Below are 144,179 nucleotides of genomic sequence, written 5' to 3'. Positions count from 1 at the left end.
ATTTGCCTCCCCTGTTGTGCACCACCTCCTCCCCATCATAAGTCAGGAACAGTCCCTTCATGGTTTTAAGCCCGTTTTTCACTGGCGAAAATTAGCATTAGCATTAGTATTATTACTGATTACCATAGCTGTAAATGCACTGTGCTAACTAAGCTAGCAGCTAGCGTTAGGGTTATCTTCACCCTTTCATTCATGGTCACTTCTTGCTCCAGAAAACCAAGATGGCGACGACCAGAATGGCAAACTGAAGGCTTCAGAATAGGAGTCCACAAACCAGTGGGTGAAGTCATAATGGCTACGTCCATTACGTATACAGTCTATGGTCGTGGTGCACTGGCTTGCTGGGTAGTTCTGCAGGTGACTGACTGGTTGACTGGATGGCGGGATGATTCGACAGCTGGCTGCGGCGGGAGAAGTAATCAGAGAGAGGGACTGTTTGAGAGAGAAAGAGAGAGATGCCTGAAATGTTCATGATTGCAGTGATGCAGTTTGACATGTGGAACACTAAGTGTATTAATCCAGCGTACTGCGGCCCTGTCACCATGCATCTGTCTCCTGCGCTGACACCGGCTGTGTGTGAGTGCATGTGTGAAAGTTGCTTTTGTACAAGCATGTGCAGTTTTGTGGCTGTTTGTGTGGGAGTGCGCACTAAATTTGCTGGCGTACATTTGCACGTATGTGTGTGTGTGTTTGTGTGTGTGTATGTATGTGTGTGAATGCATTCTAAATCAGTTCCACCACAGCCACTGAGTTTGTAATGTACACCATGTACCCTGGGCAATCTTAGATATGAAACAGAGACATTCTCTGGCTCACTGTCTCACACACACACACACACACACACACACACACTACGCAGCTCATTGTCCCTATCAGTGTTCAATGCATGCATCATATGAGTCATACACTGCAGATGTGATTATTGTGCTCCATTCGCCAATATCCTCTAACAACTGAGGTATGCTGTGACCTCCTCGTTTGCATTTCTATAATCGAGGACTTAAATTCATAACAGAATGATGAATCATAATCTGATCCTAAGAGATTTGGCATCATGTGGCTGCTTTACTAAACAATGTTTTCATAACAGGGTAGACGCCACGACCAAAGCCACGGAAATAAAAAACTGGAGTTATGCTTTAAAGGGATAGTTTGGTTTTTTGGAAGTGGGTTGTATGAGATACCATAATCCAGGTATTATATACAGGTGTTGTCAGTCGTCACACCCCCAGTTTGGAGAAGCAGTAGCAGGGTCAGTAGCAAAACATTTAGCCACCTAAAAATAATGGATGCCATATTTAGAATATTTCCCACTTTCCTTGGTGTCAGTCAGCGATTTCTGACTGAATTTGTCACAGTGCTCTCTATAAAGCCAGACTCCATTGAGAAATACAATAATTTAACATGGCATTTAACATGCTGCTGCCTTAATCAGTGAGTTTGTTTGTGTTACTGTCTGTTTTGGCATCGTCGTAGGAAACCATTGTTTCATCTGAGTCCAGTGTGGTGTGTAGTGTTACCAACCAGAGGACCATAGCTGAATGTTTGGAGATGTTTGTCACTGAACTGATGCTACTGCTGATGGCTCTAGAACTGAAGAAACCTCTTTGATGAGTTGAAACGTCTTCAAGAAACTCAAGCAAGTCCAATTGCCTAAAATATATCTCTTGGGTGGCTATAATGCATTTTGCATCAGCCTCGTCCCCAGCAGTACACTGCTTAGCTACCGTGGTGGTACTCCTGCCTGCTTCTCCAAACTGGGGGCATGCCGACTGCCATCTGCTGAACGTAATTCACCGGTCTGATTTACTGGATGTAGTTTGTGGCTATAAGCCTGTCACTCAGAGAGGTAACACCGGTTAGCATGAGCAAACACAGCAGTAGGGCTGACATCGACACTGAGCTGTTAAACAGTCACATTGCTACTGAAACGACTCGTTTAACCTGTTAATAACTGTTAGGTAACGTTAGCCATGTGATGCTAACAGTTAGCTTTGTCACTGTGTTTCACCTGACACTATTTTGCAAGGGGCACCATCCGTCACTGCATCCTCAACACATTTTCACTCTGACCTCGTCACATATCGAAATTTGGTCATGGACTTTCCACGTTCAGGTACAACATGCAAGGTACCCTGGGTGTGTTGGTTGTTGACGTTCTGGGACATAGAGTCAAGTTCAGCCTGTCTTCTTTCAAAATGCACTTATGTTTTCACAGAGAATTTACTGTTTACATGCAGTCTCTTTCAAAATAAACGCACTGCGTCGGTGCAACACTGCGAATTGATGTTTTTTTCCTTCAACAACAAAAGCATGTGGTTGGGTTTAGGAAAAGAACAGGGATTGGCTTTATAGACTTAAGGGATATGAACACCACTCTCCAGGGTGAAGATCAGTGTTTGTTGGACCCATCCACCACCCCTCCCACCAGCCCCACTCGGACTTTCGCTGCCTTATTTTAGTTCTTGTCCTGCTGCGTTTCCCCTTGATGTTTTGGAATTACCCACTGACATTTTTCCAAGCTCTTTGGAGAACAGACTGTATCCACTGCAGAGACAAGGACATAAATGTGGACTGGTTTTATATGCATGTTATATGCAGTAAAATGGTTTGACCTCTTCTCTTCTACCAGTGAAACGTGTCATTTATCTGTTGCTGGTTAAGGGATAAAAAACGATCTCAGAGGGAGTCTGAGAGGCAGCTGTGAGTCAAGGCCAGCAGGAGAACATCTTATTGACAAAATCACTTAAGCTCTCTCCGTCTCCTTCACTCTTTCATATTGATATAGTGGAATCCTTTACCGTGCTCCTCTGCCCTTTCTTCTCGCCTTCCACCCTGCTGCCTCGCTTTTTTCCCTCTTTCTTCTCTCCTGCCCTCCGTCCGCCCGTCTTTACATTGACAGGGTCTTTATAGCTTTAGTGATAACCGTGACCTCCTCTTTCTCCTTTTCTTTCTCCTTTATCTCCTGCCGCCCTGTCATTTTCTCCTCCTTCTGCCTCATTTTACTCTTTAAACAGAGTCCTTCAACTACCCTTACCCCCCTTGATTTCCCCACCTCCTCTTCTTTCTCATCTACCTCCCCCTTTCCCTTTTTCCACCCATCCTTTCTTCTTTCTCCTACACTTATTAATCCCTATATTCCTACTCTTTCTTTATCACCTTCGTCCTTTGCCTCCATGCAATTGCCTCCTGTTCCACATTTCCAAAACATCTTTTCTTCTCTGCCCAATTTTTACTCCACCTCCATCTCCTTTACTGTATCTCCCCATCTTCCTCTAAGACAGATAGCCACTTATCCTTTTTTATTTCGTTTTTTTTTACAGCTCAGCGAGGTGGACATCGGAGGTGAGTCGAGCAGAGCAAGGTCACAGCGGGATTTAGCTCTTTCTAGGAAATAAGGGGATGGAGACTAAGGGAAAGACAGAGCGAGGTGACGAAAGGTCTTAACTCTAGTTATTGTCTTCTTGTGTGTTTGCAGCCTCATGTGTCAAAGATTACAGGTAACAAATCATGGGAGACTGCCCTCGCCAGAAAAACAAGAGGAAGAGATGAGGCTGTTATTGCAGTGAAACCTAATAGGAAGACGGAAAGGGTGGATGGTTGGGTGTATATGCCAATCTTTCAAAGGAGAACGACACTTGTAGGGCTGTAGTCTCCTGGTCGACTAGTCGATTATTTGGTCGCTATGCTCTCGTTCGACCAAATTCTCATTGGTCAAATAATCGCTGTGTTACTTTCATAAGGAGAAAAGTGCTACATCAACAGCTTTCCAGGATTAATCCATTATTTCCTGCGGTGGGGGGACAGGCTAAGTTACCTGTGAAAATGGGGTTGTTTTCAAAACACCCCCGTTGTTGACAGAAAGTTGAACTCGCCCACCCTCACGCTCAGCGTTGCGGTGACACAGACCTCCTGTCTGTTTCTGTAAGCTGAAACCATTTCCCTCAGTGGAAACAATGCTTTAATTTACTTTAATTTCACAGATAAGAAACAATAAATTGTGAAGACAATAAAGCCTCCACTAAAATAGCATTTTAAGTTGTGTGTGTGTGATTTATCCTGGCTTCATATGAGCAGAGGAATCTCCGCTCGTCGCTAAGCTAATGTACACCATGTAAAATGCCATAGGCTGGCGCTAATAACGTTAGCATGTTGTATTTGCTTGGAAAACGTGTTTTAGGATAAGACAGTTGTTTTGTCGGTGAATGTTGTGAGTTGTAATGGAGCCACACTGAGTGCCGTTACCTTTGTTAAATGTTGCTGTTGTCCCTGGTTTTATATGAGAAGAGGAAAAGATCGCTAGACGCTAGGATAATTTATACAATACTGCCATAGGCTTGTGCTAATAACGTTAGCATGTTGTATTGGTGGGGGAAATGTGTCCAGTGTTTATCTGTCAGTTCTGCGATTTATAGAGGGAATCGCCTTGTTGTTTACAAATACTTCCGGGTAGAAAACCAGCAGAGTTTAGCTATACATAACGTTATATATATATATATATATATATATATGTATATGTATCATACATATATCAATATCACATTTTTCACGTCACTATATCACCGTTTAGACTAATCTGATGTTTGTAAAGTCTATGAACACAATGATTGAACAAACATTACTATTTCTGTATGCATGTTTTGTAATTAATAACATGGTTATCGTAGATTAGCTGGGCTAACCGTTAGCTTAGTGGTGTCTGTAATAACTCAGTAACTCAATAAACAGTCCGTGAAAAAAATATTTTTCCAGCCGATGTCTTAGTTACAACATGATTGAGCTAACTGGAGTAGTTTCATGTCGTATCCGACATTGGGAGGAGATGACGTCCTGATGTTAGCTTTGCTGCTGCTGTTAGCGGTCCCTGTCAGCTGCAGCCACTGATGCTTTCTAGACATCGTGATTTCCCAAAACTGAATAAATACCACACATAGCAACACAAAACTGCTTTGCTAGCTCAATCATGTTGTAACTAAGACATCTGCTGGAAAAAATATTTTTTTCACGGACTGTTTATTGAGTTACTGAGTTATTACAGACACCGCCAATAGCTAACAGCTAACGGTTAGCCCAGCTAATCTACGATATGTTGTTAATTACAAAACGTGCACGCAGAAATAGTAATGTTTGTTCAATCATTGTGTTTATAGGCTTTACAAACATCAGATTAGCCTAAACGGTGATATAGTGACGTGAGCACCAGCAGAGTTTAGCTACGTATGTATATATATATATATATATATATATATATATATATATATATATATATATACATATATGTAGCTAAACTCTGCTGGTTTTCTACCCGGAAGTATTTGTAAACAAAAAGGCGATTCCCTCTATAGTGAAGCCAATTTATGTACTTGTGTTTGAAATTGTCTCTATTAAGCAATGTTTAATGTGTGTTTTGGATCAACTATAAAGTTTGATTTGAACTGAACTTTACAGCACTTAACACAGTCCTCAGTCCACAGTTACATTTCTATATTTTATGTACGCAGAATGAGGGGTCGGTAATATAAGGTCAAAGGTCAGAGGTCACATGTCCCCAGCACAGCCACTGACAGTGCTAAAATGTGCAAAAGGGAGACGCAGAGCTGCAGAGTGAGAGAGGGGAAGATTTGGCATAAAAAGAGACTTTAAGATTGACATGAAATAGATGCAAGTTGAATTAGATGACACTCACTGCACTGATACACTATGAAAGTGTCAAGACGTGTCAGTTCCACGTGTCAGATTTTCCCTAGAAGTTAATCAGTTCTTTGTCGCCCCATGACAAACCTTTCTGCAAGTTTCCTGTTAAAATGTTTCAGAGATTTTCCGCTGGAGGACATGCAGACAGAAATGGGTCAAAAACACGATCTCTATCAACATTTTTAAGTTTCAGGCATTCAGCTTATCCAGAGAGACTGATGAGAAGAGATCAAATCAAATATAATCATATCTTCATTATAATATCAGCATGTGCCAGTGATAGCTTTTTGAGTTCAATTTCAGTTTTTAACCACCATTCTTTAACTTTTGGCTTTACATTTCCACCTTTTAGTCATACCAAAGATATTTTTTAACAGAAGATACCCCACTACAAGCTGCCTCAACGGAACAAATTGGTACACACTTCTGGTCTCCTAGGTGTGCGTGGTCGTCTCTCCATTGGATCCCTTAACTTTGTTTTGGATGGATAAAACCAGATTTAAAAGAATACAACACTATATGCAGTACAAACAGGGGCGTCACTGGACTTAAGACTGTACTGGGGCACATCTGGGGCACAGAGAATGCATGCGAGCGTGCAAAGCGCGAGCAAAAAATTTTTTAGCACCTATTTATAATAAAAAAGCTTAAATAGTGCTTTAAACTATACAATCAGATCAGATTATGTCGTTGACTGGATCTTTAATTAACCACCTGAATGAACTGATGTATTTGGCCTACTTGTGCACTTGCAAAATCGAATTTGGGGCAACAAAAACAGATATTTTTAGTCATTTTTCTGGTGACAAAACCGGATATTTTTAGCCATTTTCCTGGTGACAAAACAATGTAAGAACCATGATGGTGGGACATTCTGTTACTTCACAGTTGTCCAAAACATGTGGTTTGTGCCAGGCGGACATGATTGCCAGTATTTTTTCATTATTGCAAGAAATTCCATTGACTCATTCACAAGTCAAAAATGTGTTTTATCTGAAAGAAACATGCAATATTTACATCTACGATCATAGAAAAATAGTCAACCAAGTGCAATGATGTCCTCCAAGATAATATTTGTTTTTCAGTTTCAGTTATATATTGGGGAGACATTTTGGGCATTGGTGGGGGGGCACGTGTCCCCCTCAATGTATATGGTGACTACGGCCCTGTCAGCATGCATTAGGCTGCAGTTGTCTGGGTGCGCAAAGGTGAAGTGGCTGGTCTTGTCATACAAAGTTTGACGAGTGTCAACTGGACAATATGGAGATACTTGCATCTTGAAAGCCGGACTACAAATGTGGATAAACAGGGAGAAACACACGCAGGCCTAAGACGTGGTAAGATACATATTCCTCACTATATGAAGTGACTGATAACAAGATCTGTATAATGGATTGTAAAGAAATTCGTCAGGTTTTTATGTTGTAGACAATTAATCTGGATTTATAGCATGATGGGATGACAGCACAATGATGTGTGTGGTATCACTGGAAAGCTCGTAAGCATGTGATATGTGTGGCATTTCTGTGCGAGCCAGCATTCGAGAGTAATCCATCCAAGAGTAATGTGTGTGCAGAGCTGTATGAAAGCTCTGTTATACATCATTTTAGTGTAACTTCATCATTTTTTTTTCGCTGTGAAAACATTGGACTACCGACAAGTGCTTGGTCTTGTCGGAAAGCTACAATTCTGCTGTTTCACGTGATATGTGTGGCTTCTATGTGCTATGACGCACGGTTGCGGAGAAAATCAATAGAGAAGAACAGGTGTGAATTTGGACGCACTATACGTCGTTCGGGCCCATAGCCATGTGCGCACTGTGTATGAGGAGTGAATGGAGTAGCGCATGAATGAATTACCATATTAAGTAGCCATGTCCGCACTGTGTATGCTATGTGGAGTTAAAACTCTGAAGTGAATTTTTTACTGGTGAAATTTTTACTGGGGCACTGCAGATCAATACTGGGGCACGTGCCCCAGTAAAATCTGTCTGGCGACGCTGATGAGTACAAATTTAATGTTTATTCCTAATTTGTCGCTCTTTTTATCTGCTAGCTTCATGTCTGATATGAACTGAGTGTACGAGTATGAGTTGCTATACCGAAGAGACATGTCTCCAACACAGTTAATTTGCAGTTAATGATTAATCTTCTTGCAGCCATGTTGCCTGAAGCCCAGAAACAATCTAATTAGCACTTTTGCACCCAGCATCATTATCTTTCTTTTTGTTAGAGTTGTCCAATCAAGCAACAATAAGTAAGGTGAGCGGGACTTAGGATGGATCTGTTGGACATCTTTAGAAACCCACAATGCCTTATATACAGTGCTGCAGAAATGAGTCCCAACACCCAGTCCCGGAACCCAGGGTTAGCATTTAGCGCTCCCAATTCCCTCATCTCAAAGTCGATGGGTTTTTGGTTGGATGTCTTAAAAAAGGTCTGTGGTTAACACAAGCTTAAGAGACTTTTGTGTTCTGTTCTACGACATAAAATTTGTCAGTAAATACCCCACTTATGAATTCTGAAGCCTTTAGGTCAGTTGCTAACAATTGGCTAAATGACACTACAGGGCGTCATCACGCTGAATGTAGCTTTACAGCCTCATTGTGGTGACAATATTAAGTCATGCAGCTGCAGTGTAGTTTGTTTATAGTCTAATGTGAGCTTTTTACTTTTGGTGATGGCATTAACACTTCAAAAATCGTAAAAGAGATGTTCATTTGCGAAGATTATCTTGCTGGAAAAAAACGAGTAAGGCGAAATTTTTACTTCTGCGTTGAATCGACACCGTACCTACGCACCCTACGCCAAAGCCTGGCATACACCTGCCCAGAAATGTAACTACACATTGCGGCAATGCAGACTGCCTGTCTGTTTCTGTGAGCTGAAACCATTTCCCTCAGTGGAAACAAAGCTTTTATTGACTTTAATTTCACAGATAAGAAACAATAAATTGTGAAGACAATAAAGCCTCCACAAAAACAGCATTTTAAGTCCTGTGTGTGATTTATTCTGGCTTCATATGAACAGAGGAAATCTCTGCTAGTCACTAGGCTAATTTATACAATGTAAAATGTCATAGGCTTGTGCTAATAACGTTAGCATGTTATATTTGCTTGGAAAACGTGTTTAGTATAAAACAGTTGTTTTGTCAGTAAACCTTGTGAGTTGTAATGGAGCCATATTTTGTAATGTTACCTTTGTTAAATGTTGCTGTTGTCCCTGGTTTCATATGAGTAGAGGAAAAGTCCGCTAGTTGCTAGGCTAATTTATACAATGTAAAATGCCATAGACTTGTGCTAATGATGTTAGCATGTTGTATTTGTGGGGAAGATGTGTCCAGATAAAGACAAGTGTTTTGTCTGTGAATGCTGCGAGTTATAGTGAAGCTGATTTGTGTTCTTGTGTTTGAAATTGTCTCTATTAAGCCATGTTTAATGTGTGTTTAATGTGTGTTTTGAATCAACTGAACTTTACAGCACTTCACAGAAACTCTACCACAGACTAGTGTTCTAGAAGTGTTACTGCAGAGTGACACACCACTGCACAAGTATAAATGCTCACAAAGGCGTAGGCCAGGTGTGTAGACTATGGCATAGGGTCTGCTGCACAAGTATAAATCCCGCATAAGTATCCTAAACTTTTGTTTGCCACAGAGCTCTTTGCAATGATCCAAAATCTAATGGAAATGGCTTTTTGACAAGGGAACCATGCGACACTAAGAGAGTCAGTGCTGTCAGCTACATCACAAACAAACATTGATAAAGTTGTAGAAAATCAATGTACAATGAAAATAAAGAGATAAATTAGAAGTAATGAAACAAAGTAAACATAGCATTTTGTTTCTACTTACCAAGCCTCGAAGCCAGAAATGATGTTTGTGCAATTTGGCGCCCCTACAGTTTTGGAGTGGTGCACCGCTGTCGTAATTGTGCCTGCAGAGATGCAAGCTGTTTATACTGTCCTGATGTAAGCTGTTATGATCTGTCTTACAGCTAATGGGTAAACAACAACAGTCCGACAGCAGACTGTACATCCCTGCCAATGCTATTTATGAAAGACTGGCTGTAACCTTATCGGTCTCAGGCGATCAAACACAGTGAAGCTTTAAAGTGGAATTCAGGTCAGCTTCAAATCAGATTTCTCTGAACTGAGGTCAAAACAAACAATACATCACACTGCAGCAAGTAAAAGTAAAATAAGTGACTCACCGCAGTTATTTTGAATATTCATTCAGTGATATCAAATAACATAACAACATTAAGCCCAGACTGTATTTAGTTTCCTCCATATTCTCACTGAGATGCCGCTCAGCTGCGCTCACTCTCCGTATAATGTAACACACATTAAGGCAGCTAATGAAGAGTGACAGGTCAGGCTGTAAGATGAGAATGATAAGGGTGTGTGTAGCGTGCATGTGTTTGTGCATCCCAGTGTGTCTGTGTGTCACGCCAAATTTAAAGACAACAATCATCTGATATGTGTGAGAGCATGAGGGACTCTGCCTAAATATAAACTGCACCACATCATCGGGCCGTAAAGTTTCTGTTAAGGTCGTTTGAAGCTCTGTGGATCCTTCACTGAGCGCCTGAGTGTGTTATTATGTTCTAACCTTTATTTATCCAGGGGGACTCTGCAGCAGCATTGTACTTTATATTTACGCAGTCATAAAAAAATGACACACTGCCCTTCCTTCTGACATCTTCTGGTCTCCCAGCACCTCCCCAAACTTCAACATGAAATGTACTGCTGAGGCTGCTGGAGGTGGGAAGTGGGAAGGACACTGGTTTTTGTATTTTTCTCAACTGTGAACTAACATTTGAAAGTCGTCTTTTCAGGACGTGACGACTGCACAACTTTTGGAACGCAGCAGCGTCAATCAACAACCAATCACAGCCGGCAGATATCTTTTCCTTCTTCTGTGAGTATCAGTCTGCGGTAAATATGAAGTGCAGGGCTGCCAGAGCTTTACATCTGTCCCACAAAAAATATTTTTGGCCTGACACACTCAGAAGACGGCGTCTGGGAGAAGATCAGCTCTGCACTCAGGATTTCTGGTAAGCAGGCGATGATACCGTGCTGGTTACGGTCGCTCAGCAACCTCAGACGCAACCTGCCCCCCTGCCCTTGAAAAAATGGCGCAGAACAGGCACAAGAGTCGCACCCAGCACCTGACCTCACGACATGTTTATGTCTGTGGTTGAATTTGTGAAGAAGACGTTTTTCTCGCATGCCTCTGGTGAACGAAGAATCCAAAAATTGAAAAAAATCTTGATTAATTTAAGTAAAAGTAGTTCACAACATTTAACAAACTCATGTCTCATGTATCCCATCATATGTTCAGTACTTCCCAAGCATGCTTTTTCACTAAAATTTTAGTATTTAAACTGAATTATTTGCTATTTGCTCTCTTCAGAGCCAGACTCCATTGACAAGAACAGTATTTTTACATCACATTACACAGGAGCTGAGCTGGTGTACTACTGCCTCAATCATTTGGTTTGTTTGTGTTATTGTGTGACCTTGGTATTTTAAAGGGTTAGATGGCGTCTCCGTCAAGAAGAGCTATCTATAGCAAGGTAAAGGGGTCCAAATGTTCTCTCACAGCCTACACCTCAACTGATATTGAGTTATTAGGTGGCTGTAATACATTTGGCATCTGCCCCTGTCCACAGTAGTACACTGCTTAGCTTCTGTGGTGGTACTCCTGCCTGCTTCTCTAAACTGGGGGCATGCCGACTGCAGTCTGCTGTAGGTAATACACCAGTCTGACTTAGTGGATGTAGATTGTGGATATAAGCTTGCCATTGACCTACTATTTTGGCCCGCGTTCTCCGTGTTTTATTGTCAACAAAATCCCCTTCACTATGGGAACCTTCAACCTCCAAGCAAACAAACTGATCGAGGGAGCAGTAGACCAGCAGCTCCTGTGTTCAGCGATGTAAAATTCCTTTTTTGTCAATGGAGTCTGGCTTTGAAGAGAGCATGGATAAGTTTCACCATTAGTTCAGTTCCCTGTTGAAAAAGGTTGTCAGTTTTGGAGGTACTGAGCACACAACTGGATAAATGAGACCTGGATTATTCTGCACGAGTTGTGTGAGAGTTTGCAAACTGATATTTTGATAGTTTCACTGTTGCAGACAGTCACAGACCCTTATGACTTCAATTCATCAAGAGTCTTCTCCGTTTTTGGATCTTTTTGTTCACTGTGGAGTCATGCAAGAAAACAAAGTTTTCTGCACAAATTCAACGTAACAAGTGGTGAGTAAGTGATATACAAATGATCATTTGGGGGTGAAGTATTCCTTGAAACTGCTCTTTGGCAGCTGTCAATTCGGTCTCACTCTGTAGTCATCGATATCCTGTGCTTGGTAAGTGACTTCTGATGTCAGACACCAACAAAAAAAGCTGTCCTTTGATGTCGCCATGTTACACAGTCTAATGGTGCCCGGCGTCGTTGGGGGAAAAAGTGGCGGGACAAGAACGAAATTTAAGGCAGCGGAAGTCCAAGTAGGGTGTGTGGCAGAGGTGGTGTATGTATCTAACAACCACTGACTTTCACCCAGGTGGCCGCTTCCCATAAGATTGTAAAGCCAAACCCTGTTGTTGAAGGATCAATTTGCAGTGTTGTACTGATGTAGTGTGTTTATTTTGAAAGAGACTGTACGCAAAATGTACATCTCCTGTGAAAATGGAGGGGTAATTTAAAAGCTGACAATGCATGTAACAGGCTGAAGTTGACACGGCGTCCCAAAACATCAACCACCAACACACCCAGGGAACCTTGGACGTGGAAAGTCCATGACCAAATGTTGGAGTTGAAGTTAACTTCTCTTATTTCCTAATACACAGTTTTATGCCTTTTGATTTTTTTTAAAGAACCAGATATGTTCTGATGCAGTTAGTCCTCTGTTTGTCTGATGTTTTCACAGTGAGAGTCTTATGCTCATCATCAGGCCTCGGAGGTGATCCTAGCAGGTGATGGGCAGATCAATACTAAACATATCAATACAGAGATACCTGTGGCTTTCAAATAAGTATGACATTTCAAAGAGAAGGGGATGACTATAGATACATAAAATTCACTTTCCTATCTTCATGTCTTGTGCAAATAAATTCTTTCTCTTCCACCTGCTGATAAATTGATACAACACCTTGCTGCAGTGTTGCAGCTGCCAAACAGAAATTACACCAAATATCACCGCCAGCAACACGGAAAAGTACTATTCCTACAAAATGGCAAAACCAATATTGTATAATTTCATGACAGCTGCATTATAATTTTGAAAAACATACACACACACAGGGTCATGTTTAAAATGAGTTGACGTCTTGGTGCCACATGTCGGAGATGGCGAGAGAGAAGAAGATGAAGGCACAGAAACATTTACTTATAGCACAGAGAAGACGATGACATCACACAGCAGAGTAGACGTTCAGGAATAAATATGTGTGTAAGTGTTTATATTGGTTTCTGTTTTTGGTTGTTTGTGAGGGAGTGTACTGCACACACACGCACGGACACACACACACAGACAACATCCTGTACAGGAATATATTGCAGGTTGGAACCATTGACCTCATTTAACTCATGTTTAGAGGGAATGTGTGGATGTCACCTTTTAACATGACACCACCCCCATGACGACGACACATGGCAAAACAAACACACAACAGCTGCTGAGTGTGGCGAGCTGTGAGGAAAACAAATTAATATCTGACAGTGTAAAGGCCATGGACAGTTAGAGGTCCACTGATACTCTGCTATGGACAGACACTGAGTTTCCTGTCAGATTCATCTGTCTGTATACCAGATCGTCTTCCTCCCAAAACTGCTGTATAGATAGTCTGTGCAAGCAGCTTATTACGACCCATATTTATATTTATTGTTTGGCAGATACCTTTAGTTGCTGTAGTTATTATGACGGGAGTGAAGGAGGAAGTCAAGTGACATGGGATAAAGAGCAATAAAGTCAGGTTGGGGGGGTATTTTTTTTCCTAGGAAGGCCAAAGCATGACCCGCCCTTCTCTGCCTCGGGGGCTGTACACATGCAGCGTCTTTAACCACCTGGAAAAAGCGAGGTCAGGCACTAGGCACTACTCTTGTGCCTTTCCTGTGCCAGTTATCAAGAGTGTGGTGGCAGGTTGCATCTGAGGTTGCTGAGTAACCTTCTTCTACACTGAAACAGTTAATTTGGGAGCGCAAAAACCGTGGCATGTGTACAGCCCCTTACTCTTCCTATGACTGGCCTGACATTCTTACCCTAACCCCAATCTGTCTCTTGCCTCTTGTTTAAAATTAGCTAACGATCAGAGGGAGAGAAGGACAGGACATGCCTTTGCCCTCCTCTCCTCCCCTCCTTGCCCTAAATTAAAAATTCACGCTGAGGTACGTGAATAGGTAAAACCAACACAGGACTTTTACCCAGGAGACTGCTGTTTGTGTCCCTTATGAAACCAGAAGTCAAAATTTACTAATTTTAAGCTAGTACGTGAGTTAACTTGTGTAACATACTTAAATGATGTTGCATAATTGACATACTTAAGTTACTTAACAAACATACTGATTGTAACTAGGGATGACCCGATCCAGCTTTTTCACTTCCGATACCGACATTACAGCCTTGAGTTTTGGCCGATACCGATCCGATCCAAGCGCGTAGTCATGTCATGTCAGTCATGTTAGAAAAGGTTTGATCAAGCGATATTACTCTAACAAGAACAACTACTTAATCGGGTTAGTTAGAATGATCCACAACAGTTGGTATGAGAAACTGACCTGTTTATTGTTAACAGGGTTAAATAAACAAACTTTAAACCTGAACATTAACATTAAATAAAAAATATAGCTGGTTTGCTTTGGCTGCTTTGGCCCCTTAATAAATAGAAAATAAATCAACACAAGAAATCTTTAAAATGTCTAACATTGAAATTAAAATAGCAGCAAGACTCCACACACTTGTGCTTTGGCCCCCTAATAAATAAAAAACAGATTAACACCACAAGACTTTGTTGACATTTAACAAACAATGCAGCCTTTCCTTTTCAGTTATTCTAGTAGTGTCAGTGCCAGCCTGGTGCTGCTGTTTCCTGTGTGTCTGCATGCTGGCCTGGTGGATTGATAGTAAGTGCTGGAGCGGATCACTGGAATGGACTGCTTGAATGGCGGAGCACTGGGCTGGCTGGAAAACGTGGATCGGACTCTATGAAAAACTGGATTGGAGTTCTTGAATCGCCATTTTTCCATGCAGTCCGATCAGATGCACGTTTTTTGCTAATATCGCCGGCCGATACCGATCTGAATATTGGATCGGAACATCCCTAATTGTAACCCATCGACTGTGGGGGAAAAAAAAGGCTTTGGCAACCATTAACATGCTTTCACACCTGCCCTGTCTGGTCGGTTCAGTCGAAGTCAAGTTGGTTTACCCCCTAAGTATGGTTCATTTGAGCAGTTGTGAACACAGCAATCACACCAAAACAATCAAGTGAACAAAAAAACAAAAACAAACGAACTCCGACCTGGATGTGAAGCAACTGCAGTCACATGACACATTGTTTGGGTTAAACATGAGCATGTTACAGTCCTGGAGGATTATTAATGTGCACCTCCTCCTGTACTGCCTTAATATGCACATTCAGCACATCCAATGCATCAGAACATTGTTTTCTAGTTGGAGCCGCGCCTCGTTTTCAAACTGTATGGTTTGACTAAAATGAACAATGACAGCAATATAGTCCACGATGAGCAGCGCTAAAATCAACCTGTGTAGTTGTCCCTCCATTGTGACATTAGAAAGTGTCACATTTATCTTGCAAGTGTACTCTTCTTCAACGTTTGCTTTACTTCCTGGATTTTTCCCACATGGAAATTCTGACCAATCAAGAGCAGCTTTCTCACACAAGGCATTTGATCTGGTCCTCTTGTAAATGCTGCCGTGAGAACACGAACCAACTCTAGGCAATTATACAACTTTGGAACAACATGAATCCCTGATTCAGACCAAAGCAAGACAACTCTAGGTAACCTCTTGTGTTGTTTTGGGAGTCACTGGCAAACAACCTATTCTGACCTTTAGGTATGAGGAGTTATTTACAGTACATGAATACACATGCCCACTGAGGCTGTGTAATGCCTGACCTTACAGACGTTTTTTCACAGAAGACATTTGGGTAAAGTTCAGGTGTGATTAATAATATCAACAGTGACTGTTCCACTGAAGTGTCACAGTAAAGCCATTAGCCAGCATGCCAAATACCATTGGATGCCTTGCCTTGGAAATGGTAAATCAGATTAATGGCGTTACACCCAAGCCTAACCCTGAGCAATCAGCAGACATACCTGGTATTCACAAGCTGTTGTTCTCTAACGACTTCTCCTGCTCCTCATGATGGTTTTAGGTAAAACCAAAAACTTGAAGCAACAATATGCCTCTTTTCCTTATTTGAAGGAACTCAGCCTGAAAAACACATGGACTCACAAGGATATTCTGCTCCTCTGTGATCAGGCTTGTGAAATCATTCTGCTGTTATTAAATGTTTGATGCAGAAAATGATGTTTTTCACAGCGGTGTTCGCTTGTCAGGCACAGGTGTAAGTAAAAGCATTAACTAATAATGGCTACATTCAGTGTGTGTGTTTAAGTGTCAGGTATCGCGCTCACTGATAGAAGGGAGCCTTCATTAATATTATTCATTACACCTGCGCATTTCCTGCTACGGCAAGTTAAAACATCTGCTGTGAGAAAGGTCTGTGAGGGCTCAAGGAAAAAAACAAAACAAAGCAAGGAATCTAGAGAGGAGCTGTGGAAATTAAACTAACAGGTGACTCACGGAGCTGTCAGGCACCACTGCCACAGTCTTGAAAAATAGCTATAGTCAGCCAATCTCCTGTGTGTGTGTGTCTAATGGCTTTAAACTGAGTCACCTCTGGGTTAGAGGGATGTGTGCAAAAATGTGGAGGAGCAGAGGCACAATTTTAAAGGAGCTATATGTAAGAAATCAAAAGCAACTAGTCGTAAAATCCTCCTAATATGTCACAGAGACTAAGGAATAATGTTCATATAACATACTGATCTCACCGACAACAATAGTACAGCCAGAATATTCACATTTAAAAAAATTTTTACGGTCTGCAAATCATGTTTATGTTTTGAATTTGTGTTTTGGCCTGTTGCGCCACCCACCGCCGTCTACCAGTCACGCAGTCAGTAGAGTCTCAGCAGCAGTTACAGTTACGACTGAGCTACAATGGCTGACGCTGCGACTAAACCCAAATGACCTCGTTATGATTCCCAAAAATGTCAAGACAAAACTCGAGGCAAAGTGAGGGTCTATATAGGAGATGCTTTTGAACGGTGGAGACAGTTGAAAGTGGAGAAGAATTTGAAATCGAAGTGGCTACTCTTCTCCTCGACAGGTAAGCTTTAGCCAAAGTTGGCTAACTGGCATCATAGCTAGACGGGGATGGACATTTCGAATACTTTCAACTGTTATTCATTTTCGATCATACACTGTAGCCCATGTGCAGGTGGGTCATCGACCCGACTGATTTTTCTGAGAAACAAACGTTAGCAGCACGGCAAGCAGCATTATCAGTTTCCCGGTACATAGCATTAGCAGCCGGCTCCTCCTCCGCTGTATCCCGGCAGCAGCATTAGCAGCAGAGAAGCCGGACTTGCTTGAACGGTCCGCTTGAATTTGAGTGCAGTAACCGTTTTGGCCACATTCTTACATACGGCGCCTTTAAAGAGGGGGTGCATTAAAAGGGGAGCACTGCACTAAAAGGGGGACAAAATCTTAATGAGTCACATTTCTTGGCACTAAGGATGGGCAATATGGCTAAAAAAAAGGAATAAAATATCATATCAGTCTATCAATAATTATTAAAATAAAATCAATATTTGTTTTAAGTTTAAGGGCTGACGATTGCTCCTGAGTGACAGTTGAAGACACTAGAGGTCAACAGATGGGGCACATGCTGTATGCAAACAATGAGTAACAAGACAACGTAACGTTACCTGCTTGGACAGCATCTCATTCTGCTAACTATCAACCCGATAGCCCGACATAGCGTAGCACAGTGACAGCTCAGATCGTGAACGGCAACGAGTGTCGTATGCAATGTTCCATCTTTTCATCTCGTGTAGTGTGTCATAGTAGACGACAACCGATGCAAAGTCTGGGACGCCTCATGATGTTCCTACAGAAACTCTAGCATGTTTAATTTTCTTTTTGTCGTTCACGTCTTCTCCCGTCACAGCTGTCACTTTGACCAGTAGGAACAAAGAGCGATCTGCTGCCGTAGACAAGTGTATGACAACAACAACCCAGCACCCTTTGAGATATTTCCTCTAGGGATGTTACCACACAGAGTAAACAGGGAAAAATTATGGCGTGAAACAGCAGAGGCACTTTAGCAACCCGGTGAGTACTGCCATTAGCATCAAGCTAGCAAACAATGTCATTTCTTCATAATGGAGATGGACATAAAATAAGAAAATTAAAAAACAATGGCTTTTACTCACCACAACTGCAGAGGCTGCCAGCTTCATTTGAAACAAACTACATCATAAACAGGCAGTTATTTATCATTCCCTCTGTATCTTTACATTTTTACTTTTTATCCGCTCCCGTTGCCTTGATAAAGTTAATGCATTGCGCCGTCATTTCAAACTCAACACTTCCTGTATCTGTTTCAGATTAAAAGCCCCTTATAACTTCGGTTGAGAGAATTCCTTCATTTTCTAAAAAGGCTTTTATTGTGAAACATTTGCAGGAACTTGTGGAGGATTCAGTGACTTGCTTAGTGTAGCTCCTGCCATCTGGTGGCACTTTTTACGTTACTACAACAACATCTCGGCTGGCACATGAACAGACACAGTGACTGAATTAATAGTAAAAGTATTAAAAGTAGGACAAGAATAACCCGATGACATCACACACGTCATGAAAGACGACCTGGAATGATTGGTCGTGGACCATCGCATAGTCTGTCACGCCTGTCGGCCAAGTCACAGTGCGATTTTATGACACCACAATCGGGTATTCTGACATAGTGACTGTTGGAAGGGACAGAAAGGTCGTGTAGTGTGAACTATATTTGAATCACATTGTATCAAAATCATAAACTGCATATCATATTGTTGTCCAAAGAATCGATATAACATTGTAATGTGATGACACCAGCGATTTACATCCCTAATATACAGCTTCTGTTGCTAACGCTGTGCAGCAAATTCAATGGTGTAGTGCTGCGCTGTTATCTGTGGGCAAAACAGTCATGCTAAGAGCAACTTTATGAGCATGTTGATTGTTATTATGGCGTGAAACAGCAGAGGCACTTTAGCAACCCGGTGAGTACTGCCATTAGCATCAAGCTAGCAAACAATGTCATTTCTTCATAATGGAGATGGACATAAAGTAAGAAAATTAAAAAACAATGGCTTTTACTCACCACAACTGCAGAGGCTGCCAGCTTCATTGCTGCTCATAAAGTTGCTCTTAGCATGACTGTTTTATCTGTGGGCAAAACAGTCATGCTAAGAGCAACTTTATGAGCAACTTTATGAGCAACTTTATGAGCAACTTTAAGAGCAACTTTATGCTCATAAAGTTGCTCTTAGCATGACTGTTTTGCCCACAGATAAAACAGTCATGCTAAGAGCAACTTTATGAGCAACTTTATGAGCAACTTTATGAGCAACTTTATGCTCATAAAGTTGCTCTTAGCATGACTGTTTTATCTGTGGGCAAAACAGTCATGCTAAGAGCAACTTTATGAGCATGTTGATTGTTATTGCGATGCCACCGTGCACATTAGTTGGCAGTCTCGTCTTCTTCTACTACTACTTCCCTTGGTTAATGGCGTGTGGAAATTAGCGGTTAAGGTGCATTACCACTCCTCTATGGGCGCATGTGTGGCATAATTATATAGAGGATTCATTGAATATTTATGATCACTCTATCGAGGATAATTATATCGAGATATTGATCGTTTTATCGCCCAGTCCTGCTTGGCATCATTTGGAAGATTCTTTGAAAACAGAGGGGCATTTTCATCAAAGGTTCCAGATGCTTGTCTCTATTATTTCCGCACAGTCACTTAAACAGACACTTCCTCTCAAACAGATTTATCTGTTTATCAGAGATAAGCAGGAAATGAGGAACAGAATAAACAAGGTAAACATGACGTGATACACTGATGATTTATTAACGATAAAGTGCTGCTGCATGAGGCGTCTTTAATTCCTGGTGACACAGATGTGAGAGAAAGGATATTAATGTGTGTGTGTGTGTGTGTGTGTGTGTGTGTGTGTGTGTGTCATGTCAGCTCAGCCCAGCACCTCTCCATCTCCTCGGGGGGTTCAACTTTGGCTGCTCCTAATTTCAGACATCAGCTGTCACCCCAAACACACGCACATGCACACACATGCACACTCACACAAACAAACACACTTTGCACCTCGCTCTCACAAGTGTGTTGTGATACTGGACAGAGATGGCTGCATCCAATCCAGAGTGTGTGAGTGTGTGTGTGTGTCTGTTGCTCTCCTCTTTGACTATAAATCATGACTTTCAGGATCAGCTGTAAGTAAGATAGCGACCGTGCTACACACACTCACACACACTTCTTGCACGCAGAGGCGCAGATGGCTTGCTCTCACCCTGAGGCTGCCATTAGCAACATGAACAGTTTGGTTGACCGTTGTCGCCCAGAACACACAACACACACACACACACGCACTCTTACACACACACACACACACACACACACACACACACACACACACACACAGGGAGCTTCCAAACCAGGAAGAAGACTCCACACGCTGGTGGAATGAAGATTACAAACTACAGATCTTAAACACATATGCGCATTGACGCAGTTGATTTTGCTTTTCTCACATTATGTTTGTCAGACATGATACACACAATGAAACACAGACAGTGAGACCCTGTTTTCTCTGCAACAAAAAAGACCTTTAACTCACAGTGCTGCAACATTTCCACTTGATGTCCACCTGGGGACTTGTTACATATCATTCCACATCTCTCTCTCCCCTCATTTCTTGTCACTTCACTACTGCCATTCATCAAATAAAGATGTAAAATGCCCAAAAATATGTCCAAAAAAGAAATTCCCTTATGCTGAGTTCAGCCCGATTATAGCCTGGTACGATAATCCATTGTTTTATCCTGTTTAGTGTGTCACAGTAGACGACAACTGACACAGCGTCTGGGACACTTTTTCCTTCCCGATACTGATTCCGATCCCTGAACCTTAGGTATCTCCCGATACCGAGTACCGATCCGATACCAGCGCATAAAATAAAAAATGGATGGATGGGATATGAACTGTTGTATGTCTCAACTCCTAAAACTCGATGTAAAATATTAAGAAATAAATACATAATAGTAGAATTAATGCCGTAAAACTTTTTTTAATTATTATTATCCAGTGTTGACACAGATCAAGACACAGGTTAAAGTGCAGCCACACAATTTGGTAAAAAAGACATGTTAAAGGCTACAGTAGAATGCTTTTTAAACTCTGCTCCGTTTACGTTTTGTTTGCCTGTAGCGTGTTTATGCGTAATGACATGAGGCTTTACGTTGTATCCGATTGGTCATAGGCTGTACTCGGCAAGACCCGATACTGCATTTTAGTTAGTATCGGAGGCATTTCCGATACTGGTATCGGTATCGGTACAACTCTACCCAGGACTGTCGAAAAAGGGGTATATGAGTCAGATCCACCTCTCACTCATCCACAGCTCCACTCTTTCATCCACATATAGTCACTTCTGGCTCCAAAAAAACAAAGGCAACTTGAGGCTTCATAACGTCCACAAACCAATGGGTGATGTCACGGTAACTCTGTCTATTGTTTCATACAGTCTGCGGTAATAGCTCATTCCCAGTTTAAAAAAGATAATCAGCTCAACATCTCTCGACCCTGATGATCATTTCATCAACAAATTAACACACCCAGCTGAGTCAGACTGACTGTGGCTAAATGACAGCAGACTCTGTTGTGTTAACTGTGCTTGAGGATCAAATGTGAGCAGGCTCTGGCTCCCAGATTTTACCAGGTTCTGGGGTTCTGGACTTGGGACAATTTGGGCTAAGAATCAGAATGAGTCATTTTTTGACACAGGGATGGCCAAACCCTACTTTTTTCATGTTGCCATTTCATAAACATTATTTCTCCTACTTGTTTTTTATTAATTTATTTTTCAGCATTCACCTTCATATTGATTTTGGCCACTGTTGTTGACCATCTCTGCCCCAGTCTCTGCCATCTTGATTTAAGTTTAAGTTTATTTTAAGTTCATTTACTTTATTAAACCCCTGAGGGGAAATTCAATGTTTTCACTCTTGCTTGTCAATTACACACAGGTCTGAAAGACACACACATGCACAAACAGGACCTATACAAGTGGAGAGATGTCAGAGTGAGGGGGCTGCCCTTTGGTCAGGCGCCCCGAGCAGTTGGGGGGTTTTTTCCCTTCTTTTCAGGGAATTTGTTTTTCCAGTCCCAGTTGACTTTGGTTCCTTAAACACACAAATACAAACTGGAGGCTCTGATTTGTGACTGTATACAGAAATAAATAAAAACACAAACTGTTTCTTTAAATGCAGTTCTCCTGTCGTCCTCTAGGCAGCAGTGTGAACAGTGTGTGTCTATTTTTAGCTCAGCGTCAGTTAGCGGACAAGATATTTATAGCCTGGGATCTGTTCACTGTTACACTGCTGAGGTTCAGCCACACACACACACACACACGCACACACACACACACACACACAGCGGCATACACATCCTCCTACGCACACACAAGGAGGCACACACACACACACACACACATGTCATTCAGAGGGTATGAGACGCCTGAAGGTGCTCCTCTTCATCAAACAGCTTCTAACAGAAAAGAGGTTTGCTGATGTAAGCATTAATGGGCACCACACACACACACACACACACATACACACTTACATCACTGTTAAAACTGAACTCACGCTTGAATGGACACATATGTTGAGTGAGGACGCGCACAAGACGTCCTCACAGGAAATGTTTGCAATTCAAATATATACATACGCAGCCATAAGATATTCATGCATGCATATGTCCATTTTTACACACAGAACTGGGCAGCCAAGCGTCGCCGCTCGGATGTAAGCAGCTTGCACAGAGCACAGAGCCTTGACGTGCCTCCACACAAATACAGAGGCAGCGTTTGTTCACTAAGTGACACTCTAAAAGCCCCTAAACCAGCTCTCCAGTTCACACTCCAGTGCCCGCTGAAGCCGGCTAATGCTCCCTGTGGAGACGCTCGGCACAAACACTCATCTGCTCCGATTCCACGGGCAGCTCCAGCCCCAAACACAACAGACAAAATCTGCTCAGCAGACATGATGCTGCAGCTGCGGTTAGCAGTGTGGGCTACATGTGTGGAGGTTACAGCCGTGGTAATTATAATTCATTTGTCAGACCACAATAATATATCATCAGACATATTTCACTGAGGTACAATCATAGTGGATCAAGATTGAAAATGTTTTATGTGAGAGAGCTTAGCTGCCATGTTCACTTCCATTTTCAGATTAGTACAGTGTGGCCCAATCCCAATCTCCATGCTAAAAGCTAGTTTTGCATAGCCTGACCTATCTTGTGCTGTGCCCGTGCAGCTTCTAGCCTTCAGGTTTATTTCCAAGATTTGCGACCCACTGAATATGTGGCGTTTCTCCTAGTGGCTACGCCTGCAAGTTGCTGTTCAGCTCCTAGATTTTCTATTGTGATGAAATTTATATATATTTTTGGCTTGAGGAGAATTTTAAAAACACCAAACCTTCATGGATCAAAAACTAATAATACAATGAGTCATAACTGACTTGTTTGCAGCTCAAGGTGTATTACAGAAGCCTCTTTTATAATGGTGATCTAAATGCTTTTTGGGTCAAGGAGATTTTCGCACTGCAATACCTCGAGTAGCCACTGGAAAAAACTGGAAGCAGGGCTGAACCCATTATAATTCTGCACTCAGGGAAAAAAACATTGTGGGATGTTTGTTTTTTTTCTTTTTTACAAGTCACAATTGTCTGGGTGACGCTATGCCCTGGAGGCAGGGATGGTGCTCATGCAAAATAGTGTCGGGGGGGAATTTATTTTGGTGGAGAAGCAAGCCCTGGCATTAAAATGGCTATATCCTTGCAAAAGAAAACACCACATTTTAGCGTGTAAGTTGTTGGCTCAGGGGTTGATGCTGTTTTGCACACAGGGTTAAAGCATAGTGTAGAGATAGGTTTGGCTATGTGAGACGAGTTTTGCATAGCGATGGGGATTTTTAAAAATGATAACACATTGTAAGCATGGCATCGTCTGACATTGGGGGCCAGGGACAGGTTTTATACCAAGCAGCAACCTCCGGTGCTGAAAAATGAAGCCAAAGTAATAGTGCCAAAAACTGCAATTCCTCTTTTTTTTTTTTAAAGATATTTTTGGGGCATTTTTTGCCTTTAATGGACAAGACAGTTAAGTGTGAAGGGGGAGAGAGAGAGGGGATGACATGCAACAAAGGGCCACAGGCTGGACTCGAACCAGGGCCGCTACAGCAACAGCCTTGTACATGGGGTGCCTGCTCTATCCACTAAGTCACCAACGCCCCAACAGCAGTTCCTCTAATGGCCACTTGAGGCTGTCTAACTTTACAGCAGACATAACCATGTTCACAGTCTGGTTTTGGTCTCTATAACTAATTTCCCAGTCATTACAGCTGCACAGGGCTACATTTGTATGAATTTGAATTTTTTAGCCATTTACATTTTATCAAGGCTTTAAGTTATTCAAGGCTGGGTCACTTTGAGTGACAGGCTGTCTGATGATGGTGTCCTCAGCTTCTCAGTCACATCCTCTGTCTCTTCCACAGTGCCAGACTCCCATATATAGTTACTTCTGGCTCCAAAAATCCAAGATGGCAACAACTCAAGCCCAGTTCTGACCAAAGATTCACAACCAGATGATTTAAAACGGGAAACTACTTGTAATGCACCCGTCTGCAACGTTCTAAAAACCTGCCAGTTCACACCAAGTCACCACCATGAGACGGTGTATCATCTCTGGTCAACAACTCTCTGTGCTTCTGATCTGTAACGTTGACAGGAAGTGACCACCATGAGACGGTGTATCATCTCTGGTCAACAACTCTCTGTGCTTCTGATCTGTAACGCTGACAGGAAGTGACCACCATGAGACGGCGTATCATCTCTGGTCAACAACTCTCTGTACTTCTGTTCTGATTTGCAGCTTTTCAGACTTATTTTGTGGCTGAATATAATTTGTAGCTTCTTAAAATCTGACTGAGGATAGTGATAGTGAGATACTGGCTACAGTGATGAAACAAAACCAGCATCAGATGGACTGTATTCATAATCAATACGCCACAATAATAAAAATAACCACCGCCAATTAGTCAGTTAGAATGTGTGTGTGGGCAGGGCATAAGCACATAGAGCCAGCAGCAGCAGCGACCCAACGTCCAACATCAGCACACCATGAGGACAGAAACAGAGGGCTCAGCAGTGACGGAGCACCTGTCGCAGCAAGCAAACACGCCGTCTGCAATCATTTTGATTTTTACAAGCTGACTGGCTGTTGAAACAGGTGACATGCTTTACGCTCTAAAACCGGCCGTTGGATATTTGACCAGCTGAGTTGCAGGTGACACCACCAGCCAGCTTGAGTCGAGCTCAGACGGCCAGTTCACAGTGCTGCAACTTTTCTCTGCAACATTCTAAAAGAGTTTCGTCTCACCGCGATCATTGGTCTGGGGTTAAAATGCCAAACTGGAGTTTATGCACCAATGAGTGATGTCACAGTGGCTACGTCTATTACTTTACACAGTCTATGGATTTTACAGTGGGACAGCCCTGAGCATTAATACACTTAGCGGGAACACACCTTAAAGGGGCAATAAGCGAAATCGTTTCACCGCTAGGTTTGCTGTTGTGCACTGCCTGTAGACCAAAACAAAGTGTGTCATGAGCCACTCCTCCCTTTACCTCTGCTCTCCACCCCCCACCCCTGCTCGCCTCGTCTGTGCAGCCAAGCACCGCAGCATCTCCACGGACTATCACATCCAGACGGTCCCAGTGTTTCTTCCGCAGGCTCCACTTCACTCAGCTTCACTCAGCTGCCCGATATACCCGCTGCTTCTTCCCACATTAACCTGAATAACAAACCAGGGCTCGGTGCTCCGGTTGGATCCAAATGGAGAGCCACTAGCTGGGAAGCTAGCAGAGGCTAACTGGCTGTGCTGGCAGCTGAGTGAAGTGGAGCATGAGGAGGAAGCACTGGTTAGCCCGGTTTCACTACAGGCAGATTCACTCGCCACAGGGGCGAGGAAATAAAACCTAAACGGCCAACTTAGTTTAGCAGTTAGCAATGTCTTTCACTCACTCTCGGTCTCTGCTGTGTTTAGCTATCGGCTACCATGCTAACGTTCCAACTCTTCTCCGTGAGACCGTGAGCCTTAGCGTTAGCTCCCAGAGTTAGCACTAGAGCTACTACGGCTACTGGAGTAACTTGCAGCTATGGAGCGCTTCTACCAGCTCTTCTAGTCACTGAGCCTCGCCTCCATTTCAGCAAATATATTACATTTATTACAGGTACCATCATCATTGAAGTAGGCAGGGGAATAGCTAAACACAGCCGCCAGGCTGCCCGCCGGGCTACATTTTACAATGCTAATTGCAAATGTTAGCTGGGCTGCCGGGCTACTCACCCAACACAACCGTAACGCCTGACCCATTGCTGGGACCGAGCCGCTAATAACTCAAGCTCCGGACATTAACCCATGCTACGATTGTAACATTAATTGAATCGACATAGCGATATGTGCCTAATGTTACTGTAACACTAATTAAAACAAACATTTGACTTTATGTTGTACCTGTCCAGGAGAAGAAGAGCTAGCTCCGAGTCAGATTGTAGCCCCTTTAGCTCTCACAGTGCTCTCCACCTTGGAAATGCAAGGCCAATGTTAATCCGGGTTCTGTCCCTTTCTTTATCCAACAACTTCTTCGCCAACAATTGTTGTTTCGTTAGAGGTAATGTCGGATCCTGGTCGTCTTCAGGTGGACGTTCCACTCTCCGCCATTTCGCTTCAAAAATACGTGCTGTCATTGCTCACTGGCTGTAGCCTTTTATAGGGAGGGAGGGCCAAGGGCTCGGGGGGGGGGTTCACATGAATGTACATGAACGCACAGCCGGACCGGCTTGTAAACGGGGCTGGAGATCAACAGAGAGAGGGTGTGTGAGGTCATGCTATACTCCAGATGAATTTACACCTCTAGTTCTTCACATAGCGATTTTTTAATTCCTTCAATCTAGAAATGATGAATTTTGCTTATTGCTCCTTTAAAGTCTGAGTCTGTGTGTGAAGAGTGGGATTGGGCCTACGATAACTCTACAACAGGAGGAACTTTGTGCTCACTGGCTAAACCTGCTGCAGCTTTTCATTAGTCCCTGCTGCCAGGGAGGCTCAGGTCGAGTCAGAATACTCTCTTTCCTGGGTACCTGGGATAAAGCCAGCTGCTGACTGAAGTACAGGAGATGAAAGAGAGTGAAGATCTGAATCAGTTGGCTTCAAAGACACTCAATTGAACACTGGCGTGCAAAGCTCTGAGAGCACACAACACAGTCAGTGTATTCGTCCGTCAAAACCTCTTCCTGCTCTTATTCAAACTCCTGGAAGTGTTTCCAAAAAGCCAACGAAGCAGCTTGTAGAGGCAAACTGCTGCTTCAGGTTCATCCACCCCTGCTTGTGTTTTCATGTCATTAATATTTGTCATCTTGTGTTTTTCTCTCTGTCAGTATGAATCAATACGGGGAGTTCTTTGTCTCACTTCGCCTATTTAGCATTTCTTTACTCGTCTCTTTATCAATAACTCAAATAAAGTCGGCCTCAAAGTAAACAGCAGTGATGCTAATGATAGACAAACAGCCCATTAGAGCACCTGTGGCTGGATGTTTGCTGTCTGATCACGGCTGAGAGAACAAAACAGGTAAAAACAGGCCGTGCTAACAGTGTCTGACAGGCAGAGAGAAACAATCTACGCGTTCAGGTTTGGCTCAACTAAACACATGATATGTGGAGAATATAAAAAATACTGTCACAGCATCTTTCACCATTTTTATTTCTCTGGGAAACATTTGCTGCTTTGCATTCACACGGCAGGTGAACGGTGCAGTGAGTGCGATGCTGAACTCACCCGAAACAGAAACAAAGCTAAACACAGCATATAAATGTGTGTGTGTGTGTGTACTCGCCACAGCTTTCTATTGTGCATTTATTTTGCACTTGGCTGCACTGAAGGTGTATGAAGATGAAAGAGGTACCTGTGAGCGGTTCAAACTCACATCTGCTGCTCCAGAGGAAAAACAACATGACTGAGGTGGCTGAGAGAAAATGGGAATTTAAGAATTGTTTTATTATACACTGTGGTGGAAAATAAGACAGGGAGTGGAGCGACTGCGACGTTGAAAGCGCTGAATCAATCCCAGCAATGAGATGAAGATGAGGACAGGATGTGAAGGGAGCTAAATAACAGGAAGAGGAGACACAGAAGTAAACATCACATTTTAGATTAGCTGTGGTGACAGCTGCTGTGTAAAGAATCCGACCAGTTTGGGCAGCGAGCCTGTTCTCACTGCTGAGTACGAAACCTGTGAGGAGACGTGTTTACTCTGCAAACATGTTCAGTCTGTAAGAATCTGCCAGAACTAGTAAACTGCTCAGCTGACACGCTCAGCTGTGGGCTCTCTTGCTTAAGGGCATAACAGCGGCGGATGTTGAGGAAGCGCTTGTTGTTGTCAACTTCAGTGTCCAGACTTTTCCAGCTCCTCTGGGATTCAAACTTGGGACCAGTGGGATGGAAGTTTGCCTGTTTGTCCTTCAAAGTGTGTGAGAGGGAAAATACACTGCTCAAAAATCATGGGAACACTTAGTTGTCACAGTATAACAGCAAGTCAGTTAAACTTCAGGGATATAAATCTGTCTGTATAGGAAGCACAAGTGATTGTGAATCAGTTTCTGCTGTTTCCTTGTCACTACTGGTAGCATGAGGAGGTACCTGCAGCCCAATCAGGTTGCACAGGTAGTCCAGCTCCTCCAGGATGCCACACCCATACAAGTGGTTGCAAGAAGGTTTGCTGTGTCTCCCAGCACAGTCTCAAGAGCATGGAGAAGATACCAGGAGACTGGCTGTTACACGAGGAGAGCTGGACAGGGCCGTAGAAGGGCATCAACCCAGCAGCAGGACCGGTATCTGCTCCTTTATGTGAGGAGGAACAGGAGGAGCACTGCCAAAGCCCTACAACTTGACCTCCAGCAGGCTACTGGTGTGCATGTTTCTGACCACACTGTCAGAAACAGACTCCATGAGGGTGGCATGAGGGCCCCACGTCCTATAGTGGGACCTGTGCTCACAGCCCAGCACCGAGCAGCTCAATTATTCACCAGAGAACACCAGAACTGGCAGGTCCATTGCCGCCTTGTTCTCTTCACAGATGAGAGCAGGTTCACACTGAGCACATTTGACAGGCGTGAAAGAGTCTGGAGACGCTGTGGTTAATGTTACGCTGCCTGTGACATCATCCAGCATGACCGGTTTGGTGGTGGGTCAGTGATGGTCTGAGGAGGCAGATCCTTGGAGGGTCACACAGACCTCCATGTCATAGCCAACAGTACCCCGACTGCTGTTAGGTACCAGGGTGAAATCCTCAGAGCGATTGTCAGACCTGACGCTGGTGCAGAGGGCCCTGGGTTCCTCCTGGTGCAGCGAGCTCTGGGTTCTTCCTGGTGCAGAGGGCCCTTGGTTCTTCCTGGTGCAGCGAGCTCTGGGTTCCTCCTGGTGCAGAGGGCCCTGGGTTCCTCCTGGCGCAGCGGGCCCTGGGTTCCTCTTGGTGCAGCGGGCCCTGGGTTCCTCCTGGTGCAGCGGGCCCTGGGTTCTTCCTGGTGCAGGACAATACCCGGCCTCATGTGGGCAGAGTGTGCAGGCAGCTCCTGGATAATGAAGGCACTGATGCCATTGACTGGCCCTCTCATTCGCCTGACCTGAATCCAGCTGAGCACCTATGGGATGTGAGTATTGTTTCAAGGACAGCTGAAAAATTGGGAACATGTCCAAAGAGTCACAGTTTTCAGGTGTCTAGGAAACATATAACCATTGTTTTAACAGCATTTAATGTGCAGTTAAAACTTGCTTGTTGGCCTTTCAACCAAACAGTCTGGTTTTGATCTGGCTTTCACCAAATTGATGTTTACTAGAGAAGGTTCTAGTGCTTAGATGATTTGTCGATGGATGAAAAAATAACTAATTGATAACAATTCTCATAGCTAAGTAATCATTTGTCATTTAGTAAGCAAACATTCCTGTCACTGCCTTTTATACTGTTGTTTGGGTCATTGGGTTTTGGACAAAACAAGCAATTGTAAGACATCACATGGATGCAAATAGACATGCACGTTAGGTTTATTGACGAACTTGCCCGCAAGTGTCTCAGCTCTGTGATTGGCTGGTAACCTGCCCGGATGCACCCAACTTTTTTGCCCAGTGTGAGCTGAGATTGGCTCATAGACTGTATAAAAATAATGGATGTAGCCACCTTGTAGTCACTGGTCTGTGACCTGTTTTGAAGACTCCAGTTTGTCATTTCGGCCGTCATCATCTTGGATTTTTGGAGCCAAAGACTTTGGAGCTTTGGAGGAGCGAGTAGTGGATCTGTTGCAATGCCTCATATACTGACGGTCAGTCAAAGCAGCCAGCCATTTATTACTGCCTAGCTTCAAGCCTTAACAAAATTAAACCTTTGAGCTGATGGCAGAAAGGTTATAATTTCCAGTTTTTACACAATACTGATCTGAACTGATCATTAATGTCTGAATAATTTTTTGGATATGTTATTAACATGAGGTGATACAAGGACATTGAACAGGTTTCTGTTTAGTTTTATTGAAGCCACACAGACAGTCAGTTCACAGCTGCCCTGACAGATACTACTGCTGCACTGCAGACACTCCCATCTGCTGTGTGAATACGTGTGTGTGAGAGAGAGAAAGTGAGTCCAACATCATAACTTTGGCAACACTTCAAAGACTTCATGATTCATCTCAGGTCAGGTCGCCCTGCGGCATCGAATAAGTTAAAAACAACAATATGACTCAACACAGTTACAAAACAATAAATTACACAGAGAAATGCTGTACAGACTGTAAAACTGTAAAACCAGATCGTCAGCAGGTTAAACATTCAACTCTTCACATGTTGGTTCAACAGAGGGTTAATATAAAAAAACTGGACAATAGGAACAGAATGTACAAGATTATGTTCAGGCTCTGCTCTCAGGCTAGCTCTAATACTGACAGAGGTAACACACACACACACGCACACACACACACACGCAAACACAATAGTTACACAGTGAAATACACAGGCTCTCATCAACCAACCTAGGTCTCCAGCTCCCTCTAGTGGACGAGAGTTGAATGAATGAAATTAAAGCTACATTTTATCCCATTTCTAATAAAAAAAAAGATGATTTTAATGAAAAAATAGACCCTTTACTATCTATATATAATCATATATCTTTAGAACATGGCTCAAAATGTTTTCCAGGAGTTTGTTGTGAAGTCATGTATTTTATTTTTACAGTATCTGCAAGTTTTTTCAAAGAATAAGAAATTCTTTGCAATGGATTTAAATTTCAGGAGGCATCACCAGTAGCTGTTTCTCACCGTTAATTCACTATTTACAATAAATACAAAAAAAGTGAAATAAAAGCCAAAATGCAAAGTTAGTGCCATTACCTGTTTTTAACAACATTTAATGGCTGAATTGTTCCTTTCATCCTAAACTGGCCTTTGAAGAAGTGACAGCAGGTAAAATGTCGTCAGGTTTCTTTACTTCCCCTTTCTCTTACTAACCTTGAGGACATTTGGTATTTTGGTACATTAGTAGCATCCCACACACACACACACACACACACACACACACACTCTCTCCCTGTCCCTCCTGCTGCTCTGCGCCGTCCTGACATTCAGACGAATGGGAACAGCTAAGCTCCAGCTGAGCGGCCCCCTCCCTCTGCTTCACATCCTCAGCAGCTGATACAGCACTATCCGCCGGACAGAAGGCTCCGTTTTATGCAAAACATGCTCGTGTGACAAGACGCCCACTTCCAGGAATGTCATGTGCAGCCACTGTTGAGTAGGTGCTCCATGTTGGATAAATGATTACACAGATTTTAAGGTCCAGTGTTTCCATTTAGGGGCATCTACTGGCAAGTGACAAAAATATTCATAACTTTGTTTTCATTGGTTTATAATCAACTAAAACTGAGAATCATGTTTTTATTACCTCAGAATGAACCCTATGTATCTACATACAGAGCGGGTCCTCTTCCACAGAGTCCACCATGTTGTTTCTACAGTAGCCCAGAAGGGACAAACCAAACACTGGCTCTAGATAGACATTTTTTGTCAGCCACTGTAGCTCTCTACACGTCCTTTAAATGTGGCCCGCATTTGGGAGGGGTGACCGTACATCCGTGGGTCTTTGGTGGATTTGTGTGCTGGCAGCGCTTTTTTTTGAATGACTTGCTGCACGTGGGTTTTGTTTCTATGACAACAAGATCTTGACACTAACATTAGCCAGGTAGCTAACAAAGCGCTAACTTAAGAGAGGGTTGACACAGTTAACCTCAAGCTTACAAAGTGAGCGGTGATAAAATCACAACACTCACCAGCGACACCTAGTGTCCGGCGACTGATGTGCTCGCAAAATTAGCGTCTCTGTCTCTGTTGTGACAGTGAAAGCAGCCTAGCTAAAAAAGTGGCAGTGATGTCATCGTCAGAGTGGCTGCACAAAAAACACGGAGCGCTCTGAAAAAAGAGATCAAGATCAAGATGTTTGCAGGATCAGTACATCATTGAACTTAGATAGGAATGATGTCATGTGACGCTGCGGCACATGTCTTTTTTTAAACGCACTGACATTAAAAGTTAAAAGCACATAAATGAAATGCAGCTGTAGTTTAGTTTGCAGTGCAGAACAGTTCTTCCTGTCGCACAGGTCTGCGTACTGTGTGACATGAAGATACTGAGGTGGCAAATATTTGCAAAACCGACAAAAACAACTTGAATTGTGCTGCAGCTCAGTGTTTTCACAGTCCATCCGACTTGAAGAAACGCCACAGGGAGACGCGACCTGCATTCACTGAACAGTATCCATAGCAACAGGCATCATCAGGTGCCTATGAATACAGAAGTAGGTCGCTTCAGTCCTGTCGTTACTGTTTTATATATGTGATTAGAACCTTTTCAAGCGCAAAACCTCACGGAGGAGTTGATTCTCGTCCTGTGATGTGAACGGAGAGAATGAAAGCACACCGGTGACACATCCTTTACAGATCCGCAGCCTTTACAGATGAAGGGGGGAATGTAGGAAGTGAATGTAAGAGTGAATTTAAATCAGCTTATGGTTGGAGTGGGAAAAGGAAGGAGGCTGAGACAAAATAGATATTCAGACTAACAGGAAAAGGATGTGAGGAGGAAAAGCAGGCACAGAGTTTTCCTATTTTCCCTCCAACTCTTTCGCTTCTTCTCCACGTATGAATTCCTTCCTGTGTCTTTAGATCTCCGACTCCTCCCCTCCTCCTCGCCTCTCTCCTACTCGGCCCTGGAGACATTTTACATTTACATCACATTACACTGTCTGAGATGATGAGAGCGCTGTGTACCTGTCAGTCTCGATACAGTACTGCTCCTGCCTCTAGGTGAGGAGGAGGAGACCCAGCTCACACACACACACACACCCACACACACACACACACACCCACACCCACACAACTGTCAGCCCAATTTCACATCAAACACATGCACACACACTTTCTGCTCTGTGCGTCCAAGTGTTGCCGTTAGCTCGCTAACACGCAGGCTCTCTTAACGAGAACATGCAGCCTATCGTTTTCAATTCAAGTGTCCTTTCGTCCCGCCGGGGATTGTGGGATACGCCTTCTCACAGAGGTCAGCTGATCCTCATTTGTCTTCAATATATTCTCCCCATCGTCTCTGGTGCTTTGTGATAATGACCATGAAAGATTTTTGCAGTGCAACTTGAAGATCGTCCTTCAGCCTTAAGATGCAGAGTTAAATTCCAGTTCAGCGTCTGTCCTGCCAAAGTGCTCATTAGCAACACGTCACATAACTACCAGCACCGGGGCTGAAGCTCCTTCATCTTTTCCAGTGTGTCCAGTATGTCCCATATCATACGGTCCAGGCCTGAGCAGCTGTCAGACCAACGGGAGTACTGAAACTTCCCCAGTCAAACCCGACCTGCATTTGATCCTTCATGAATTAGAAAAAAAAAAAGACTTCCTGTTCCGGTTTGCTCACAGCCAATCACAGCAAGTGTCCTTCAATTTAATGCCACATGATTGGCCCACCACTGCAGCAGCTACAATCCAAACAGTCTGTGGTGTAGTGAAGTTGAGCATGGCGTACTGAATTTGGCGATGTGGCGTGCCGAGATGCCACCAAAAAATTCAAATATTTGACTATACTACACGTCTGTGGTGTCTAGAGGCATTTTACACAACTGAGTGCTTTAGTTTACATGATGTAGCAGAACAAAAAAGGTCTTGGCAAAGCATGTTGGCATCACCTTAAGGGAACTGGTATTGGTATCGCAATTTTTAAATGATACCCAGCTCCGTTTCTCTCCCCTCTGTGCGTTACTGGGGGCGGAGCTTCATTCGTCCACTAGGGGTGTAAATCACAAGTTTCACCATGATATGACACTGTATCAGTTATTTAGACCAGTGGTTTCCAACTGGTGGGCCCCGGTCCAAAAGTGGGTCGCGGGTCCATTCTGGATGGACCGCAAGTGACTTGTGAATGTGTCAGTTATGTATAAAGCACACTCCATTTGATTCAATGTAGGGGCCTGTGATTATGAGGCGCTGCCAGTAAATATCGTCATTGTCTTTTAATTGGCTGCTGGTCATTACCTACAGAAAAGGTGACACAGACATGCCATGGGAATTTCAAAATAAAAGTGCGTCTCAAAGATGCAGATATGTATAAATATTTTCATTTGATTGTCGATCATTTTGACAATATATTGATCCGGATCAATGTGTGTTACACCCCTACTGTCCACACACACACAAGGAGCTGCAGCAGAGCACAGGAGAGGGAGACAGGTAAATGTTACTGAGTAAATCATGTTACGTGCATTAAAAGAAAGTGCCGCAGGTTTAAGCTAACAATGGTGACTAACTAACGATTATTTTAATTGTCGACTAATCTGTTGATAATTTCTTCGATGAGTCGACTAATCATTTTATCGAAAAATGTGTTAAAATGTTGAAAAATGTCGGTCTGTCTCTCCCAAACCCCAAAATTATTTCATCTAATGTCTTGTTTCGTACTCATGCCAAAGGGTTTTAGTTCACCGTCATGGGAGAGTGTGTAAAGCTGCCAATGGAGTATTTTTGTAGTACTTTTCTATGAAAAAAGACTCAAACCGATTAGTCGACTACTAAAATAGTCACTGATTATTTTAATAGTTGATTAGTCATTGATTAGTCGACTAATCGTTGCAGCCCTAATGGTGACGAGCAAAAAAATAACTGTTATGTCTGTGACAGTTATTATTTGATATCTTTTGGTAAATATTCTTGCTTGTGAGCCGTGTTTCATGTGTGTTAGTGGAGTCAGTTTAATCGATAATAATCATAATGTGATAAAACTTGTGATTTACACCCTGAGTGATTAATCGAGTGAACACAGAGCTGAAGTCTGGATGACATTACAGTCAGATGTCAGTGTTTTTGAAGCTCACACGTGTTCACACCAGTTTGTAAGACTTGTGTCATCTCTTCTTTGAATGGCACTTTTGAAAAGATATATTTTGGGTGTAGAGGGGAACAAAATCTTTTTCAAATTTAGTGCAGAAATTGAGTTAGAGATAGTGAAGAAAAGGCCTTAGAGAAGACAGATAAGCTCTTACTTGTAAAAGGTTACGATATACTTATTGAATAAAGTGTCCAAGGATAGAGGGTGTTAAGACCTTAGAGGCGAATTTGTGATTTTGGGCTGTGCAAATAAAACTGATGGCATTTTTACTCCTAACACTGTGGCCATGAAACTCTTGTATTTAATGGCTCTGATGTTTAAAACACTGATTTTGACACTGATAATAAAATAACGATGGTCACAATGTAGAGTCATGTTACTGTTTGAGAAGCAGACACACCTTCATTTAAAAAAATACTGCTGTAAGCCTTCTAAAGACAGTATGGTGAATCCTCTGTCATACTCTACGTGCTGCTGTGTCTCCGTCCCTCCTGTCAGTAGGGCGGGAACATGCCAGGTGGCCCAGTCCCCACGGGCATGATTGTGAGGTAGTTGGAGGGCACGTAGCCTCTGAGCCCACCTCTCGCCTCCACCAGACTCCACTCAGGATTCCCTCGTTTGTCGTGGGGCTCCAGGACACGGACTGGCTCGCCGGCTCTGACAGACACTTCATGGTTTCCTCGCGCTGTGAAGTCGTACGCCGCCAGCACCTGGAAGAGAGGACGCTGAGTCAAACACAAGAGTACAAGGCGGCTGTGCCAGGTGCCCCGCGAGGCTGAGGAGCAGCAGAGAACAAAATGACAGGATGAGAAAGAAATGTAGAGACAAGTTTGTTACTCTGTGACCTTACTGGTAATGGAGGGGGAAAGTGTAACATTTGGCAGGGTGGTATCAGAGGAAAGGTCACGCACTCAGAAAGGTTTGTCTTGAGTGAAGTGGCCATTTTAAAACGTCTCAGGCTCAGTTTGCTCAGATCGACACTGTCACACTTTGCTCCAGTTTTATCAGCCTAAACTGGACCTCATCAGCCTCAGCTGGTCAGGCTCAGCTCTGGTTTGGGCTAGCTCATTTTATCATGCAGTGAAAACTGTGATCAAAAACTACAGTTAGTAACGAGAAGGAGTGCACGACCTTGAGTATGATGCTGCTGTTCTACAAGCGCCATTTATCAACAGTAAAATGTGGCAACAGGTTCTGATTTGTTTGTTTATTTAATGATTTATTTGGCTCACCAACACGAATAGTTCGGCAACTGGACTGTTGCCAAGCAACACATTAACATTCCTGCACACTGGCTCGCTACTTTGTGTAAACTAGGTCTACACTTTACCACAGGCCAGCTGCTGTGTGTCATGAAAGCTACATCTGTGTGTCTCCATTTAGTTTGTGGCCGGTGGAAACAGTCTGTGGATGGTCGCTTTGATGGAATAAGTGTGATGCTGATTAGTTAACAGCTTAGTCAGTACAGGGTTCAACGCTAAAGTTTTTTTTCACTTGCCCAGTCGGGCAAGTTGGTCAGAGATCTACTTGCCCAAAGTCAGTTTTTACTTGCCCTATAAAAATTGTTTAATTTAAGCGGCTATCAAATAACAAAGACTGCAGTTATTTTTATGTTATGTAATCTTTATTCACACTGTATTTATTAATTAAAACAACATGTCATGTATTGTAGCTTAATTCCTACACAAATATGACAGTGTCAGGGCTTAAAGTGAAAAATGTGTCAATCGTTCTCCGTCTATAATTTTGCGCCCTACTTGAGCCATGCCCACCTCTATTTATTTTTCACCCCTCTCTCCAGTTCTGCTGTATTAACACCGGGTTTAATATATTTTGCTTCCATCTCTCTGCCCTGCTCTACTGTACTTCAATGCTACTTAGCTCTCTCTCTACTCTACCAGTAGACTACCACATCCACCTGTTGCACAAAACACACACAGCAGTGTTTCCCCTAGGATGGAGTTGTAGCAGCGGAGGTGAAGCACACGCATGAAAAATAATTTTCACATGCGTGAAACTTTTTTGTATGCTTGCAAAGCACAGCCTGCTGGATGTTTCTATGTATCTACTGGCACCAGAAGGGCTCTTTAGGACTAAGTACAGCCAGTACATGTGTGCACAGTAATGAGCAGGTGAAATGTCTGTCTAGCTTACATATGAGGTGTCTCAAGATTTAGGAACATACAATTTTATTGAATATAATAAAAGTAAAAAGTCACTTGACATGCTGCTGTTTTGTGCTATGACCTATTTAAATGTTGGCAGTTGTTATTTACGTGACAACGCATGAACGCAACACGCTCAGCACCAAGAGTGCCGTGCTGCGCTGCTGTGCGAGCAGCGTGTTTGTCTGTGCGTAACAGCAGTCTGTTGCTGGTTATTTACACACTGTCCATTTCAATAACTTTGTCAGGTGACAAACTGCACCGGGCTCGGGGTCAGGTTTGGTCAGGAAAATGCGGCCCGAGCCGCTCTAGCGTGATCACCTGTGTATGTAGTGGAACTCCGCCGTGCGCGATACAGAGAGCAGAGGAGAATTGTTAACATGTGACCATGTAGAGACAGAAATGACACGATGGCATAACACCATAAATAGTATATTGTTATGTTATTATATGAAGCGTCTTTCGCGCAAAATAATATCAATGGGGGCTGTGGGCAGGACATTGTTACACAGCGTGTGCCTGTGACTTCAGGCAGAGAGACCGCTGCATCAGAGCAGAATTTTTACTATTTTTAGCAACTTGCCCGATCAGGCAAGTGAGTTGTTAGTTTACATGCCCGACTGCGAGTTTTACTTGCCCCGGGTAATCGGGCAATCCTTATTGTTGAGCCCTGCAGTGTGTTGCGTTGTCTTCTGGTGTCATATGATCACACCTGGATATTTACAGTGAAGTATTCAGTATTCTTTCTGTCCCTTCGTCCTTTTCTGAGCATTCATTATTTAACATAAATGTTGTTGCGGTCATATGTTTCCACCTGTAAAGCGGAGTGATACAGGCAGAGTTTAAAGTCCCAGTGCTGTCATGCTTTATATTAGCACTCAAGAAAGGCCTCCTGTCCAATCAAATTGCTCAGCTGGAACTAACTAAACTAAAAGAACAAAATGCAGAATCTCTGTGTTTAACAGCCAAATCTGATTTGAATAAAAAATTATGGTTTGGGGATAGCGCTACAAAATTCACGACACAGCAAAAAAAGGGCGTGACATGAGAAAACATGCAAAAAGGTGCAAATCACAGACTTCATAAAGGAAGTGGACGTGCCCTCCAGGTCTGAAAACTGAAGTGTGAAGTGCCTGAGGGGCCGTACACATTGTGTGTTTTTTGAGCCCTCAAATTCATTGTATCAGTGTAAATGCACAGGACTAGGGATGCTGCGATCCAGATCGCGGATCGAAAATATGATGCGGTCACTGGCAGTAGAGGTAACTGACTTTAGAAGTTATGACTTATGAGTCACTACAGAGATGTTATTTTATTTATTTTATTTAATGCTACTGCCTATTTTATGTTAAAAATTAAAATATCTAATAAATGGCTCAAGTTTTGTCATAATATCCTACTGTTGTGGACTATTCATCTCAGGAAGTATGTTATTCTCATTTTGAGTAATAGCACTTGATAAAGCCTTTTCTATTATTCCACATTACAAAATAAGTACTAAAAAAAGTGAACCTATTGGTCAGAACAGAGAGATAGAAATATACACTGGTATCGGATCGGTACTAGGGCTGTGGTATCAGTATCAGATCGAAAGTGAAAAAGTTGGATCGCAGCATCCCTAACTAGGACCAACCAATCACAGCCGACAGATATCTTTCCCTTCTTCCATAAAAATCAGTCTTTGATAAATATGGAGAGGAAGTTTAGTGCAGGACTACCAGAGCTTTACATCTGTTCCACTGACAATATTTTTGGTCAAATACAGTACAAAACAGCACCTGGACGAAGATCAGCTCTGTACTCAGGATTTCTGGTAAGTAGGTTATAATACGGTGCTAAATATGGTCGTTTAGCAATGTCAGAGAGATGCCTCTGTGCCCTTGAACGCTGGCACACAGTAGGCACAAGAGTAGTGCCCAGCAACAGACCTTGCATTTTCCAGGTGGTTAAAGACACAGCATGCGTACGGCCCTTTAAACCTGCATTCTTTCTAATGGCCAGCAGGGGGCAACTTGGTTGGAAAAAGAAGTCACAAAATTACCCAACTTGTCACTTGATTTATAACCTCAGTAAACATTTTCAGAAGAAGTTTATGGTCTCAATTACTAGTTTTACGTCTTCTTTAATACACTATGATGTTAATTAGGTAAATTACGGTCCTATTTAAAGTATAATAGACGATAAAGCAGAGGATGCATAAAGGCCGCGACAACCTTTGTGACTGACAAGTTGCTACAATGGTGACCTGTCAATCAGGATAGATGTGGAACAATGTGTATCCTCCCCAGAACCACGCTCTTATCCAAATATGGTCACATCTGGCTCTAAAAAACCAAGATGGCGACGGCCAAAATGCCAAACTTGAGTCCACAGACCAATGGATGACGTCATGGTGGCTACAACCATTATTCTATACAGTCTGTGGTACAAATGCGAACACACACACACACACACACACACACACACACACACACACTGACACAACCACAGATCATTGTAATATTCTCTGAAAAGGTTAAGCCCACTAGTTATGTCTTGACAAACCCCATCTCATCACCACACACACACACACACACACACACACACACACATAGAGAATGAAGGCTTCCTAATGAGCCCTGTGTTGGTATGACAGAGTGCCGCAGCTGTGCTAATAGCTGAGTTTAGCCGGCTGCTCGGTGTCATTAACAAACCCTTCACCTCAGCTCACCTCTCAGCTTCGACATTAGCTCTGCCCTGACGGTCTACACCAATTAGCATTTAATTAGCATTTCGCCGGGCAGAGACAAGCAGGAGGAAAAAAAAAAAAAAAAAAGGTAAAGTGACCACGGCTATCAGTGGCAGAGCGATTCATGTTGCAGGAGCTGGGTGAATATTTTCTGCAGCTGTGTTTCTGATGGGAATAAAAGAGTTGAGGAGTGAGGTGAAGCTAAACGGTGCCTCTCTGTGTTGATATATGGTCATGACAACATGAGTTAACCAAGACCGCCTGCATTACTACAGAGGCCAGACAGGAATGTATTTATAGTATTAATATTCTTAATCATCACAGTATTAATCATGTGGCTGCTTCTGCTCTAGTGATACATCCTCGCTATTTTCCACTAACAAAAGAGCAGCTTAGTGTGGATGAAAGAACAAAGAGTGAGGACAAGGCCTCTGGGTGTGTACAGTGTGTATGTTTTGTATATGAGCAGACTCAGGGTCATGAGGGATGGAATTGGGGAGGAGAGGGCATGAAAAACCGCATCTATAAGGTCACAGGAGCAATCACTCACTTTAACAGGCAGTATGGAGACATATCTCACGCACGCACACACACACACACACACACACACACACACACACGATGCCCAACGCATTTCTGCTTTCTCATCCACTCACCTAAATCTCCCTCCCTCCCATGTTCACACCACATAAACCATCCCAAATTTACAAGACATGACACTCCCCTCTCAACCGCACGTGTTGAAAATGTAAATCAATCTCACACAACACACACACACACACACACACACACACACACACACACAAACAAACATACTCTATCTCAGCCTGCAGCAGTGCATAAATTAACTCTCAACCCTTCACACAGCAACCCACTTACAAGGTTAAACAGCCAATTATGGACTTTTCCATTAATAACACACACACACACACACACACACACACTTGATATTACTTGTGATAAATAAAGAGCAGAAAGGCAGAACTGAGTGCAATTTAAAATGTTTTCAGGCCTTGTCCGAATGTACACAAGCATATTTGATACACTCTCTCTACTGGTTTGTGGACTGCTGTTTTGAAGCCTCAAGTTCGGCATTTCGGCCATCACCAGCTCGGGTTTTGGAGCCAGAGGTGACCATATTTGGACGAGAGGGTAGAGATATGTAGAAGTGAGGGGTGGATCTGGCCCATAAGCCCATTTTACACTGCCTGTTTAGAGCGGGAATTGACGCTGTTATGCCGCCTCCCTGTGCTGTATATACGGTACGATCTCAGAATGAGGGGACAGAGTTGTCTCCCCTCTGAGCTGGAAACAGAGGTGGTAACAGAGTGACCTCTCTTTTCTGCAGGACAGGATGATGTGCGGCACGGCTGTGACGTTTGGATGACGTGTTGTGCGAGTGACCCTCCACGGCAGATTTTAAAAGTAGCTGGTAGCAGCTAGCGGCTAACTCACAGGACAAAAGCCTTACCCTCTGAGCAGCAGAGGGCGAGGCCAGCCGCCATATATAGCAGAGATGGTAGATGGTTGTTTTTGCCATGTTATGCCATTGTTATTGTTTATAAAGCCCTGCTGGTGCATGTATTATAAGTCACACTAGAGGCCAATGCTACTGTTATACATTAAATTCCTGGGGCTGTATTCACAAACATTCTGAGAGTACTCTAAGAGAGCTCCTAACTTGAACTCCTAACTTTAGGAAAGTTCTCAGAGCAACTCTGAGCAAGGAAAGGACAGAAACTTTTATCTTACTGAGGAGGTGTGGTCGACCTTGTTGCTAGGTGTGATGCTTTGTTTTAACAGATGCGACTGGTTGTCACAGACATGCCCTTTTGTAAGCCTGCAAGGTGTGGACACCCAGTGGAAAATAACATGAACTGCATCACAATATGAGCTTGAGTGTTGTCATTCAGTACATTTACATACACAGCTTTATCGAGCTATGCTCAAAAGTCGATTTTGGCGTCTAATCGGACTTCTGTCCTTGTCCCAGTTTACAAGCAACTGAGAAAATCAAATTACTGATGGGAACATGTCCTCCTCCTCAACACTAGGTGGCGATATGCGTTGTTTCAGCGGGTTAATACGGCCCCCTTTCTGGTTGACCTATTACGTCACTTAATAATAAACAACTGGAGTCAGGCGGCAGACCGGCGTTTTCGAATAACAGCAAGATGGATAATCGTACAGCTTTGCGCGGGGGGCTGTGGAGCATGCGCACATGCATTGTCTAGTTTAACTCTGATTACGGCGTATACATGCCGGAGAAAATCGAATTCCAATCGCAGTATCTGGGTGTCTTAATCGGAGGTGGAGAACTCCGATAGTAGTCAGAGTAACGCATTTACATGCACTTCAGTTGTCCAGTTATAGTCGGATTAAGGCAATAATTCGTTTTTTTCAAGTGTCATGTAAACGTACTGAATGTTGTGGCCCTATAGTGCGATCTCTGTGGGCTACAGAGTCAATAACGCCTCACAGACAGCCTCTCACTCTACCAGCCCCGCCCTTAAATATGCATAACTTTGGGCCTTAATAAAATGTAGTGAGATATGCATTTATCAGGCTTCTGATCAGTCAACATCTTCTTCTTCTTCTTTGCATGACTGGCCAACATGGCTTTAGGGTTTCAGTTTGTTCTTGAAGTTTGTGCGTTTTCATTTGGACAAAGATTTTTTTTATAACAGTGTATGTGAATGGATTTTTTTTTTTTTTTTTTTTTTTTTTGGGAACGAAGGAAAACCTGTGTCCATGTGAGCTAGGCCTCAGTGTGGCTAAAAAGCAACACGTTGCTTGTTGAATTGAAAAAAATGAAAAGGAAATTATTTCCAACATTTTTCTACTGAACAAATAAACATTGAACTGAACACAAAAGGCACCAATAAAAAAAGAATGCTAGCAACATTTTAAAGTTAAGTTTTTTGACTGAATCTCACTTTCAACTCAGAAAAAAATCCCTGAGTGCAATATGACAGTCTTCTGCAATGCATGTATCACACTTATTGACAGCTGACATTATGATGTACGGAAATATGATACATTGTGCAGCCCGAACCTACACGTGGCTGGATACACGAGGATTCTCTCACATACACGCATACAAACACACACACAGTCCCAGCCAGACATGTGACAAATTGATGCTTCCACAGCAGAACGCTGTCACATCGATCAGTCAAAGCTGCAGACACACTCCGAGTCGCTAACGTGCAATTAATGAAAGGAACACACACACTCACAGTTTGGTGTCTGATGTCAGATAACTCAGCTGAGGTCGATGTTACAGCCGGGCTGATTCTCGTGTGCGGCCGCTCAAATTTCCGAGTCTATTTCACTAACGAGGCCGTAACATATGCTGAGTGATGCATTAGATCAGAAAATATTAATGCGAAAATATTTCATTTCACGTTTCAATATTTGGGTGGGTGAATTCTAATGTGAACTATGCATCTTGATAATTAAGGGCCGATGGTGATGCATGAGGAAAAGTTTGAACACAGCAGGATTCTGTGTCGTGACTGTGAAGTTTCAATCAATCACCTGGAAGCACGGCTGGCTCATGACCGTCAGCGGCCGGTTCTCTGGGGTGTAGGAGTGTCTTCTGATTCCTGTCATGCCGTCAGGCAGGTTCAGGTGTGGGGAAGGCGGCGGGTCTGCTGTTGGCTGGTGATAGCGAATCAGCTTTGCAGACGGAGCGTACCCTCGTCTGCCTGCATGAAACACACACAGATAAAAAAGGGGGTGGCCATGTTAACATATAAAAGAGCTGCAACTGACTGACAGTTGATCGACAGATTTTCACAGTGAATACATGTGTTGTTGTTCAACAAAATGTCCGTCACACTTTTCCAGAGCCAAGGCTGATGTCGTCATCTTGCTTGTTTGGTCAGACGAATGGCCCATAACCCAAAAGTGCTCAATTTAATATCATAGATATTGCAGCGGCCCACATTCAATTCCAACTTGCGGCCCTCAAGTCTCATTTATCCAGTCGTATGCTCTGTGCATTTTTGCTAAAATTATACAATATAAAACATTTCCATCCACCAGTAGCCCGACCAGAGTACGCCATAGTATGCCTGAGCATATGAGCACCGCTTGATAAGAGTTTAAATGCACATGCCATGTTTTAAATCATTTAAAATGTTGTAGTGAAAATGCACGTGTTTGAAAAATACTGAGCACATGGCTGGATATATGAGACTTTAGATATACTGCATGAGTTGTGTAAGAGTTAGTTACTAATGTTTTGATATAATTTTGCTGTTGTTAAACACAACTTTGTTTAATTCATGAAGAATGTCGGTCTCTATTGTATTTTCCGTTCACAGTGGAGACATGTTAGAAAAAGTTTTCTTCACAGATTTAATGTGACACATGGTGAGAAACTGTTATGAAAATTGTCATTTTACAAGCGAAGTATATGACATAGATTATTAATTTTTAAATATGTTGATTAATTTTTTAATGATACTTTTGTAAAATTTAGTCAGTAACATTAAAACATACTCTTTAACATTCAAAACTGGAACTTAATATAAAGTATGTATCCTAACTTGTACGTAACCTCTTCTTAGTGTTTAGTCCAACATTTTAAAATAATAACAACATCCAAAAAACTTTTTCTGTTCGCTGTATTTGATTGTTTTTAAAGCTGATTCCAGTTTTCACAAATATGTCCTCTAAATGTGCCGCCTATCTCCAACAGTGCCTGGCTTACTAACTTACTAATACATATGTACACAGGACGTGCGATTGCTGTTTAATTGCAATGACACCAACCATCCACACGATGGCACCAAAGAGCTGCATTAAGAAAAGCTGCCTTGGCATCAGACAAGCATCAGTATTCACAGCATCTGTCATTCCTGAGTTTCTAACTACAGGACATTTTATCTTCAGATATAAATAGGGCACTGTGGGTACACTTAAACATCACAGCACAGGCAACACTGTCTCAGAGACAAGTGAGAACTTGACACGAGCCACAAAGACGCGGCTAAACAAAAAAGGTTCTTGTCGACTGCTGTTCTTATCAGAATGTTGATTCTTACCTCCTGCGTCGACCAGCCATCTTCGTTTGTCTCCCCGGCTATCTGCCTCACTGATAATAGCCACCAGCTCCCCTTTGGCCAGGTTCAGGTCCAGGTCCCGGCTGCCCACCACCGCCGCCGCCACCTGGTAGATCTTTCCAGAACCGTGCTTATCTGTGAGCTGCTTCAGACGGCGCTGAGAGGATGGACTCAGAGGCTGACAGAAAGAAACACACCAGGCAGAAGAGAATGTAGAGTGAAATATAAGGTGACTGAATATTAAGTAGACCTGACAAAGGTAAAAAGGACGGGATATGTCTGATTTAAAGTAATGTTTAAATTACTTTCTTCATAGAAAATAGACGACCCTTAGTTTCAGGTTCTAACTGAGTGCAGAAAACCTTATTTCTGCAGATTTATCTCATTCAAATTAGAGAACATCCTGCTGTTGACCAATCAGAATGCGGTATTTTGAGGGCCCAGTCCTCACATTTGTACCTTAACTAGTCTTTTACATTAGCATTTGTGAAAATGATGAATAAATGGTTGTTATCCTGAGTCACAGTAGATACTTTTAAAGAGATTCATGTGACTCTGCATGTCAGGCTGAATTAAGTCCTGCTCAGAATGACAGCTCAGCAGAAACATTTCCTGTCACTGAATACGCGAACATGTCGGGAAGTGATTAAGAAAGTTGCAGAACAAGAAGCAGCACATTCAGAATCTTGTCATCTACAACTGATTTGTGACTCATGAGTGACGTAAAGCTGCAGATACAATTGGCTGTGATGACTTGGCACATTCTTCCGCTCGTACAACATGTTTGACAGTGATGAGCTCAGTATTATCACCTGTCAGAAGCTGTTATCTACGCTAAGATTATTAGTATATCCTAAAACAAAGCATGACGTGACTGCAATCTGCTCATTCAGTAGGTTATTAATATACTGTAGGCTGCCTGGCAGGTTTAAGGAATGTGACCCAGTTTAAGACATCTGACAGGTTGTGGAGCAGGAAATACAGACAGCTGGGACACACGTTAAAGACAAGTCGTTCCTTTAACCAAATGACTACAAGAAAACAAATGCTTAATCATGACTGTTGTCAACTAGGCCGACTGGGCAATCGTGATATGAGACAAGATATTGTGTTAGATTTTGGATATTGTAATATCATGGGTGTTCTTTTACTGGTTTTAAAGGCTGCATTACAGTAAAGGGATGTAATTTACAGAACTTACTGGAGTGCTCTAGCTGTCATATCATTTGCCGTTACGCACTTTGTGATTACATCACCATCACTGATGATTATTTATCAAAAATCTCACAGTGTAAATATTTTATGAAAGCACCAATAGTTAACCCTACAATATTACTGCAACACTGATATCCAGGTGTTGCATCAACAATACTGTGATATTTGATTTTCTCCATATCGCCCTGCCCTGTTGTCAATCATTATCCTCTCAACAAATGTAACACTGCTGCTATTCTAATCTAGAACATTAACAAGCTAAAGTTAGCATCTTACATTAGCAGCACACTCAGAGCACGTCTGAGGTTGGCTGGAATTTGGTTACTAGTTTTTAACATATTTGGTCATGACATGAAGTGTTGCACAAGGGTTAAGGTTGAAATCTTGGCAGTGCTGGATAAAAAAGTCAACAGATCAGGATTAGTCCTCTAGGACCTGAGGCTGCAGAGCCACATGCAGCTCTTTAGCCCCTCTGCAGTGTCTCCCTGTGGCTTTGACAAAACATTACATGAAAATGAGGGTTATTTTTTTAACATTTTAATTTTCATTTATAATTGTCGGCCTAACATGATTCGTACATTCTTCAGTTGTAAAAATTTGTACCCTTTATACAGATTAAAGACAACAAAAATGTGCCTGTGCTTCTACAACCTGGCGCCTTTACCTCTAAATTTTGCCAAACCTAAATAGCGTTGACACGTCATTAGTCTCCCTGGCTAGGCTAGCTATGGATGACACATCCATTAAAGGAGAAATTTGGGAGGAAAACATAGAATTTAATAGTGCATGGACAGATTTGTCGTCATCGCCAATGGTGCAAAGTTAAAATCTCAAATAATCTTAAATAGCCCACTGCACAGCTGCCACCCTGTGATTAGTAAATGCTCATTTAGATCCATTAGTATTGTTGAGAGGCTAAACTAGAGTTAATGGCTCTTTTGACAGTAGAGGTTGCTGCCACTCAAGGACATGAATACCTCTACTATTTTTTTTTAAAATGGCAATCCATTGTATAGCTGCTGATATATTTTAACCCAGACCAAAGTGTTTTTCGAGCCACACTGGTCACAACCGTCTTTAGACTTTTAGATCTTTTTAAAAACCAGACAGCTTTCTATTTACAGGAAATTAAGACAGGTAAGAATATAATGGGAGTTTTCTTTAGTATTTTTTTTTTAATTTAAAACGGGGACCAAAATGCTATGGAGGGGAGGGCCTGCAATTGTATCAGGTTGGCCATGGCTCCCTTCAGGCGGACGAAAAATAATTGGAGGCTGCATTACTGTCTTTAAGAGGCTGTGGTGCAATAATTCTTAAGCTAGCATGAAGTTAGTGGTATCTTGTGACACTAGGCAACCTAAGGCATCCATTAGCATTGAACCGTGTGTATAGCTGGTCAGGACAGGGGCGGAATAATGCTCCAAAGTTAGGCTACATTTTGGCAAGGGAACAGCTAGCATGGACATTTTCATGCTGAGTTAAACTAATGCAAATCTAAGACAGTTTTATGGTGTTTAATGACTGGTGATGGTAAAAGCTTTTTTTAACTGAGAGAATTATTGTGGTTGGACTGGAAACAAAATTGTAATTATGGACTGTGAGGTAAGCAATTAACTTCCAAAAGACAGAGGATATGTTTAACAACCTGTCTGTGGTTACTGGTTCTACAGGGCTGATGGCAGCTGCTAGACTGGTCTCAAGTCCACACGTGTGTCACATGACTCCTGCTACTCATACACGCACATTCTGGTCATGTAACTCCACGATTCAATGAGCATTTTTGGTAGACCGCTGTCAGGTTGTATGCAGTTGTCAAGAATTCTCAAACATAAAAGTTATGTTATCTTGAACATCCCTGACTGCAGTGTTTTATGTTGAATAACTTTTATAGAGGACCTCGATGTCTCCTGTGACATTTTGTCCTTCACCTCATGTGACATCTTCCTGTTTTGGAACATTTAGTGTTGTGGAAATGTTTTGAACTGAACATGTGAATGCCAATTAAACAGCTCAGATTTCTGTGCACCTGTTGTTGTCTTTGAAAAAAGGAAACGTGACGGAGATCAGATGTAGAGTGACAGTTTGTTGTGCTGACTGCTGTCCTAATCTTACTGTTCTCTTATGGTCTGTTGATCACCATGTCTGTCTATCTTTGACTTAAAAAACTCAGCCTGCATTTCAGAGGGTGAATGATGCATAAACACACAGGTTACACCCTGATCAGCATTCTTAGTCAACAACCCAACAAAACACACTGTGACACAACAGTTTGAACTCTGTCTGTACCCACCTGGACGAAGGGTGCGTTGAGGGTCTCCTCTACACTTCGACACAAAGTCTCCAGGCTCCTCGCACCTCCCAGCACTGCAGACTCCGCCCACTCCCAGAATGCACTGGGGTTGAGAGAGCTGTGAGGGAGCTGCAAGAAGAGATTTCAATTAAACATCTGAAGGTAATTAATGTTTGTGGCTTCATTGGTAAGAGCACTGGAAGAAATGGTGCCCAAATGTTCTTTTGTTTTTCTGCTTTACCTTTTCATCTGTGTGGATAGAACACATCACACACGTGAGATTACCTGTTGTGCAAAGCTCTGGAACAGTTGCTCCATGTCTGAGGCGAGGTCTTTGTGCAGACAGCTGAACGTCCCCAACATGCTCCAGATCATCTGCAGAGCCAAACCATTAAACTGGGGAAGTTCATTGAGGAGCAGCGTGTTGATTGTCCTGCGAGGAGAGGCGAGGTTGTTGTAGAGTTAAGAGACTCAAAACACAGGATTGGACATTTGAGAATTAGAACTTGATGACAAATTTTTGTGTCTGACAAACAAGCAAAATCAGATGACACACCTATAGTTTTCCAATACACACTGAAAGGGGTTTCCCGTCACTTATGCTACTGTTATACAGACAACCAGCCTCGAGAACAATTCCTTCTCCTCACATAACCAAATTTGGCCTGAATCATGCCGGATCATTTAGCTGAAGTCACGTCAGGATAATAAGTTTATGTCAGGTCACATACACTATATATTCACACACCATAGGATGTGTCACAATCCCTGTCTCTCAGTCCTCTCCTGCCACTCTGCTGCAGTGTTTTTCCACTCCCCCTCCCTCTGCTTCACTCTACCTGCAAGCCGCGCCCACCTCATCAGCCCAACTCTGCTCACCTGCCTACACAGCTGCAGCTCATCAACCAGCCCTGCATATAAGCCTCTCCAGCACCTTCACTCACTGCCAGATTGTTCTTTAGCATTATGCGAGACTCTCCAGCGTTCTTCTCCTGCCTGATCTCCCGGTGCCAACTCTGCCTGTCCCCGACCTGCTCCCCTCGTCTGCCTCCCGGTAAACTCACCTGCCTTCTGTCCCCGACCTCGTGCTTTGCTTCAGCGTCTCTGGTTTCTGCCTGCTCGTCTGGTCTCGACTCCTCCGCCCGGCCTCGTCTACCCTCCTGCCTGCTCCTCAACGGTGCTTCTGCCTTCGCTGACGGCTCTTCTAGCTACGACCCCCCCCACCGGCTCCCGACCTCGCCTCAGCTCACTCCTCGTCGGCTTCTCAGCACGATCAGCCGGCACTTCAGCCTACGGTGCGTCTGCCTCGCCACCTTTGGCTGCCGTAAGCTTGATCTCTTTCCCTCATCTGAGCCTCAGAGACTGTGTGAGGGCAACTTGCCCGAAGAACGAACTTTATTCTGTGTTTATTCTGCCTGCTGCATTCCCTGTTTGCTGTGGTGCTAATAAAAGTCATTACCAACTGTTCCTGCGAGCCTGGTACTGCATTTGGGTCCACAAACACACCCGTTTCAGGATGTACATGTTAATGGAAATTTGGATTTAATTAACGTTTAACCCTTTTTATTAGACGGGCTCTAAAAGGTCAAACTCCATTCTTAACATCACGTCCAAAGGGTGTAATCATATAGACTATAAAAATTCCAAGGAGGAGGCTGTAACAATAGATCCACTGTCTGGTTTGACATAGACTACATTTACATGCACAACATACTCCAGTTTTAGCCCTCATTCTAAAAAAGATCATATTCATACTAAGCTGTTTACATGGCAAATAAAAAGTAATATTCCAGTTGTATTCCTGTTTACATGCAGCTGTGCACACTCTGATTACCGTGCCTGAACATGTCATTCATCACATCAAAAGACTGAAAAGTAGAGCAGGAGGAAGAGACCAAAGATGGCGGCGCCCAGATGCAGCGTCCTGTTAACGGTGTCACTTTAATGCTGTCCTGTCCATGTTGAATGTCTTGTTTGCTACACGTTCTTTACTGCACCTGGATTCATGTGTAACAACATTTCATTCACTGTATGCTGCTGTATTTAAAGAATGACAATAATGATAATAAATTGACTTGAATTGAGGTGTTGCTTGTGGCAGGATTTTTTCCACCAGTGGAGGATTTCTTCATCCACGCACACACAGCCTCCTTCTTTCATTCCTGCAACCACTCTCTTGAAAAGGTTGGTGTAGCAATATTTGTGCATATCCAAAAGCTTGTCGATATCCACGTCTTTCTTAATGTTTTAAAAGTAGGTGTGTTCCTCCTTGCAACCAGAAATGTGTGCTTTTCTTTCAGGCATGCATCTCTACCACAACCTCACAAACCTTTGGTGAGTTGGTTCACGTACAACTCACAAAACTAACTGAGAACTGTGGAAAAAAACCCAAATGAGATGTATATTCCAAATGCACTGTATACATGTCCAACGTGTCTTAATCAGAAAATGCTACAATTGGAATAAGACCTACTTTGGAATAACCAAACGGGATATGCTGTTTACATGACCCGTATCAAACTCAGAATATTGTCATACTTGGAGTAACAGTGGAATATTATTGTGCATGTAAACGTACCCACTGACTCAGACTGGACTTTGTTGGTGGAGTATTTTAGGGTCAAACAGCTGCAAATATCACATTGAAGACTAAAAACTTTTGTTATTAAAAAGAACACCAGCTTCAAACCATGGTGGAAGTCTGGTATATGCCAGACTTCCACCCATCAGTCCAGCCTGTAATTTTAAAATGACCCTCTCTCTCTACCTGTATGTGTTGGCCACAGCCTGCTCCTCGTAGCTCAGATTGGATTTGGCTTCTATCACTTCATAGTCAAGCAGCTTGTCCAGCCTTTTCCGGATCAGGTTCCTCGGACCCACCAGGAGGTCACGGAGTGCACACAGTGGCTTGTGGATTAACGTCCTCATCCTCTTTTCCTACATGGAAGAATAGATCAGGTCAACTTTTCACAAATAGTGTGTTTATTTTGAACACTTGAGCAGTTTTGGTGCAGATGCTTTTATCTTTTTTTATAACTGCAACTACTAATGCAGCAAATGTACATGTAGTATTTGATTTACTGTGCTGTTTCTGCTTTAAGTTAAGTAAAGAATTTGATACTCCTGGTATCTGCATGAGAATGTGGGGTAGACTCACAAACGTAGGCAGAATCCACTGTCTGAGAGCGGTAGTGATCTCCTTGTAGCATATAGGTGCCTTCTCTCCGTCCATATCAAAGTCAAACTCCTCTGTTTTGCAGGCCAGGAACCCCTGAAGATCAACAAAGAACAATCTGTCAAACCTTGCTCACATCTCTGACATCTGCTCATTTTGATTAATTAAAAGACTGCGGAATAAATGAATTCACCAGTGTTTGCTTTTATTTGTTTTCTATGTTCAAACTGGTTGCCAGGTCCAAATTAGAGGTTATTAAGAGGTAAAACTCAATTATCCCTGCGAGAGGACAACTTTCATGGCCTGATGAAAATAACTGGCCTTACTTGAGGAGGTAAGAAGTAGGATACAGTGCTGATCCTTGTTGGTCGGGAATAGAAAGAGGAAAAAAACTTGGGATAATTTTAGAGTGGAAAGGTACACAGAAACTCATTTGTTTTGACCTCAGGGCCTCGAGTTTACACAGCGTGACTCAGAAACACATGGCAACATGTTCAAGAATGAGTATTAAGTTATGTTCCACTTATTCCACTTCTCTACTGGGCACACGCGACCAGGTTTGGGTCTTTGGGGAATTAATAACTCTCTTCACCTTTCATTTAAGACCTGCAGGTGTTCTCAAACAAGACTAAACCCCCAAACTCCACTGTGATTGTTGTATTCACAGTGAATACGTGGAACTGAATTAGTATGATGGGAACAATGCCGACAAATTTACTCAAGATAATCAGCAGACCTCGTTGTGAGCAGTTTCACATAGGAACTATTTTCTTTTTACCAAACTACACACGCCAACCGCATCAAAGCACAGAAGGAAGCAGGAATCTACTGCTAGCTCACCTAGCGTCACTGAGCTAGCTAACGTTACAAGAGTAGATACACGCTTCCTTCTGCACGGTGATACATGTAGTGGTAAAAAGAAAATTCCATTATACTGTAGAGGAGGCGAAGAAATTTAGATTGATAACCAACACAGCAGGTAAGAGGAAAAATATACATATTTTTATTGGGGTGAACTGTCCCTTTAATGTATGTGGCAGGGAGCTACAAGTTTACATTTCCCAAATCCCGCCAGGTTTAAACATGGAGACACCACAGCAGTTTGTCTGAGAGGTGTCAACACGAAAAACAAGACAAAACAATCAGTAAAAAGTAGATGACATGTTCAGTGTTGAGTGAGATGCCTCAATTAAAGACAAAATGTTATATAATACATAATATTATCCATAAGTCAGCAGAATGTAGAACAAGAGCATCCTACCTGGAGGTGGTGCAGATACGTCTCCACGTTCTCCAGGAGCTCCAGGATCCCGTGCTCCAGAACATAAAAGAAACCTTCCAGGGCGTCGAACTCTTCATCCACCAGCTAAAGCACAACACACAGGGACACATGCATTTATACAGTGAGATGAAAAGATGTTAAATGTACTGTATGCCATGACTTTAAAAGGTCATCTGTGGATTATTTCCACTCTATATAATCATTATAATCACTTGCAAATACTATTTTCCATGTGCAGTTATGCAGTACTAGTACATTTGTCCGTTTTGTCCACATGGTTTTTAGATAGACACGTGGCTCGCTCCTGTTCTCCATCTGAGCTTTACTGCTTTTCTGCAAAGTCTTACTATGTTCATCATTAGTTTCTACTAATACACACATGGGAAAGGTGCTACTAGTTGATTCTGTCCTCTGAAGCTGTTTTAAATTATCAAGTTATCCCAAATATCTCTAAATGGCAGGAGAATACACAGAAAATTGGGTTCTGCTGAGTTTCACAGTGCGATTCCTTTATATTCTACAAAGGTGCAATGCAGCTGTAACCTACTGTATTTATACTGAATGAGAAATGTAAAAAGATCAGAAGGCAAAGGAAGTGTAACAGAAGGAGCAGCTATTAAAAATTAAGCCACAGGAAGCGTGTGAGGATGCTCATGGGTGTGAACTCTCGATCAGACCAGAAAGATCTTATTGTACTGACAAGTGTAACTGTGGCAAAACGAGGTGTAGCAGGCCGGAGCAAACAGCAGGTTCAATAACAGGTCATAAAAGACATTTTCTCTGCAGGTAAAACACAGATTAATCATTAACCACTGCGTTGCAGCTGGAGAGAGGGAGTGTCTTCTGGAACACTGTCTGTGGCTCATAGATGTGGAAGAGTTTCCTTCAGTATAAGCCTCCAGAAAAGTAACTAATGCGTTAACACATTTTTCTTCTTTGCTTCAAAATAGAACTATGTCATACCGGTGGCGGACTTGTTGGACCGTGTGAACACAGCCTCCCTCTTTCATTCCTTCAGCCACCTTCTTGAAAAGGTCAGCGTTGTGATATTTGAGCATATCCAAAACCTGTTGATACCCACTTCATTCATAATGTTTTAAGTAGGCGTTTTTCTCCTTCCGACCAGAAATGTGGGCTTTTGTTTTTGACATGCACTTCGACTCCAGCCATTCAAACTACTGGCGAGTTGATTTGTGTACAACGTATCCATGACAACGCACAGAGCCGACCATAAACAGACAAGAGGCCGTGTCGCAAACTGCGGTAAGAACTCCGATTGAGACGCATATTCCAAAGGCGTTGGATCCTCCTGAGACCCGTACATTTGTTTGGTATGCATTTTGAATTTCTCCTAACTATTTAGGATTAATAGGACCTGATAAGCATAAAAAAATGAAACACTGTCGACATAATTAAGTCCCAATGTCCTCAAACGAGTACTTCCCTTGTTATTGCTTCTAATATAAGTCACGTTTGTTGTCATATCAAACTACAAACATTATTAATAATAAATAAACATGTTTTAGCCATTAAATGTGATCAGGTTTTGGACCTTGTCCACTTTTGTGTCGGGATCGGCTGCAGACTGACTTGGCAGAGATGGCTGCCATCTTGTTTTTACATGGATTAGTGTATTGTGGTCTCATTACCACTACATGGGACAAAAAAGTGTCCACACACAAGGACAACAGGTCTAAGTTAAACAGAATAAAGTATAAGGTCAAGTAAACCCAAAATGTGATGTCCTCATGTGAGGATGCAGGGTCTCAGGAGGATATACAGTACACTCCAAGGAATGCTATTAAAACTCAAATATCGTCATATCCTACGTCTTAGTTGCAAAATGTTTAATTTGGAAAGACACCTAATTCAAAGTATCTAAATGGAATATGCTGTTTAAATGACCCGCGTCAAATCCAGAATACAGTCTTACATGGAATAATAGCGGAATATTAGTGTGCATGTAAACTTAGACAGTCATTTGTCAGGGAGTAAGGTAGCTCTATGTTGCTGAAGCACACTTCAGCAGGGAGGATGTTTTTTTAAATAAGGGTCATTAAACGTCTATCCTACCTTTGGTACTATTCCAGTCTCATGTTTGAAGTGCTGGCTGAGCCTCGCTGTCTTCTTGGCGATGCTGTGGGTGTTGAGACGGTTGATCTTGTCCTTTATGGTCAGAGTCTCCGTCTTCTTGTATTTGTCAGCTGCAATCGTAGTGTGAGGGACAGTTAATCTGGAGTACAGCACCTGTCCTTGTGTTTAACTGTGACTCTGAGCAATGTATTCACTGTAGCTGCCTTCCTCTACCTGTTGTGCTACACTGGGAATTAAATCTTTGACCCTAGATGTACCAGTGTCCTGTTGCACTAACTGGATCACAAATGGGGGATGACCATAAAAGGGAATACCATAATATTTTCTGTAATGAGGTTATATGATAACAGTGTATTTGATGAACATTTCTTACCAACTTCTCTGAAGCGTTTGTACTCATTGATGCGACAGTTCAAGGCGATGGAGGTGTGAGCGGTCTGCTCCAGGAGTGCATACGCTGGGTGAGATTTGTCAGTGTGTTTCTGGATGGTCTGCAGGAGGAGCGGGTACCGGGCGATCCGCTGCACCGGCATCACCAAGAAGAAACTCAGAGAGGTGGCGTTTACTTCAGGCCTGGAGAGATGAAGGGCAACAATGAACAGTTTTAACTTCAATACCAAAAACAAAAACGTATACATGTTAGGTCTACTGTTCATTCAGTTGTAATTAAATATGTCTGGTCCCAGTGATAAGCAACAGGAAATGACATAAACCTACGCTGAGGCCTTGATGACTTTGACAATCTCATTCCACAGCGTCTCCTTCTGTTTGTAGCTGTTCTCCACCACTGTGACCTGGCTGTAGTTGGCCAGGTATTCTTTATAGGCTGCCTCGATGTCTGAAGTCAGGCTGAGGAACGAATCACCTGTCACGGAGGAAAAACATATATTTACTTATTTGTATGAAGAAATCATGCTCAGATTTCAGACTTCAGTTTTTGTAAGGACACCCAAAATGTGACAAGGGTTTGACTAATCTATACAAATTAGAAAGACACCTCATTATGGAATCATGTAAAAGACAATCCATGTTTTCAGTGACACTGCGACCATTCTCATTCAAACAACCACTGACTGTGTGTTAGAACAATTCTCTCTTGTCGTCCAGTTAAGCGTCGTCATGGCCATCATGCAGACAGCCTAATGACACGAGATTGGAATCATTTTTAACCAAATGAAACCAGACAGAATTCTGAACAAATCATCTTTTTCTTAATATAGCATTGCAGGTCAGTTTTAAGGTAAGTACTAGAGTTAGGTTAATCTACATTTTGCCAACATGTAAATGCAAGTATAAAGTAAAAAGACAGTATTAGGTTCAGTTGAGGGGTGGGTTTAAGAATGTGTAAAATCAGAAATGTGGACTTTTGACGCTGAGGAGATTGACTAATTTAAACAAAAGAGATTAAAAGATGGATAAATGACATTAGATCAAATGTTTGTGGCAATTAAGTTCAATTTTAAGACTGTTTAATTACTTTTAAGACCCAATATAAAAAAATAAAATCGTATTTAAGACATGTTTAGACATTTTGAGGATCTGCAGACACCCTAAAAAACATCCTTCATTTTCACTGCAACCCTTCCAGATCACCATTTTCTAAAACTCTGTATTAAAAATGTAAACTAACTAACTAACTAGGCAAGCTAACACAATATAATAATGATTGTACTCTGATTTTGTCTAATTTTCTGCATTTTTTTTCTGCAGTATTTTTGGTTTCTGCACCCTTGAATCGAAATACCACCACTGATTTGTTAGGTTTGTTTTTTGTCTGTGTTACCAGTCACATATAAGATAAGAATATAGGCATTAAGTGCGTTTTCATTAAGGGTAATTTTCCTCTTATGCCTTAAACATCCAGTTTCAGTTTAGAACAGGGTGTGCCTAAAATGTCCACACAAATAATATTATTAGTCTGTGAATGATCTACAAAGTGCTGGCATTTCATGGTCATTAATTCCTTAAAAAGGGTGTCTGGGAGTCTGGTCTGCAGATACACTTGTAACTTTTATCATGTGTGGATACAGCAGATGCATAGCACATTTCCAGGTTCACAGCTTTAACAACAAACTCTACTGTGTGTGCATCAAACTGGAGATGCATCCACCACCACACGAAGACACCTTTGCTGGGAGCGTGAACTCATTTAACTTCTCACATGAATGTGAAAACCACATCAGATAACAAGACGTGTGAAGTTTTTATTTGTTTCCTGTCAACACGTCTGACCAGAGCGACTGATCCGAGGAGAGGAAACCTCTCTAGACCAGCATCTATCTCACCACTTCCTGGTGGAAGGATGAACAAGCTCACGTTGTAACAAAGGTAACAAAGTCGATAAGAGTGGAAATGTAGGGCCAATAAGGGCCAAGAGATCCCTTACAGAGCGTCTGCAGGTAGAGAGGGTCTGAAGGCTGAATCTTCTTCTGGTCCAGCAGGCTGAGGAGTCGACTGGACACGTCAATCACTTCCTCTATGTAGAGAAACATGCTGTCCAGGTTTGCTGGAGGAGGCTGTGGTGAGCAGTGAGACAGAGAGATACACAAATTAACATCATGGACTGTGATTTGATCTAATATGAAGCTTATACATGCAAATGCAACGATAATTTAACTCCACCAAAGGCGTCTCCCTCGGGGTCACAGTGGGCGTGTTGGATCAGGTTGGTGAGTTACTCTTTGATCATTTTCTTTCATTTCCCCAAAATATAAATCTCAGTTCATACCTCTTCCTCTTTTTAAAAAAAATGTTCATATTTTCTTTCTCTGTGGTTTATCATTTTTGTGCTACAGCCTGATTCCATTATGTTTAATGAGTCCTGAGAACACAAAGACAAAACTTGTATTAGCACAAGACTAGTATAACCAGGGGACCTCATGTGATTTAGTAATTGCCCCCCATGTCTGTGTTTCACGCAGCGCAGTCACACTGGATAAGCAAAGTCTGTATTTTACACAAATTTACTGATATTACCTCCTGGATATGATGTGCACAGCTACTTGTTATCCCGCTCCATACAACACAGGAGCACTAAACTGCACAACTAGCAGAAATGTACAGTGTTAACCTTCTTTTTTATTTTGAATGTGGGTTAAATAAACAGAGCAGATTCTGCCTCACATTGTCATATGTCATCCATCTCATCATCTTTCGAGATTTCACGATTCTGATGGATTAAAATTTGCTCTTTCTGTAAATGTGTCTCCATTCTGTGTAGCCAGATGAGCCTCCTGCACCCAAAATGCTGTCAAACCTGTCCTTAATAATTGGCAACAGAGCCTCCATAATTCTCGACCGGGAAAGAGACAGAAAAGAAGTGAAGAGAGAACAAAAATCTTACGTACAACCCCAAATCACAGAGGCCACTGTTACACTGCCCATTCAAGGCAGGAATATTTTGCCGTTACACCGCCTCGCTGCTCTGTATATAAGGTACGATTGCGATTTGTGGAACAAAGTTGTCTCGCCTCTGAGCTGGGAACAGAGGTAGTAACAGCGCTGAAACGATGTCTGTATAAATGGGACAGCCAGCAGGATGGGATCATGGGCAACACATTTTGACAACGAGTTATGGGAGATTTAAAAAGTTGCAGTTAGCAGCTAGTGGCTGGCTCAAAGAGGAAGAAGCCGAAAATGTCCGCAAATTGAAAATATAATGATGTCCGAGAACTCCTTACCCTCTGAGCAAAGGACGAGATCAGCCACCACTTAACAGTAACAGTAAATGATTGTCATTGTCATGTTATTGTCATGTTATTGTTTATAAAGTGCTGCTGATGCATATGTTATATGACACACTAGAGGCCAATTCTGCGATGCCGGGATGCTGTCTAAAATCACACATGAGAGCGGAGCGATGTCGTTTGGTTCTGTGTAAAAATGCAAAGGCAGCATGACAACAGGACTTCATAGCAGCGTGATCTCTGTAAAAAAGGACTAAGAACAGGAATAATATCATCACATGACTTCTGTGTTTGACAAAATCCATCCATACATCCATTTTCAACTGCTTATCTTCAGCCAGGTCACTGGGCGCAGCAGGCTGAGCAAAGTACTCTAGAAGCCCCTCTCCTCAGCAACACTTTCCAGCCCTTCTTGGGGGACTCTGAGGCATTCCCAGGCCAGATGAGATACATAATCCCTCCAGCATATTCTGGGTCTGGCCCGGGGCCCCTCATCAGTGCAATGTAACCAGAACACCACTGATGGGAGCTGACAACCTGATCAGATGCCTGAACCGCCTCAGCTGACCTCTTTCAACGAGAAGGACCAGCAGGTTTACTCCGAGCTTCCTCCAAAGGTCCGAGCTCCTCACCCTATCTCTAAGGCTGAGCCCAGCCACCCCACGGAGGAAACTCATTTCGGCGGCTTGTATCCATGACCTCATTCTTTTGGTCACTACCCAGAGCTCATGACCATAGGTGAGGGCTGGGACGTAGATGGACCAGTAAATCGAAAGCTTTGCCTTCTGGCTCAGCTCCCTCTTCACCAGGACAGGCCTATCAAACTGCTGATCCATCTCACGATCCATTCTACCCTCACCTGTGAACAAGACTTCGAGATACTTGAACCCCTTTCACTCCAGGCAGTAACTCTCTCCCAAACAAGAGGAGGTAACCCCTTGTTTTCTGACAGACAGCCATAGCCTAAAATTTGGAGGCGCTGAAACTTGTTCTCTCATCAGAGTGATGAAGCCAACAGAACCACTTCAACCCTCAATAGTCAATAGTTAGCTATATAAGCTCAGTGACAACAGGTATTAGTTTTTATAGATTACTGAGCTATATACATCAGAAAACTAAAATAACTGTGACTGTGATGACTGCAGCATCCTTTCCTTCCAAAACTGAGGTTTCTGTGTTATTGTGATAAAACTGTTGAGTTTACAAGTAAGATTTATTCACATATTCAAATGAAATGTTTATCTTGTGCAACATATGCATGTGTGTCTGCTCCCACACAAGAAAAATGCCAACGCACAGCTGATAGAGAGCCGCTCTGTTTAGCTCCATTCTATTCTAATGAGAGAACAGTGGGCGCTGCTGAAGACTGCACAATCTGCACATCGACACAGAAAACAAAACGGCAACTCTCCTGTCTCACAATGGCACCATTCACTCACATATTTATTCTGTTTCTCTGTCCAGCTTTCCTTCACTGTGCTGCTCCACTCGGTCTTTCTCCTGCCATCCATCATGTTATGTTACCCATGTTTATAACACCATTTACCTGAAGTTTATGTTCACACATTTGCATTTTGTATCTCAATTTTAAATTCGACAATACTACATCTCGTTCTCAATGTCCACCGCATCAACTGTTCTTCTATTCACCAGTTAATCTCCTCTTTTAACAGGTCATCAGCCCATAATTTAGCCCCTCCATTCCTCCTTTCTGTTTTCATTTTATTCCCTTCATCTACCGTTCCCTCAGTGTGTTATCATTTCCATACTCATCCACAGCTCGGTCCTTCCAGCCCGTAAAGTCTGATTCCATTATGTTTTACAAGGCCTCGTTTCATTACAGCAGCGATAATAAATGATTATTTAGCAGTAATAAGCAATACCTCCGACGTAATGAAAAGCTGATGATAATAATCCAGCAGGCGGCCTCAGCACAACACTTCCTCTGGATGCTTCGTGTCAATTTAACATGTGGTGATTACTTTTTAATTAAAAGGCACAATGAGAAGAATTGTCCCAAAATAAAGATTCAAAACACAGAGCTGAACATGCTCTAACATTTACTAACAGATCGTTAATTCAGGGTCAGCTTCATTTTTGTCTGACCTGTCAGTCAGACAGTCAGGGAGTCAGGGCTGTCAGCTCCCCTGGAGCTGGAGTTTGGGCTGACTGAGTTCGGGTTGCTATGGCTGCTGACTGGGGGTTCGACCAAGGCGGAGAACACATTGTGGTTCTAGGTTCTAACATTGGCGACATAAATGCCAACTTGAATTAGCCAGTTGGTCAGCAGAGAGCTAAACTATGAGCAAACTTTTCTCTCAATCTCTAATGGTGACACGTTTTATTTTGTTCATTGTCAGACTCTCTTTTTGATAAGTTCATCTTCTTTTTCGGGTTGCTAGGCAGTTGTTGTCAATGCTAGAATACTATTCCTGCAGGATTCTCCACCATTGAATCAGGCTTTCACCAAAGGACGTGCACATATATCTGCATTTGTTCAACAGCCAATAGGAGCAACCTCTCTCTGAAATGACCAGTGATCGGGCTAGATTTTCTAAATCCTAAAAACAGAGTCAAGAGGAAGTGCAGAAGACTAGTGTTCTCTCAGACTACTTGAATTACAATATGCTCAAAGTTTATTCTATTTTTACCCAATGATGTGAAAATAAAACAGCCTACCCCAGCTTTAAGAATGCTTGTTCATCATTTAGATTCAATATTGCAATCCTACTGTACATTAGGGTTGTCATGTGAACCGATACTTTGGTACCAAGTCAATGCCAACACGCAAATAATACGTCCGTACCTTTTTTTTTTTTTCTGTACCATAAGTACAAGATACAACTTTGCCCTCAGCAGGCCGTGTCGATTCCTGCTAGAACTGACGGGGGCAGTATACGTGCGTCAGTCTGTGCCGAGGACGAGTGCCGAAGAAGAACGCCTGTTCTCCATCATCTCTGCCAGAAACAATGGCTTCTACAAGTGCTGCTGGAGCCACAACACCTCGGCTTGTCGAAAAGTCAGGTATTAGGAGTCGTGTGTGGAGATATTTTGCATTTGAGGCAGATGAAAGCGGAGTTATTGTAAACTTGCAAAAACCAGTGTGCAAACGGTGCCTCCAAAGTTTCCAGACCAAAGGAGGAAACACCTGGCTAAACACTTAAAAGACAGACACCCTGGCTTGTTTAAAGAATTCAAGGTGAGTGGGTTTCAATTTACCATCACTTGTGTTATGGTATACTTATCCTGAAATATACGTTACATTATTTGGATTGACTTCAAAGTTTGAAACAGTTTTAATAAAGTAGTGGATTTAGAAATACATGAGTTCTCTTGAGTATCAAGAATTGTGGAAATTCACTGGTGTTGGTATCGACTACTGAAATTCTGGTATGGTGACAAGCCTAATACCCAAACCCTCCAAAGTATGGTGCGTTTAGTGAGTTGATACAGTACCTGAAAATGCCTGAACTAAAGTACTGCGAGGGCAGTTATGTAGCTGTGCTCCAATGTTATAATTCAAATACTTCACTATCTGTAATCTATATTGTAAAAGAGCACCACAGTAAAAGTTAGACATTGTGAGGAAAGAGGTTTCCAAGTGGCTGCCATTTTGAAAAGTCAAAAAAATCCTGCACACTATCGATCACTTGTTGGCAACTGACAACACAAGAATTTTGAGGGCCTCCGCTTTGAGATCACAGGGCTTGATGGGCATTTTATTTCACTATTTGCTGATGTTTCACAGGTAAAAAAGTTATAAAGAATAATACTAAATGTAACTGTTATTTGCAGCCCTAATCAATAGTATTAATTATTCCATACAATGCTACTAAATGCTGCAGACCCCTGATTCCTACCTGTAGTTTCTGCAGGTTGCTCCTGATGGTCACAGTGCTCACTTGCAGCAGTCGCAGGTAATTCCTCTCAGACTGGACCAGCTCCTCTATGGCCAGCATCTGTCTCTGGGCTGCCCTCTCTTTAGCTGCTGCTTCCTCCTCCTCACGCTTCTTCTTAGCCTCTTCTGCCTCCTCTGCCAACCTCTCCTCAGACATCGAGCTGTCCTCTGAGAAACTGTCCTGTGAGGAGAGTTTTGTATTTGTACCCTCAAGTTCTGACGTCTCAGCTGGTGCCTCCACAAACACAGACACATCCGACTCTTCTTCTGTGCTGAACGCCTCCTCTCCAAACTGATCCCCCTTTGTGGCTCCATCCTTCTTCTCCTGCAGCTTCTCCTTCATCGGATCTTTCTTGGCGACCTTCTCCACAGCTCCGAGGGGAGACAGAGCAGACGAGGCCAGTTTAGGGAGAGCCAGTGTGAAGGAGGGTTGAGGCCTCCTGGGCACCTCCATGATGGAGATCACTGTCAAAGAGAAACACTGTTTAGAGAATGTGTTTTCAAGTTTTGTACTTTGAAAGAATTTATTTTCATGAGAAACAGGCTCTTAATCTTCTTCATACTCACCGTTAAGATTCTCTCAAATATTATAAAAGCATTTTTTGACATTCAAAGGCATAGAGTACATCGAGTTGAGTATGGTAAGAGATAAAAGATGAACCCCCTGATTTTTAACCTGGACCACAGTTTTCCACTGCAAAGCACACCCATCCTTAAGAAATACTTCACTGCATATTAATTACTCACTCAGTGTTACCTTGAATTAGTCAAGAAAACTTTGTTGTTCTCTCACGGCTCAACGTTTACTCTCTCAAAGTTTACTTCACAAATTCAAGATTTCCAGCGGTGAGAAAGTAATACACAAATCGTCATTTTGTGGGTGAAGTATCCCTTTAACAAGACATCAGTGTACTTCATTACTGACTCTCAGTGTGAAAGACAACCTCTTCATGGTGTCAAATGTCCTCATTCCAGTGTGAACCAGATGGACCACACAGGATCTACAATAACACTCGATAACAAGGAAGGGCAATGCAAATATTTGTGTCTCAGTCACTTAACTGTGGTGACACATCAGCTTGAATGAGCATGCTGGCAACTGAAGAGATACCTCAGGTCAGTCAAAACTCAAACCTATAAACTGTAACTAGAAAAGAAAACACTTGACGTCTTTTGCTGAGTGAAGTAAGTTATAAACTTAAACTTCAATGCTCAATACAGGAGTGGTATAAAAAGATCAGAACAGACACCAGCAACAGCTAGGTGAACCGGAATGTTGCAGAGATTAAGGTTTGAAAGCCCTCCCCCGTGTTTGGTGTATTTGCACTGCTGTGTTGTCCAAACAGTGCAAGAGACATATCAGAATTGGCACATTAACATGACCAGGTGAATAAACACAGATTGTAAGGTCATGAAATAAGGCTGCTGAGTTATGGCAGAAATCAAAATCACGAATATGTTGGTCAACTTTGAGGTCACGACTATTTAACCTAACATTCTGCATTTATTAAACTTTTAAAATGTCTTGAACTTTAAATAGAATTCAGCTGAGGAACAAAAATGTACAAAAAAAGAGAGATAAATAAATAAAATAAACAATATAGAAATGTAACCATGATGTAAGAGGAGAGGGAAAGACCCCACACTGTTGGCAGAAGAGCCAGGGACTGTGTTTACGCTGAGCAGCCTGCATAGGAATTAAGATATCACGCATTTAAACATATTTCTCTCTGTCTCCCTGATTATCTGGATACATCTCTAAGTTTGTTGCTCGTTGCTTTTTAGAAATAAAGTCATTAAGAGTCTGAAAAGACACTAAATCTAGCAAGAAAGTCACCATGTTGGCAACTTTGAGAGCAGCGCTGTAAAGGAAAGAGGTGCACTGGATTTATATCACAAGACAAATGAGAGCATCACTGTGAAACAGAATGCAGCACAATAACTGTTTTATCTCGATTATGTTGTTTTCATCATGTTGGAGGCCATTACTATAATTGGAATTAGAATTCTATTAATTGCTCAGCCCTAATAACACACTGAATTAGTTGAAGAAAGCTGCCATGCTGTTGGAGACATTCAGTATTACATGAGCAACCTGTTCAGTTAAAGCACATATTTCTCTAAAATGAACGCAGTGCAGAAGTGAGTTAGAGTCCGTCCCAATACTTACACTTCCCCTCAAAATTGGCCCTAGCCCTTGTTTTTGCACGTTCCCACGAAGGGCTAGGGTGTCCCAAACTTTAGGGAAGTGCTTTTCAGCCCTTAAAATCCCCCCTTAATTTGAAGGGCTGTGCGATGCACACCTACGAACCCATCTCAACTGAGGGGAAGATTGAATTTCCCAGGTTGCATTGACTATCCAGCCAGGCGAGTTTTCCAGGGAGATGGCAGCCTCCATGAGAAAGCCATCGCACAATTTAAGTACTATTTTCGCAAATAAGCACGCAAAAATTCCCGAATATGTCGGAATGTGTTAGGTTTCTGTATATGCATTGTTATCTGTAAGCGTTGAGTTAGAATATGAATGCTTGAAAATCGCTAATTCACGATGTAGCCGACATGAATATCTACAGAGTTCTCTGTGCAAGAAGCAGGTGAACACGTCTGTTGGCGTCCCAATTCGTAGGTAAATTCCTTACCCCTCAACACTACCCCTTCGTCATTGAGGGGAATCTATCTGGCGAGTGCACTTGAAACCAAGGGGTAAGGTCAAGCGAAGAGAATTGGGATTGGCCCTAAATGTCACAAAAGCTCAATTTCCATTCTATACCCTCTATCTGTTATTAAAAGACCATAAAAGTTAAGACAGAGTTTGAGAAAAGTTTTTCTAAACATCTGGTACACGATATGTCTTCCACATAAAAATTCCTGGAATATCAGGGCAGATAAGGAAACATTCCTGACTCTGATTTCTCATATGAAGATGAACTGCACAGACAGCAGAGCTGCAGTTGTGATGGCTTTGTTTTGACTGTTTACTTCACACAAACATGTAGAGGGGGGGGGGGGGGGGGGGGGGGGATGCATTGTCATGGACCCTCTGAGCTGGAGCACCACGTGTCGGCCCACCGGGAGGCTGGCAAGCTGCTTACAGAGCGACTAATGTTGCCGCCGCTGTGACAATTAGCCATTACATGGTTCAGCTGATCAGCCTTCTGTGGCTTTAAAGGACATACTGTGATGGCAGGTTTATTTTTAACTCAGTGATTAAATTAGAGTGTCTATGAGAGGAGTTACTCATGAAGACTTTAGCAACTAGGCTCAGAGTTTCCTCCATGTATCATAGTCAGAAGAGGTTGGGCAGTTTTTAATACTAGAGCTGGTATCACACCTGAGTTTCACAATCGATACCAGAGCAATACCTTAGTGATACCTGACTTTGGGTGGGGCTGCAACTGATGACTATTTTCATTGTTGATTAATTTTCTTGATTAACTGATTAGTTGTTTGATATAAAATGGCAGGAAATGGTGAAACATGTCGATCATTGTTTTCCAGAGCCCAAAATGATGTTGTCATATGTCTAGTTTTGGCCACGACCCAAAGAAATTCAATTAACTGTCATATAGGAGTAAAGAAAGCAGAAAATATTCACATTTAAGAAACTGGAATCAGAGAATTTTTCCTTTTTTCCTTTAATAAATTAAATAAACTAATGAATTGGTTTTAAATCAGTTGGCAACTTATCTAAAAAATGTCAACTAGGGTTGCAAATATGGTATTTTTACAGTACGATAAGTCGCAGAAAATATCGCAGTTTCGTGGTATACAACGAATCGATAAATCATTGCAGATCTAACTTTGAGAATTATTAACTGTTTTTTCTACATCACGCTTTTCATACTCTGTGTTCTATAAACACATTTCAGTTGGTACCAAATAACTAGAGTTTCAATATTCAGCCCTATTAGTCCACCGCTACTAAGACCTCACCTTCAGCTGCACGCTGCTGCATGAATAAACACAATCAAACTGTTGTCTTTCATTGTCTATTTGAGCTGAGTGAGGTCATGCTGTTCCTAAACTGAGTCACTAAATGATAAACTGATATGTTTCTGCAACAATGTCACACCTTTGCATGTGTTGTAGCTAGTGCACAGAGGGAATCTGTTCAACGGCTGTGGCTCAGGAGGTAGAGCGGATCGTCCACCAATTCTAAGATCTGTGGTTCTATCCCCGGCTCCTCCGGTCCGCATGTTGAAGTGTCCTTGGGTACAATACTGAACCCCAAATTGCTCCTGAAGGCTCTTCCATCAGTGTGTGAGGGTGTGCGAATGGTTATTGATTGGTTATAGTTATGGTTATGGGTGACTGTGACTCATAGTGTTAAGCGCTTTAACTGGTCGTGAGACTAGAAAAGCCCCATTTAAGTGTAGTCCATTTCATGTGAAGAAGAAAAAACACTTGCTTCTCATACATTTTACTCTGTTTCATTATATACATACACTCAGTACTACATTTAGCTGGGTGGAGCTAATAAAGTGGGAAATGACTCATACAGCAGCGCTGCATTAATTCATCCTGTCATGAAGTTTATAAGGTTCAGTTTCTGTTTTAGAGAAGTGGTGACTCAACTTAACCGAGAGCTATAGTTTGTGGTTCTACTGGGTTATACTGGGAGAAGTTTACAATATTTTCCACAGCATAAAATGTTCTCCCTATTTTTTGTTATTATGTGAATGGCTGCACTGGGCTGCATTGTATGTTTCAGGTGTCCACAACTCTTTTGTGATTGTAGCTATTGTCCTGCATTCTGATTTAATCCCACCTCACAGATTTATCTTTTCCCTCCAACAAAGGTTTTAGGGGTTTATCAGCATATGGTGACCCAGTGATGGGATAACAGCCAGAACTGGGTGTCAAACCTCACTATGTTTTTAGTGCTGACAAGAATCAGTCTGCAGCAAGAATCAAAACTGAAAGCTGGGATCTCTGCTTGATGTGATAGTTCCTTATCTAAATCATAATGTTGTCTGTTTTAAATTTTTAGGCCAAGTTAACACATGCTGCTTCTGTTTAGATATACCTTAACATTTAAAGGTCCAGTGTGTGGGATTAAGGGGACATATTGTAAGAAATGGAATATAATAAGTGTGTTTTCTTTGGTGTATAATCCACAGAAAATAAGAACTGTTGTGTGTTTTTACCTTAGAATGAGCTGTTTATATCTACATAGGGAGTGGTTCCTCGTCTACAGAGATCACCATGTTGGACGACCATGTTTCTACAGTAGCCCGGAAGGGACAAACCAAACACTGGCTCTAAGATAGGCCCATTTGCATTTACATGTTGACCACCGTAGTTAGAAGCCCCACCGCGACAAGAGCGTGAAGAAGACACTGATTCTTTTACCTGAAACTGCTTTCTTCAGTGTTTTTATCACCGGTTTATATCACCTAGTCTGTTTGTTTTGGAGAGGAAGAGACCTCTGCGGATAATTCAGCTCCCAGTAAAAACCCCTTGAACACTTTATACTGAAGGGATCCTCACTTGGAGAAGTTTCAACTGGCTGCATTCTGCAATCCTCACTGCCAGATACCACTAAATCTCCCTAAATTACACACACTGTTCCTTAAAGAACTTGGACTGAAAAAGCCTGTAGAAAAACATATTTAGACCTCTTAAAGTATAGTATCATTTACGTACAGTTACTGAAACTCAGGTATCATATTGGTGCAACCACTGACCTCTCTTAACCATTACGTTACTACAATTATGACACACCAGCACACAGAACAAAACAGATGACTCTCAGTCACAACCTGACGCAAAAACTTATTTTACATCCCAAAACAAGTGTGTCAGAGCTCCAGGCTGAGACATTTGCTGCACACCAGCAAAACCAAAACCACAGACATGACACCAGTGTGCATTAAGTGACAGTGTATCATTGAAAACCTTTACATGAGATCAGACATCATTACCTTGTGCAGAATCCTGGATTCAGCTGTGGTGAACGTCGGTCTCCTCTCTGTCTCTGTCCTGCTGAGCTCTGTCCCAAGTGAAGTAGAAATCTGCTGCAGAGGAGACGCTGCTGCATTGAAAACACACACACACACACACACACACACACACACACACTGGTGTAACTTTCTCCAGTGACTCACACACAGCACACTGCTGTTGGGCCTCATGTGGCAGGAGTGTGTGAAGGTATATTCACGACTGAGTGTGTGTGTGTGTGAGAGAGAAAAACAGTGTGTGAGTATGTGAGGGAAGGGGGGAGGGGAGTGGAAAGGAGGGTGGGCCGGTTGTTTTGTAGAGGAAAAAGAGGGGAGGGAGAGGGAAGGGGGGCCACACACACACACACACATACACACACACACACACATATACACACTAATGCTGCTGAATAAGCTGATTGACTGCAGCAGCTGGTGGGAAGAGGAAATGGCACCCACCCAGGCAGATGCGGATTGGCTGGCAGGTCCTCACACTGGAATGAAGGACCAATCGGACGACACCTAAAGAGATTTCATGAAACACTACACGGCCCACTGAAGATGAAGCGTCGAAGTGATTGAAGTTTTCCTCTCACAGGAAACAAAAGCACGGCGGGACGTCCCATCCTCTTCCAATTGCAGAGGGATTGTCTGGATTTTCTGGTGGAAGAAAACAAAAAGAGATTTAAAGCTCCCTCTTTTGGGTTTTCTCAGTCGAAAATAAAAGATTCACTGTTGTAATTTATTTCAAATAATTAAAGAAGGTGCATGAATGCCCGCTGAGCAGCTACTAGACAGCACAAAAGTATTTAAATGAAACTTGAGGAGTGTGTATTTTGAGATTCCACAGCAAAACCATTCACTTTCTCCAAATACTAAAGGGTGAGTTTCCCTGAAGGTGTCCAGCCGTGCAAATATCTGCTGTTAATTAGAGGCACCTGTCACAATACAATGGAAGACAATTCCACTTGTGGTGCTAAAAGCATTCTTTAAAAATGCACCTTAACAAGACTGATCTTGTGTTCACACAACGAGCGACAAAAAACAACAGTGGCCAGCTGCATTATCTCTGAGTCGCCCTTGAAGTGTTGCTCAAGTGCGCGTTGACATAGTTATGTCATCCTGGGCTTGTGTGTGTCTGCTCCTTGCAACAAAGCACCTCCACCCAACGTTTTCTCAAGTTAAAAAAAATCTATGCATGTGATCAATGTCTGAGCTGCATGTTAAAATCACATTTCGCTGCCCCACTGCATCCCTGTGTGAACTGCAATACAAAGAAGGCTAGCATGTGTCAGCTAACTTTGCTGAATAGCATCACAGATAGAAACAAAAACATTTGACATCACTGGAGCGTTGAAAAGGTTGAGGCCTGCTCAACTTCCGATCTGTAGCCCTTCACACAGCGACAAGTGTTGGGAGTCATTTTGTAGCTTCATGTCATCGACTGCCATTGAAAATGACTTGTAACCTGTTGCCGTGTCGCTCAGTAAGAACACTGCGCACAGTCTACAGGCTGTGACACACGTCAGCTGTCAGTCAATGTCAGGTGAGTGTGTGTGTCCAGCACCGTTGGCACTAGTCAACCTTAGTCGGCCTTTTTTCGGCTAACTTGCACGTTGAGTCAAGGCGCTTCTCAATCTGCGTTCTTGCCTGTACTTGTGTTCTTCCGGACTTGGGAAACGTCATCAGTCGCTGCCCAAGTACTGTTCCAATTCAAAGTCCGCATCCAGCCAAGTAGAGTCCAAATGTCTGGTTGTGAACATGCTCTGTCCGTTTCATCGGGGATGCATCGGGAGGTGACTTGTGTGGACTTTTGACAGCCAGGTATCCCAGAATGCATTTCTCACAGACCAGCGGCAATGGCAGCCATCCTTGGGAGTTTGTACTCCAGAGTCGAACTTGCCAAGTCAGAACTCCCAAATGTGCAAGTCCGAATTTGGCGTACTTGGTATCGAGAAACGCCTTCAGTGTCAGGAAAGCAAATCCCATCAATGAATAATATCACTCTGATTGATAATACCTGTGTAATTTTAAATATCATATGAAAAATTCCTGTCATGATACTCACGATATTTCGACTTGCTGACAAACGGCCTCCATATATGTGAATATGCGATAGTTGTGGTATCATAACAGCGTGATGATTAGAGGAGAAATGGCAGAGCATAAAGGTCCAGGTGGGAAAAAAAATAACAAAAAGAGAAGGAAATCAGCTGTTGATTTATATATATAGATACCAGGAGACATATTTTGTATTTGGGAGCTGTTTAAATGTGTAATTTGTGATAGATTTTATTTAGTTGAACTATTAATATTGTAGAGAATCTCACTCTGAGTCACTACTATACAGACTACTGTTGCCTGCTGGTATGGAGTTTTTTCCTCTCATGCAGGTGCAGAACTTTAGCTGTAGCCTTTGTGGTTTGTTCAAGTACAACTTTTTGGCAGTGACACAGGCAACATGAGATGATGCAACAGTCGGCATTCGTCACTGCTAGTTCTTGATGTTGGTGTGGTGTGTCTGGGCCTTTTGGCTAAGCCACAACAGGCTGTGTGAAGCTGTCCTTAGGCAAAGTGGGGCTTTACGCTAAATGCTAAAATGCTCACACAATGACAATGCTAACATGCTGACTTTTACTAAATTGTCAGTCTTATTCTAGCATGTTGGCATGCTGACATTTCATTGTGAACTACAAAATTCCTCTGAAGCTGCCTGCAGCCTGGTAAAATGCAGCTTTCATGATATGCAAATCTTTTTAGCAACAGTGAAAACATCCCTGTGTTACCTGACGGCAAACTGAAAGACACATTCAAATAACAGCCACAACTTTCAAGAGGTGCAAGAGTGCCAGTTTGATTCAGCTTCAGTTTCTTCCACACCACAAGATCAATCTGTCATCCCTCATAATAAACTCATCTTTCACACAGAAAATCTGTTGTTTGACGCAGCACAGACAGGCCATGATGCTGCAAATCCAAAGAGTAACAGGGTGGGGATTCAATACTGACAGAGCAGGATGCAATCGTAACTCTGTGATCATTGTTTGGACTTCAGGTGTTTGGTTGGACGAGAAAGATGTCAACACAGGAAACTTTAAGTATTTCAATATTTTCCCATGCTAGTTTTCCTCTCTTTTAGACAAATCAACAGAGCATGTGTTCACTATTTCTCAAAAACAATGGTGAACCAAACGCACAGACTCAAATATCCACTGCAGTATGAGCCTACGAGCCCTGAGAATAACTAGAACAAGATGTTAGCATGAACGCTGAGACAATGAAGGGATTCATTGCAGTCAGACTTGATAAGTCTGGAATGAGGGAGGCAGAAAGACAGCGGCTAATCTTCAACACATCGGTATGTCAGGGAGGGAGGAATGTTACAGAACAGGATTCTTTTCATCAGCTGATTAATGTTGAATGTCTGACTTAAGGTGTGCTGCAAAACAATAAGGCTTAGTGACAATACACTTCAGGCATTTGTTTAACTCTCTATCGTGACTTTCAGAGCAAACATCTTTCTCTGAACCAAAAACTGCCTTTCAAAAAATGCTCCATTCCTAGAAAGCACCGAGTAGATATCTGACTCTGTTATGTGTTTTGTTATTGACAGTAGAACCAGATGGGAAACTGGCCAGGCTGAAAATACAATCAACCAGTTTATTGTTATCAGATTGTTTGACGTGGGCTTGTATGAGAAACTACATATGGTAGATGTCAGTCGGAGTGCCCCCTGTTTGGAGAAGCAGGCAGGAGTACTGACACAGAAGCTCAGAAATGTACTGCTGTGGGATCATCAAAAAAACAAAAACAAATTTTAGCCATAAAAAAAATCTATGTCAGATAAAGTTCACAGTATATTTACAATATTTTCATCGCTTTACCTTGTTGTCAGACTGCGATTTCCAACGGGGAACTGAAACCGTTTCATCGCTCTCATCAAAGCCAGACTCCATTGAGAAAAACAGTAATTTAACAACTGCTAAACACAGGAGCTGCTGTTCTACTGCTGCCTCGATCTATTAGTTTGTCTGTGTTAATGTGTGGCTTCGGTGTTTAAAGGGGTTGGCTTGGATTTACCAAAGTCACACAATTACACAAACAATCTAACTGATCGAGGCAGCAGTAGGCCAGCAGCTCCTGTGTTTAGCAAGCTAAAATTACTGTTTTTCTCAATGGAGTCTGGTGGCTTGGAGGAGAACACAGATGGGGAACTAAAGCTGTTAATGGCTTCCCCCATTGAACATGCTGTCTGCGTCAAAGTAACGCACTGAAAACATTCTCAATATAGCAAACACTTAAGCTGTTATTGTTTTTTTAGGTGGCTAAAATGTTTTATTGCTGCCCCCATCCACAGCAGTGCATTGCTTAGCTTCCATGGTAGTACTCCTGTCTGCTTCTCCAAACTGGGGATGCGCTGACCACTATCTACTGTGGACAACACACCGACTGTAGACACGTGTCTCATGCAACCCCACTTTAAAAGATCTGAACTATGCCTTTAAACTCCCACATATCAATGTGTACAATTCTTCCTTCACACGTCAGTGTCAAGTGCGTCTTGAACTCCAGAGCTTTTGAGCTAGCAGCTGGAAAACGAGTGATGCCATGGCTGGAGTGAGAAGGTGATTCAAGAAAAGCAAGGTGAAAGAAGAGTCAGAGCTGGGTGGAGTGATGACTTGTCAAGACGGCTAAAAGTAGAACCATGTTTGCTGTAATTGCAGGGTTGGTCCACTTCCTGGCCACTGTACATGCCTACATGTCTTATACTCTGACATGTAGATTGACTTTGGCAGTGCCCTAAAAGGAAACTAGTATATGACAGTGTTTGATATCAAACATGTGATAGCAGCTATCGGGGGTGATAGTCCAAGATCACATTACTGTCCAAGTTCATAATCAATATGGGCGATCACAGACTGGCTCAGATTACTGCTGTAGCGTGCTCCTCTTGGACAACACTTCAAGATGACCTTTGAACTGAAAGCTACAAAGTCTATTATTAGCCCATATTGTTGAGGTCTTCCTGTGTACACTAAGTGACAAACAGCTTAGGAAAGATGACGCAGCTGGAAATGAAAGTTGTGACGATCACAGGAAACAGCAAACTCTCTCCCTGATAATGTCTCATGTTGCTGCAGCATTGCCCACAGTGAGTGAGATTACTTTAGGATGACTGTGAGTGACAGCAGATTAAGGGTGAAATCACACCTTTTCTTTGGTCTGACTTGTTGTGGTTTACACTGGCTTGTTTGGCTTGTTTAGATGTCACACTGTACTCTGCGTCATGGACTCAAAAGCTTGGAGTTTTGGTGACATTGCATCACATTCAGGGAGAGACAAAAGGCAGCAACGTGATTGTAGTGAGTTTATTCTAATGTGGAAGCAACATCTGCTAGTTAACCCTGAGTTTTAAGAAGTTAAAGGGATAGTTCAGATATTTTGAAGTGGGGTTGTATGAGATATCTATAATAATCAGTTTGCTCACAACCAGTTTGGAGGCTGGAGTCTGACACAGAAACAGCAAATATATTTTAGCCACCTAAAAGAACACCTACAAAGATCCATATCAATTTAAGGCTACACTATATTGAGAGTATTTCTACTGCTTTACCTTTCCATTAGCCAGCCCATTCAGACAGAGAGAAAAACCCCTTTTACACTGCCAGATTTTCAGCAAATGTTGGGCTGTTTTACCAGCCAGCTGCGAGTGTTTAGACACACAGAGCCGGACTGGCGAGTTGATCTGAGGTGCCCAATTTTCCGCCTCGTAGGGTAGACATATTGGCGGAACCCTTTTAGTTTAAACAGACCAAGGCGACCTTCTGCAACGGGAGGGGCTGTTGAAGACTTGTGGGAGGAGCTGTTGATGACGCTGCAGGTGCGACCCACTAGCAGGGGAACTAACAGGAAACAGCTGATAGCAGGAATTAGCGAGCAGCTAGTAGCAAGAGGGAAACACAAACCGGACAGACACTGTAAAGATGAGCAACTGGGGAGACAAGGAATTGCGCGCCCTCCTTGTCCTCGCAAACGAAGAGGCCATTAACTGTCACATGACGGGGACGGTGAAGAACGGGCCGACTTACGAGAGAATCACCGAAGGACTGACCAGCCGCGGCTTCCTTCCCACGTCACTGTTTACGTCACACACTGAGCTACATGTTGTGTTACTTGCTCACGCCCCCCATTGCCCTGAAAAAGGCGCATTCTGTATAAACAAAAGTAGGTAGGCGGCATTTTGCTGCACTCCCCGATTTTGTTTTTATACTGCCAACGCTGAAAAAAGACTGATTGGGCTTTCCTACAAATTTGCACAACTCCTGTTTAAAAAGGGCTAAGCTGTTAACGGCTTCAGTACCGCATCTACACTCTTGTCAGTGTCACCAGACTCCACTGACAAAAACAGTAATTTTGGCTCCCTGAACACAGGAGCTGCTGGTCGACCGCTGCCTCTAACAATTATAGTTGGTTTGTGTTACTGTGTGACTTTGGCAATTTAAATGCTCCTTTCAGAGGCAGCTCCTGTGTGCAACAATGTTAAATTACTGTTTTTCTCAATGGAGTCTGGCTTTGAAAAGACGATATATGTGCCTCCATTCCCCGTCAGAAATTGCTGTCTGAAGGTCAGGTAAAGGAGTAAAAATATTTCAAATACAGCATACAGTTAAACTGATATTGACTCTTTTGTCTTTTGTGTTTTTTATTTAGCTGACTGTTTAGGTGCTGGGGTAGACCAGCAGCTCCTGTGTTGAGCAATTGTTAAATTACTGCTTTTGTCAATGGAGTCTGGTTTTGAAGAGAGCAATGTAATGGTTTCAGTTCCCTGTTGGAAACTGCTGTTTCACAGCAGAGTGAAGTGATAAAACTATTGTAAATATATGTTTTTTGATGGCTGAAATTAGTTTTGTTACTGACCCCATCCACAGCAGTACATTGTTTAACTTCCTTGTCGGACTCCAGCCTGCTTCTCCAAACTGGAGCCATGCCAACCAACATGTACATTATGTAATACCTTGACTATGGATAAGTACCTCATGCAACCCCACACCAAAAGAGCCAAACTATCCCTTTAAGTATTTGTAAGCAACCTATCCTTAAATAAACATGTCGCAGAAGAGAAAAATAAAGAAATACGTCACTGAGAACTCAGTTAGCACATAAAGTGTTGAAGATATATAATAACCGAGTCAATAAAAAGTCAACATAACTCAGTTATCCACAAAGTGAGTGGAAAAAATCAGTTCTCAAATTAGGGTCCCACTGGCTGAATTGTGTGATGAAGGTGTGGCTACACTCACCAGGATGGTGACAACAATAGTGCGATCATAAATTGTAGTATTACCTCTGTACGTTCGGTTTCTTCTCTCAGCGTAGTTTCACTTCAGTAACCAAAAGCAGCAGAAGGAGACAAAAACATCACGGTAGCCTTGGCTTCCTTATCTCTGGATAACAGACATAAACACATTCAGACAGACTAAACATCATTGTTCACATCAGTACACTGTGTCTGTGACAAACACCGGGTATCTCTTGATGCTCATGATGCTTTACAGTTGGCCTTCTTGTCTGTCCTATTTGTTTTATACCAGAGAAGAAAACCTAAAAGAAGCAATTAAAGTTGATCATTTAAGGTCCAGTGTGTCAGATTTCGGGGGACATATTGGCAAAAATGGAATATAAGAAGATAAGTATTCTTCTTTAGTGTATAATCACAACAATAAGAATCGTGTTTTTATTTTTTGCCTTCAGAACTGCCTTAGTTCTTGGTGTCACAGATTCAACAAGGTGCTGGAAACATTCCTCAGAGATGTTGGTCCATATTGACATGATGACATCACACAGTTGCTGCAGATTTGTCGGCTGCACGTCCATGATGAGAATCTCCCGTTCCAGCACATCCCAAAGGTGCTCTATTGGACTGAGATCTGGTGACTGTGGAGGCCATTGGAGTACAGTGAACTCATTGTCATGTTTGAGATGATGTGAGCTTTGTGACATGGTGCGTTATCCTGCTGGAAGTAGCCATCAGAAGATGGGTACACTGTGGTCATAAAGGGATGGACACGCACAGCAACAATACATCTGAATGTGGTTTTTCCAATCTTCTATTGTCCAGTGTTGGTGAGAAAACCTGTGTGAATTGTAGCCTCAGTTTCCTGTTGTTAGCTGACAGGAGTGGCACCTGGTGTGGTCTTCTGCTGCTGTAGCCCATCTGCTTCAAGGTTGGACAAGGTGTTGTTGCTTCAGAGATGGTCTTCTGCACACCTTGGTTGGAACCAGTGCTTATTTGACTTCCTGTTGCCTTTCTATCATCTTGAACCAGTCTGGCCATTCTCCTCTGACCTCTGGCATCAACAAGGCATTTTGGCTCACTGGATATTTTCTCTCTGTAAACCCTAGAGGTGGTTGTGTCTTCATCATGTCTACATGACTAAATGCATTGAGTTGCTGCCACATGATTGGCTGATTAGCTATGTGGATTAACCAGCACTTGAACAGGTGTACCTAATAAAGTGACAGGTGAGTGACAGCCATAGGAGGCTGACAGGTTACAGGAATGTCATATTTACCTTCCAGCAGCCCCTGGTGTCAATGACAGATGTCCTTCACACAGATTGTCCACCATTAACACTAACAGCACCTGCTTTATTTAGACTCAGCAGCATTGTGTTATTTTGGGCAGTCATGTCTGACAGCAGCATGGCAGCAGGCAGCACGCTTGTTTTGATTTCACCATGAATGAGACGAGCTGTGGGCGGAAACCAGACGATACTTTGAGTTTTACCCTTGAAGCATTTGTGTCCGCTTTCAGCTCTGTATCACAGTAACGTTAAACATGTCTGTAGGATGACTTACAACATGTCGTTAGCAAACTGCGACAGAGCGGGAAGAAAAGAGGGTAAGACCCGGGTTTGGTTAGAGACAGTGTGGTAATGGTGTGTGTCTGCTGCCGTGTGTTTGGTCACAGACATGTCAGAGAACAAAGAAATATAATAAAACATTTACCTGTCTGTCTCCGTCCTCTCATCGCGTCTCTCATACCGCCCTGCTGTCCTCGGCTCCCTCAGCGTTTCTGACATTGAACTCTCGTTCACCTGTTGTCATGTCAGCAGCCTGTCAGCTCGCGACAACACAGGCGAACACGACATCCGGTCATCGCTTTACAAAATAAAAGCCCCAGAAAAGGAGCAACCGTGTTGTTTTCAGAGTAAAAGCCGAATAAAACATTTTCAGCGGATTAATTTCACCACAGCAACTGTGTAAAAATATATACATATATAAAATTATATAATTGTATTATTATTATTATTATCATTTTATACTAACGTAATTAATTTATCTAAATCATAATATAATTAAATTAAATTGAAATTAAATTAAATTAAAAATTAAATCATAATATAAATATATATATAAAAAATCTTCTAATTTGTACAGAATGATTACATGTCCTTTATTCCTATGCCATACAGGCATAGGAACAGTGTTATGTTTTAAGGTGTGCCATTTTTTATTATGTATATAACTTATTTCTCCTACCTATTTGCACTATTGCATCTTGTTTATTGTGATCCTTACATTTTTTTTTTATCTTTTTAAACAGAAACTTGCTACAAATGGCATTATCAGAAAAACATAGTTAAAGTATCAAAAACAAACTTTCATTCTCAAAAAGATGTTTGCAAAACACCGGTCTTTTCTCTGTATTTTCCACACAACCTTTAACCCAGCTGACACTGAATCAACAGAAGTTCAGACTGACTTGAACATTTACAGCTATGACAGATAATGATAAGAGAGATTTTTTTTATTTATGTGTTGTGTCATTAATTGTAAAACATTAAAACAAATAGCTTTTGCTGCATGGCTTTAAGAAAGTGGGAGCACCCGCAGAAAACCTGTACTACCCAAAAAACAAAGTCACAAAGACCTGAAGATGGCATGAGGTTTCTTTGGTAGTGTCATCAGGTGAGGTTTAAAAGTGCAGGCTATATGATCAACTTCTGGTTCATAGGTGGCTGTGTTTACTCCCTTGCTCTGGACTTCAGCGCCACCTTATGGATATTAATCATCATGACACTGTGTGAGGTCACAGGAGACTTCTGAAGATGATGAAGCGTTGAGACAGTGAGTACAGTACATCAGGAAAAGAGAACATTACTGACATTTTTTAAATGTCTGTTTATTGGCACATTAGTCAACAACCACTGAATACTGCATAAAAATTATATAAACTATTACAAAAGCAGTTCTGAAGCAACGAACGGACACACATAAATAACAGTTGGGCACATACAGTAAATATATGATTATTGTCATCTCACAATAGGTTTTACTTAGTTATTATATCAAAGGGTTCAAAGGATACTTATCACCAGGCCTGTGCATACTGAATGAAGGGTGGCCAAGTCTTATGGAATATTTAACTTTAACCTCTTAACGTCAATATGAGTTTCTCCAGTTTGAGGTGTTGCATAATATCTTTGATTGACACAGGCATAACTGAAGTCTTTTGTCAATCTCCAGGTAACATCAAGGGAACGTTCCCTGAATGCTACCTGTTTGCTTGGTACAGGCACACTATGTTAAAGCATAATGTGAAAAATAAAATAAAGATATAATTGTACAGAACATATGAATATAATATTAGTATGTGAATTATTTAGCACCTACTTAAGGATGTTAATTTTTTAAAGCGATATTTGGGAAAATGTATGCGTCACACAATGCTTTGATGATATACTGAAAGGAACCGTACACATGAATTATATATATGCTAAAACTGAGCACGTAGAGCCTGAAATATAAACTCAAAATACACAATGTACATGGAGCTGTTCACATAGAAATGCAATTGTTATTATTAGTAGTAGTAGTAGCAGTAGTAGTTCTATTGAGGTGAGGCATAATGAGTTACATTCAAGTTTTAATTTATAATCTACCCATCCCTATAATCATATATCGAATTTGTCTACTGGGGATCAATAGATAAAGTTCTGATATTAGCAAATAAAAGACAGATAAAGTTCAGGTTTCCTTTTGTCACATTTCATTTTTGTATGAAATTCATTATACCTCCAGGCCGCCAGGGGGCGCCACCGCCGCTGACTCCGATAACTGCGTCAGAGGTGAAAGGTCATGTGTCTGACAGCGCCACATGCATGATGTTGTTGATGCAGGACATTTAAAAGCTCTCAGTACTTCAGGCTGTTTCGTCTTGGTGAGTTTTTACAATTTATTTGAGATTTCATGACGCTTCAAAGCCGCCATTTTATGACAGGTTAACGGAAATATCGCTGCTAATTAGCATGTCGCTAATTCAAGTTTAAAGGTAAGCTAGCACATCCAGTTCCATTTTCGGACACCCTGTAACTTAGGTAAGATTTTCTCTCTACAGTCACCAGCTTGGTTTGTAAAACTGCTAACAATGTAGTTATTTACACTGTCAAAGTACGGTTAGGTTCATGTTTCCTGGCGAATTTATAAACGGATGTCAGCTAAAGAGTAACGTTACAGATACATGGTTCAGGTAACAGGCTAACTGTGATCAGGTAAAGCAAACATTAAACTGACTATAAAATGTTCGTGTGTAATATGATGGTACACTTGGTTTTAAGCTGTTAACGAACTTTAAAGGGACGTTGCTGCCCAAATTTGGGTTTCCAGTGAGAAAGTGTCTAACATGGTTGTGTCCGATAATGGATTCATGTTGCATAGTGGCTGTGATAGCGAGAAACTAAGCGAAGGAACAGACAGTAGGCTGTTTTCTAAGTCCAGAGGTGCCTTGTAACTGTTTAATCTTATTCTCATAGTATCAAAACTGCAATCACATGAAACAGAGGAAAGCATACAGCCTTTAACATGTGCGAATCACAAATCTATAAATGCTTACTTGAAAGAGGCAAACTCTTCATTAATCATTGACAGCAGCCACACAGAAGAAACTTTAATAAACTTTATTTGTACAGCACTGTTCAAAAGCCAATATAGATACCAAATTGGGAGTTTTACAGTCCCTAAAACCTCAGAAAGATTGCTGGTGTTTTCATCACTGTGATGATACTGTACTGGTGTATCACCCAGATGTGTCAGTCAGTGGTTTCAGTAATAAACATGTTTCATTTTTGCTGTTTCAGGTGTTTTGCAGTCTTTGGCTCCACACTCAGGCTCTGCGTGTTTTCAGTCTGTCCTGAGGCAAAATGCGGAACTTGAAGCTGCTGAAGAGCCTTCGGAGCTCAGAGCTTCAGGGTCCAGGCTCCCCGCAGTGTTCCTCTGTGCGGGCTGACACCGGCTCACTGCTGGTCGCTTCTCACTACTCCATCACAGAGTACGACCCACGAACTGGCCAGGTGAGCTAGTGATGATGTGCTTGTCTGGTTGAGAGCAAAGATTATGCGTAGATGTCGGTGCTCATGACTTTGCAGGTTTTATTTATATTCCATTCCAATTTTAAAAAGTAGTCAAGGAAAAGTGCAGCATTTCAATGAGAAATCACCTTTCCTCTGTTTGGTTGTGCAGGTGGTCAGTGAGGCCTCGCTGACAGCTGAGGGTTTCCTCCCAGAGGACGGCAGCGGGACAGTAGTCGGCCTGCAGGACCTGGCTGAACTCGAGTCGGCATGTTTGGCCACAGCTGGTGGTGATGTCGTCCTCTTCAACTTCAACACCTGCCAGGTGAGCAGCACAGAACAGTTGGAAAGTTAGGAGTTTCTTTTTCAGCCGTCATGTCTTCAAATGTCTGTGTGGCTGTTAAGAGTTGGCTTTAAGTTAAGGGTAATATAAGAGGCAAGGGAATGAATTACATCAACAAGAGTTCTCACAAAGTTTCTGTGATCATGTTCCACAGTTAGAGTGTGTTGGCAGCGTGGACAGCGGCCTAACCTCGATGAGTTGGAGTCCTGATGAAGAGCTTGTTGCTCTCACTACTGGTCAGTATGTTACACTATGTCAAAAACATATTATTTGAAAACATGTTAATTCAGCTTTCACCTTAAATTTAATGCTTTAAATCATCAGACAGAGAGCTCTCAGTGGCGTCAGTCTCTTGTCAGTCGATCTCTGTGTCATTGCACACACAACAAAGCAGCAAAAATATTAAGATACAAGGCCAGTTGTCTAAACTTTTATAAAGCAGAGGCCGTTATCGGTAGTTTAGAATTTTTATGGTGGCACCATTTTGCTGTTTGGAAATCGTCAAAGGTGAACAAAAGTTTCAGTTTTAAATATAAAACATAGTCAAGGTACCCTGTTGTTTTAGATATTAGTATATCACCATAGTTACAATGCTTTGTTACATAATTTTTGTTAAACATATTAAACAGTGTTACAAATGAATAAAACAATAATAACTTGTGCTCACAGGTCAGGAAACCATCATCATGATGACCAAAGACTTCGAGCCAATCACTGAGGTCGGGATCCACCAGGATGACTTCGGTGAAGGTACAGTAGTTCCTAATGGACTGTTTAGAGCAGTGGTTCCTAACTTGAGAATAGAAATATTTGTAACATGGCTAAATAACAATACTTTACATACAGTATGTTGTGTTTTCTGCAGGGAAGTTCATCACAGTGGGCTGGGGGAAGAAGGAGACTCAGTTCCACGGCTCAGAGGGGAAACAGGCAGCACAGAGGAAGAACCAGGTCAGTGTTCAACAACAGAAACACCATAGCTTAAAGAATGGTTGAACATTTCTAAGAACTTTGTCTAATGTGAAAGTATTCATAAACACAGGAAGTGCAGCCGGCTGCAGCCTGGGATGACCGCAGGCCACGGGTGACGTGGCGAGGCGATGGTCAGCTGTTTGCCGTCAGTGCCGTCTGTCCTCAGACTGGAGCCAGGAAGGTTCGGGTCTGGAACAGAGAGGGCGTCCTGCAGGCCACCAGCGAGATCATCAACGGCCTGGAGCAGGCGCTGTGCTGGAAGTGAGAGTCCTAAAGCTGTTTTCTATCATTTCATTAAAGTCTTACTGGTAATTAAGTTCCTGCTCTTTTTCACGTAGAGAACTGTGTAGTGTGTGAAAGCTAAATCTTCTCCTGATGTTTCAGACCTTCAGGGAGCCTGATAGCGAGCACTCAGCGTCATCCCAACAAACACAGTGTGGTTTTCATGGAGAAGAACGGACTGCTGCACGGAGACTTCACCCTCCCATTCAGCAAAGACCAGGCCAAGGTGCTGAACTCTCAGCCAAACCTGACTCACATATGATTTTGAAAATATCAAATATTTATTTCCAGTTTGTGATTTTTATTTCTCAGAAACACAATAAAACTTGATTGATTTTTGTGTGTGTGTTTCAGGTGAAGGATTTGCTGTGGAACAGTGACTCCACTGTCTTAGCCGTGTGGTTGGAGGACATGACAGCTGGAGAAGACCAACAGGTCAACACTTACAGTGAGTTAAGCCAAAGTTGTAGCCGCTCCCTCAGGACAATCAGTGTCATATTAAACATGTTGCACCACATCTGTGACTGAAATTATTGCCTGACAAGTATTAAAATCCAAAAAGCTTGCTCACAGAAGTTTGCAATTTATTATAATGTCACTGAAAATACAAAAAAAACAGCTTAAATCATGAATAAATGCATGAATGAATTAAATAAATAAATATATATGAATTAAATGTATACGTGTTCTTCCTGCAGTCCAGCTGTGGGTGGTGGGAAACTACCACTGGTATCTGAAGCAGAGTCTGGACTTTGGCAGAGACTCTCAGAAGGCTCCAGTCTGTGTCTGCTGGGACCCTGAGCGCCCCCTCAAGCTCCACGTGGTGACCCGCGGCTGGACCAGCATCACCTACGACTGGGGCTGGACGACCGAGAGGAGCCTGGGGTTGGACAACACCGACAACGCCAACGTGGCCGTGATTGATGGAGGTGAGAGCCAATGAGACAAGAGGACATGGGACTGTATCATGACTCCAACATGGTATTAATATTTATTTAACCCCCCTCAGATAAAATCCTGGTGACAAACTTCAGGCAGTGTGTGGTACCTCCTCCCATGTGTTCATTTGAGCTCCAGCTGGCCTCACCGGTCAACCAGGTGACCTTCCTCTGCCAACCTCAGCGGACCAATCGGCTGGCAGCCTTGACTTCTGACGGACAGATCTCAGTCTACAGCCAAGGTGGGGTTTACAGTGTGTGCCATAACATAGACAGAAATCATGAGGAGCAAGGAGGAAGATTCTGGAGGAGCTTAGTGAGGAAACACAGGTGTATCCTGCATGTCTTTACCTTGTATCTCACATCCTCACAAGGAGGAGCTAAGACGTGAAGAAGAGATGTGAGTGAGGGAAGCGAGGAGACATGTTAGCATAAAAATAAAGCACCCTAAGGGATTGTAGAAGCAAAAAAGTCAAGGTCCCGAGCCGGGCCAGTTAGCTCGCGACCTCGCTCTTCCCCTCTCAAACGGACTTTCATTATCTTCCATTAGATATCAAAAACTCAAATACTCAGAGGTCAAAAAAAAATCACTGGAGACACGTAGAATCAGATGCAACTGAGTTTAATGTGCTCGCAGGCAACAAACACATCACAACCCAAATGAGCCAAGCTCCGGAGCAAGGCTGGAATTTCTTTGTTTGCGCTCGCTCTTTTATCGTAGAATTTCTGCTGAGTCATCTCTTTTCCTTAATCCTTCCCACTTGGCTCTGATCGTAACATATCCCACCTCTGCTGAGTCACTTTTTCTCCACCATAATGGTGTCATATTTCTGCTGACTCAGCACTTTTTAGTCCTTCCCCCTCTAGGGTCATTCTCAGGACAAGCTGTAATTCCCCTAATTTTCCACTAGTGTTTTCTGAACCCATCCTCATGCTATTTTTAGAAATGATTCACAGTGAGTCCTAGGTACTTCTCCACCACAATGCTTAAGTGCTCAATGAGTGTGTGTGTGTGTGTGTCATAAGAATACATGAAATATTAAACCAGTGTGTAATTTGTCAGTTGCACAGATTATATTGCTTCAACACATATCTTTTAAAGGTCAGCTAAAAGGTACAGTATATGTCTTCAGTAAATCAGTACATTACACTACAGGATCTTGGGTAGATGCTGCACATAACAAAGTCTGGGCTGAAGCTCACATCTAGTATTTTCTTAATGTGTTTTAAAATGACATTAACACTGATATGTATCTATTTGTGTTTGAGTCTGGATATTATTCTGATCTGTTTGTTCTTCACCCACCAGTCGATCTAGATTCAGGAAAGCAGGCTGATAAAACAGCAGATGGGTTCAGGATAATGTCTCAACATCTGGTGCTCCAGAAAACCTTCAGGTAACAGCCTGCAGTGCTGCAGTTTCCTGCCAATGTGCACTTGAGATGCTCGTTGTTTTCTGTTTCTTTCTTCCCTCTGTGATCTCTCCTGTTCCTCTGATGTTCCTGCAGGGTGACGGCTCTCCAGGAGGAGCCTCTGGCCCTGCGGCAGCTGCTGTGGCTGAAGGACGAGCTGTTTGTATGTGTGAGCTCCGGTCTGCTGCCAACGTCCTCCACCCTGATGATGCTCCACCCCGCACATGATGCTGATGACACACTCACTGTCAGGTCAGTATGGCTGAGGTGGCGGCACTAGTCATCATCCTGTTCAGCTTACTAATAAACTGAACTGCATTGCATTCAGTTGGATTATTACACAGCTGTGTTGAAAGTCAGGACTCAGCTCAGTGTTTGTATGTTTCAGGTCTGAGATGGAGGTGGACGGTGTTGTGGTCAGTATGGTTCACTGCTCTCAGACTGGCACTGTGGCTCTACAGCTGGAGGATGGACAGATCAGGAAGCTGAGCTGGGGTAGGTCACCAACACTCTTCTTCTGCTGCTGAATTACAGGTTTTATGAAGTTACGTTCTGCTGTATATTTAGATCTAAATGCATATAAAAATATTCTTTAAACGATTTGTCAATAAAATGTGTAGATTGTCCTGAGCCGTCAGTGGAGGGCTGGCGTGACTCCAGCGGATGTAGCATCAACTTCCCTGTTCCCTGCGTTCAGATGGCCCTCTGCAGCATCACTGGAGAGGTAGAAACACATACTTAATAACATGACTAAATATAAGTGAGGCCATGTCTACAGGCTTTAATTTATGTTTCTTTTTGCTTTCTGTGTCTTCAGGAATATCTACTCGGCCTGACGGACAGATCCCACCTGTACGCTGGAGACACAGAGGTATGATGACACCTTTATTTTACCAGCTGTTTTAATTTGCTCATCGCAGACTGCTTTGCTGTGTGAAATGTGTTCATTCGTGTTCGCATTTTTTCTCAGCTGGCCTCCAATATTTCCTCCTTCGCCGTTTGCAACGACTTCCTCCTCATCACCACACACTCCCACACCTGCCGCTGCCTCCAACTGAGCACACTCAGTGTCAAAGGTAGGATGGAGACACCCACACACACACACACACACAGGGGTCCATAGTGTGCATCTGTTCTGAGTTGAATGACCTTTGACCCCGCAGAGCTGCAGGCAGCCTTGGCCTCAGATGGAGGTCAGAATGATGAAACGCTGCGGCGGGTGGAGAGAGGATCCAGGATCGTCACCGTGGTACCGCAAGACACCAGAGTGATTCTGCAGGTCAGTTTAACACACACAGACATGCAGATGATACTGTCTATGACCATTGTCTGAATCCGAGATCCAGATGCACACATTTCTAACATTTTTATTATGAAAAATGACAAATTTAGAGTTATGAATTCTGTGATTAATTTTGGTGTGTTTGTGTCCAGATGCCTCGTGGGAACCTGGAGACCGTTCATCATCGGGCGCTGGTGTTGGCTCAGCTCAGGACGTGGTTAGACAGGTGAGTTTGATCTTCATCCATCATCACCTGCATGTTTCTTACAAGATGTGTTGAGGGTCACTTCATCCTCGTGACGTTATGCAAATGATTTGTAGCCTCATATTTAAGACTGGAAGCAGAGTGTGTTTGAATCGTCCCATACTGTGTCTGAGTGTTAAACCTGTTTTGTCTTTTTCAGTTTGAGGTTCAGAGACTCTTTCGAGTGTATGAGGAAGCTGAGGATCAACCTGAACCTCATTTATGACCACAACCCAAAGGTACATAAAAGGTTTAACATGTAGTTTTGTTCATCGCACCTTTTATTTTGTCAACAGCCTACAGTTTATTATTTTTGCTTGAATATTTTTAGGATTCTGACCTGTTTCTAATCATGAAGGCAGTGCATTAATAAAGATTAAAGCCTAAAACCAAACACTGAGGCCATGTATGTGTCTGACTTGTCATCTTCACTGTCCATCTCTTCCCACAGGTTTTCCTGGAGAACATAGAGACCTTCATCACACAGCTCAACTCCATCAACCACATCAACCTCTTCCTCACTGAGCTCAAGTAAGACCTGCTGGAGCAGATTTTCAGTTAAGGAAAAAAAAACCCACCTCAACAGGTATTTTCCTCATTCATTTGGCTATTTTTTCCCTTTGGCATTCAGGGAGGAGGATACGACCAGCACCATGTACCCCCGCCATGAGAGCAGCCCGATCCAGACCCAGCCTGCTTCTGGGCAGAAGAAGGTGGATGTAGTTTGTGATGCTTTGCGGAGCGCCATGGAATCAATGGATCAAAACAAGTCAGTGATGCTAAAATTGATTTAGAAACATCTGCTTAGAATCTTAATGTTTAGGTTGAAATATTTGCAATGTCTGGTGCTAACAGAGGATTGTTGTCCAGCGAATTTTGGACTTGGACGAGCCCTTTGAAGACATATTCTTTAAAACATCTCTGCAGTGTTTAAGCTATAATTGTGCTGTCAGTCTAACAGCAGATATAGAGCAGTAGTGGGATATAAAACAATGTTGTTGTCGACCTTCCAGATTCTTTCTGTCCATACTGACGACTCATGTGAAGAAGACGGTTCCAGAGCTGGAGATCGCTCTGCAGAAAGTCCACGAGCTTCGAGGTGAGCACGCTGATCTGTCTCACTCAGTTGCACACACAGAACAAGATATTGGGAGCAGATTATCTTTTTTAGTTCCTCATTGTGAGCTGTGTTTGTGTATTTGTCCAGTGAACCCTCCTGAAGCTCCCGGTGCTGTGAGCCCTGAAGAGGCATTAAAGTACCTCCTCTTCCTCGTCAATGTCAACGACCTGTATGAACACTCTCTGGGAACGTACGACTTTGATCTGGTGCTCATGGTGGCCGAGAAATCCCAGAAGGTTCGAGACTGCAGATGAGAGAGTGTCTTCTTGCTTTACTTGACTCACTAAAGTTTCAAAGTGCTTTGCAGCACAAATAAAAATTTAAATCCAAAGTACCATGACACTGTTTATCAAACACTGTAACTTAGTGGATTTAAATAGAGTCTGGTGTGTTTGGTGGTGGTGATTTTGGGATCCTAATCCTTAACAAAAAGGTCTGTCTTTGTAGGGATCCTTTCCATAATGTGTCAGACACATGGAATAATAATGTGAGCCTGACACTGACAAAAACAAACACTTTAAATGGAGGTAAATTGATGGTGCACATGCTGAGTGGATGGGAGGATGTATACATGGAAATTTAAAAATCAGAGAATCAAGATATGTAGGATATGAAGAGAACAAAACATGGAATTGGTTCAGATAACCCATGGGTTGCGTATGGTTTTCTTTTTTCCATTTCCAGAATATCAAAATGGATTTCCAACATTCCAGACAACCAAAAACTCATTCATTATTTTTTACACTCATTATATAACAAAGTATGTATCAGTTAATTTTCATTCACAATCCCTGCAGGACCCCAAAGAGTACCTTCCCTTCTTGAACATGCTCAAGAGCCTGGAGCCAAACTACCAGCGCTACACCATCGACAAGCACCTGAAGCGCTACAGGAAGGCCCTGCATCACCTCAGCAAGTGTGGTCAGTCTGAATGTTGCCTGTTTCACCGCTGTTCTATTTTATCAGGAGAGATTCCCAACTCGACAACTTTCACATAATGGAGCTACTGAAATGTGGAACTGTTTGATATCTGGACAGACTGTTTTACAGTTCACTCTGACCTAATCTGTGTTGTGCTCTGTGCTCAGGTGAGGAACATTTCTCTGAAGCTTTGCAGCTCGTGAAGGAGCAGAAACTTTACAGTGAAGCTCTGCGACTGTACGCAGCAGACAATGCACACTACAAGGTACAAAAACAAATACAGCTCAGTCCACAGACAGAAGTCAGACGGTACTTCTGTGATAGGATCTGTGTGTACAGCTGTTTATTTGAGACACAAAAAAACACATAAGTACTAATAAACAGTGTGTTACGACAGCTGTCACTACTGATGCACAGCCATATTGGATTTTGAGATCGGGATTGGGGAGGATCCTCTGACTTTCTGAGTCAGAAATCTGATTTTAGGGGGCGTTTAAGGTGAAGTTTCCAAATGGAAACTTGGAAATTCTGACTTTCCAGCACAACGTGAACGCACCATAAAGCCATCAGTTTGGCTTCATCAACTTGTGGGGCTATTGTCATGATTTTTGGCATTTTAATAGTGTAAATATTTACTCATAATTCTAATAAGATTTTAAAAAAAAAAAACAAAAAAAAAAACAGTCATAGTCATGTAGCTACATGTGACAATCCCAGGCCTCTGTGGTTGGATGTGCATGTGTGGTTATATATTTGCAAAACACTTTTATCCAGTTTTCAGATTCACTTTTTTGTTAAATTATCTTCTAAGCAAAGATTAACACCTCAACTTTGACCTCTAGGTCCTGAGCTGTGCTTATGCCGAGCACCTGATGGAGCAGCAACAGGCGGAGCAGGCTGGCCTGTTGCTATGGCGATGTGGAGAGCCCGTCAGCGCCCTGCAGGCATTCGCCAGCAGCTCCAGTTGGAGAAACGCCATCTGTGTGGCGCAGCAAATCCCACTACCGCCCGACCAGTTAGCTCTGCTGGCCCGGGACCTGGCAGGTAACCGTAACAACAGGTAGATAGATTGGGATGCAAGTTGACGAGCAGGTAGACAGTTAAATGGTCAGACATTGAACTGTTCCACACCAGGGTGTCAGAGCATGTAAATCCTAAAATAGTTTTTTCTGTCTCTTGTAGAGAAGCTGACTGAACAGCGACGGTACTCAGACGCTGCTCTGCTGCTGGACCAGTACGCCAAAGTAAGAGCCTCCACATCAAGAAGCTGCTGCACAACATGACTTCTGACGACGCCGCTTACTTATTCAAAACATTCTCTCTCTTTTTCCGATAGGACTGCGAGGAGGCCATCTTGGCTCTGATCACTGGTTCCGTCTGGGAGGAGGCGCTCCGACTGGTCAGTAAAAGGATTAACATTTCCTTTTTCTTACTTCTGTGTATTCATGTGTTTATTTTGGACGTCACCATGAGATATTCTGTGTCTGCTTCAGATTTACATGCACAACAGACAGGACATCACTGAAACCAACCTCAAACCTGCTCTGTTGGAAGGTAACCATCACTGTTTATTCCAGACCAGATGAGGGATGAAAGATGGGAAAAATAAAACACTTTGTCTTGTGATAATGTCTCACTGAGTTGTTGTCTAGTTATGATGTTGTCTTGTGTCAGCTGTCAGCACCCAGACCGCTTTCCTGGAGGCCCAGGTAGTGACGTTCACACGGCACAGAACCCGGCTGGCTGTGGTTCGAGAGCAGAAGGAGAAGGCCAGACTGGACATGCTGGGTGAGGATGAGGCAGATTTGACAGGACGTACAGAATCTGAGCTGACATGTTTGATTTGAACATGTCTTTGATGATTTTAGGTCATCTGTTCCTGTTAACGTTGCAAAATTTTTTAGTATTTTATATTATCAAATTAGTTTTTTCCAAGACAAAAAAGGTCAAAACATTCACAAACATTTCTCAGACCAGTCTTTTCTGTTTGATCAATATGTTCCAGTAATATTACCACCGAAATGTAGCTACAACAGACTCGTTTTGTAGAACACACAGGTCTAAAGAGACACCTGAAAAGGAATTAAGCAATGAATTAAGTAGAGGAAATATTGTGCAGTAACCCTCTGTGTTCCTCTTCATCAGACGAGGATGGTCCAGACTGTCCTGATGCTGAGCTTTACTCTGAAGCCAGCAGCGTGATGACCGGATCCAAATACTCTCAGAGCAACTCACGAATCTCCTCGTAAGACAAACACAAACACACACCTAAAGATTCCTGTCATATTCCTGTGATTTTCACATTGTAAAAAGTGTTGTTCATGTGATACATTATTAAAATTTTGGTTGCTGGTTTGTTTAAATCTGGAGTTGAGAGCATTCCTCTAAGTGAGGGAGATGCAGCAAGCTAAACTGCAGACATGCGTCATAAGCATGTGTCAACACTGTTTGTGTAATTGCGCTCACTGCCAGAAGGGGGAGACAAATGTTCTACACTCCAGCTTTAATGTTGACTCTCTGCCCGCAGGAGATCGTCAAAGAACCGACGGAAAGCAGAGAGGAAGAAGTTGAGTCTGAAGGAGGGAAGCCCGATGGAGGACAGAGCGCTGATGTACGCTCTGGGTGAAATCCTCACCTCTGTGGACAAGATGAGAGGTACACACACACATACACACACACACACACAAACAAAGGCTCTTCATCATTTAGATTTACTTCATATTTTAATGTTGAGACCATCTGCGTTTGATTGGCCGTTTAAGTTGCATCTGCTTGTGGAAAAACGACCACAGTTTTGTTGTTTACAGTTTAGAGATGGCAGTAAAACAGTAGGAGCAACCCGGGATGATGGGAAATGCAGTCTTATTCTGAAGAAGCACTTAATCAGCATGCACTAAAAAAAAAAAAAATCTAAATTACTCTGAACCATTTACTTGTCCGTCCTGCAGAGGAAGTTCACAGCCTGCTGAAGGCCCTGGTGCTGTTCCAGTTTGACAAACAGGCAGAGAAACTGCAGCTGGCCTACGAGGAGGCTCTGCAGACGATGGAGGGGGCAGTTCCTGAAGTGTGGCCTGAAGGCCTCCAGAATAACCAAGCTCCGGTAGGTACACTGCCATATTGTCACTCATATTTGGTTTAATCTAATTGTATGTCTGGTTGTTTTACTGCTGACGGATTTGTTCGGACAAACTGACAAACGAGAAAAATCATTCGTATTATTTTTGGTTTTTAAATATTCTTTCTACTTTTTTGGTATTTCTGAAGTAACCGTGGTATCATTCTTACTTTCCAGCTCACTGGACCAAACTCGACTGCAAACAGCATCATGGCGTCTTTCCAGCAGCAGCAGAGACCTGCAGCATCTCAGCAAGGTTCATAGTGTTAAACTTCATCTTATTTTCTTGACCTTGTTGTTCACATAAACACTCACAGGTCAGTGTCTGCACATCTCATGTCATTATTTTTTTTCTTTGCAGCCGCTGAGGTCCTGACGCCACCGAAGATGAGAAACGGTGTCAAGTGGAAGCTCGCTGTGCTCACATAAACTAGTTCTGTTTTTATTGTTTTTCTAACTGTAAAGTCAAATGGTAATTATGTAATAAAGATTCAGTTGATGTGTACACACCAGATGTGTTTGTTTTGTGTTGCTGTGGAGCGAAATTTAATCCATATATTTTTTAGAGTTCACAAAATAGATGTCAGAAGTTTTTAATGATTGAAGTGAACAGGTGAACCTCCATCCTGCACCATAATTTAACAACCACACTGGTGTGAAGACAGTGACACACATTGTCATTGTTTTGGCTCTGTGGTGTTGCACAATGAATATAAACTGAAAGCCACCACACACTGTTGTTGGCAAGCAAGCATGTTTGCTCAGTTCTGCTGCTCCACAGCAGAGGATGAAAATATCTCAAGTGTAAAACGTCACGTTGCCGTCTCACTTTAAAAAAGAAAAATGACTCCAGTGAAGGTGTGCGTCTCTGAGTGAACTGAACCAAGTCCAGCTTTGTTCTTATCTTCAGTCATCATCACATCCTCTTCGCCCGTTTGGCAGCAGCTCGTCTCTGGTTGATGGCCTTGGTGGTGACACGGAGCTTACGCAGACGTAGCTGTCGCAGCCGGAGCTGCAGGTCCTTGGGGAGTTTCCCTCCCTTTGCCAAAATGTCTTTTAGCCTCTGTTTGGGCATCTTGGTGAGGCGGAAGTCGCAGATCGTCGGGAAGTAGTCGTACATGACCTGGCAGGTGCGGGAGAAGGGCAGGTAGCCCTCTGCGCTGACTGTCAGGCGGTACTCGCCGGGATTCAGCAGCCGCCAGTAGTCGCCATCAGCAACTGGGAAAGGAAAGAGAAGTCCACAGTCAGCAGAGATCATCAGAATGGATCTAAAGTAACACTTAGGATAAGATAAAAATAATTGAAATAAAAGAACTATTAAAATTATATGGCAAGGTGGAACTCATCCCCAAATCTACTGGCCTTTGAAAAGTGAAAGCACTTCATACAACTTATCTCTGTAATACATTTTCTGATGAGGAAGAAAATAGTAATGTCAGAGTGGCTAACTTAAAATAAAAAGCGGCAAATCCGCAAAAATTTTATAGTGTCAAAAAGTGCTCAATTTTGCTCGTGAGACAATGTTTTGTAATTGTTTTATTCACCTGTTTATTTTGGATGACAACTTAGAAATAGTAAAATAAACAACAGCTTTCCTTATTAGTTCCGTACATACAGAAAGTTTTCTTCATATTTTCCAACCACAGACCTCGATTTGATTAATATGTGATGTGAGATGATGTCAGACTGTACCTGATCTAATGTGATGATCAATGTCGTCCACTTTAATGATGGCATCTGGGATACCAGCCTCTGTGTCTTTGTCTCGAACCACACCCTTAATCCCACGGTGGACCTATGAAAATAAAAAGGGGAACACTTATGTTTATGAAAACAGCAACAAAAGGAAAAACAAGGACTGAGGAAGAGGAACTGAAGATGAAAATAAATGAAAGCAGACAGACCTGCTCCATGTAAACCAGCAGAGACTCTCTGTTGTTCTCCCACTCGATGGGAAGTTCACTGGCGTGAGGAAACTTATCACAGGACAACTCCACTGTCACCTCGAAGCAGTTGGTGTGCAGGTAGCTGAAATCATTCATACCTGCAAAAACAGAAAAAACATGGAAATTGATATTTTCAGTTTCATTTTATTCTCTGATGGAGTCTGCTGGGGTTGGGTTTAGGACTCTAACAAGGTCTGTTTTTCATTTTAGACGTAAAGGTTCTGTGTACGACATTCAGAGAATTAACAAAGGAGAAAACCAGTGTTTGGAGTAATGGCGTCCTGAGCCGAGAATGAAGTCACACTACCTCTGTGTGTTTTACTCTGAGCTTCTCTGGTCTTTGTTGTGACAGACAGTGTGGCCACATGTGCACGTGAGTCCCTGTGTGTATCCCAATGGCTGCCATCACAATGCACTGCACTCATATTGTGTTACCACTGATGACACCATCCCGACCAACACTGTCACAAAGCCTAACACCCACTCACTAGTTCCCCCTCTGTTAACACCATTAGCTCTGTCTGCACTGTTGCCAAGATTAGCACTGTTAGCTGCTAGCCTTCAGCTCAGCAACCTCCATGTTGAGAGCCGTGTGCAGTCAATCCTGGCTTACGCTCTGAATCATGCAAAATACTGTATAATACATTGTTATATACTGGTATTGCTAACAATGGCTAACCTAGCTAGAGCATGCCAATAACATCTTGTCTTTCTGACTTGTATTGGAACACTGTCAGCTCCAGTGTAACTTCATTCCCAGCTCCAACCCCCGACTTCAAAGTTAAGTGGAACGGACTTTCGGCTTCAGGCCCGAGAAAAGTGATTTAAAAATCTGTGGCGTCATAATGTAAAGTCTATGAGCTAAGTTTATTTTCACTGTGGAGATAAATCTGGAAGCTGGAAACTATTTTTGTATATGAGCCAGGCGAGCAGTTCTCACTGAACTGAACAGGTTCAATCTTGGGGTCCAGTATTCAGATCTGATAATACATCCATGAGAAAAACACACATTCTTACTTCCTGGTACATTGTGCCAGTCGGCTCCATTGATGATGTTGTTGAATCTACGGAAGTCCTTGTTGTGGCAGGGCCGCCGGTCTGGGTTGGACATCACCTGGTTATAAGACACAGACACATTAAGTACATTGTAATGTTTCCTGCAGATGATTTAAAAATGAGAACAGGAAGTGACAGGAGGAGGATTAACCTGATTGGTGCTGGCGTACACTGTAGCCAACCAGCGGAAGAAGCTCTCATCAGCAGTGGGCGTGTGCTCGCGAGGTGCCCAGTCCCGGGTCATGTCATACGGGTAGGTGACCACCAGCTCTCCACCGTGGAGGTTAGCACCAAGAACAAATGGGATGTTCTGCATCCAGTTGATGACCGCCCGAGTCTCTGATGCCACCTGGTGGAGAGTCAGTCAGAGGACGAGCTCCACTCAGTTTATACACATTTAAGTTTTAGACATTTATCCAACTGACTGTTTTAATTCAGCCTGGGCAGCATCAGGGTATAAGGGTAAACCAGGGTGTTTAGAAATCCCAAAGGTATATTTTCAATATCCTCAAATATTCAGATGCTCAACTTTCTATTAGAGATGGAGATGCTGTGTTGTAGTGCACAGCACTCGCCACCAGAGGTCAGTCTTTACTTGCGGAACAGGCAGCTGAGCAGAGAAAGATGGTGACTACTAGCAGGGGGGATAATGTTACAGGACTAGTGAAACAGAAAAAGGCCTCTACACCTGTTTGGGAGTGCTGCCACATATAACTTTGTCTTGACAGGACTTCTTTCAACTACAAAATCAGTTTATTAGGCACATGATTTTATTCAATACATCATCTTCGTCAGCGCACTGAGGTGTCGGTATCTGCTGCGGCTACAGCATTGTAGCCAAGACAATTTCATACACGCTACTATGACTTCTTCTTCTCGACTTTGTTCCTCAGTTTGTAAAACTACCTAATCAAAGTTTGGGTTCCAAGTTCGCCTCAGTGTACCTAGGGTCGAACACTGACAGTCAGAGTGAGACATTAGATTGTTTGCACTGCATCCACTTTTTGTAATGTCTGATTGGACATATGTTTGTTTTGTGGTTTATAATTTTGTATTTAGGTGAAACAGTGTTCATCTAGGATGCATTCTGGAAAACACTGATAATAAAGTTAACTCAGATCAAATCAAAATGCCTCACAGGTCAGCCACAGACATGCTTTCACAGCTTTGTAGAAGTGTAGTGAAATTACTGACCAGCTCAATGTGCAGTGTTTGAGAGGCCGTTTACACATACACAGTGATTTTGATAAACGGAGACATCTTCCTTCGTTTGTGCCCTTCGTTTACACGCAAACGGAGATTTCTCCTCTGAAAACGAGTCTTTCTAAAAACTCCGGCCAGAGTGGAGATTTTGGAAAACTCCGGTTGCACGTTTGCATGTAAACTGAGATAAACGGAGATAAACGGAGTTATAGGCAGCCGACGTCACAGTATGCACCGGAACTTGCGCCTGTGTCAAAAGTGCGACCTATGTTGCTATGGTGACAATGGATACATGGAAGGCTTGAGCTTCTCGTTACACTGCCACCTACAGGTTTGGCATGCTCTTGTGTATATATACACGGGTAAGTGTAAACGAAGATCTTTTTGAAAACGGAGACGGTGAAATGTCCGTTTATGAAAATAGCCGGCAACGTGTAAACGGCCTCTAAATACCTTCTGACACACCTGTGATCCACCCACACAGGTGACTCCACTTCCTGCCTGATGAGAGCTCTGCTCAGGTGTGACTGATTTAACAGCTCCCTCACTCTGCTCTCACACATGTTAAGGTGGGACGTTGTTATTATTACTAATCAGCCAGGAAAAGTGAAAACACCTGCGAGGACCTTTAAAGAAATTAATTCCCTAACTATTAACAATATTGAATATTTTTTGGACATAATATTTTTACCATTGCATCATGTATTTTATCATTACACACAATGTTGCTTTTAATTCCTTCTCTGTCTAAATAAATGAAACAAGATGAAATCAAACGGCAACAGTCGACAGCACGCAGAAACACTAATGTTTTAACCACACTACAGTGCCACGACATGGTAATAATAAAAGTATGTCAATATATATTATATATAGTGTGAACAGAGAGGACTGAGACCTTTTTTTTGTTGGTCCACTTTTTGGTGCACTTTAAAGAGGACTGAATTCATTTTGTTTAAAAAGGACTAAATATAAACACCCTTAGTGTCCTCATTTCTCAGCAGCAGCATTAAAAGCACTGATGTTTCTAAAATTCAAGATGGATTTTCTCACAAATTCTTTTGCCAAAAGTTGGAATCACTAATGAGAAAAGTGACAAGTTGAAGGGCCACAGCGACACTGCCCTCAAAATGTTCATCACCCTAAATATTGAATATGAAAGCACTGCTAAGAACAGAAATAGAGTCAGGAGATAAAGAGGCAGGAAAAGAGGAGAGTTCTTAGTTTAAGAATTAGAGATGTCATACAGGCTATGGTGCTGATGTAGAACAAATGACACACTTACAAAGGCCTCCTCAGACGTGTATTGCTCAGGGATGGGGAAGTAGTGGTTGATGAGTTTGGAGCGGTCCGTCTCCAGCTCGATGGCGGTCCACATCCCTGAGTTGAGGTCGGCAAAATTGTGGTTCATGTCGATACCTTCATAGCTGTAACGACCCCAAGCCCAACCTGCCAACTCAGAGCCCTGCGGATCACACACAGTGGGACAAAGCCTTTGCTGTTGAGTTACAGTCACAAAGCACAACAGTGTGGAGTCGTCACAGAGACAACACAACACAGTTTTGAGACTACGTGCATTTTAAAGGCACCTTTTTATACGCCATCTCATATCCATCAGGGTTCATGGAGGGCAGGAGGTGGATGCGAGTGTCTTTGACCAGGCGGACGACACGCTGGTCGCCCCGCTTGTACTCCTGGCACATGTACTGCATGAGATTGAGCAGAAGCTCTCGGCCCAGCACCTCGTTCCCATGCATCCCTGCAACGTATCGGAACTCAGGTTCTCCTGCAGGGGGTGCCAAACAACAGACACGGGAATGTAGTTAAGGACTGGTCAATATTAGAAAAAGTCTACAAACAAAATCATGACAGAGCACAAGGTCATCTGGCAAATTAAACCTCTTCTGAGGAAACAGTGTGTGACATCATTCCCAAAAATTTAAATACTTCTACATGATGTGCTCTTGAAATACCTCAGATCATCCTCTTTCACAGACCCCAGTGAAGGACCTGGATCTGTTTCATGCGTGGTCTGTATGCACTGACAGGCAGCTCTGAAATCTCACACATCCTCCTCACACTGTTTACGAGGAGGCGTCTCAGCTCACATACTTTTTTCTTGAGATACTTCAATAACTGGAGCTGGAAACTCTACTGAGGATACTGAATCAGTGATTTGGTTGAGACAGTTAATATGGAGTAACCTTTGCAGCAAAAGTTAACAAAATAAAAGCCTCTTGTAAGTTAAAAGTTTTTTAGTTTTGCTCCGTATGTGGCACAGATCTGTTTTCACTTTGCCTAATCTCCAATTGCACATATTAAGACACAAAACAAGTATTAATGTCCCAGCCAAGACAGTAGCACTAATAGAAACATAAAAGTTTTAGTTGAACAAAACACAAAGAGAAAAACGTTCATGAAAGTTACATAACTGTGAAAGAGGGCAGGGGCAGAGGAGGATATTTGACCACTTTGAACCCAGTTGGCGTGCTCCAGCTGTGACCACAGGAGCAGATGACAGAAAATACTGAAAACTCAGTCACATAAGATCGTTCCAACACATGGAACATAAGACTGCACCCAACCAACACCAGTCACTGGAAAAAAAGACTTTAAGGTCAACAAAATGAGGCCACAGACAGAGCAGAGTGGAGGGAAAAACTGATATTCTCCTTTGTAAAGGCTACCAATTATCTGCAGGCCGCACATTTAAAAATATATGAGACAGCAAGTTTTGACAAAGACAATTTTGATGACTTCTAAGGGTTGCGTTTCAAACATGTAACCTGTGAGTGGGTCATATTTGATAACTCAATACTGAATTTGAATGGACGGGCATGATCTTCCACTCTCCTTCTGCTCCTTCGTGCTGCCTTCACTGCTGTATGTTTTGGCGGGAAAACTTCTGCACTCTGCTGCCATGTGGGCAGCGCTGACAAGGCCAAAGAAAACATTTGTACACCTCAGAGCAAACAAAGGTGAACTCTGGTCTGTGTAGGTTTGTTTCACACAGCGCCAGACTGTGTAGCTTTGCAGGGTTTCGATTCAGTGGCAGCCGTTGCAGAAGTCCCCTCTGACCTCTTAGATTACCAGGTGATAAAAAGGCATCTATCTTATCAGAATAAATGCAGCAGTGCAGCATGTGAAAGACTGCAGTTTTAAAAAGCAGTCACCAGTATAAGGGGTATAGCATTGTGCGATATGTAATAATTGTACATTATGGGAGGACATGTTGAAACTTTTTGTTTCTTTACTTCTCAACAACACAGTGGTTACCACAAAAACAAGGTCCTGTTTTACCATTAAATACCCGATTTTGGGAGCATAATCATGGCTGGAAATGCCATCGATGTCTTGCTGAAAAAAAGAAAAGTTTTGGTGGCAAAGTCGCCACTTGAATTACTGCCAATGTCATGCTAAAAAACAAGCGATTTTGATGGCACTATTACCGATTGAAATGCCGTCAGTTTTGACGGCACAAGCACTGCTTAAAATGGTGTGGATGCCTCGCTAAAAACACCTTGTTTGCGGGCACAATCAGCACCAGCCATACTGTCAGCGTCTCACCAAAAACACCCAGTTTTGAGGGCGCAAGTGCTGCTTGAAATGCCACAGCTGTCCCTCTAAAAGAGACCCAATTTTTGGGGGTGTAATAACCGAAGGAAATGCTGCAAATGTCTTGCTAAAAAAACATCTGCTGTGTTTCTTTTAGGCTGAACTGCTCTTGAACCAGAAATAATTTCACTGAGCTTATCTACCTCAAAACCTTTGACTCTGGACTTATCAAAGAACATGTATTCATTTAAAAGAGGATGACACTTTTTAGCTTTTGGTCGCTGAAAATCATGAAACTTGTAAACTACATCTTCTTCATTTTAGATACAAACCATGATCCTTGGAATGAGATTTTTCCTTTTTAAACAGGTGTGGTACATTTTGAGAGTTTCACATCATCACATCTGTCTCCAGTGTGTCTCACCCAGCTCGTGTTTTCCAGGGTTGTCAGAGATCTCCATGACGTAGAGCTTCAGACCTGTGTAACTCTTCCCGATGCTGTACATGCGGGTGATGTCAGGACACGCCTCTGTCACCGACTTCATCAACTGGGAAACAACAAAAAAAAAAGTTCCACATTTTGTCTGTATGAATGTGAATACGTTTCAGACTGAAAACATAGTTTGAATTTCTGCATGCCGGCACTCGATGACCTATTGAACAGTTTCTACTCTGTGAATTTAGAACAGAGGATGCTCATTAGTTTTGAAATGCCTCCTCTAATTTGCTATTGTGGTCATTAGTGTTGAGGGTACTGTTTATGGGACAGTGCACTGCAGAAGAACATGAAGCTGAGAGATCAAATGCCAGCAGGGAAACTGCTCACAACAAGGCCTGTGGATTATCTCGAGTAAATTGGGGTCAACTCCACACTAAAAAATGTACGTACGAAGATAAGCCAGAGATGGTGTGCGCCAAAAATATTTGACAGTTTCTCCAATCAAGCGTCCACCTCACCATCTGCGTTGCTAATTTCCCGTCTCCAAAATTTCATAAGCATGGGTCACAGTTTCTCCCATCGCAGTTCTATTATACTGGAGAGAAGGCAGATGTCTCCCACACCCTGACACTCACACCAAAATGATCTAGACTGATAAATAGACAAATGATTTCTATTAAATTCTTGGGGCTGACATGTCTCCCAGTCTCCCCATAAACATGCACTCATGTCTGACCTTGTGTTCAAACACCAAATGTATTCACACACATTGAATGTGGAGCCGTGTTTGTTTCTGTGGGCTGTTTTCTGACCATCAGATTCCAGACGGTGTCTCCAAACAGACCGCAGGTAGTGGCAGCACAGTGAGGACGCTGCCATGAAGGAGTGAAACCACCCCATAATATTTGTTTTTTGGTCACACTGAGACCAGACCACACACACGCTGACGGAGCTTCCTAGAGTCGCTGCAAAAACCAAGAACTGGTCTGTTTGTCAACACTAGATGCAGATTGATTTAAAAAAAAAATATATTTGTTGATGGCAAAGCTGTGCAAGCCAAAAATATCCTACTGGCTGAGCTGTGCGCCATCAAACTGTGTCGTACCTTTCTCATCTCCTTGTAGTTGTGGTGTCTGAAGTCCAGTTTGTCTCTGGACCCTGTTGGTTCTGTCTGCCATGGGTAGATATTATTTGGATCTGTGATAGTGGGAAATGTTAGTGACCAAACAGTGCAAAAGTAAGATAACTAAAGACACTGTTTCCACTGTAGGCGTCCCGTACCTGGGAGTGCACAGCCCAACACCTCGGCTCTCAGGCAGATGTCACCCTGCGTCCCGTTCTCGTACCAGCTCTGTGGGTTGATCCGGATGTAACGGGCCACCGTGGATGTGTTGAAAAGGGCGAGGACGGGTGTTTCCGTGTCCTGGTTTCCTTCGAATACCTGCAGCACAGTGGGAAACACGTGGTGAAATACAGAGACCTTTACCTCAGGCTGATAATCTTAAGAGCTGAGGCTGAAGTTTGGGTTTTATCTTAGAAACAAGTCCTGTTTCTCATCTGAGGCCAGAAAAAAACTGGTTCCTGCTACGTTTAAATGTAGCAGGGAGCTTTGTCATGAAGTCACCCGTCTTTCTGCCTGCCTAATATTTCCTGCACATCTCCACTGTGAACTATACATTCATCCATTTTCCACCGCTTATCCAAAGCCAGATCGTGGGGGCAGCAGGCTAAGCAAAGCACCCCAGACGTCCCTCTCCCCAGCTCCTGCTGAGGGGCCCCGAGGTGTTCCCAGGCCAGATGAGATATGTAATCCCTCCAGCGTGTTCTGGGTCTGCCCCGAGGCCTTCTACCTCCTACTGTGAACTATGTGATCTTCAGAAAACCCTGAGAACAATACTCAAATCATGATTTTAATTTCGATTTGAGCACGCTCGTCACCTTCTACTCCCTGAAATGTGCTGTTTCTTTTCTCCTCTCTTTGCAACACTTGTATTCTGCTCTACAAAATACGATCAGACCTATAAGCTGACTTACGAAAAGATGTATTTCTTTTAAACTAATTTGTCTCTAGAGAACCTTTGAACCAGTTTGATGCCTCATGGAAATAATCCCTGCCTGACTGACACTTCATGGTGAGCTGTGGCTGCGGCACACATGCCTGAAACACCACTGGAATAAACAAACCAAACCAAGGCTGTAGAGTTTCCAAACCTGTTCTGGCATCCTGAGTAACCAAAGGGCAGAGGAGATTCATGAATGTAACCATCATTACTATTATTCCCTCGTAACAAAAAGGAGAAACTCCACAGTGTTTGTTCGCTGTTAGATCGTTGACATTCTGTCGAATACTTTAACACTGGTGATCAAACTTTCCTTTACAGGCCTCTGTTGGAATGGTAGCAATGGTTTGTGGGTAAATTACACTGTAATGACTACTTTTCTCATTTTCTTCCATAAAGTGACATTAAACATCTGCTGCAAGAGTTTCAACATGAAGCATTTACTTAGAAATACATAACAGGACGTGTTCAAATATAACCCTTTTAAACTACCAAAAATGGACCTTTTGCTAAGCTCCGCCTCTTTGTGATGGTCTGACAAGCTGTCAGAGTAAGCATGGAGCCCACACTGGAACTAACTGCACTCCCTGAAGAAATATTATCATATTTTTGGAAAAATGAAAGAGTGATTCCAGAGAGAAGCAGACAGAGGGGTCTACAGTCTGTGTTTGAAGGATATATCCAGGATGTCAAACTGACTCAGCAGCAACAACAGGTTAAAAAGACAAAGATAGTTAGAAGCTAAAGCCGAACTATAGGCTACAGATCACAGTGTGAAAGTGAACCACCACACCACTGCTGATCGCCACACAAGACAATGAATGTAAAGGGAAACTTTGCTGATATTGAACCAGCTGTGTGGCATCACAGTGTGTGCAGATGAACAGGGATCTCTGGGGGAAGTGACACACAGCTGGTTGAATATGAGCAAAGTTACCCTGCTTCCCTTCACTGGTTCCTGTACAGCAGGGTCGGAAGAAACGTATATATCATTTTCCAACCTCTCCAGGTAACGAGTATCATTAATACACGACGTGCCCCAGGCACAACATTTAGCTCCAAATCCACAAAACCAGCCTGAAAATGAAGGAGATCTGAAACGACTGCATTAGAGTCAATGGAGCACAGCTGTGTTGTTGTCGGACCCTGGTCTGAGCCGGCCCGATGCTATGTTATGATTGGTTAGCCTGCGTCAGGGGGCGGGACCTAGTGAAGAGTCAATTCCTTCCCTGAATAAATAAAAGTGAAATGAAAATTTATATTTATATGTTTTCATTACAGGTAGAGGGTAAAACTTTTAATTAGTAGATATCACTTGAAACTTTCATAAACTAGTTGATTAATTTTTTTTGTATTACAAGTTCTCTAAAATGTTACATTAAAATATAATTTTATGTTTTTTATATTAAAATATTTTATATTTTAAACCATAAAATATTTTAATATAATGTTATATTAAATCGATACTATATCAAATATACATTTTATAACAAAATATATATTATCAAATATTATATCAAAATTTAATATTAAAATATGTAAACGATTTTATATTTTTTATATTACAATAACTTACATATTTTAAATATAAAATCTTATAATGTTATATTAAATTTACATTACATTAAATATACATTTGATAACAAAATATGTATTTTATATTAAAGAATATTAACAAGGCATTATTTCATTAAATATGTGCTTTTTGAATACATTTCCAGAACAAAAAAACAAAACACCTAAATGTATATTTTGGATGTTTTTTTCACAAGTCTGAGAGAAGCCAAGTTATGGAAGCAAAATAGTCCAAAATATCCAAACTGACCAGAGCATGAAAAAATCGGGGTGTCTCCCCTGAAATGATGAATTGTTTAGTCATTTTTTCAAATGCTGATGAACATGAAATCATTTATTCTCATATTTCCTCCTAGGAGAGGATGGTGGGATGAGGAACGGTGAAGTTAGTCGGTAGGAGGGTTCTCCTCTGTTAGCGGCTGGACTTGTTGGTCAGCGTCCTCCAGATCCTCCTGATCCTGTGTGGAAGCCTGCGTCTTAGAGGAGCTGAGCAGCTTGTCCTGGCCGATCAGCTCTTCCAGTCTCGTCAACCTCGTCAGCACTCCGCTTTCTTTCTCTGTGTCATCAAGGGAACCTGCCAAGCATTCAACACTGGACCTCCATGAACCAGCCGCCCCGCCATGCAGAACACCGCCCTCCTGGGCGTCCGCACCTGTCTTGTGAGTTCCATCAGACTGAACGTCTTCGTCCCCCTTCAGTTTGTCCGAAGCCTCTTTGTGGAAGTTCAAAAATTTCCTCGGCGTCTTCTGCAAGTTGTCTTCAAGCTGCGATGCTACAGCGGCAACTTGTTCCTCAGACACTGTGGTGCTTTCAGACCGTTGCCATGGTAAGGTGAATTTCCTCGGCTGCGGCTGGCACACTTGGTTTACACTCTGTACTACAATGTCCAGCATCTCTGAGGCCACAGAGTTCACAGAGTCCTTGTAGGGTTCGGGTGAGGTGACATCTGCCTTGACGCAATACAAGAAGAATACGAACAGTGACCTCTTGAGGAAGTCCTTCAGTAAATCCAGGCTGGTGTCGACAAACCTGCTGCGTGAAAGGTCTTTGACGACCTCCTCAGGGGACACGGCCACCAGATAACTTATCTCCGAGTCCTGTAGAGGTGATCCATCCACCACTTCGGCGGACACCTTCTGGCTCTTTTTAAAGGCTTCTCTTGCTTTGCTGGTGAAGCACAGAGGTGTCTTCCAGGGGCAGCAGGAGGAGCCATCCACAACGTCCACACTGTCCAACTTGTCTTTAGTCTTTTTCCTTGAGAAGCTCATTTTAGTCAAGATATATTTCAGGACTTTGCTGGCAGGGCTTGGTGTCTTCACGCCTGCTTCTGTCATCTCCTGACAGCTGTCCAAGCTTTTTATTATCACTGACATCACCTCCTCTGTCGCTGGCTCCAAATACTCATCCAAATTGTGCCACGATGCCACGTCAGCGCCCGAGGAATTCATGGAAGCAGAGCTGTCCTCGGTCATTGGTTCCTCCACCTGCATCACACGGGAGGATCTGCAAACAAACAAACAGTTATTGATTGGTTTGATCTTAAAGGTACAGTTTCCAATACAAATGTTTTATGTATTTTAAAGGGCCATCTAGGGACGAGCATTGCAGATCAGCTGAGGCTATAAAAGCTGTGGTGTGTGTTATTGAATTATGATACAAATAAACAATAAAATATCTAATTTTCAAATCTAATGCATTTTATTTTCTTGCCATAAGTTATTAAATTAAGCCTTAGTAAGTTGGATAAGATAAGATATTAATAGACACACTGTAGGATGATTTAGGATTAGGGGTCTTTTTTGGACTATTTCCTGGCTCCACACATATAAAGATCATTTTGATTTATCCTATTTGGTGTCCTTTCTGAGGCTTCAACAAACATGTGGTGAGGGCCTGTAGAAGCAAAGAGCAAATGCACCCACATGGCTTATTTGTGCTCAACGTTTGATACGTATGCGATACGCACACAGATGCAGCCTTCTGTCCGTATTTGTGCATGTTTTCTTAAAGCTTATGGATACAGAGGAAATGGAGCGGTACCAACAGAGGTCGCAGAGGCAGTGTAGTATAGTTCAACGAGATATGACCGTAGGTGACGATGAAGACATTTGAAAAATGGCGGTACAGAATGAATCGGTAATGTAGTGAAAAGAGTTCCCAGTCCACATGTTGTGATGTGTTTTATGGTCTCACAGGTCGCTGCCATTTACAACGTTGCCTCCAATGAAAGGTATAATATTACAACCTCCTCCGCTGTTGTCTCGTTTGTTGTCGTGTGCAACTTTTGACTGTGACCTCTAGTGCCATCTAGTGGCTGTATTTATATCATCAGAAAGGACACACAGAAGTGTGAGGACAGTGACATTTGAAAGGGGTGCATCTGTTCTCGTATGTGAAGCTCAGTTCAGACTAAAGATTCACAATGAGACGAAACCGTTGGTTGATGGTGTCACCTGTGACTCAGCTGGTCAAGTGTAGTGAAATCCGCTAGTCAAGTCAAAATGACCGCAGACGGCGTGTTCCCACTGGTGTGAACATTGCAGAACAGCACATCGCAAGAAGTTATCTGTTTCAACTCGTCCCATTGTGAATCTTTGGTCTGAACTGGGTTTAAAGGGAGTATAAGGGGCCGTTCAGATGTAGAGTCTTTTGCACGCACAAAGCCATTAGTTTCAATGTAGACGCGCGTCAAGCGCGCTCACAATCCAAAGCGACGCCGTAGCGGCGCGCATTCGGTGCAATGTGCCTGTTTTTTCGTGCGCGTCCGCGCACACAGGGATGGAAAAATCTCAACTTTTTCAAATGCAGCAAGCGCACTGCTTGTCATGTGATAAGCTTCTTCCTTTCCGTCCACCGGACTTCACAACATCCGGTGGTGTGAAAGGCAGCAAGCAATGGAGGAGCGACTGATCATTCTTGTCCAGGGATACCCAGAGTTATATGACCTGTCTTCATCGTACTACTTTGACTCCAACAGAAGGAACAATGCCTGGAGAATTATCAGCTCGGAGCTTGGGATAACTGGTGAGCACGATGATACGCTATTTCTGTGTCACTTTTTACTCCCCCTGTGAGTGACAGGCGGTTTTGGTTGCTTAGTAACAGCAGGCGCGACAGTAGCGCAACCTCCGAAGCGCCTTGGATAAAAGGATGGAAACGGCACAGCTGGCGTTTTCCACGTGCTTTTAATGAAATTTAATGAAAATTTAATGATGAAATTTAATGAAAATACATCTGATACAGGATATAAATCCTCTACATCAGACTCAAAATACTATCAGCCATACAAGAAAAACGAAACACAATATACAGTTCAAAACCTCAATAATACATACATATCACTTAAATACATATAACAATATATCCAAGATAATCTCACATTATCTCAAAAATAATCCAAATCCACAAAAATCATATCCTTGCTTTATAATTATAAAAAAAATCCTTATTTGACCAGAATTTATCTAGTCTAATTTTAAAAGAATTCGCTGATGGAGCCTGCACTACATCCTCTGGAAGCTCATTCCATACTCTTACAGCCCTAAGTGTAAAAAAGTTTTTTTTCTTTTGTCGCTACATTTAGACGCTACATCTGAACGGGGCCTAAATGAGCCCTAACAGTGACCTGCTGTGAGGTGTATCTGAGTGAGAGGTGGGTCTTCCTACCTGCTGCCTTTGCTCCGACTATTCTCCTCCTCTTTGCTGGATTTACTGGCTGAAGCCAGCGGAGAGTCTCGAGTCTGCAGATTGGTCATCAGAGCTGGGACCAGCGACTGGAAGACCATGTCAGATAACACCATGACGATACTCCGAGACACCTGGGCCAGGTGAGCCTGTGTCAGCTGGAAGGGAAACACACAGTTTAATATCTGCTGCACTGGAGACATTTAACTGCAGCTTCTGTCTTTTAACTTTTACAAAAATAGAAATAAATGTGGGTCTAACCTGTAAATGTTCAGCACAATATCATATTAAATTAAGATGAATTATTTAAGTGTCAGAACAACTGAATCAGATCTTAACAAAAAGTCAAACCCTAAAACATTTTAACAGTTATAATTTATTTTAGAAAGCAGTCCCTTAATATTGCAAATGAAGGCAAATTAAAGCCTTTAAATGAGAGAGACTGAGTTTATATTACAGTAAGGGATGTGTGGGATGGTTCAAGCAGTTTGTTAAGCCTTTTTTTTTAGATGTTTACAATCTAAAAACCTTTCATGACAAACCCATATTGCTAAATGGATTCAAAGAAAATAAGAATGTGCAGGCTACACTTTGAAATGTTTTGGTTTAAATTATCTGCTGTTAAACAATAACCAGATGTACATGGATGGATTGATGGACAGGCCTACTGGACACAGGCCCAGGGGCCCAAAGTGTCAGGATCCCCCCTGGCCTTCACCAGCAAAATATCACTGAAATTAACACCTGCTGACCAGGAAGAGACTTTAAACAACTACAAAAAACTCCAAAAGGCCGCAGAGACGCACAAAATGACTAAAAAATGCTGCACAACAGCTTCAAAGAGACTTATGATGATTATGAAAAGGGGAATAACAACCACAAAGGGACACCAAAAGACCCCAAAGAGACACAAAACCACAGAAGGATGTGTAATGACAGCAAAGAGACACAAAGGGACTTGCAACTATTAAAACGGGAAAAACAACCACAAACAGACACAAGAAGACCACAAAGAGACTTACAATGACTATGAAAAGGGGAAAAACAACCACGAAGAGACACAAAAGAATACAGAAGATGCACAACAGCCACAAAGAGAGTTAATGTGACTACGAGAAGGGGAACGACAACCTTGAAAAGACACAAAAGGACTACAAAAGATGCACATCAGCTGCAAAGAGTTACAAATAGACTTGGACTATGAAAAGGGGAAAAACAACCACGAAGAGATGCAAAAAGACCAGAAAGAGACACAGAATGACTAACAACCATGGAGAGCGGAAACACAAACACAAAGAGACAAAAAATGACAACAAAAAGCTACAAAGAGACTTACAACTACAAAAAGGTGAAAAAACCGCTAAGAGACACAAAAAGACCACAAGGAGATAAAAAATTACCAATAAATGCTGCAAAACCCAGAAAGAGACACAAAGAGACTTACAGAAATGAAAAGGGGAAATACAACCATGAAGAGACACAAAATGGCCACAAAGACACACAAAAGACCAGAACGAGACACAAAATCACTACAAAAAAGCTGCAAAGAGACACAAAGACTATTAACCATAAATAAGGGAAAAACAACCACAAACAGACAAAAAAATTACTACAAAAAGCTACAAAGAGACACAAAGACACACAAAGAGACTAATAACTATAAAAGAGGGAAAAACAACCACAAAGAGACAAAAAATTACAAAAAGCTACATAGACACACAAAGAGACTTACGACTTTTAAAAGGGGAAAAACAACCACAGCGAGACACAAAATGACCGCAAAGAGACATAAAAAGTCCAGAAAGAGACACAAAATGACTACAAAACACTTCAAATAAAGCTGCAAGGACACACAAAGAGACTAATAACTATGAAAAGGGGGAAAACAACCACAAAGAGACAAAAAATGACCGCAAATAGACACAAAAAGTCCAGAGAGAGACACAAAATCACTACAAAAAAGCTACAAAGAGACACAGACACTTACAATGACTACAAAAAGGTAAAAAAAAAAAAAAAGACCCAAAAATGATCGCTGAGACACAAAATGGCCACAAAGAGACACATAAAGTCCAGAGAGAGACACAAAATCACAATAAATACTACAAAAAAAGCTACAAAGAGACACAGAGACTTACAATGACTACAAAAAGGCAAAAACAAACAAACAAAAGAACCAAAAATGATCGCAAAGAGACACAAAAAGTCCAGATAGACACAAAATCACTACAAAAAAACTACAAAAAGCCCACAAAGAAATAAATATGACTACAAAAAGCTTCTAAGAGACACAAAGAAATAAAAATGACTACAAAAAGCTTCAAAGAGACACAAAGCGACTTATAACTAGGGAAAGGGGAAAAACAACCACTAAGACACAAAATGGCCGCAAAGAGACACAAAAAGACCACAAAGCTACACAAAGCACATAGATATGCGTAATGACTACATAGAGACGGAAAACAACAACAATAAGAGGCTAAACCACCACAAAGTGTGTATCTAACGTTAGCTCCTCTGTAGGAGAGGTGGTGGGGCCCGTTGTCTCATAACGCGCCCATGCAAACGTCCCCTAACTAACTGTTAGAGCTAACGTTACTTTGGAGCTAGCATGAAATGCTTCCTATAACCTCAACATTTCAGCAGAGACCAAAAACAAAAAGTACAGAGAGGCACCAGGTGTTTATCAGGTAACTTACAGGGTGTCTCATCCTGTCCCGGGCGGGCTCCAACTGTCGGTCATCCAGGTTGTTGAGGAAGGAGGACATGATTTTGTGGGACATGTACTCCTGCATGTCCCGCTCCGTCCTATCGTTCAACAGACGCTCCTCTGCTACAAACCGTAACGCCGCCACACGATCATCGTGCCGGGTCACCACCGGTGAGTCGGTACCGGAGGCCTGGCTCATACTGGTCCTTTCACCGCTGCTCTCCATTGTGTCTTTCAGTGTTGGACGATTAACGTTAGATTAACCAAATAAAGACTTGTACCTGAGCAAACTGAAGATCATGAGCAGTTTCAAACCATATTCACAGTTGTTTTCTTTTAATTTAAAACGCGACGCTGACCGTTCAGTAACCATGATCAAACTGTTTCTTTTGTTTGTTTGTTTTTTTATTTATTTTTTTTTAACTTTATTGCAAAGATACAAGGATACAGATTACAGGAAGTTTTAGAGACATAAGAGATAAATCAATAATAATCCGTAAAGCACATGTAAACAGAAAATAAATAAGGGAGCCAGGGTACATTACATTATACAAAAACATCAAAAAACTTAAAGACACTAATTGTTTCTGTGTCTGAACTTAAACAAACCTGACGTCATCATAAAACCAAACACACATAAATACAATTATATCTTTTAATTTTATTTCAATGACCAAACCATAACGTTGTTGGATGCATCATCACATTATCATAAAAATATTTTTTAAAACTTTTTTAATTGAAAAAAATTATCATTTTTAAAAGAATATCACCAATGAAAAGTTGAATCCCATTTCCACGTGATTTTTTTTTTTTTTTTAATTTATTTGATTTTATTTTTGCCGGAAAATGACCTCCAATGAATGATCAGAAAAAAGTAAAAACAAACACTGACTAAAGAAATGACTTTAAGGTATTACATCATAAAGTCAAATCATGATCTGACCCCTCTGTCAGATGGACCGCACCATTTCACAATACCTGTGGGGGGGTGGGAGCATCAGATGGCATGTTGAAATGTGTTTTAATGATAAAAATACATGTATTTATCATGTAAATACATATCAATACAAATAAATGTAAATACAGATTGTATTTCCAGTGGTATATTATATTATTATTGTATGTGATCCAATTTAAAGGTCATCATAGATCTTTTTATGGACTCCCCTTGACCTTGGGCTGGGGTCATCTCCCTTTGAACCCCCCTGACAACGGGTCTATATATATATATGTATACATATATATAGCTAGATAGATAGATAGCTAGATAGATAGATAGATAGATTTTTTTCATGTTGCAACATATGCACAAGGCGCAATGAGAAAGCCTTGGTCAGAACATTGTAATAATTCACTCATTTCAATCCAGTAAAGTAATTCACCCACAAGCTGTTACCACCATTATAACAAAGTCTTGAGAGACAGGTGAGGGAGCGTGTGACGAGTATATCACTGGTTTATATCCGACAGCAGTTTGATAATTGGAACGTGAATGTGGGGAACATTTACAGAAGCATCACGAGATAAAAATTCAGTTTGAAGGTTGGAAAAGAAAAATGTTTTCACTCACAGCCTCCTCTGTCCCGTTCATACTTGGCTTCCAGACCAGCGAGTCGTTACTGAACTGCACCTTGTAGGTATGGACCACGTTCCAACTGTGTGTGGACAAGACACGTGGAGTTCTGTAGTACATTACATTTCATGTGTGATACACAGAAGAATCTCAACGTAGAGTCCAAAACAAGACCCCCATCTACCATCAGAGAAAAGATTATGCATTTTTTATTTCTATTTAAAGGATTAATCAGTACAGTAGTGGTGGTATGTGGTGGTAGCAGTTGCTGGATACCCAGAGCTATACGGCCCAATGATAGACAGCAGGTTGTCAAACTGCCCCTGAGTCATCCTAAAATATACCTGGACATGTCCATCATGGAGAAGAAGCTCCTGGACCAACTGGTGGTGCTCCCCATGATCCAGCCTCTTTTTTAGGGTCTCATGTATCCACACAGATCTCTGTTTATCTGCTGACAACCTCTCACCCTCAACCGGAGCTACAGACAGCACCCTCTGCCTCAACATGTCAGGAACTAGATACTAATCACTATCATATAAATAATCTAAAAAAATAAACTGTAAATTGATTATACGGGAAGGTAAGGTTTTTTAACAGCGCCCTCTAGAGAGCAAAATCTAATGAACGTGACAACCACCCCTGTTCTCCCCTAACTGGAAGCTTTTCAATTTGGCGAGTGTTAAAAGATTTTGAGATGAACATCGCTGTAAAGAAGAGCTTGTTCACTCTTGACACTATATGAACTTTAACCCTCAGTACTGACCTCCAGATGGAGCTGCGACCCTGCAGGATGACACCAGTGAAGCGAGTCAGTCGCAGAGCGTCGACCTCTAGCCACTGCTTCGTGTCTCTGTACTGAGCACACCAGCCTCCATCGTAGATGTCACCGTCCTCTATCCCAGACTGAAACACACACAGGAAACACTCTGTCATACTGTTGCTCTGTAGCATGTGATCGATGAAGTCTTTGATTAGCTGTCAGTCTGTGTGGTTACCTGGATGTTGAGTCTGCCGCGGTGAGGGCCCAGGCCTCTGCGCTTGTAGGACGACGCTCTCAGCTGGGTGTCTTTGACCCTGAGTGACTCCAGACCCAGTGGAGGACATTCTGACACAGCCAACAGGGATGTATTAACCATTTGAATATTATCACACCATGACAGTAGAAGGCAGAGCAGCAAAGTGAGAAGAAGCCGCTGCTCCAGAGGTAAAATTCTAGTTTCATTTTTGCACAGAAATTGTTAAAGGAGTGACTGTTTGTGTCATCAATACAAACACAGAGAAAGCAGATTAATGTCTTCATGGCTTTTTAAGTAAACGTTCAAATTCCAGTTTACACTGGGAATAAACTAATGGAACCAGATCTCACCCCACTTTGCTCCTCAGTAACACAGTGTATGCAGGTTTGCAAACCATACTGCAGTTACATACACTCACATGTTCACATATGATACTGAACATATGTACAAACACTTGACCTTGTGAGAGCTGGGAGGTCACAAGGTCAACTCTCCGAAGCATGTGAGAACAAACTAAATCACCTGAAGCAGTGTGTGGGATTTAGTGCCATCTAGTGGTGAGGTTGCAGATTGCAGCCAATTAAATACTCCGTTCTCGTGCTGCAGAACCTGGAGTGACCTTGAGGCAAGAAAAAATCACGAGAGGCCCTCTCTAGAGCCAGTGTTTGGTTTGTCCTTTCTGGGCTACTGTAGAAACATGACAGGCTCTGTGAAAGAGGACCAGGCCCCCAGGAATGCCACTCAGCCTTGCTTTCAGTTTTTCTCAGTGGCCACTCAAAGTATTTCGGCGAAAAAACCCAATGCTGGCCAGAAAGCATTTTCCCCATAGATCACCACTGCAAAGAGACGTCTGTGAAACTGACAGGACACCTCGAACTGCAAACAAAGTCAAGTATGACTATCACAGTTATGAATTTGTGATCAACACAGGTTTTATTTTTGTAAAACTTTCCCCGAGCAGAGGAAAGTGATTTGAAAACCTGTGACATCAAATGTTAAGTTTCAGGGCTGAGCCGGCACATTCTCATTCCCAGTTCATCAAATGCCGATGCTTTGTTCTGGCCCCCGGCGTGTGATACAGACCCCAAAGGTCCCCTTTAGTATCTTATGGGACACACCGGGCATTAAACTAACTCCATCGTAAAACCAAAAGTCAATGTTGTGACCACTTAGGTATGGCCACATAAATACGCCAAGGGGTTTCTATCACGCGTGACAAAGCATCAGCATTTGACGACATGGCAATGAACACAGGCTGGCCAAGCAAGGATTCACAGGTGGACCCAGCAGGAGGAACACTACTGCACATCTTCAGTGGGCTGCATACCCTGGAGGTAAACCCGGAAGCTAGAAACATTTTTGGCGCATGTGCCAGGCGAGCAATTCTCATTGGACTAAATAGGTGCCAACGCGGTAGCCTGGAAATCCAGACCCAAATCTAGAAAGATTTGGGGTCTGGCTATGAGTAATGCAAATGGCCCAACTTGAGGGGCGGCACCAAGCATGCATTTGTAAATATCACTGCACGCAATTGGATAACACTACGACCAATCAAAACAATACATGGGGTGACGTATCCAGAGCTTAGCTACCAGTGGAGCTAACTGGTAGATTAGACTCTTGCCGTATCTGGTCGGCAAAACAGCAAAAACGTCCTTCTTGCAAACGAAAGATTCGAGCGCCGTCTTCTGTTCCTCTTTTAGAGAAAAAGCCAAGTCTAACTCGTTCATTGTAGCGGCCAAAGCCGTTTCACACAACTGGTGTACATCCGTAGCCATCTTGCAGTGTTTACTGACTGATTCCGGACTTCATCAACGCAGCGCTGTCGTCATCTGTTTAGCTCGCCTCTGGCCCGCCTATATCAGATACACCGATGTGACTGGTGCAGCTCGGCTCCAACGATTGCCAGAGTGACTCGCTGTGCAAATTCAAATTGTGCTCTCGCGAGAACTCTGGATTTCCAGGGTACCAACTCGGGGTCTGGTGTCCAGATCTAAGAATATCCATGAAGAGGATCTGTTCTCTAATTAGGGGCTTTCTTAGCTAATAAAAAACACAACAATTCTTAGTTTCAGGTGTCTATACACTAATTAAAACATAGTCAGGAATATTGTATTCCATTTCTGCCAATGGATCCCGCTAAATCCTACACACTGCTCCTTTACAACAGAGGGAAGTTTGTCTTCAAATATTGCAATGTTATATAATGTGCATGAATTATATATCACTAAAGGAGCACATTTTGTAAATGGGACAAATGACAGTTACCATATTACAGAAAAAAAAACAAAACAAATGCAGATGCTTTCCTACATTTTGAGGTGTTGCAACTTTTACATAAGTAAGACTTCTTCCAGCTCTGATGGATTTACCAGTTAAGCAAAAGACGCTAATTGGAAGAGACGTTAAAAAGCAGAGCAGGAAACAGAGGAAGCACAACTCTCTTGTAGAGGGTGAAATGTCTTTAAACTTGTCCAGCGTCCTCCGCTGCCGTATTAAAGCCTCAGACAGACTCTCATTGTCTGAAGGGTTCAGCTCGGTTCAAGCTGCCTCTTCCTGCCAGGATGCTTTACTGGCTGTTAAAAAGTCTCAGGCGAAGGTATAGAAGCAGTATAAACAAATGCTAAATGTAGGTGGCATTTCCTGTAAAGACCCTGTCCCCCTTTGGCCCTGTAGTCCAACTGGATCTCTGATGAGCTGAGTGTGACTCAAAATGTTGCTGAGCTTTTAAAAAGTGACGTCTCTTTGTTGCTGTTGATCGGTGTGTCAAGCCACAAACGTTTGGAGTTGAGCCAGAGAGACTCCGGAAATAATACTCAGAAGACAAAACCGTAAAGTCCCCAAGGAGAGAAAATAATTAACATTGTTGGTTTGGGGGCTAAATTGCAACAAAAAAGTGGTTTTGTAAGAGCGTCATTCAGTTTGTTTATCCTTGTCTGCCCGAAACTGTTTATAGAAGGAATAAAGACCATGACTGTCTCTCCTTGTCTATCTCAGTTTCACATCTGCTACCCCCCAAACCCTTCTTTCATTTCCTTTTGCCTCATTTCTTCTCTCTAGACAGATCCACAAGGAGAAGATCAAGCTCAAGACACTTCATCAAAAACAAATTCCACACCCTGAGCCTCATCTCAATGGGTTCTTCATCAGGATCTTCCAGCTTCATGATCCCTATTCATGATTAACTGTGCAAAATGCAAGTAAGTCAAGACCAGACCTGAGGGGCCTGTTTGGACAGTAGAAATTGAGAGGCTCAATTATGTACTCTGGTGCCAGATCGCTGAGAGTCTTCATTAATTCTTAAGAGTCTTAATTGAGTTGGTAATTAAAAGTACTTTAAAATGGATTCTAAAAGAGACTGGGAGCCAATGCAAGGGGGCCAAAATAGGTGTGATGTGTGAGGATCGTTTTGCTTTGGTCAAAAGTCGCTGCTGACTAAATGCTGAAGGCAAAATGTCAACAAATCTGAAGGGTCGGCTGGAGCTGATATGAGTATGCAGCACCTAAATTTGGTTACAACTGTCCAAAGAATTACAGCAGAATATCGCACCATATTACACAACATCGGCCAAATTTGGTTTCGGTTGGAGAGGTTTTTTAAAAGTAAAATTTTTTTTTTAAAAAAAAAAACCTTTTACTTACTTTCCCAACATGGCAACTTTTCCAGCGTATCCCTCACAGTTTATCTAACTATGGTACTAGCTGACGGAGCTTGAAGAAATTTTAATGGGCATCAGCTCTGATTCGATGTGACGTGACAAGTTGCTTACTAAGCATTTATTCCTACAGTTATCTCCACTTCGGTCTTTCCATCTGCATACACACATTATATGTACTGACACTCCACATACACACACTTCCTCAATCAGCTCATTTTTCAGTCCAGTGAACACACAAAACTATGCATGCATATACTTATATATGAAACTTACAAGGGCACATACACAAAACAGCTGGTAGAACAATCACAGCTCTCTGGAAGCTAAAGCAGACCAGACCAGTGCACCAAACCTCCACACCATGATGTTAATCATGTATTGTAAGGTCAGAACTTGGTTTTAGGGTTATGGTTATAATAAATGTCCTTATAAACATTGTACTTTGAGAGATGAGGTTATAGAGAGAGAGACTGGCCGGAGAGGAGCAAAACAGAGAGGCAGCATCAGTGAGAAAATAAGTGACAGGAAGACCACAGGAGACATTGGTAATTATTTCGTGAGACAATAAAACATAAAACATGTAAAATAATAAATGAAATCTGTATTTTAGAGCTTAATTTTGGACACAGTATGTGATGAAATAATCTCGCTACTTTTGGAACGTGACAGACGTTGCGCACCCAGGTCATGTGAGATTATTTTGTCACACATGGGTCACTTAGCAGTCAGTTTATAGACGACAATGTACAGGAAGACACCAGTTCGTTTGTGAACTGAGAGAAATGCAACATTTTCAAGGGGAACAAAGACCACGCCTCGAACACATCCCACCCGCCCAGAAGTATTTAAACACACCTGATGCATCCTTTTTCTCTTCACATCCAACCCGCCCAATCCCTTCTTGTCTCTTACATCTTTTTCTCTGCTCTTTTCTGCCTACAGGAACCAGTGGGGTCTCGATCCAAAACCAAGTCCACAAAGAGACAACTCCCACACTCAGGGCGCATTCACACCAGGATAGCCCAGGGGACTCGGTTCGATTTGGCGGGGAATGCCGAAAAATTTCACACCTTCATTTGGTTCGGTTCACTTTCACACTGCACTTTTTAAAGCGGACCAAACCGCCTGGACAACATCACGCAGTTAGAACAGCTGCTCATTTGGGGGCAGTATCGCCCGAAACAAGCACTGACCAGGAAGAAAAAGAGCACGAGGAAGAAGAAAACCCGGCTCATTGATTGCCCAGGACTGAAAACAGAAATCCATTGTGGGTAGCCACAAGCAACTGCAATATATAGTCCTCTGACCATGTATTAATAAGTGCCTGCACCTCCTCACTACTCCACATCTGCCCACGAGACATTTTCCAACTTTTTCTTTTTGTACCTCTGCTTCTCCCGGTTTGCACTGTTGGCTTTGTTTTTTTTCCTACCCAAAATGCACTGCGCTCTACGTCACTTCTACGTCTGCTCTACATCACCTCTCTTTGGTTCACTGGATAGTCCGTTTGTATTTCCCACTGTAAGCAAACTGCACCAGGGTTCACTTGCAAGTGAACCGAGACCCCCAGTTTTCAAGCAGGCCAAGGTTCGCTCATTTGGTCCGCACCAGAGTTTGAATGAGCGTTCACACCACTCCAAACGAACTGAGCTATCCGTTGAAGCGGACCAGGGTTCGTTTAAAGCGGACCAAATAGCGCCAGTGTGAATGCATCCTCACTACCGGGATCCCTCCTGCGTTCCTGCCTTCAACCAACACATCCATCATCACACTCACGATGATGGATGATTGAGATCTTCCATCCCTTCATCCCTCATCCCTTCTTTCCTCACTCTTCATCCCTTGATCCTCATCCTGTCATCCCTAACCCTTCATCCATTCGTCCCTCGACCTTTGTCCCTCAACCCTTCGACCCTCATCCCCTCATACCTCTATCTTCATCCTTTCATCCTGCACCTGTCATCCCTCGACCCTTATCCCTTCGTCCGTCATCCCCAACCCTTTCCCTTATTCTTCTACCCTCATCCCTTCATCGTACATCCTATCATCCCTCAATCCTTATCCTTTCATTCTCTCAGCCTTTAATCCATCATCTGCAATAAACCATTCAAAATCTTAATCTCATCGGTGTGATCTTTGTTAATGAACGATATCCCTCTTTCACAGATCACTGACAACTGATATTTCTCCTGGTGTTATTTTGACACCAGTATTTTCACAGTGTTGGTGCAGAGAGAGGTGAAGCTGTCTTCTCATTAACGCTGTATCAGAGATTTGTTGTTATGAGTCTGTGCTTTGCTTTGAGACAGTAGTGAAGCAGCAGATTTAATTAGTACACAGGTTCAGATATAGGCTACAGTATGCTCTGCCTCAGTAGGGGAATCACATGAATCAGATCTGGGTCTGAACTTAGTGTTAAATTAGCAAATATTTCTAGGGTTTGTTTGATGCTTTCCTTGGTGGGTTTAGTTCAATCAACAATTCAGTGTGTCCCAGTGAGCTTCAAATTCCCCATTAAACTATTCTAAGCTGGTGTAGAAAGTGTTAATGAGTCAGAAATTCACCTGAGACCACTTGAATTGTCCTGACACAGCAAACCCTCCATGTGAAAGCACCTCAAACTATTTGCTACCAACATGTGACCCTTGTCTGATTGACATACTGTATACACATCAGGGCTAGTCCCTATACATACGTGGGACCGTCTCCGTGGCCACTGACGGGCTCACACTGGGTTTGACCTTGGGTTTGGCTTTCTTAACAACCTTCGGCTTCTTGATGACGAGTTTGGGTTTCTTCAGGATTGTTTTGGGCTTCTTTGCTACCTTAACGCTCCTGGTGGATCTCCTTGCTACAAAAATGCAAACCATTTAACGCATAGTAGAAAACACATATCTCGCAGAACATGACTTCAGAGTTTGTGAATTAGTCTTGTAAACAGAACAACAGGAAGTATTTTAGCAAAATGTTTCACTCCTCCTTTAACATTGTTGGAAAGTTCTTCACTCACCACTAAAAGAGGAGCTGCAGCGAGCAGCACAAACCAGCTTTAAAACCTGAGACTGCATTAATGTAAATGCTGCGGAGCTGATGTTTTTGGCTGTGGATGTTCACATCTATTTACATTATATCCATTTGGCTGCAGCCACAGCTCCAGTGAGCGTACAGCTGACTCACTGCCTGCATGGACAACATCACATGATTGGTTTTCAGGAGTGTGAGGGGTCTTGTTCTTTGTTTTTTTGGTCTGAGGCATCACACAGCCCATCTGGTTTCCATCAGTAGAAAACACACAGCGAAAATGTCTCACCGCGCAGAGGGTAGAATGTGGAACATCCTCCCCCAACCCTCGGACACTGACTCCCTGACCGCAGATATGCAGAGCCAACAGGGCTCTCTTTACACTGAGAATCTGGGAGGCTCAGAGGAACCCTGAGGAACGTTACTTTGACTTGTTATTTAAATCCTGAGGAGGATCCTTAACCAATGGACATTTGGAACCTTTGACCTGAGGAACATTTCTTAACCCCAGAACTCCACCAGCACCAGTTTGTAGATTTGCTGTATCTATTCTCTAAAGATGCAAACAACACATTTATTCCTTGAATTAAAGTTCTGGTCACTTTGTTCTCTGTTTGCAGAGGAACACTTGACTTTACCGACATGACTGTTCATGGGAAAAGTAATGGAACACATGGAAAACCAGTGAACAATTAGCCAGGCTGTAAAAATGTACATTTGGCCATGTTGGCACGACTAAAAATACTAATGTAAAAAGATCACATTAATTTGACCACTGTGCAAATGTCCACAGAAATATAATGTTTTCATATGGAGTAAAACAAACTGCATTAAAATTCCAACATATAAAATCTACAATATTAATATCTCCTCACCTAATTCCAAAGGACCCTCATGTTCTTCTTCCTCAGTGTCTTTCCTGGACACCGGTCTTCCTGTTGTTTTACCTGCATCTTCAGTCACATGTTTAGCAGCTGTGGTGGTTTCAGGAGGTTTAGCAGTTGTCTTGCTGTAACTGGTTGTGACTCCTGTGGTGGTGGGAACCTCAGTGGTGTTGATTTCTCCTGCAGAAATAAGGCTCTCAATTGTAGTAAATGTAGCATCTGAATCCACAGTGGATCTCACTGTAGCTGTGTCATCAGTAGGTTTGGATAAAGTGAAGATAAATGATCCACAATGCAGAAATAAAAGCAGAATGATATGCAGAACTCCTGCCATAGTAACTCCTCTCTGTAGGAACCCCTCCAAAACTAAACACTCATTCAACCTCTCTGACCTGCCGCTCTGCAACACCATCAAGTCACCCGCAGTGGAAAACAACTTCTAGTCACAGACTGACAAAATAAAAGCTGTGCTGATACATTGAGCATATTTTTGTTCGAGTGTTTCCTGCTTCTCAAAAAATTTAGATTTAGAAAAGATTTTGTTGCTCCTCCTTGTCAGATACAATACTAAACTTAATACAATCATGAGCCACGTTATTAGGTACGCCTGTTCAGCTGCTCCTAAATGCAAATAGTTAATCAGCCAATCACATGGCAGCAACTTGATGCATTTAGTCATGTAGACATGGTTAAGATGAGCTGCTGTTAGAACAGAGCATCAGAATGATGAAGAAAGGTGATTTAAGTGACTTTGAACATGGCATGGCTGTCAAATAAGCACTGGTTCCAACCAAGGTGTGCAGAAGACCATCTCTGAAGCAACAACACCTTGTCCAACCTTGAAGCAGATGGGCTACAGCAGCAGAAGACCACACCAGGTGCCACTCCTGTCAGCTAACAACAGGAAACTGAGGCTACAATTCACACGGGTTTTCTCACCAAAACTGGACAATAGAAGATTGGAAAAACCACATTCAGATGGAAGCATGGATCCATCCTGCCTTGTATCAACGCTTCAGGCTGCTGCTGGTGGTGTAATGGTGTGGGGGAGATTTTCTTAGTACCAACTGAGCATGGTTTAAACACCACAGCCTACCTGAGTATTGTTGCTGACCGTGTCCATCCCTTTATGACCACAGTGTACCCATCTTCTGATGGCTACTTCCAGCAGGATAACGCACCATGTCACAAAGCTCACATCATCTCAAACATGACAATGAGTTCACTGTACTCCAATGGCCTCCACAGTCACCAGATCTCAGTCCAATAGAGCACCTTTGGGATGTAGTGCTAGCCTGGTACTACCAAGGTGTACCTAATAAAGTGGCCGGTGAGTGTATATTTAGGTTTTAGACATGTGGTTGGATAAATCAGGGAGTTTGAAGGTGTCACCTTTGTATCTAGGAAAGTATAATAGTATTTCTCACTATTTCCAGATATTTTATCAGCAAAACTATTACTTGAGAAAATAATCAGCATATTGATCACAAATAAAAAATGATTGCTCAATGCAGCCTTTAAAAGGTAGATTCAAATAATCATTTTCACCCATAAAATGCAACACAGAAAGACAATGTAATGCCTGTAAACCATCTAAAATAAGTCTTAAACAGTCGGGTTTTTTGCTTGCAATGTTAGTTGGGTATGGCAAGGTGGTGAACTTATCCTCAGGTGGCTTAGATTAAAATTAACTTTTCGCATACTGTACCCTCTATATGGAAGAAAATCAAAAAGATTGGCAGAAAAATTGTTGGTCTACCTAAGAAATAGCTTTAAAACGGATTATCTCCTTGAGCTGATAATCCAATATCATCATCCAAGTTTACAATTAGTTAATCACCCTTTTCATGCTTCTGATGATGATGATGATGATGTACAGCTGACTTTTAAAGAGTTCAAGTTTGAAAATATTGGAGACAAGACGCAGCACAGATGCAAAGAAAGCACACTTTTAAACTCTAATATTCTAAAGTGACAAATCCATGCTTTTATTTTGAAGGTGTTATCAAAACTCTGTTATGTGTGTTGCTGACTGACTTGACGCTCCTCCCTGCAGAGCTGCTGTACCAACAACTGTCCAACTACAGTTTATACAGGGATCAAACTCAGTCAACTCTTCATCTCTCCCACTTCCTGTCACACAGAGGCACCATGCATGGCTGGATATTCAGTTATTCGTGTTTTTATAGAGTCTGAGGTCCCCTTACAAAGATGTTTAGTAATGGCGGTACAGTGACATCTGCTGTCCTTGTTTCTAGAAACCCTCTTAAAAAGTTTTACTCTCTGATCAGATAAATGACAGTTTTAGTCCTCATTCCAGTTCTCCAGCACCATAGATCACGTCTCTCCAGTGTTCTGGTTAAATAGCTTTAATGGCAAAGACAAAATCTCAACAATTGACATTTATACATTGAAATATTACGTCTCATTCCAATGCATGTTCTTAATGTGGGGGAAAAGCCGTACAATGACTTTTTATTAAAGTGAATGTATTATGTGGCTCTCCATGCTGAAAGAACTAAATCATTTCAGGACACAAATATATATAAAAGAATTAGCAAAAATTGGAATTCTGTCTCTCAGTATTATGTATTTTCTTTTTTTATATAATAATTTTATTTTGTTTCCAACAAGCAATACACACCCCAGACACACCAAACCTATATACATATATACAATATATACATTAAAGGTTGATTATGTAGAATGAGCAGAATACCGCCATCTAGTGTGTCTAGATCGTAGTCGCAACAATTAAGTTAATTGCATCTCTGTATAATCAAACCTTAAAAATAATGGCCAAGAAACCTATGAGGTGGCATCATTGTCACATTTTGAAGCAGTACAATTTGCTTAGTTTTGATAATTTCCTAAAATTTTCCTCTGTTAAACTGGTTTTTAAGTGTTTGCAGAACTTGGCACCAGATGTTCTGTGCAGTCTTTTTAGCAGACAAAATAGTGATAGGATCACCAGGGGTACAGCAAGTGGTAACTGTAAAATCTTGCGCCGTAAGACCTCCTTTGGGCAATCAGCCTTCTCTATAAAGGGCTCCCAGATGTGGAACTCACTACCAACCGAAATAAAACTAACCCGAGACATAAGGATTTTTTAATAAAAATGTTAAAGTCTGGCTGAAACAAAATCAGAGCTGCATGCACTTTTAATGGGTCATGACTTGGTATGATTTCAGATGTACTGTACATTTTATTGTATTGGTATGTAATTTTGATGTCTTTTTTCTTATCTTTTTTCTTTTACTAAAAGCCTAACTAGGGACGGGAGTTGGAAACTAGCATTAGCTATAATCTCTGTATGCAGAACATCAGTCACATTGACTTGTTTGTAACGAGTGGAAGTGTTACTATGTTAACCTGCACTGTCCCTATTAAATAAACTAAAAATAAATAAATAAACTACAAAAAATAATTCCAGCAGTCGGGTTGCCAGGTTCGATGCCAAGTGTGTGAAGCCATCAGCCTGCACCATGTCAAGTGATGAATCATACAGGGTAACGACTAATTTCGACTAATCAATTCATTTTACAACAGTATTTAACACTAGCCTAGCTATAGGTCTATACATTTGAAACTAATGAAACAGTCTCTTTTTCTAAATATAATAATATAATAAAAATGTAATATTATAATACGAGCTTCATCAGTTCAGCGGCACTATGTCCTGTTTTCACCTGTTAAGCAGGAGAGGGGCCGTCGGAGCTTTGCCCGGTGTGTTAGCCACAGCGGTCATGTCAGTGGGGGGATCCGGGGGTTTCTCAATGAGATAGTGATAGTTCAGCTTTTTGGACATGAATCAATCAGACAGTTCAACACCACGCCGTGCAGGTGCGCAGGATAGCAACGGCTAACGAAAACTTCACCGGCTGTTTCCAACAGAGAACCAGTAGGCTATTATTAGTAAGGAAAAAGATGTACTAGCCCTATATATACCTACTACTACAGCGTGAACACCGGCTCAGGCTCACGACACACCGTCGTCAGCTGCTGTATAGGTAAACAGAGGAATAACAACATGGTGCGAACTTGTGATTTCCCCAAAACCGCTGGTTTTTGTATTGGAAAGCAGTGAGATTGTAAAATGTTCCTCAGTGCATGGACAGTGTGGTCACAAGTTGATCTGGCTGCCTCCCAATTTGAAGACGTAGCTGGCTGTATGTTGTCGGATTTTTAATGGATCTGTTAACCAAGTGGTGTTGTCATAGTGGCGCACCATGTTAATTGTGTGATTTTAATTTATTTTCCCATAATGAAGCGGGTTCGAATCCCGTGAAAATATTCTTTTTTACGTTTCACAGGGCTGAATGGTTCTTTAATATGGCACATGTTTATTTAGGCAGGCACCAGAGACGAAACTGTGTAGGCCTATTTAGAAAATTTATTCGACATAGGAGTTAGATTTACAGGAAAAGCAACTTGGCCTCTTCCTATTCTCAACATTCCGTCATAACAAGTGTGATTCAAACCGCGACTGAGTGTCGGCCCGTGACTGGGTTCCTCCAACAAGAGTCCAAAGACGGATCAGGTCGGCTATGTTTTGATATTGTTATGAAAAACTGAATAAAGAGGCCTTCGCGAGGACAGCTACGTGTTCTCTTCCTGGCTGAAAACAGCTGTTGTCACTATGACAACCACAGACGCATTTGGCTGAAGGTCGCCAGTTAACAGGGTCGCGAGTAAATCCGAAACACCGGCGAGGGTGAAGCAGCTGCGCGTGTCAAGCTCACCTCAGTTGCCCACAGATGCCAACGGACAGAGAAAACGCAATTTCCGCACTGCTGTGCCCAAAGAGAGATATATTACCTAATACCAGTCTATATAACGATGGCTGTAACTGATTGTCTGTAAAACAAAATGTTTGATTAAACTAATAGCCTGTTGTGTTGTGGAGAGTACATTATACGCGGCCTCGTTTTACCGTCGGCATTTAGTTTATTATATTAGGCTAACTGCTAAATCCATGACATGAGTAATCAATCACATAGAAATGTGAATTCATATGTGATTACGACCAGTCTCTGCTTTGTTCTGGTGGTGGGTTAGCCCATGTTGCCTACGGGTTACATCTGTATCAGGAAACCGATGGAATTGGGAGCCGGCGATGTTTTTATTCCCACAGCTGGGGAAATCACAAATTCGCACCATGTTGTTATTCCTCTGTTTACCTATACAGCAGCTGACGACGGTGTGTCGTGAGCCTGAGCCGGTGTTCACGCTGTAGTAGTAGGTATATATAGGGCTAGTACATCTTTTTCCTCACTAATAATAGCCTACTGGTTCTCTGTTGGAAACAGCCGGTGAAGTTTTCGTTAGCCGTTGCTATCCTGCGCACCTGCACGGCGTGGTGATGAACTGTCTGATTGATTTCTGTTGCCGTACTGTCCTGCGGGCCTGCACGGCGGAGTGATACTGGCCAGAAAATAGTCCCAATTGATAGCAAGGTCTGACGTAATGCGGGGATGTTTTAAAATTGTTGAAATAGTCTAACAAAACACATGCATACTTTTTTGTAGCTTAAAACCTTACATACATACAACCCGTACATCTTCAGAACTACTTTTTCTCCGGTAAGCTACAGGCGATTTCTCAGAGCAGGAGGCTCGTTGACAGTAGTGACACCGTCACATCAGAGCTACAGATGGTCAGCATTTCACACAACTTCATGTCCAAAAACCTGAACTGTATATAAAAGTTTTCTTACCACGCAGAGTGCACTGCAGACGCTAATGTTTGTGTCACTTTTTACCGAGTCAAAATCAAAGTAATGTCGGTACTTCCAAGCATTAAACGCTGCATGGTCCTGCTCTCTCCTGCACTCCATGTTATCTGTTGTTGATCTACACATGTCTGTTGTTTACCACTGACGTCGCACCGCTCATACCTGATTGTCATGAGACAGTCTCACATAATCACGGTTTATAAAGCAGTAGCAGCCTGCTGGCGGTAAATCTATCTTGAAAAAGTAAATTGACCATCAGTGCCGACAGGTAACATTAGCTAAGTTAGCAAGTGAGTTAGCTTACCGATTGAGGAGAAAAGTAGCCATTTCCGCGTGCGTTCTTATGCCGTGGGAATCCTTTATTTGAGTCCATCCAGCAAATGCTTTGCCAATATTAACTCTCGTCTTTGCCCTTCTCCGGTCACTCTGTTGCTGGGATGGAAACGCACCGTTCTCAGGGGCTCTAAAGCAGCCGCTGGACATGCAGACTCCATCATGCTGAGCATAGAGACCGAACTTGGCAACCAATGCCCAGCCGCTATTGGCTGGTACGATGTAAACATGACGTCATTGTCGAACCCGTCAAAATTTATAAAATTATTTAATTCAGACAAAATATAATTTTTCAAGGAAATGCTATACTTTTATTCTGCACCCCTCTAAACGCACTGTGGATGTATTATTTTTTTTAAAAATTATAGCTTTTAATAATTATTCTACATAATCAACCTTCAAGAATTCATATTCAATTCACATTCATGGGGAAAAAGAAAACACCAGAAAAAACAAAAACAAAAAGACCGCACCAACTGAGACCAAGACATTACCGAGACCAGAGAGTACCAAGACCGAGACAAGACCAAGACTTTTGAAGGTCGAGACTGAGACAAGACCAAGACCATATATATCAAAGGAAAATCATAACAAAACATTAAAATGTGAGTTTTTTTAATTTAAGTTTGCTTTTAAATAAATATAACAACAAAAACAATATCTGCTCTGTTGTTGCAGAGCACAATGAAACAAATCTTAGAAAACTTGTTTCACTTTTTGAAAAAGTTCACCATATCAAAACTGAATCGACCTGACAAGTCACAATAACCCTTTCATTTCAGAGAGAAAGAATGAAAAACAGTAAAGAACAAGGCCTAAATTAACCTTTGTATTGTCCTCCGGGGTCCCCATCTGTTTTGACTGTTCCTTCTCTCCTTCCTTCCTCCCTCCCTCCTCTCTTTCTTTCCTCCCTCCTTCCTTCCTTCTTTCCTCCCTTCCTTCCTTCCTTCTTTCCTTCCTTCCTTCCTCCCTCCCTCTTTCTCTTTTTTCCTTCCTTCTGCCCCTCCTTCCCTCTTTCTTTCCTTCCTTCCTCCCTTTCTCTTTTTCCTTCCTTCTTCCCCTCCCTCCGTCTTTCCTCCCTTCCTTCCTTTCTCCCTTCCTTCCTTCTTTCCTTTCTTCCTTCCTTCCTTCATCCCTCCCTCCCTCCTTCCTTCCTTCTTTCCGTCCTCCATCCTCCTTCCTTCCTTCTTTCCTTCCTTCCTCCCTCCCTCTTTCTCTTTTTTCCTTCCTTCTTCCCCTCCTTCCCTCTTTCTTTCCTCCCTTCTTTCCTTCCTTCCTTCCTTCCTCCCTTTCTCTTTTTTCCTTCCTTCCCCTCCTTCCCTCTTTCTTTCCTACCTCCTTTCTTTCTTCTTTCCTCCCTTCCTTCCTTCCTCCTTTCCTTTCATCCTTCCTTCCCCATCCCTCCCTCTTTCCTTCCTTCCTTCCTTCCTCCCTCCTTCTCTCTTTCTTTCCTCCCTCCTTCCTTCTTTCCTTCCTCCCTCCCTCTTTCTCTTTTTCCTTCCTTCTTCCCCTCCTTCCCTCTTTCTTTCCTCCCTCCTTCCTTCCTTCCTTCCTTCCTTCCTTTCTCTTTTTTCCTTCCTTCTTCCCCCCTCCCTGTCTTTCCTCCCTCCTTCCTTCCTTCTTTCCTCCCTTCCCTTCTTCCTCCTTTCCTTCCTCCCTTCTTTCCTTTTTTCCTTCCTTCCTTCCTCCATCCCTCCCTCCTCTCTTTCTTTCTTCCCTCCTTCCTTCCTTCCTTCCTTCTTTCCTTCCTTCCTCCCTCCCTCTTTCTCTTTTTTCTGTCCTTCTTCCCCTCCTTCCGTCTTTCTTTCCTTCCTTCCTCCCTCCCTTTCTCTTTTTCCTTCCTTCTTCCCCTCCCTCCCTGTCTTTCCTCCATTCCTTCCTTCCTTCCTCCTTTCCTTCCTCCCTTCTTTCCTTTCATCCTTCCTTCCTCCATCCCTCCCTCCTTCATTCCTCTTTTCCTTCCTCCCTCCCTCCTTCTCTCTTTCTTTCCTTCCTCCTTCCTTCCTTCCTTCTTTCCTTCCTCCATCCTCCTTCCCTTTCTTCTTTCCTTCCTTCCTTCTTCCCTCTCTTTTTTCCTTTTCTTCCCCTCCTTTCCTGTTTTTCCTCCCTCCCTTCCTTCCTTCCTTCCTTCCGTCCTCCCTCCTTCTCTCTTTCTTTCCTCCCTTCTTCTTTCCTTCCTTCCTCCCTCTCTCTTTTTCCCTTCCTTCTCGTGATTTATACTCCGCCAGCAGATGATATTGTGAATGTAGCTCTCATATGCATATTGAAGACCTTTCTGTCGGCTTCTCTCTGATATCTCCGAACAGTTAATTCTTCCAGAAATTTGATGTTAATTCCTTTGGAATATCTGTCACTGATATCGCTGAAAACTCCATATTTCTTATGCTAGGAGCGAAAGCTTGACGGACGTGGCAACAGTAACTAAGGGGAGCGGGGCTTAGCGAAGGGTCAAATTAGGAAAAAATTCTTTAGTTAGAAGACTTCTGATTACTTTATTTGAGCATTTTACACTGCGAAACTCAATTCCTTCCACGCAGGTCTTAAAGGCTGTTGGTATAGCTTTCATGAGTTTATTATAATATCTCACAGTACAATGTAATTGATATTTATCACAGAACCTTCCGTGCTCCAGCACATCCCCCCATCATCCATAAAGTGGGCGACAGCCCAAATCCCCCTGGCTCTCCTCCACAAACACTGATTTCCTATTGAGCAATATCTGTTATTCCAAACCCGAGTATTGTGTGGAGTGAAGTTATGCTTATATATTAATTTCCAATAGAGTAGAGGCTGCTGGTGGAAGTCTGAGAGTTTGACTGGCAAGGGCTTACTTTCAAAATCACATCTCACTAATAAATCTATACCACCCATTCTCTGGAAGATTGCATTGGCGACAATAAACCAAAAAGACTGACTGTTAGTAACAAAAGATTTTAACCACTTCAACTTTAACACCCCATTCATAGCATCAAAGTCAATGACATTCAAGCCTCCATCTTCATAGCTCTTAACCACGTTACTCTTCCTCAAATAATGGCGCTTATTCCTCCATATAAAATCAAAATTGACCTTATTCATATCCTTAATCAGCTTTGTTGTTATAGGTAAAGAGGAGGCTGGATAAATGAGTCGCGACAAGCCTTCCATTTTGGAGAGTAAAACCCTCCCAAATATTGTGACGTCCCTCTGCAGCCACTTATTCAATATGCCTTTACATCTGTTGATATTCTTAACAATGTTCTTATTTTCCATTATGGTCTTATCTTTAGAGATGGTAATTCCTAGATATTTGACCTCTTTCTTCACTTGAATATTGTATAATGGCTGCAGGGGCCAGTCATGTAGAGTTAAGAGTTCACATTTATCAAGATTCAAAAGAGGACCTGATGCTTTGGAGAAGTGGTTAATGAGCTGTATGGCAATGTGGATCTGGTTGTCATTTTTTAAAAATAAGACCATGTCCTCTGCCAGCTGACTTATTGTAATTTGTCTGCCCATCTGATGTCTCTGTCTCTAATCTGGATGCCTCAGTAATAAATAACTACAGGCCCATATCAAACCTACCATTTTTAGGAAAGATCATTGAAAAGGTTGTTTTTCAGCAACTTAACACCTTCTTGGAGCAAAACAATTCCTTCGATGCCTTTCAGTCTGGATTTCGAGCACATCACAGCACTGAGACTGCACTTGTAAAAGTTTTAAATGACATTCATCTGAGCAGTGATGCATCAAAGATTTCGGTTCTGGTATTACTGGACCTCAGTGCTGCATTCGACACAGTTGACCATAACATACTGCTCGACAGACTAGAAAAGTTTGTGGAACTTTCTGGCACTGTGCTAAATTGGTTTAAATCTTATTTACAAGACAGGGATTTCTTTGTGTCACTTGGCAATTATGAATCTGTGCGAACAAAAATGACATGTGGAGTTCCTCAAGGGTCCATTCTTGGGCCTCTTCTGTTCAACATCTATATGCTCCCTCTTGCTCAGATTATGGAATATCACAACATCTCCTACCATACTTATGCAGATGACACACAACTTTACATAACAGTGTCACCAGATGACTACAGTCCCCTATATCTGCTAAATAAGTGCATTGATGAAATCAATACGTGGATGTGCCAGAATTTTCTACAACTAAACACAGACAAAACTGAGATAGTTGTTTTTGGCCCCAAAGAACAAAGATCAATGGTCAGTGCTCAGCTTGACGCCATGACACTAAAACCTACAAATCAAGCCAGAAATCTTGGTGTAGTTCTGGACTCAGACCTAAATTTCAATAGTCACATTAAGATAATTACTAAATCAGCCTACTAACACCTTAAAAACATAGCAAGAATAAAAGAATTTCTGTCTAAACAGATTCAGCAGGCTGGACTATTGTAACGGTGTCTTCACAGGCCTGAGTAAAAACTCAATCAGACAACTGCAGCTCATCCAGAACGCTGCTGCAAGAGTCCTCACCAACACCAAGAGAGTGGAGCACATTACACCAGTGCTTAAGTCACTGCACTGGCTTCCTGTGTGTCAAAGGATAGACTTTAAAATCTTGTTACTTGACTATAAAGCACTAAATGGTCTTGGGCCTAAATACATCTCTGATATACTTGTACGTTATGAAGCATCCAGACCCCTCAGATCATCTGGAACAGGTTTACTCAGTGTTCCCAGGATCAAAACCAAACAAGGTGAAGCAGCCTTTAGTTTCTATGCTCCCCGCCTGTGGAACAAACTTCCAGAATATCTGAGGTCGGCTGAAACTGTCAACTCATTTAAATCAGGGCTTAAAACATTACTATTTACCGCAGCTTACCAGTGAACTAGATATGTAACTTATTGTTAGGATAATCTGTAGCTATTGTTTTCATATTTGTCAGCTGTTGCTTTTGCTTTTTAAATGCATTTTCTGCACTGTTTTTCTTGCTTTTAGCTTTTGTTTTTAATGATCTGTTGTTCCTTTAATGTTTTATTTTGATGTATTGCTCTTGTAAAGCACATTGAATTGCCTTGTGTATGAATGGTGCTATATAAATAAAATTGCCTTGCCTTGCCTTGACTATTGCTTTGCAGATCCTCGCCCTGTCTCCATATGGCTTTTTTTTTTGTTGTTTTTTTTACTTTAATGTTTCTTGAGTTTTAGTTTGTGTATACAACCACAAGTAGGCTATTATAATAACTTACCGGAAAGGTAAAGAGAAAATTCAAGCAAAGTAAGCAAAAAAGGTGAAAAATACAACAGTCATGGCTACAAATGTCCATTTGTAACAAAAAGGGTGTGTGCGTATAGGATCTTGAAATTCAAAAGTCAGTTAGTCAAAATGTTTTTTCCACTGACTCATAAATCATCTAGTTCTTATATTTACTCGTACATTTTTTCATTTTTTTCCCCATAGTATAAATCTCTAGTATCCAACCATTGTTTTCTTGTAACAGGTTCAGTCTTGTACTAGTTCCTTGTTATTGCCTTCTTGCATGTGATGGATTATATCTTGGCCACATATCTACCATAATCTATGACATTATCGTTTACGATAATGTCATATTTTAGAGATTCCCCGGAATGTAAGGTGCATTATAAATAAAATGTATTATTATTATTATTATGTGGCTGAAAGACATTTCCTCATATACGGCATCAGAATAAGGAGCTACACGGGAAATACCTCACAGTCTGTTGTGGGTTAGATATGTTTCATATGTGCACATGCACATGTGTGCAGACATGTATAACTGAATTTTTTTAATATGTGATGTCATTGCTGTTAATATGCTCCTTGGTCTGGTGGTGAGGGCCCTTATCTTGTGGAATTATTACTTCTTTTAATTTTCAAGTCTGTGTTTTCTTTTGCAGACTGCTCTGTGTTTGGGGAAAAACATCAATAAATAAATATAAATTTTTAAAGAATGGTCTCGAGCTGATGAATCAAATCAGTCACATTTTAAATGACCACTTCTACGCTTTTAATTGAAGGCAAACTGTCTAACTTGCTTGCTTTAGGTTCAGACTGACAGGGGCTGTCATGTGCTGTTGGTGCCAGAAAGTTCCTTTTGTGGTGGACAAACAAAGATCGTGTGTGAAGAACAGGATGACTTAGTAGTGGAAAACGTGACAACATCCGCTCAGCAGTCAGACAGACTAATACTGATCACTGACACGTTATGAGACAAATTAATTGATTTCATATTTTGAAATCTTGTACATAGTCTATGATTTTCTTTTGAACAGAACCTTGCTATAAAGGGTATTATCAGAAAAACATAGTTTAAGTATCAAAAGCAAACTTTTATGCTAAAGAAACTGCTTTTCACATGAAAAAGAAACATTTTCTGTGTATTTTCTACACAAAACCTTTAACCTGAAACTGAATCAACAGGTTAGTCTGACTTGAATATTTACAGCTATGACAGATAATAACAAGAGAGATGAGATCCAATTTTGTTTTTTTTAATTGATGTACTTGATGTATTCCAATTGAAAAACAATAAACCAATTAGCTTTTGCTGCATGGCTTGAAAAAAAAAACAAAAAAACGGGAGAACCGGAGCACCCGGAGAAAACCCGTCACCCAGGAAGACAACACACAAACTCACAAAGGCTCAGGACCGGAAATCGATCCCTCACCTGTGAGGTTGCGCTGCTGACTCCCAAGGTGGTCCTGAGAGCTCAAGTCCTGTCTCACATGTGTCCAAAAGGTAACCTGGAGGTCACCTGGATGGGATGGGAGGCAGGACATGAGCTCTCTATTGAATTCATGTTGGAAGAAAAAAAGCCTCACGCCAATTTTTTCCTCCAACATGAATCCTATGGGCTCTGTGCAGCATTGAGTATTTCCTGTCCTATACTATTGGATTAAGTGATTAATCAGGTGTGTGCTCTGGGTGTGCCGCACACCTGATTAACCACTTAATCCAATAGTATAGGACAGGAAATACTCAAGCCTACTTCCTTTCAGGAAGTAGTGGAGCTGGTGCACAGAGTCCATTATACGTCACCTAAATGGGACTGGCCCTCCTGAAGGACTTGGAGATTACTCCGCCCAGACTGGAAAAGAACCTGCAGATGATGTTTCTCTGCGGTGTCTTAAGGTGACGTGCAAAGGTGCAGACTGCATAATCCATTTCTGGTTGTTCTTGACATAATGAAACCAGAACGAGCTCTGCACAGCCCCAGAATCTACAGAGGTCCTTGAAAATGGTCTTGTCCAGACGTTTAAATGTTTCCGGGGTGATATCACAATCATCCCCCTGGACTTCGGCCCATATCTTTTCAAACAGGTGGTTGATGATGATATGGGGGTCTTTCAAGTGAATGTTGACCTTCGCTTTTTTGTAGACCCGTGTAACCAGCTTTTCAACAAGAATTTGGACACAGATTTTGTTTTTCTCTGTGTTCAAATCCCTGTCTGGTCTTACATGCAGCACAGGTTCAGCACCTGCCTCAGGTACACTGAGTGCTGGTTCTAGTGCTGGTTCTAGTGCTGCTGCTGCTGCTGCTGGTTCTAGTGCTGCTGCTGCTGCTGCTGGTTCTAGTGCTGCTGCTGGTTCTAGTGCTGCTGCTGCTGCTGCTGCTGCTGCTGCTGCTGGTTCTAGTGCTGCTGCTGCTGCTGCTGCTGCTGCTGGTTCTAGTGCTGCTGCTGCTGCTGCTGGTGGTTCTAGTGCTGGTGCTGGTGTGGCTCTGTCCTCTGATCCCACTGAGATCTGCACAGGAGAGAGCCAAGACAGCTTGGAGCTCTTTATTGGTGTAGATGTTAAGTGGAAGCTGTCATCGTCATCAGCCTTCAGATCTACACGTCTTGTTCTGCAACATAAACTGACGTTGCCCATGAATGATGTTTTCATCGGGCTCTCTATCGGTGTAGATGTTAAGTCGAAGCTGTCATCATCGTCATCAGCCTTCAGATCTACACGTTTTGTTCTGCAACATAAACTGACGTTGCCCATGAATGATGTTTTCACCGAGCTCTCTATCGGTGTAGATGTTAAGTCGAAGCTGTCATCATCGTCATCAGCCTTCAGATCTACACGTTTTGTTCTGCAACATAAACTGACGTTGCCCATGAATGATGTTATCATGCTGCAAGCATGTTTAATCATGTCAGTCAGTCTCGGAGTGTCCCCGCTGGTGCAGGTGGAGGAGCTGATGCTCTTGGAAATCTCCTCAGACATCATCTTGGTTAGAGTCTCAGAGCTGTCACCTGGTTCCTGATCGCTGACGCCCAGAGCCTGAGCAAAAGCCTCAGGGACTACATTGCCCAGTGTGGACGCAACGCTCTCTTCAGTGACCATTTGATTTTCGTCCACATTTGTCAGGGAGTCAGTCAGGGAGTCCTTCAGGTACACCATCAGGTCCATGAGCAGCACCGCCAATATATCTCTGGTGGTCTCATCAGGTTTCCCATCCCGCAGCTTTTGGCGCTGCACTTCTGACAGCTCCTGGAAAAATCTCTTCGCAAATGGAATAACATGGTCCACTCCCAACTGAGATGACTCTCTTGATGGTGTCATGCTGAGTTCTTCTTCCAAACGTCTCAATTTAAAAGAGTCAAGGTGCAGTCTGCAACTGTAGTCTGAGTTCAAATCGACTCTTACTTACAACCTCGCAAAATGTGTATCGTGATGTCACAAATAACGTCATCGAATAACCCGTACGCTAGCCCCTCCCCCAGAGCGACTGCAGCTTAGCAACCGTTGCTAAGCACCGGCGGAACGCTGTGTGGCACGGCCATGACGGGCATTTTGACCGTTTTCAAATTTCTATGTCAAAGAGCTTTATTGAATTAAAAGTTACAGTGCTGCTGGTTCCTGACTTTCCCTAAAAACATCTTTAGCCTATCCTATTTAGACCTATTTAAAACGTCATTTAAGCAAATTTGACAAAAGGCATTAAAATGTGATGATTTCTAGGCTACCTATTTCGGCCACAGGCGGTCATAATGATTGCACGCCGATAAACTGATAAATTTATCGCGCCACGTCAGATGCATCTTGGTTGCTAGGCAACTATCATTGTCTCTGTCAAAAGTTAAAGTCCGGGAGAGAATTCATTCATTTCATACTAAGCTAAGTGGTGATAACTGGAGGAATCAATAAAAGAGAAGCCGGCTGATGCTGAGGGATCGGTACCGAGACCCGGTAGCTATTAAACGGCCCGAGGCAAATTTAATCAAGACCATAATAATAATAAGCTCCGACGTCATCGGCTCTTATCGTTACTTTTTAAAGTTTGGTTTCATGTATCATCATGAAGCAGCCTCTCTCCTGCTGCCTGTCTGCACGTCAGGGCTGACCTCCTCCTTACATCGTGCACACACACACACACACACACACACAGTTAAGTCAGACATCAGCTGAGAGGCCGCGGTGCAGATGAAGGGAATATAACTTCAAGATCACTCTAGTTGACAACAGCTGCGCTTGTTACTGTGAGTAAGAGCAATAAGACCTCTGCCAATAAAAAGCCAATACTTTATCAATACATGTGATCAGCATGTAGAAAGCCATATTTCAGTCCGCTCTGTCCGCACTCTCTCATTCACCGCTATTATGATTCATGATCGCGGTCGACACAAGCACATCGCGCTCGCGAGGCTAACAGCAAAGTGTTATAGACAAACTAAATGTAGGCTAACACTTTATCTGAAGATGCACCTGAGGCAGCGACCTGCAGACAGAGTGTCCTCAGTAGAGGGGGGACAGAGAGCAGGATGAATGACTGATACTGATGTCTGTCTTCTTCATGTTGACATAACGTGACTTTCTTCACTCAGTATTGTGATGTCAGGAGGAATATTTATTTTATTGACATGTTAGATTTGTTTCCACTGAGACATTATTGAGTTTATATCGTGACTTTGTTGTTGTAAACATGACTGTTGCTGCCACGGACTGTATAAAACTATATCCTGTGTAACTGACCTATAAGGAAAGCATCAGGAGGTGAGGTGTGTGCATGTGTGGAGCAGAGGGAGAGAGGGAGATGCTGGTAGAGAGATAGAGTGTGTTATTACATACTGTTAATGTTACTTATTATGCTTCTGTGCAGTGATAGCTCTTTTTTATTCTGTTTCTGAATGCGCGTGTGTGTATAGGCTTATATATAGGCTATATATATGTAGGCCATTAGCCTATCTGGTTTTAAAATCCAGCCCAGCTGAAATTGAAATTGAATAGCCCTGTCATAGAACTTTATTGAATTAAAAGTTACAGTGCTGCTGGTTCCTGACTTTTCCTAAAAAATGTCTGTATTTTTATTTAAAGCGTCATTTAAGCAAATTGGACAAAAGGCATTAAAAATGTGATCATTTCTACCTATTTCGGCCACAGGAGGTCATATGATAAACTGATCAATTTATCGCGCTGCGGTAGATCCATCTTGGTTGCGAGGCAACTATCACTGTCCCTGCCAAAAGGTAAACTCCGGGAGAGAATTCATTCACAGATTTAAATGTAATCAATTGTTATATTCATGTTCTGAGCTCTGTTTGTTGAAATAATTAGCATTTGTTTTGTGTGATGATCAAAAATATTGAAAAAATGTTTAATTAAACTTGTTGAAAGTTACATTTCTGTGTCACTGAATTGAACTGAAAATTGAAAACTTATTCTAACATCATGTAACGCCCATTAGTTACACACACACAGAGTAATCCCCAATGTTTACAGCTTGACAATGTGTAGAGCCATACTGCCTAGTAAGATTTCAGATGTAGTTGCTTATTTTCACCAGCAGGGTGCGCATTCATCCCACACAAATGCTGGCACTAGTTTCCTTGTTTTTTTTTATACGCCGATGCAAACCAGAGCACTACACGACAGACGAGTGAGCTTGATAAGGTTGATAACTGCCGGTAAAGTTGTTGAAACTACATTTTTTGTTCGAGTTATCAGTTCGGAGGACTTCCGTGTAAGGAAGAGAAGGTTTTCTTGCCAAACCTGACCGTGTGGATATTGATTTTTATCGAGCGAAAACTCCAGTGAGTAAATGCTAGTAACGATTAGCGTAGCATGCTAGCGATGCCTACCACGGCTAATTACCTGCTTATTTTCTTGAATATGTCTCCACTACGTATAGTTATGCTTCTGTGATAGTGTTTAGAAACCAACCGGAGACTGATAAACATGTGTGTTGAGGTTGAAAATGTATTCTATTGTGTATTTCTGTGGGAAAAAAACGGTCTATGTCTTAATTGAGCTAGCACATGCTATACAGCTAAGAAAGCTGGTTGTTGAGGTAAAACATACGCAGCTGTGTGCACTGGTATGGCGGGTGGATAGTACCAATGCAAGGATTACCAGGAGAAGGAGCAACCTCCCCTTCCGTCACCGCCTGACCGTGTGGATTTTTGAATGGGAGTGAATGGGACAGCAGATGAGAGACCGGCGGCGACCTCACGGCGAGTGCATTGAAAGAACGTGTATCGACGGCGACGTGACGACGGCGTATGTTAGAATTACTACATAGATATATATACATAGATGCCGCACCCTGGCTTGTGGGATGCGTCAATACCGCCGCCATCTTGCCTAGGTGCTCTGACCGGTTCAGACCCATGTCAGACTCGGCAAAAATGGTAAGAAGTTGTTTTACAATATTTTACTGTTACGAACATGTTTAATGAGATATATATCTCAAAAAGTGATCCTTCTTTTAAGCTAATCAAGTAAAGTAACTGTCCTGATCTGGTCCTAATGCCATATTAAGCTAACGCTATGTCACACAACTTAAAGAAAAAAAGGTTAACATTTATATAATATTACTTATATTACTCATAAAATTATGATGCTTTGTCAAACAGCTATGTCGGTGTATGTGTTATTCCAAATTGGGGTTCACTATCTGTTTCATGGCACCAACGTGACATAACGCAGTCTAACGTTAGTAGTTAACTTGTGGCCTGAATTGTAACGCTGTAACGCAACCAACATTTGTTGTGTTTTTCTGACACACTTATTTTGTGTGTAGTTTCCCAAAAAACACAGATAGGAGACGGGCATGGGTAGCAGCAGTGAGGAGAAAGGACTTTGTCCCGAGTGACTCCTCAGTCATCTGCAGCTGTCACTTCAGACCTGAGGACTTTGACAGGACTGGGCAGACTCCTAAAAATAATACTAGCTACTGTACACTGTATTTTTTGTAAATATGACCTAATAATATAAACAGTTCTGTGTCCAGGCTTCCATGAGCACTGTGGTGTTATACATATGAGATTAAAGCAAAATGTTGTGTAAACATGCAGCTCTAAGTCATTTATTTTCACTTGTACAAAACCAACATTTGTTAATCAGAATGTGTAACTACACTGCAGCTCGGCACAACCCTGCTAATACACTATTTTTTGCACATTGTGTGAAATGTGGATAAACATTTATAGGCAAAATTAATAATTAAATGACATTGTGGTGGGCATTGTACATCTAGTAAGAAAAAAAGAATATCTATTACATGGGGAAAGTTTAGTTTAAATGTGTTGTAGAATTATTACTGTTATTTTATCTACATAAGATCAAATATTTTGGTATGAAAAGCTGCATTTTTTATTTAACCAAGTATCCTGTATCATAACTACATGTCTGACGATTGTAACAAACCGAACTGCCTGAAAATCGGTTGAGAATTCAGCGAGTAATGATGATTTTAATCATAAATAATCTCCTGCCTCAATAGACATACATGCATTAGGCGGCGCGGCGCGGCTCCACCTGGGCAAGATGGCGGCCGCGTTGACGTATCGCTCCAATGAGGAGCACCGTTGAATGCGGCATCTACGTATATATATATATCTATGGAATTACTAACAAAAATATACGCCTACTATGTACGTCTGAAACACACGTCGTCACCAAAGGACGTCGTCACCAAAGTACGTCCCCTTGTCTGAAGTTAATTACAAATCAGGCCTATACACTCAGAAATTTTCAACCAATAATCTGTCACAACAATTATAATTACAATTCTCATGGGATTACGAGGTCTGTCACCAAGAAATTTATTTATTTTTTATTGTTACTTCGATTGTTCTCTCTTTTGTTTAACTCTTGTTATGCTGTCATAAATGTGTAACTCTATTGTACGGAAACGTGAGCTGGAATGACTGAATTGTTTGTTGTTGTTCCAACTTTCAATAAAGTTGAAAGAAAAAAAAAATACGTCGATCCCCTTGTACGCCGTCGTCAGTGTGACTTTCCTCAACTTAACTGAGTGAATTCAAGTCTTTTAATAGCTTACATGTTTTATATGTTAACATGTCTTTATTTTCGTGTATATTGGGAACTACAGAGTACAGTGCATAGCCTGTACTATGCTCATCCTTTGGATTCACTTTTTGTTTTTCTTTTGAGCAGTTGCAGCATTGAATTGCGCTGAATAGACTAGGCCGAAGCTGTGTAAAAAGAACAAGAAGCCAGCAACACTCCTTCTGATATTCAGATTCATTCAGATTCAGATTCAGATTCAGAATACTTTATTAATTCCCGGGGGGAAATTGTTTTTGTTCCAATGCTCCGTGCAAAGTAGAAATAGAAATACAGCATGAACGGAAACAAGAGATAAAGATGAAGATATAAATAAGATACTAAAATCGACAATGAAATAAATAAAATAAATATTAAAGTAGACATTAAAATAAAATAAAATAAAATATTAAAGTAGACATTAGAATAAAATATAATAAAATAAAATATTAAAGTAGACATTAACATAAAATAAAATATTAAAGTAGACAATAAAGTAAAATAAATAACAAAAATAGTAGACAATCTGAAATATATACGATATACAATGAAATGGTTGTAGCGTTATAAATGAAATAAGAATGAGTAATTATATTGTGTGTTTTGTTTTATAAATAGCCAAATGAGTCCGATAATCAAAGGGAGGAGTTGTACAGTTTAATGGCCACATGTAAGAATGACTTCCTGTGACGCTCAGTGGTGCATTTAGGAGCAATCAGTCTCTGGCTGAAGGTGCTCCTCTGTTCGACCAGAGCGTTGTGGAGAGGGTGAGAGCCATGCCGAAGTATTGCCCGCACCTTCGACAGCATCCTCCTGTCTGACACTGCTGTCAAAGAGTCCAGCTCCACCCCCACAACGTCACTGGCCTTTCTGATCAGCTTGTTGAGTCTGTTGGCATCGGCTACTCTCAGTCTGCTGCCCCAGCACACCACAGCAAACAGAATAGCATTGGCCACCACAGACTCATAGAACATCCTCAGCATAGTCCGGCAGATGTTAAAGGAGCGGAGCCTCCTCAGAAAATAGAGGCGGCTCTGTCCCTTCTTGTAAAGGACTTCAGTGTTCTTAGTCCAGTCCAGTTTATTGTCGATGAACACACCCAGGTACTTGTAGTGTTCTACGATGTCCACGTTATGCCCCAGGATGGAAACTGGGGTCACTGGTGTCCTCGTTCTCCTCAGATCCACCACCAGCTCTTTTGTCTTTGTTGTGTTGAGCTGCAGGTGGTTCAGCTCACACCATGAGACAAAGTTATTCACCACAGCCCTGTATTCAGCCTCCTCATCCTTGCTGATACATCCAACTATAGCAGAGTCATCAGAAAACTTCTGAAGATGACAAGACTCTGTCTGGTAGTTCAAGTCCGTGGTGTAAAGGGTGAAGAGGAAAGGAGAGAGGACAGTACCTTGTGGAGCCCCGGTATTGGTGACCACTGTGTCTGACACACAGTGCCGCAAGCGCACATACTGTGGTTGGCCAGTGAAGTAATCCACAATCCAGGACACAAGGGGGGGATTCACCAGCATCGCCGTCAGCTTGTCACCCAGTAGAGCAGGCCTGATGGTATTGAAAGCACTGGAAAAGTCAAAGAACGTGACCCTGACAGTGCTCCTCGGCTCAGGTGGGCGTAGATGCGGTTCAGCATCCTCAACTCCAATCCGGGGCTGGTAGGCGAACTGGAGGGGGTCCAGGTGCGGCCTGACCATAGGCCTGAGCTGCTCCAGGACGAGTCTCTCCAGGGTCTTCATGATATGTGACGTCAGTGCCACTGGTCGGTAGTCCGAGAGACCGCTGGGCTGCGGCGTCGTTGGCACTGGAACAAGGCAGGACATCTTCCATATCACAGGGACCCTCTGGAGGCTCAGGCTCATTTTGAAGACACGATGAAGCACTCCACAGAGCTGTTCAGCGCAGGCTCTGAGAACCCGTGGGCTGACACCATCAGGGCCTGCAGCCTTACCAGCGGGGAGTTTGCTCAGCTGTCTCCTAACATGTAGAGGTGTAAAGAGTGCAGGTTGAGGAGGGGGAAAGTTGGAGTCCAAAGTGAGAGGACGGCAGGTAGCATGGGAGCCAGAGGAGGTGTGAGGAGTGGGGGATGGGTGTGAGGGGCTCACCAAATTGGATGAGGTGCTATCAGGAGGAGGAGGAGGGGGGGTCAGAAGTGGTGGTGTCTGGAGACAGTCAGCAGGAGAGCCAACAGGGGCCGGGGCTGCAGTGTCAAACCTATTGAAGAACAGATTTAACTCATTGGCCCTAGCCACACTACCATCAGCTCCACTGCTAGTTGGTCTGTAACCGGTGATGGTCCTCATACCACTCCAGATCTCGCTCATGTTATTCTGCTGGAGTTTCCTCTCCAGCTTCCTCCTGTAGCCGTCCTTAGCCTCATTGATCTTTGCACTCAGCTCCCTCTGAATGTCCCTCAGCTCCTCCCTGTTGCCACCTCTGAAAGCCCTTTTCTTCAGGTTGAGTATGGCTTTGATGTCCTTTGTTACCCAAGGCTTGTTATTTGGGTAACAGCGCACAGTCCTTGCTGGGACAATGCCGTCCACACAGAAATTAATGTAGTCTGTAATGCACTCAGTAGGCCCATCAATGTCCTCTCCATGTGGCTCACAGAGTACATTCCAGTCAGTCACCTCAAAACAGCCCTGCAGTGCCTCATAGCAGTCCTCTGACCATGTCCTCACTGTCTTTGTGGTCCCAGGCAGCCTCTTCACTAGAGGCACATAGCAGGGGGTGAGAAGCACCAAGTTGTGATCTGATCTACCCAGCGGGGGAAGGGACGTGGAGGTGTACGCGTCCTTTACATTAGCATACAGCAGGTCCAGGCTCTTCTCCTCTCTGGTTTTACAGGTCACATACTGGGTGAATTTCGGGAGTGTCTTTTTAATAGAGACATGGTTGAAGTCACCCGAGATTATAATGAGAGCACTCGGGTGTGCAGTCTGTAGTCCGGCTATTGTAGAGTGGATGACGTCACATGCCGACGTCGGGTTAGCGGACGGGGGGATATAAGCAGCCACTACAATAGCATGTGAGAATTCACGGGGTACATAGTAAGGACGGAGGCCCACAGCTAACAGTTCAATATCCGAGCTGCAGATGCGGTCTTTGACTGTGATGTGACCAGGATTGCACCACCTGTTGTTCACGTAAACAGCAAGCCCACCTCCTTTACGCTTACCGCTCTTAGTGCAGTCCCTGTCAGCTCGGACAGTGTGGAAACCCACGGTGGAAACATTGTGGTCAGGAACATCCGTGTGTAGCCATGACTCCGAGAAAATCATCAGACTACACTCCCGGTATTCCTGATGACTCCGGGTTAGCGCTGTAAGCTCGTCCATCTTATTCCCCAGTCTTCTCACGTTGCCCATGATGATAGATGGGAGACACGGCTTGAATGTCTTCCTCTCCATAAGTCTCCGGTGTTTCGCTCCTTTCCGCCGCTGTAGCGATCTTTTCCCTCTGCATCCCCGGTGTGTTTTCCTCCAAAGTTCAGCAGGGATATCCTCCCTCACCGTAGCCAAGCCGGCCGGCTTCAGCTCCATCAGCTGATCCCTGGAGTAAACAATGCGGTGTTGCTGAGCGACGGTCGAGTGGCAGAGTAAAAGGAGCGATTCCACCACAAGCAAAACAACAAAAACTCTCCACACAAGCATGATTAGAGAGGACGTACCTTAATAAATAACTAAAGTAAAAACAGAACAAGTAAGATAAAGAAGAGAGGAAAAAAGTAGAAAAACAAAGTTAAAGTAAGCAGGAGCGACTGGAACAGGCTGCATACACCGTGGCGCATGCGCACTCGCTTTTTAATATCTTTAATGCCTCACTGGTACAGGCTACTCACACAAACCGGTTTCGACAGTCAGTCTTCGACACTGTGTCTAAGCTGTGCCCTGCTTTCAAAATTGCAAAATTTAAAAGTCCATGTCCAAATTTAACAATGTTTCTGTGGGAACTTCTATTGCGGATCTTATCCACTAGATGGTGCCATTGTTCAATGATTGTTGTAGTTACAGTGTTGAGTGTTGGAAGAAGTAGGCTACTTAGATCAAAAGTATCAATACCACAATGCAAAAATACTTAATATATATATAAGTATTTTATTTAAGATGACCAAGGGTACTTGCACACCTCCATTTTTAGAAAGAAAACTGACCGCAACACTGTATTGCATGCAGACAGTTTTCACCCCCCGTTGCTCATTAAGAATATCCCTTATGGACAAATGCAAAGATTAAGACGTATATGTGATTCTGATCAGAATTTTTTTAAATCAGTCCATGGACATGCAGCAGTGTTTTAGACAGAGAGGGTATAAATCTGAGTTTCTTACTCAGGCTCATAA

General features: G+C 42.4%; 3 protein-coding genes and 1 long non-coding RNA gene across 12 annotated transcripts in view; 1 reads left to right on the top strand and 3 right to left on the bottom strand.

Annotated features, from left to right (window-relative positions):
• The window catches only part of LOC117261502 (uncharacterized), a 15,856-nt gene extending 5,868 nt beyond the window's left edge, over positions 1-9,988 (bottom strand). Inside the window, exons 1-3 of one of the 4 annotated variants that reach the window (XR_013491893.1) lie at positions 9,905-9,988; positions 9,547-9,628; positions 183-432 (exon numbers count right to left, since the gene is read on the bottom strand). This is a non-coding gene — a long non-coding RNA (uncharacterized LOC117261502). Of the gene's footprint in view, positions 1-182; positions 433-9,546; positions 9,697-9,904 lie in introns of those variants that run through there. The other 3 variants (XR_004502044.2, XR_004502043.2, XR_013491892.1) reach the window with 3 other exon arrangements.
• A 25,476-nt stretch (positions 9,989-35,464) lies between these two features.
• arhgef37 (Rho guanine nucleotide exchange factor (GEF) 37) lies at positions 35,465-78,298 on the bottom strand. 5 transcript variants are annotated; one of them, XM_033632500.2, is made up of 17 exons: positions 78,167-78,298; positions 76,503-76,602; positions 69,617-69,817; positions 69,140-69,249; positions 63,178-63,680; positions 58,018-58,147; positions 56,349-56,496; positions 56,005-56,204; positions 55,611-55,741; positions 53,517-53,621; positions 52,238-52,351; positions 51,848-52,017; positions 49,366-49,513; positions 49,081-49,209; positions 45,558-45,753; positions 44,044-44,213; positions 35,465-36,320 (listed from the first exon to the last, which is right to left on the bottom strand). In XM_033632500.2, exons 5-17 carry the CDS (start codon positions 63,667-63,669, stop codon positions 36,105-36,107), a joined length of 2,349 nt encoding a protein of 782 aa, XP_033488391.2. In that variant the 5' UTR covers positions 63,670-63,680; positions 69,140-69,249; positions 69,617-69,817; positions 76,503-76,602; positions 78,167-78,298; the 3' UTR covers positions 35,465-36,104. The 5 variants fall into 5 exon arrangements, with proteins under 5 accessions (XP_033488391.2, XP_033488393.2, XP_033488392.2 ...); XM_033632502.2 differs by having other exon boundaries at positions 35,476-36,320; positions 69,140-69,246; XM_033632501.2 differs by lacking the exon at positions 78,167-78,298 and adding an exon at positions 77,731-77,871 and having other exon boundaries at positions 35,476-36,320.
• Positions 78,299-80,239: 1,941 nt separating this feature from the next.
• Positions 80,240-92,641, top strand: elp1 (elongator acetyltransferase complex subunit 1). Of its 2 annotated transcripts, none has more exons than XM_078169571.1 (36): positions 80,240-80,381; positions 81,298-81,510; positions 81,680-81,832; positions 82,005-82,086; positions 82,520-82,600; positions 82,716-82,801; positions 82,893-83,083; positions 83,207-83,330; positions 83,459-83,552; positions 83,803-84,033; positions 84,114-84,284; positions 85,361-85,439; positions 85,551-85,706; positions 85,843-85,949; positions 86,075-86,178; positions 86,272-86,325; positions 86,425-86,530; positions 86,618-86,733; positions 86,889-86,962; positions 87,141-87,219; positions 87,432-87,511; positions 87,612-87,749; positions 87,994-88,079; positions 88,188-88,336; positions 88,898-89,021; positions 89,189-89,286; positions 89,864-90,065; positions 90,204-90,265; positions 90,358-90,420; positions 90,515-90,575; positions 90,696-90,809; positions 91,167-91,266; positions 91,549-91,676; positions 91,970-92,121; positions 92,314-92,392; positions 92,498-92,641. In XM_078169571.1, the coding sequence occupies exons 2-36, from the start codon at positions 81,361-81,363 to the stop codon at positions 92,563-92,565; spliced, it is 3,942 nt and encodes a 1,313-aa protein (XP_078025697.1). In that variant the 5' UTR covers positions 80,240-80,381; positions 81,298-81,360; the 3' UTR covers positions 92,566-92,641. The 2 variants fall into 2 exon arrangements, with proteins under 2 accessions (XP_078025697.1, XP_033489135.1); XM_033633244.2 differs by having other exon boundaries at positions 85,352-85,439.
• Positions 91,726-120,900, bottom strand: cpxm1b (carboxypeptidase X (M14 family), member 1b). Its single transcript, XM_033633245.2, has 14 exons — positions 120,515-120,900; positions 112,939-113,048; positions 112,707-112,846; positions 111,938-112,022; positions 101,617-101,776; positions 101,441-101,532; positions 100,321-100,444; positions 97,931-98,127; positions 97,627-97,806; positions 95,290-95,487; positions 95,100-95,196; positions 94,041-94,180; positions 93,829-93,931; positions 91,726-93,354 (listed from the first exon to the last, which is right to left on the bottom strand). The coding sequence occupies exons 1-14, from the start codon at positions 120,855-120,857 to the stop codon at positions 93,053-93,055; spliced, it is 2,271 nt and encodes a 756-aa protein (XP_033489136.2). The 5' UTR covers positions 120,858-120,900; the 3' UTR covers positions 91,726-93,052.
• Between the last annotated feature and the right edge of the window lie 23,279 nt (positions 120,901-144,179).

The sequence above is a fragment of the Epinephelus lanceolatus genome, chromosome 7 (genome assembly GCF_041903045.1).
Source record: "Epinephelus lanceolatus isolate andai-2023 chromosome 7, ASM4190304v1, whole genome shotgun sequence".
Lineage (NCBI taxonomy): Eukaryota > Metazoa > Chordata > Actinopteri > Perciformes > Serranidae > Epinephelus > Epinephelus lanceolatus.
This window is presented reverse-complemented; position numbering and strand designations above follow the sequence as displayed.

Coding starts and splice junctions, on each gene's coding strand:
- elp1 (XM_033633244.2), top strand. CDS start 81,361: ATGCGGAACTTGAAGCTGCTGAAGAGCCTTCGGAGCTCAGAGCTTCAG. Junction 83,084..83,206: donor GAGCAGGCGCTGTGCTGGAA/GTGAGAGTCCTA, acceptor CTGATGTTTCAG/ACCTTCAGGGAGCCTGATAG. Junction 89,287..89,863: donor CAGACAATGCACACTACAAG/GTACAAAAACAA, acceptor TTTGACCTCTAG/GTCCTGAGCTGTGCTTATGC.
- arhgef37 (XM_033632500.2), bottom strand. CDS start 63,669: ATGGAGGTGCCCAGGAGGCCTCAACCCTCCTTCACACTGGCTCTCCCT. Junction 58,148..63,177: donor GCAACCTGCAGAAACTACAG/GTAGGAATCAGG, acceptor TGCTCACCACAG/CCTCCTCCAGCAAACCTGGA. Junction 55,742..56,004: donor CAAACGCTTCAGAGAAGTTG/GTAAGAAATGTT, acceptor CTACGATTGCAG/CTGACAAATACAAGAAGACG.
- cpxm1b (XM_033633245.2), bottom strand. CDS start 120,857: ATGGCAGGAGTTCTGCATATCATTCTGCTTTTATTTCTGCATTGTGGA. Junction 112,847..112,938: donor GCGGCAGACTCAACATCCAG/GTAACCACACAG, acceptor TGTGTGTTTCAG/TCTGGGATAGAGGACGGTGA. Junction 101,533..101,616: donor GTTGGGCTGTGCACTCCCAG/GTACGGGACGCC, acceptor CCACTATCACAG/ATCCAAATAATATCTACCCA.